Here is a 144179-nt window from a genome sequence, read left to right as displayed (position 1 = left end):
TTGTGTTGTGTAGTGGCTTTGCTGGCATTCATTCCACTTTTTGCCCCACCAAGATTCACATGCTTAATCGCCGCTGAGTAGTCATCCATTCAAACATGGAACTAACAGATAGATCATGGATCAATTCTGAATCAATACGCCATAAAAATAGAAAGGGACCCTCATGAAACAACCAGAGAACCCTTTTAACTCAAACTGATTCATCCCCTACATTTTCCTCCTTCTTTTTTCAATATCAAGCAATGGCAAAAAGTTGAATTATTTGGCTTCTTTGATCTACACACACAAGTGAGAGTTCATTTCCATTTTTTTTTCTCTCTCTCTCTCTTCCTCCTTTCTGTAAGACTGCCAACATCAAGATTTACCTTGGTATGCAAATGTCCTGGAATAAGTTAAAAGGAAAGCGCGCTGCCTCTCTCAAAGGCAGCACAAGTGCAGATGTTATGAAGTTAATTAAAAATGTAGCTATTCATTTCTCCCTGTCCCAATGTAGGTTGCATCAAATGGACAAAAACAGAAGGAAAAATAACTTATGGGAGAAGTCCATAATAATAACATAGTCTTTTGATATATACAGTAGGTCATTTCAAGAATGAGAAAAATATATCTGTAGTGTAAAGCTGGTATGAAACATAAACTCCCCCACACTTCTGTAGAGAAATATAATTCATTTTCACTCTGCCTTAGCTTTGTTTTTGTTAGATTTCAAAACATAATTTGATCAATGCAGAATTTACTTACAAATCTGTAGTATATTGATCCATTCTGATCCATTACATTATCATACATTTTTCTCCTTTTTATCAATATTACAATACTTTTTTTCTCTTAGCCAGGTGAGTCCCATTTGAGGTAGGAATCTATTTTACAAGGAAACAGATGTGCTGTTAAGTCTGTCACATTCTGTCAGAGATCCAGAAGAGATTAGTATGAAACTGATTGTGACAGTCCAGTTTGGGATCAGATGGTCTGTAGGGGGCGACAGATAGCCTAGTGGTGAGCTGACAAGGTAAAAATCTGTCGTTCTGCCCCTGAACAAGGTAGTTAACCCACTGTTCCTAGGCCATCATTGTAAATAAGAATTTGTTCTTAACTGACTTGCCTAGTTAAATAAATACAAAATTATTATGGCACACCTTTAACACATTTAGGTGACTCATTTCGAAAACAACAGAGATAAACACATTTAACTAAGATCCCCTCTCCTCTTCCTCCTCCCATCAAGTAACCCAACTTTATTTAATGCAGTAATATGTTTACTGAAATTGCATCAGTATGTTGATTGATGACACAAGCCTTGTGTTTCTCTTTACTGACTCTTCGATCTCCTCCCAAATCATTTTGCCATCCACAGAAAGGTTGTCCAGTCTCAAGATGGTGCCCACCCCTTTTCCTATGCTCCTCCTCCACAACCCCTCCTATCAAGCTGACGATTCCAGAGGGGGTTTATCATTTCTGCTGCACAGGTGTTGCAGTTGCGCTTGACATTTCAACACAATTCCCCTCTCTGCTGCCTATCGCTGCTCAGCCATAGCCTCTCTGTACTGCTGCTACCCTCAGCGGGGAACTCTGACGAGCGATATTGCAAGTGGCAGCCACGAGCCTCAGATCTGTATGCACCCGGGCTCTCGCACGGTCCTGGGTGAATAGCTCTTGACTTGTTACAATTTGTTTAGAAGCCTCGTAGAAGCAACATTTTTTGCATAAATCAGAACCTGTCTCCATTCTCACAACTGCTTAAAAATGCAACATCTGCTTTACAGGAGTCCATGCTTTACAGGAGTCGCTGCTTTACAGGAGTCCCTGCTTTACAGGAGTCCCTGCTTTACAGGAGTCCCTGCTTTACAGGAGTCCCTGCTTTACAGGAGTCCATGCTTTACAGGAGTCCCTGCTTTACAGGAGTCCCTGCTTTACAGGAGTCCCTGCTTTACAGGAGTCCCTGCTTTACAGGAGTCCATGCTTTACAGGAGTCCCTGCTTTACAGGAGTCCCTGCTTTACAGGAGTCCCTGCTTTACAGGAGTCCATGCTTTACAGGAGTCCATGCTTTACAGGAGTCCCTGCTTTACAGGAGTCCCTGCTTTACAGGAGTCCCTGCTTTACAGGAGTCCCTGCTTTACAGGAGTCCATGCTTTACAGGAGTCCCTGCTTTACAGGAGTCCCTGCTTTACAGGAGTCCCTGCTTTACAGGAGTCCCTGCTTTACAGGAGTCCCTGCTTTACAGGAGTCCCTGCTTTACAGGAGTCCATGCTTTACAGGAGTCCCTGCTTTACAGGAGTCCCTGCTTTACAGGAGTCCCTGCTTTACAGGAGTCCCTGCTTTACAGGAGTCCATGCTTTACAGGAGTCCATGCTTTACAGTTAGTTTGGCAACATCCATAGACTGACTCCCTATCATTTCTCTTGTGTTTTAACGGCAGCACATGTGTATGGGGGTAATAATATTTTTGTCAAATAAAATGTCCTACAATATTGTCGATCTTCACCTATCAAGATGATAAACTTTCCAAAGTTCTTCCTCAACTGTTTAGGCTAGAGCCCTCAAATCAAATAATATTTTATTCGTCACATTCTTCATAAACAACAGGTGTAGACTAACAGTGAAATGTTTACTTAGGGGCCCTTCCCAACAACAACACAGGGTACCAGTACCGAGTCGATGTGCAGGGGTACGAGGTAATTGAGATAGATAATACACTACATAGCCAAAAGTATGTGCTCGTCGAACATCTCATTCCAAAATCATGGGCATTAATATGGAGTTGGTCTCCCCTTTGCTGCTAGAAAAGCCTCCACTCTTCTCTTTCCACTAGATGTTGGAACATTTCTGCAGGGACTTGCATCCATTCAGCCACAAGAGCGCAAGTGATGTCGGGCACTGATATTGGGCGATTAGGCCTGGATCGCAGTCGGCGTTCTAATTCATACAAAAGGTGTAAAATGGAGTTGAGGTCAGGGCTCTGTGCAGGCCAGTCAAGTTCTTCCACACTTATCTCGACAACCATTTCTGTATGGACCTTGCTTTGTGCACAGGGGCATTGTCATGCTGAAAAAGGAAAGGGTCTTCCTAAAACTGTTGCCACAAGGTTGGAAGCACAGAATCATCTAGAATGTCATTGTATACTGTAGCATTAAGATTTCCCTTCCCTGGAACTAAGGGGCCTAGCCCGGACCATGAAAAACAGCCCTAAACCATTATTCCTCCTCCACCAAACTTTACAGTTGGCACTTGCATTGGAACAGGTAGCATTCTCCTGCCATCCACCAAAATCAGATTAGTCCTTCGGACTGCCAGATGGTGAAGCGCGATTCATCACTCCAGAGAACGCATTTCCACTGCTCCAGAGTCCAATTGCAGCAAGCTTTACACCACTCCAGCTGACGCTTGGCATTGTGCATGGTGATGTTAGACTTGTGTGCGGCAGCTCGGCCATGGAAACAAATTTTATGAAGCTCCCGACGAACGGTTCTTGTGCTGACGTTGCTTCCAGAGGTAGTTGCAACAGAGAACGGTTGCAACACACGCGGTTCAGAACTCGTCCCGTTCTGTGAGCTTGTGTGGCCTACCACTTTGCGGCTGAGCTGTTGTTGCTCCTAGACGTTTCAACTTCACAATAACAGCACTTACAGTTGACCGGGGCAGCTCTAGCAAGGCAGCAATTTGATGAACTGACTTGTTGGAAAGGTGACATCCTATGACGATGCCACGTTGAATGTCTCTGAGCTATTCAGTACGGGCCTTTCTACTGCCAATGTTTGGCGATTTGCATGGCTGTGTGCTCGATTTTATAACTGAATCCACTAATTTGAAGGGTTGTCCACATACTTTTGGCTATTTTTATACATACAGGTCGGGGTTAAGAAAGGATAGACATTAAACATTTTCAACCTCTCCCTGACCCTGAATGTAATACCTACAGTACATGTTTAAAGCAGACCACTATAGTCCCTGTGCCCAAGAATGCCAAGGTAACCTGTCTAAATGACTATCGACCCATGGAACTCACATCTATAGCCATGAAATGCATTGAAAGTCTGATCATGGCTCACATCAACACCATCATCCCAGACACCCTGGACCCACTCCAATTTGGTCTTAGTGCCAGCATCGGTTTGGGGTGATAAATAGACAGCTATGAAAAATTCAGATGAAAACACACTTGGTAATTTAATCTCTCCTCAGACTAATATTATGGTCTGCAGCTTGAGGTATTCTAACTCAGGCGAGCAAAAACTCGAGACCTTGTTAACAGCAGCTGGTGCGCAATCTCTAATGTTAACAAAGAGACATACCCCTCCCCCTTGAGCTTACCCGAGACTGCCGTCCGGTCTAGACGAAGAATGGAGAAACCCGCAAGATATATATTATCCATGTTCTTGTTCAGCCAAGACTCAGAGAAACATTGAATATTACAATTCTTCAGGTCTGAGATCAGAGAGGAGTTATAAATTGGTTTACCCATGGTAACCTACTTAGGAAGGAGGAAGTGACATGGTTATGAGGCATGTTTGTTACCAGGCCATGTTGTTTATTCTTTCATCAGATCTGTTCATCTTTTTCTTTTGTTGGTTTGTTTTGCAAAGCACCAGCCTTCTGTTCATCTCATTTCAGCTGTGGGAATTAGAGAACCAGGGAATGGAAGTTAGTTAATCGGATACACAGAGCAGCGTAATATTGACAGTGAGGAGAGAGACTGTCACTACCACTATCTGTGAGTGACACTGAGGCTCAGGTTAGACCTCAGGGGGATGGAGTACATGATGCAACACAGGATAGGTGGGTATCTTACTGTTATTCCTTCTCCTGTACTACTGGAGCTATAAGAAATTCTTATTAAGAATTACTATGGGGAAGTAATATGAACAATTGAATAACTTGCTATGTGTAGGTTTTATACCTCATTGTGTAAATCATTTTCATAACATAATAGTTTAAAATTGAAAAAGTTGTTTACACTCATTATTGTGACAGGACAATTAAATCAATTTTGGGATTTATTGAGGATTTATTAATCAGTTATAATCAGTTTTATCATAATAGACTTTGTCTACTACCACTCACATTGTCTACTATCACTCACATTGTCAAATACCACTCACATGATCTAATATCACTGTCACGACTTCTGCCGAAGTCGATTCCTCTCCTTGTTCGGACGGTGTTCGGCGGTCGACGTCGCCGGTCTTCTAGCCATCGCCAATCCATTTTTCATTTTCCATTTGTTTTGTCTCGTTTTCCCACAAACCTGGTTCTCATTTCCCTCATTATGTGTTGTGTATTTAACCCTCTGTTCCCCCCATGTCTTTGTGTGGTATTGTTTATTGTAAGTGCTTGTGCACATTTTGTTTGACTGGTGCGCGTCGGGTTATTGTGCCCATACTTTGTATTTCTTATGCCGTTGGTTTTACTATTTAACTCATTAAGATTACTCTGTTTTTTGTACGATGTACCCAATGACTAATGAAAACTTGCTATGTCCTCATTGTGGTTTTATAGACGTGTTTAATAGGTCTTATTTATAAATTTTTGTAATATTTATGAAATGCATATTGTTATATTTGGTAGCCCTTAATTGTTTTTCCTTTTCCTCAACCCCGTTCGATGCGTGGAACGGATATGGGTGGGGCTAGGTCTACATAAGGGTGCACATTTTAAAAAATCACAAAAGCTCTGACGAAGGCCGTGAGGTCGATACGTAAGCTTATTAAAGATCAGTGATACTATCAAGAGCAGTGTGCGGTTTCCTTTTTCCTTCATCTTGTTCAATTGTTGCCATGCACCTGCAAATAAGATTGCTCAGATGTGCGAGTGCCTTTTGAATTTTGTTGGTTTTACTATTAAACTGCTCCGGCTATTACTAAGTTCTGCTCTCCTGCGTCTGACTTCCCTGCCACCAGTTACGCACCCCTCACAATCACTCACATTGTCTACCACCACTCACATTGTCTACTACCACTCACATTGTCTACTACCACTCACATTGTCTACTACCACTCACATTGTCTACTACCACTCACATTGTCTACTACCACTCACATTGTCTACTACCACTCACATTGTCTAATATCACTAACATTGTCTAATATCACTAACATTGTCTAATACCACTAACATTGTCTAATACCACTAACATTGTTTACTATCACTCACATTGTCTACTATCACTCACATTGTCTACTATCACTCACATTGTCTAATATCACTCACATTGTCTAATATCACTCACATTGTCTAATATCACTCACATTTGGGTCATTTTCTGTTCTTGTCCTATTACTTTTAAGATCAAAACCCTCCCAAACTGATCCATCCTTATACTCAAAACAAAACAAAAATGAAACATGGATCGGTGGCGACTAGAAAGTCGGTGAAGACTCCACCATAGTCTTCAAACCCTCATCAGTAGCATTAATAATTCCTTTTACGGAAAGAGAAGAAAAAAAATATCCCCCCAAATATTTTTATTTTCAAAGGTGTGCATTTGATCAGTAGTCATCAATTAAACTTACTGAGGTGCAAATTACGGCGCACAGATTAGATGAAAGAGTCTCTCTGTCATTTCTCAACCTGCCTCCTCAAAGCTGTGCTAGGTTCGCCGTACACAAACACACAGCGGGTTGATCCCTGGCATGGCGGTGACAGGGGTGACACTTCTCTCTACATTACAGGGGCTGAGCTGTAGACTGTGTCTGAGGGGGCTAACAGATAGTGGCATCAGAGGAGGAGTGTGTGTAGGGCGTACGTTTACAAATACATCTACTGCTCTTCAAGGGAGATACTCTGCTGCAGGTGTAGGAGTTGGAGACTCTGTCTTTGTGTTTAGGCTACGATTCTTCTCTGTGCAACTGATTTAGATTGGACACATGCCACTGGCACCAATTCTCTACTCTTCAGTCCCCTGGCTGAACAATTTAACAAGATCCCAACAGACAACCCAGTCATAGGCAGTCCTGTGTAGATTATTTCTCCATTCTCCCATTTCATCTTACTGTTGTGGCACCATCTTCATTCATGTGGCCTCGTTGTAGACATGAGTATGCAGCAAGGATACTATCTGTATCCCAGATACAGTTTGGGGACAGCCTAATATGAGAGAACAGTCAATCCCATAAGAGTACATTAGCTAAGATCAGACGCCATTGTCAATGCCACACATGCTCACATCTTCTGCTGTCACTCTGACAACACTGTAAGATAAACTGCCAGGGGTCCAAGCTTCAGCACAATACAATGCCCACATTAGCTTGATGCCTGTGAAATCACATTGTCAAGTGTTTGAACTAATCATTTACGTGTGTGTGTGTGTGTGTGTGTGTACGTGTGCGTGTGCGTGTGTGTGTGTGTGTGTGTGTGTGTGTGTGTGTGTGTGTGTGTGTGTGTGTGTGTGTGTGTGTGTGTGTGTGTGTGTGTGTGTGTGTGTGTGTGATTGTGTGATTGTGTGAAGAGCTGCTTCTTGATTGATCAGTCCCATTGTTCCCTAGATGTTTCTATTATTCATATTATTCTGTGGTATAATGTGACAATAGACAGCTATTGCATTGTGGGGAATTAGTCATTTTAGGGAGTTTACACCGCAAATCCTATGAATAAACAGTTTAGTTATTTCACAGTAAAATTAGTTATCATACATTTTAAATGTTGTTATGTTGAGATGACTTAAGATAAAAGTATGCCTACGGTTCACAGTAAGCCAATACTCCTAGGCCTTGTACAATAGCAGTAGGAATAATCAACATGTTCTTTGTAGCAATTTGAGTTGTCACAATTTTTTTTCTTCCATACAAAGTTATCATATCTTCTCCCTGAATGAGCCTATGTATAATGAAATGATAGTGGCATGAAAGTGACATTTAGGCAGCTTGGACCTTAATCATATTTTCGATAGTTCCATGTTGTTAATGTAAAGAGAAAATGTGGTCAAAAATCAATAAATATCAGCTATAAAGCAAATCATTTGACTTTGTGCAAAATGACGTTGAAAGGAAAAGACATGTTAACGATTCCTTCAATCCATCTCTCTTATAGTTTCTCCATGCAGCCCCCCTTCCACCTTCCCTAGATCTCTCTCTCTCTCTTTACTCCTTCTTTTTCCTATTTTGCTTCTGTGAGTACGGGTGCATGTCAAGCGATTGTTGAATTGAAATATTGATGTGGAGTATCAAAGCCGTGCGTAGCACTCGTGTGTTTTCAGAACTAACCGCGAGGCGCTTTGATCACACACTCCTGTGTTCTGACTTCTGAAGTTGTTAAGAGTGTCAGAAAAACAAAATGCAGACAAACTTCAAGTGGTCCTGGTATTGATAAAAATGTTATTTGACAAGTGGAGATGTGTGCTGTCTGTCTGTGTCTGCCCAGGTGACTGGAGAAGCTGTAGCCTGTCTACAAGCTAATAGACAGGTGTAGGGCCAAGCTGTACATGTGTGGGAATTCAACATTTCCCAAATATATTATTTCCTCTTTTCTACATCTGGATTCTGGATTTTTTTCCAATCCCCCCCAAATATATATACAGTGAGGGAAAAAAGTATTTGATCCCCTGCTGATTTTGTACGTTTGCCCACTGACAAAGAAATGATCAGTCTATAATTTTAATGGTAGGTTTATTTGAACAGTGAGAGACAATATCAACAAAAAAATCCAGAAAAAAGCATGTCAAAAATGTTATGAATTGATTTGCATTTTAATGAGGGAAATAAGTATTTGACCCCTCTGCAAAACATGACTTAGTACTTGGTGGCAAAACCCTTGTTGGCAATCACAGAGGTCAGACGTTTCTTGTAGTTGGCCACCAGGTTTGCACACATCTCAGGAGGGATTTTGTCCCACTCCTCTTTGCAGATCTTCTTCAAGTCATTAAGGTTTTGAGGCTGACGTTTGGCAACTCGAACCTTCAGCTCCCTCCACAGATTTTCTATGGGATTAAGGTCTGGATACTGGCTAGGCCACTCCAGGACCTTAATGTGCTTCTTCTTGAGCCACTCCTTTGTTGCCTTGGCCGTGTGTTTTGGGTCATTGTCATGCTGGAATACCCATCCACGACCCATTTTCAATACCCTGGCTGAGGGAAGGAGGTTTTCACCCAAGATTTGACGGTACATGGCCCCGTCCATCGTCCCTTTGATGCGGTGAAGTTGTCCTGTCCCTTTAGCAGAAAAACACCCCCAAAGCATAATGTTTCCACCTCCATGTTTGACGGTGGGGATGGTTTCTTGGGGTCATAGGCAGCATTCCTCCTCCTCCAAACACGGCAAGTTGGGTTGATGCCAAAGAACTCCATTTTGGTCTCATCTGACCACAACACGTTCACCCAGTTGTCCTCTGAATCATTCAGATGTTCATTGGCAAACTTCAGACGGGCATGTATATGTGCTTTCTTGAGCAGGGGGACCTTGCGGGCGCTGCAGGATTTCAGTCCTTCACGGTGTAGTGTGTTACCAATTTTTTTCTTGATGACTATGGTCCCAGCTGCCTTGAGATCATTGACAAGATCCTCCTGTGTAGTTCTGGGCTGATTCCTCACCGTTCTCATGATCATTGCAACTTCACGAGGTGAGATCTTGCATGGAGCCCCAGGCTGAGGGAGATTGACAGGTCTTTTGTGTTTCTTCCATTTGCGAATAATCACAGAAACTGTTGTCACCTTCTCACCAAGCTGCTTGGCGATGGTCTTGTAGCCCATTCCAGCCTTGTGTAGGTCTACAATCTTGTCCCTGACATCCTTGGAGAGCTCTTTGGTCTTGGCCATGGTGGAGAGTTTGGAATTTGATTGATTGATTGCTTCTGTGGACAGGTATCTTTTATACAGGTAAGAAACTGAGATTAGGAGCACTCCCTTTAAGAGTGTGCTCCTAATCTCCATTCGTTACCTGTATGAAAGACACCTGGGAGCCAGAAATCTTTTTGATTGAGAAGGGGTCAAATACTTATTTCCCTCATTAAAATGCAAATCAATTTATAACATTTTTGACATGCATTTTTCTGGATATTTTTGTTGTTATTCTGTCTCTCACTGTTCAAATAAACCTACCATTAAAATTATAGACTGATAATATCTTTGTCAGTGGGCAAACGTACAAAATCAGCAGGGGATCAAATACTTTTTCCCTCACTGTATATATATTTCCAGCTATCTCTACCATCTATCTCTGAAAACCATCCAGTTTTGATTTCTAATTGCCATATATTTTTCAACTGTGCTGGGATGTTGCACAAAAGTTCTGGACCTTTCTTTTCTCATAGTTTCTACAGATAGTAAATTAAAGACAATCATTTTTGCTAGGACTATTATATTATTGATCGATTGACAGTGACTTTTCAATACCTCTGTTTGTTCCATCAGTATTTGAAGACTTATATTTCACAGTATCTACCTGTACTATACTTATGAAGATCAGGATAACAATCATAACTTATTAAGCACTCGTTTGGACAGTGGTAGTTTAATTTTAATTTGGTAGTTTAAGTTTAATTTTCCTGCTAAATGTACTGAAATCCCCCCTACTCTCCTCCTCACCACTCTGTAGAAGTCAGGAAAGGATGGAGTTCTGATTGAACTTTAAAATACCCGTACTATAGCCTACTGTAAAGTCCAGATGTTGAGGTTAATCCTAATTTCAATAATACGATACTGTCACAGTAATTACACACCATATTCTCTTCTTCTTCTCCTTCTGAATGCTTCTAAAGTAAAGCAGTGCAGCCAAGCTGCTTTCTATCCCCTGTCTTGTCCATCAGCTCACTGTTTATCACATGACTGGCATTTAGTCATTATTAATCAGCTTGGTGCTGTAAAACCGAAGCTGTCTGACATGGGCTTACGTCCCAAATGGCACCCCTATTCCCTATATAGTGCACTACTTTTGACAAGGGCCCATAGGGCTCTGATCAAAAGTAGTGCACTGTGTAGGGAATAGGGTGCCATTTGTGATGTAACCCTGGGCCACCAGTACAAAGGCTGTTCCTCTCTCCTCTGCCCTGTGTCTGTGTGGCTGCATGGCCTTTTAGGGTACAGATGGTCATGACAGCTGGGACAATTTAGTGATCTGAGGGCTTTTAAACTGCCCCCCCCCCCCCCCCCCCCCCCCCCCCCCCCAGGCATGATGATAAAATAGAAAAAACAGCTTGACTAGCTACTAGCATATTCTGCAAGCATTGTTTTGGTTGTCTTTAAAGAAGGAGTTAAGGGGATTGATTGGTGACAAAAACCTGATGTTTTCTTTAGCTGTAATGGGTGAAAAGTATGACAGTTTGATATACATTAATTCACACATTACAATATTACACTGCAGACATTTACCCTGAGATAGTTTGTGTTCTGACCTATTTCATACATGTTATTTCAATTACCAATCTATTCTCCCTTCAGTTTAAATTCTTTAAATGGCCTCAAAGATATATTATGATAACCCTGAAGTCCTCGTTTTTTATATTCCGGAGGCCGGCTATCTGTCCTCAGCAACCATGAGTGTTTACAGTTGTAAGGCTATCACAACAGCTGAACACTGGGACGGCTCTCTCCCTAGAAATGAGGGAATGTTTTATAAGGAAGCCTGCTCGCAGTTTGTTCCAGGTCTATTTAAATGAGCTAACACGGGGAAGGGAAGGAAGCCTGCTCGCAGTTTGTTCCAGGTCTATTTAAATGAGCTAACACGGGGAAGGGAAGGAAGCCTGCTCGCAGTTTGTTCCAGGTCTATTTAAATGAGCTAACACGGGGAAGGGAAGGAAGCCTGCTCGCAGTTTGTTCCAGGTCTATTTAAATGAGCTAACACGGGGAAGGGAAGGAAGCCTGCTCGCAGTTTGTTCCAGGTCTATTTAAATTAGCTAACACGGGGAAGGGAAGGAAGCCTGCTCGCAGTTTGTTCCAGGTCTATTTAAATGAGCTAACACGGGGAAGGGAAGGAAAGCTGTAAGCAGAGCACCACCACATCAGCATTGTTTTCACAGTTCAAAGTGAGGAGAGAGTACTTTGCACTTCAAAGCACCTCATCTGGGAAGGAGGGGAGGGAGGCAGTCCTACAGTGGGGGAGGGGTAGGAGGGGAGATGGGGGGGGAGGAGGGGAAGTGTGTGGACAGGAAATAGGAATCAGGGTAATTAACAACTAGTGCTGTGTAATAAAGCCTAACGAGACACACAGCAGCAGCCTGTGTACCTCTGCCTCTCCACGAGCCTTGAAGACGGGACTCATATCTGATGTCTTCCTCCTTGGAAGAGCTCTTGCATCTTTAATTTGTTTGCATCCTGTTCTTTTTTATTTAAATCATTCCTTATACTATTCCATTTTTTTAAAGCTGCACTGGGAATCTGAATCCAAAGATAATAGATCAAAGTGCATTCTGTGAATAGTTTTTTTTCTTAGAGAACATGGAGACATAACCGTTTTAAAAGGAATGCATTTCAAAGTGAAAATACTGTTTCAACATACTTATTACAGATGCATTTTAACAGGCATATTTTGGGGGGAAGAATTAGGGAGGATTTCCTCATCAAAAAGCCATGTTATCTTTTGTTTTTTGATGGCAAGCTAAGGTTACAGACGATAGAATGGATATCTTGTACTGTTCACAAAGGGTGGGTGTAACAACACATTTGTAGAAGGAGCTGAATTCTACTGCATAGTAGACAAGGTCCTTCAGAGCTGAGAGCCAACCACATACTTTTCTTTGTAGTATTAAGTTAAATGCATAACTTGGGTCATATTTATTGAGATGCCATAATGTATGTTCATGCACCAAGTAATAGATACTCTGTCTTGAGCCAATATAAAATGGCCATGAAAGGCCTTCAACTCAAAGTGATTAACATCCTTCATTGCATTAGCATTACATCAAAGCATGAGCTATAAACCTATAATTTATCAAACATTTTAAATATAAAGTAATTATACATTTCCTGTCCCCTGCTGTCACTTTCTTCAGGATGTTTGCTTTTATTTAAACCATTACCATATTCTATTACACCAATTGTAACGCACACACACACACACACACACACACACACACACACACACACACACACACACACACACACACACACACACACACACACACACACACACACACACACACACACACACACACACACACACACACACACACACACACACACACACACATATATATATATTAGGGGCAACGCTGCCCCACACTTCTAGCTACAAGCCTTTTTCTTTACAAATGGCAGAGGAAATCATCTCCGCCTCAGATGGTCATAGGGCAAACTCAATCATGTTATGGTGTTATAATAACTTATAGCAGCTGTTCAATAATCACAAGTCCTGTGGTCAGATTAGATTGACAGTGACAACATGGTGTTAATGTTTAATGCTTGCCCATTCTTGTCCGCATTCAACTAAACTTTTACAAATAAGGTTGCTGGAAAGTAAAATATACTGGTTGCTTACAGTATATGACTGATATACAGTTTGTCTTTAATAAGACTGGTGTTGTGTAAGAACAGACAAATTCTGTGAATTATCTGCAAAGTTTTCTGCATTCTCTTGGCATGAAAACCCGACCTATGAGGATAATGTGGTTCATTGGGAAGAGAAGAGGCTCAGGCTTTGTTCCACCATTTACATGAGAAATGAAGTAAGCTTCAGACTTAGATTTAAGCTCAACATTGTAATGGTGAACAGACCTACAGAATGAGATTAACTCTCCCAATCTCTATTCAATGTGCTAGATCTGAAACGACCTTTCCATGACCCTGAAGTGTGAAGGAGTCAAGCACGGCAGGACTTATTTGATGTGTCACCTAGCAGTGAGAATTAGGGAGGCTTTGATTCGGTTTTATCAATTATCTTTGTGAGGGAAAACATTTCATGTTTCGGTAGTGAGGGCGTTGTGTCAGACACTCTACAGTCTGATCCCAAGTGAAATGCCTGAGAAGGTGTAACCATGAGAAAGAAAGAAAAAAAAGAGAGAAATTCAGGGAAGATGATTAAAAGCTTTTTAGTTATTTCTGTGATTAAACTTATTTGATTGTGACTTCTAAACGGATTTGATGATGTATTGCCCACCCTGGTATGATACAGTGTATCGCCAATGTACCTGACTCTAAATACTCTGTGATGGCTAATTCATCTCATCTAAAAAAATAAATTACATTATGATGCATTGAACACAATTTAAGACATGCATTTATGAGCTTAACTGCTCATGAACTGTTTATCATTGATATTTTATTGTATAAATTGAGCCTATATTTAATGAATTATCATGCCTATTTTTATTATGATTTGGCATATTATTATTCATAATAATACCGGTTGCAGGTATACTAAAGCAGTTACGCAGTTTATATGCATATAAAATCAAGAGCACATCCCTCCTTCAAATAGTAGGATATTAGAGAAGACCTTTATCACGCATCAAAGTTATTCAGAACAATTGAGGAAGGAGTCGTTTCGCGAGGTCAGGATTTGGTTGAAATTGAGTGAAATTATGAGCAACCCACCCCCTCACCTAATTTACTATCAATGTAACCCCCCCCCCCCCCCCCCCCCCTCACATCCCACACATCCCTCTCTCTCTCTTCGTTCACTGGTTTTCGTGGAGACCCCGTTGAGAGGACCCTTTCGCTCTATAAAGACGTGATCCAGCTGCCTTTGACATTATACACAGCATTCATATTGCAATAGTTCATTCCTCACTCGCACTTCAAAAGACACGCTCTGCTCTGTGGTTGAATGTGACTGCTTGTGACCGAAAAGGATTCAAATAAAGTGGAATGAGTTTGGGTTTTTCATTCATTGAGACCATTTCATGAGTTGTAACCAGACGGACTGAGGGCAGTACAATTGTCTTGAATGACATTGGATTACTTTGTTTCGGAATAGGACTGTTTTTATTTTCAGGGTCGCTACTGGCCTGAACGCTTGCTTTTGCGCTTCTCTACACCGCCATCGCTGCTGGTCCGCGCAGCTCGTGTTGCAGGAGCGAGACAGAGCCGGTGAATAGATGGCAGCTTTGACGATACAACGGACTGACAACTTTCTGCACACCTTTTTACAGGTTTGTTAGTAATCATTTTGATACAGATGAGTATAGGCAGTTCTACATATACCGTTAATGGAGTCCTCATAAATGTGTGGCAAGAGGAACTTGCGCAACAACTCATTAATAATTTCAGAGTTCTAAAGCTTGATTTCCCCTGGATTTTTCAGTAGGCTATTCACTGTCTGATGCGTTTATAACTAAGAAAACGTAAATTATTGTAAAATCTTAAAGAATGAAAGAATGTTAGGAAGTTTTATTTTGAACAAATAACATGCTATCATGATCATTTAATTATTGTGATTGATTAGTGATTGATAACGATTTGCGAATATTGTAGTTTACATTAGTTTGCAAACGTCTATCTGATATTCAACAGCAAAAAAAAGTATGACGTGAGAAATAACATAATTATTTACATTATTAATTAATAGAATTACTGAAATGTAATCATACTTATTGTGAAAGCACTTTGTACAACTTCTGATGTAAAAAGTGAGTTCTGAATGCATTTGATTGATTGACTCTGAAGTTTTAATGAGCTTGGCTCATTAGTGTGAGGTAGTGAATCATGTTCTTTATCCATCTTCTACCAGGACCGGACCCCCAGCTCGTCCCCAGAGGGAGCCCCCAACGCCCTGTCCTTCTTGGCCACCACCTGTAGCCAGGCCTGGCAGGTGGGGGGGGCGGTTGTGGGCGGCACTGTGGGCTCCACGGTGGGCTCCGATGGTTCCCAGTTTCCCTATGAGGGGTCCGTGAGGGTGGGCGCAGCCTCCGGGATGTTCCAACTGTGGAGCAACGAGGTGGCGGTGGCCCCTAGTTCTAGTCTCAGTGCCTCCAGCCTCACTGCAGCCGCCCACCAGGCCATGACGTTAACGGTGCCCAAGGTCAAGTTCCCTGTTGGATGTGGACACAGTCTGCAGTCTGGCCTGGGTCCTCACCCCCACGCGCTCCACCATCACCACCACCATCACCACCACCACCACGAGTTGCCCCTGACTCCGCCGGCCGAGCCTCCGTCCGCCTACTCCTTCGAGCTCTCTCCAGTCAAGGTCCTCTCGTCCCAGAGCCAGGGCCCCAACGGGCCGCCCTACTACCCTCAACACAACGCAGTCTCTGTGGGACAGAACTTCCCCAGCTTCCTCCAGAACTCTGTCTCTTCCGCCAGGCACCATCTATCCGGAGGACACCATCACGTGGGGGAGGAGGGCCAGCAGGGGTGGTGGAGCCTCCCCCAGACCACTGGCTACAGCAGCTCCTCCAACCACCCCCACGCCTTCTCCCTGGGCCGGCAGCTGGTCATGGGTCAACAGCCCCAAATCACAGCCCTCCTCCAGGGCACCTCCAAGGGCCTGTTATCCTCCACACGCCGCTGCCGTCGCTGCAAGTGCCCCAACTGCCAGGCCAACGGCGGGGGACTCGAGTTTGGCAAGAAACGACTGCACATCTGTCATATCCCAGAGTGCGGCAAGGTTTACAAGAAGACGTCTCACCTGAAGGCCCACCTGCGCTGGCATGCCGGGGAGAGGCCGTTCATCTGCAACTGGCTGTTCTGCGGGAAGAGCTTCACGCGCTCCGACGAGCTACAGCGCCACCTCAGAACACACACCGGGGAGAAGAGGTTCGGATGCCAGCAGTGTGGGAAGAGGTTCATGAGGAGCGACCACCTCTCCAAACACGTCAAGACCCACCAGAGTAGGAAGAGCCGGTCCGGTGGGAACACGTCAGGCTCTCTATTGGCCAATATCAAGAGAGAGTAAAGCAGACTATGAGGGCCACATTATAGAGCCAAGAGATTGCAATGTGTGACTGTACTGTAACTAACGGCCACAGACCCTCTGAGAGAGAGTGGAGCGAACCACGAGGACAGACTATACACTCTAGCATATTCTGTTGTCGTGACCATTTCCAGACTGTCAACAAAACGTTTTTGAGAGGTATTTCATAACAAGGGAAGCCAAGTGAGTGGCGAGGTTTAGGATTTGTATATGGATACAGAGCATTCACTGTGATGGGCATTTCTAGTTATCACACAAAATTATCTCCCATAGCAATATCAAAGGCACTCTTTCCCCTTAATGATGACATGGTTCCAACAGTGATCATATATCAAAATCCAAGGTATTCATTTGATTTAGATTTCATTTGTAATATTAAAATGTAAATAATTCAGCAAATGTGTGTAACATGCAAATAATCAACTTTCTGCATGTTTCACCTTTTAGAATCTGGAGATGTTTTTGTTAATAAACTGTTAAATACCTGAGGAGGAACATGTATCTGAAATAAGTATACCACACATTGGTTGATTTTAGAAATGTCCTATTTGGCCAAATGTGTACATTGATCTGGCGGTTGATTGGTGGGATCAGTGTTATAATGTTTTATTAATGGATATAAAACATGTTTAGCTCAGTTTTCATCTCTTGTTGAAATTGATTCATGTTATTTCATTATAATGTGAATTGCCATTACTATACTGTAGATACAAACAAACATTTGTAAGACTTTGTAAATAATGTATATATTTATTTCACGCACAACCTTATTCAAGTTAAGACCGCATGTACATTTTAATAAATGTAAATTCCTTGCTAAAGCAAATCCATGTTCTCTGATGTTATTTTCTCATATTTTGTCAGAGTGATAATGTGAGACTCAAATGCTTGCTATGCCTACTTCAACCTAATACTAGTATTGTGTGAATTTCAGTATTGTATCATTGAAGTGTGAAGGAATGTTTGGGGGCAGTTTGGGGGGGGGGGGGGGGGGCGTGCGATGGCTGTTTGGGGGCAGTTTGGTGGAGGGGATGGGGGCTGTTTGAGGGCAGTTTAGTGAGTGGGTGGGGGGGGGCTGTTCAGGGAGTAGTTTGGTGGGGGGACGGGGGCTGTTTTTGGGCAGTTTGGGTGGGGCTTTTCAGGGGTAGTTGTTTCGCCTTCTGCAATCAAGTTCACAATCATGTGGCTTTAATGGCTGTTTACTTTCTCTGAATGGAGGAGATTGAGTCAACAGATGCACTGGCCCTCCACTCGACAGGACTCCCCCGTGAATGGGACCCCCGTTGCTCAGACCACCCCAGTGGTGACAGGAAAGCCCTTTGATTTTTCCCCCTTGTGAAAGTTAATAACCTCTTCATCCCCCCTCTCTAGCTCCCAGCCTCACCCTCTCCCCAAGCCTCACCCCCTCTCTCACCTCTTTCTATCTCCCAGACTCCTCCTCTCCCCCAGCCTCACCCTCTCCCCAAGCCTCACCCCATCTCTCACCTCTTTCTATCTCCCAGACTCCCCCTCTCCCCCAGCCTTACCCTCTCAATTTTAAGGGGCTTTCTCTCCCATTAGCCTCCTCCCAATTGCCCCCAGCCCCTATATTCTACATCACAGCCGTGTTACGATCAACACTTTACCAGAACTACCCTTCATTCAGAAGGAAGCTAACTAGTATCCAGATGCCTAGTCAGTTTCAAATCCAATCAAATTGTATTTGTCACATGCGCCGTGAAATGTGTTCTTCAAAAGCCCTTAACCAACAATGCAGTTAAAAAAATAGTTAAGAAAATATTTACTAAATAAACTAAAGTAAAAAAAGAATAAAAAAGAGGACTGGTACATTAGAGTGTCTAGTTTGAGAAACAGACGCCTCACAAGTCCTCAACTGGCAGCTTCATTAAATAGTATCAGCAAAACACCAGTCTCAACGTCAACAGTGAAGAGGCGACTCTGGGATCAGGCCTAATACTGTTGTGTCATCGGCAAATGTAATGATGGAGTTGGAGTCGTGCTAGGCCACGCAGTCGTGGGTGAACCGGGAGTACAGGAGGAGACTAAGCACGCACCCCTGAGGGACCTCAGTGTTGAGGATCAGCATGGCAGATGTGTTGTTGCCTACCCTTACCCTGCCTTCATGTCCATATCTATGTCAAGTACCTTGTACCTCTGCACATTGATCTGATACTGGTACTCCCTGTATATAGCTCCACATTGATCTGGTAATCCCTGTATATAGCTCCACATTGATCTGGTACTGGTACTCCCTGTATATAGCTCCACATTGATCTGGTAATCCCTGTATATAGCTCCACATTGATCTGGTACTGGTACTCCCTGTATATAGCTCCACATTGATCTGGTACTGGTACTCCCTGTATATGTGCTCCCAAGGTGGCTTAGCAGTTCAGACGTCTTTTTCTGTTCCGTATTGTCGTGTCCTGTATATATATATATTTACACCTCTCTTCGCATATCTTTTATTTATTTTATTATCCAAGAACTCAACTACAAAAGCTTTCCTGCAAAAGCTTTCCTGCAACCCGCTCCACCAATTACAAAAAAGTATTATTTACCTCAATCTGAAAATCCATCGTGGAAGCTAGCCAGGGGCTAATTCAGAAGCTAGCCTGAAAGCTAACCAGAAGCTACTCCGATAGCTAGCCAGAAGCTAATCTGTAGCTGCCCCGAAATTAGCCGGTTTGCTGGCTAGCGTTGGTGTTTCAGCTGCCCACGTTTTGTGGTCATCAGCTATTCCTTTAGCTCGATAATCTACCGGCACTTTTGTGCAACGCGACTCGGACCGGAGCATTCCGGGACTTTTTTTTCTCTCAGTTTCCCCGGATTCCAGCCGCAGGCTCTGGACACTTGCACCTTGATCTCGCAGCTAGCTAGCTGCAAACCGTGTGACTATTGGCTTACGTCGACCCCGGAGCAAACTCAAATCATTCTGGAGCTAGCCAGCTGAGGAGTTCCATCAGCCATTCCTGGGTACAGTCACCTATCCGGACCCGTTTCTTTTGTTGTTGCTGCAGATACGGAGCCCCTCCGGGCCTTCACGACTGACTGCCGCGACTGACTGCCGACGTTATCTGCCCGAGGGATTTATCCAACTGGCACCTCCGTCCCGACGTTACCTGAACGCTCATCTGGGGCCCGCTAATCGTTAGCTGTCTTATCGGCTGCTATCTGAATAAGTATATCGGACAACTATTATTATTATTATTATTTATTTATTTTATTTTTTTCCTTGGGTCACTATATCTATTTTGCCAATTTGGATTGATCCCCTCTACCACACGGAACCCCACTAACCTACCGACGGAAACGCACGAGGTATCTACAAACAGACCTCCATCCTATGCTGCTACCGATAGCCATATACCCGGCCAGCTGTCTGGATCGCCACGACCCCAACCAACCTCTACTCACTGGACCCTTATTGATCACTCGATTAAGCATGCCTCTCCTTAATGTAAATATGCCTTGTCCATTGCTGTTCTGGTTAGTGTTTATTGGCTTATTTCACTGTAGAGATTCTAGCCCTGCTCACTATACCATATCCAACCTCTCAGTTCCACCACCCACATATGCGATGACATCACCTGGTTTCAATGATGTTTCTAGAGACAATATCTCTCTCATCATCACTCAATACCTAGGTTTACCTCCACTGTATTCACATCCTACCATACCTTTGTCTGTACATTATTCCTTTAAACTATTTTATCGCCCCCAGAAACTTCCTTTTACTCTCTGCTCTAGTAGCTCTAGGCGACCAATTCTCATAGATTTTAGCCGTACCCTTATCCTACTCCTCCTCTGTTCCTCTGGTGATGTAGAGGTGAATCCAGGCCCTGCAGTACCTAGCTCCACTCCTATTCCCCAGGCGCTCTCTTTTGATGACTTCTGTAACCGTAATAGCCTTGGCTTCATGCATGTTAACATTAGAAGCCTCCTCCCTAAGTTTGTTTTGTTCACTGCTTTAGCACACTCTGCCAACCCGGATGTTTTAGCCGTGTCTGAATCCTGGCTTAGAAAGACCACCAAAAATTCAGACATTTTCATCCCCAATTACAAGATTTTCAGACAAGATAGAACGGCCAAAGGGGGCGGTGTTGCAATCTACTGCAAAGATTGCCTGCAGAGTTCTGTTTTACTATCCAGGTCTGTTCCCAAACAATTTGAACTTCTACTTTTAAAAATCCACCTCTCTAAAAACAAGTCTCTCACCGTTGCCGCCTGCTATAGACCACCCTCTGCCCCCAGCTGTGCTCTGGACACTATATGTGAACTGATTGCCCCCCATCTATCTTCAGAGCTCGTGCTGCTAGGCGACCTAAATTTGAACATGCTCAACACCCCAGCCACCCTACAATCTAAGCTTGATGCCCTCAATCTCACACAAATTATCAATGAACCTACCAGGTACCACCCCAATTCCGTAAACACGGGTACCCTCATAGATATCATCCTAACAAACTTGCCCTCCAAATACACCTCTGCTGTTTTCAACCAAGATCTCAGCGATCACTGCCTCATTGCCTGCATCCGTAATGGGTCAGCGGTCAAACGACCTCCACTCATCACTGTCAAACGCTCCCTGAAACACTTCAGCGAGCAGGCCTTTCTAATCGACCTGGCCGGGGTATCCTGGAAGGATATTGATCTCATCCCGTCAGTAGAGGATGCCTGGTCATTTTTTAAAAATGCCTTCCTCACCATCTTGAATAAGCATGCCCCATTCAAGAAATTTAGAACCAGGAACAGATATAGCCCTTGGTTCTCTCCTGACCTGACTGCCCTTAACCAACAGAAAAACATCCTATGGCGTTCTGCATTAGCATCGAACAGCCCCCGTGATATGCAACTTTTCAGGGAAGCCAGAAACCATTATACACAGGCAGTTAGAACAGCCAAGGCTAGCTTTTTCAAGCAGAAATTTGCTTCCTGCAACACAAATTCAAAAAAGTTCTGGGACACCGTAAAGTCCATGGAGAATAAGAACACCTCCTCCCAGCTTCCAACCGCTCTGAAGATAGGAAACACTGTCACCACCGACAAATCCACTATAATTGAGAATTTCAATAAGCATTTTTCTACGGCTGGCCATGCTTTCCACCTGGCTACCCCTACCCCGGACAACAGCACTGCCCTCCCCTCTGCTACTCGCCCAAGCCTTCCCCATTTCTCTTTCTCCCAAATACAGTCAGCTGATGTTCTAAATGAGCTGCAAAATCTGGACCCTTACAAATCAGCCGGGCTAGATAATCTGGACCCTTTCTTTCTAAAACTATCTGCTGAAATTGTTGCCACCCCTATTACTAGCCTCTTCAACCTCTCTTTCGTGTCGTCTGAGATCCCCAAAGATTGGAAAGCAGCTGCGGTTATCCCCCTCTTCAAAGGGGGGGACACTCTTGACCCTAACAGCTACAGACCTATATCTATCCTACCCTGCCTTTCTAAGGTCTTCGAAAGCCAAGTCAACAAACAGATTACCGACCATTTCGAATCCCACCACACCTTCTCCGCTATGCAATCTGGTTTCAGAGCTGGTCATGGGTGCACCTCAGCCACGCTCAAGGTCATAAACGATATCGTAACCGCCATCGATAGGAAACAATACTGTGCAGCCGTATTCATTGACCTGGCCAAGGCTTTTGACTCTGTCAATCACCACATCCTCATCGGCAGACTCGACAGCCTTGGTTTCTCTAATGATTGCCTCGCCTGGTTCACCAACTACTTCTCTGATCGAGTTCAGTGTGTCAAATCGGAGGGTCTGTTGTCCGGGCCTCTGGCAGTCTCTATGGGGGTGCCACAGGGTTCAATTCTTGGACCGACTCTCTTCTCTGTATACATCAATGATGTCGCTCTTGCTGCTGGTGATTCTCTGATCCACCTCTACGCAGACGACACTATTCTGTATACTTCTGGCCCTTCTTTTGACACTGTGTTAACAACCCTCCAGGCGAGCTTCAATGCCATACAACTCTCCTTCCGTGGCCTCCAACTGCTCTTAAATACAAGTAAAACTAAATGCATGCTCTTCAACCGATCGCTGCCTGCTCCTGCCCGCCTGTCCAACATCACTACTTTGGACGGCTCTGACTTAGAATATGTGGACAACTACAAATACCTAGGTGTCTGGTTAGACTGTAAACTCTCCTTCCAGACTCACATCAAACATCTCCAATCCAAAGTCAAATCTAGAATTGGCTTCCTATTCCGCAACAAAGCATCCTTTACTCATGCTGCCAAACATACCCTTGTAAAACTGACCATCCTACCAATCCTCGACTTCGGTGATGTCATTTACAAAATAGCCTCCAAAACCCTACTCAATAAATTGGATGCAGTCTATCACAGTGCCATCCGTTTTGTCACCAAAGCCCCATATACTACCCACCACTGCGACCTGTACACTCTCGTTGGCTGGCCCTCGCTTCATACTCGTCGCCAAACCCACTGGTTCCAGGTCATCTACAAGACCCTGCTAGGTAAAGTCCCCCCTTATCTCAGCTCGCTGGTCACCATAGCAGCACCTACCTGTAGCACGCGCTCCAGCAGGTATATCTCTCTAGTCACCCCCAAAACCAATTCTTCCTTTGGACGCCTCTCCTTCCAGTTCTCTGCTGCCAATGACTGGAACGAACTACAAAAATCTCTGAAACTGGAAACACTTATCTCCCTCACTAGCTTTAAGCACCAGCTGTCAGAGCAGCTCATAGATTACTGCACCTGTACATAACCCATCTACAATTTAGCCCAAACAACTACCTCTTTACCTACTGTATTTATTTATTAATTTATTTTGCTCCTTTGCACCCCATCATCTCTGTCTCTACTTTGCACTTTCTTCCACTGCAAACCAAACATTCCAGTGTTTTTTTATTTTTTATTTTACTTGCTGTGTTGTATTCACTTCGCCTCCATGGCCTTTTTATATTTTTATTTATTTATACATATATTTGTTTGCCTTCACCTCCCTTATCTCACCTCACTTGCTCTCATTGTATATAGACTTATTTTTTCACTGTATTATTGACTATATGTTTGTCTTACTCCATGTGTAACTATGTGTTGTTGTATGTGTCGAACTGCTTTGCTTTATCTTGGCCAGGTCGCAATTGTAAATGAGAACGTGTTCTCAACTAGCCTACCTGGTTAAATAAAGGTTAAATAAAGGTTAAATAAAGGTGAAATAAATAAATAAAATAAAATATAGCTCCACATTGATCTGGTACTGGTACTCACTGTATATAGCTCCACATTGATCTGGTACTGGTACTCCCTGTATATAGCTCCACATTGATCTGGTACTGGTACTCACTGTATATAGCTCCACATTGATCTGGTACTGGTACTGACTGTATATAGCTCCACATTGATCTGGTACTGGTACTCACTGTATATAGCTCCACATTGATCTGGTACTGGTACTCCCTGTATATAGCTCCACATTGATCTGGTACTGGTACTCCCTGTATATAGCTCCACATTGATCTGGTACTGGTACTGACTGTATATAGCTCCACATTGATCTGGTACTGGTACTCACTGTATACAGCTCCACATTGATCTGGTACTGGTACTGACTGTATATAGCTCCACATTGATCTGGTACTGGTACTCCCTGTATATAGCTCCACATTGATCTGGTACTGGTACTCCCTGTATATAGCTCCACATTGATCTGGTACTGGTACTGACTGTATATAGCTCCACATTGATCTGGTACTGGTACTCACTGTATATAGCTCCACATTGATCTGGTACTGGTACTCACTGTATATAGCTCCACATTGATCTGGTACTGGTACTCACTGTATATAGCTCCACATTGATCTGGTACTGGTACTCACTGTATATAGCTCCACATTGATCTGGTACTGGTACTCACTGTATATAGCTCCACATTGATCTGGTACTGGTACTCACTGTATATAGCTCCACATTGATCTGGTACTGGTACTCACTGTATATAGCTCCACATTGATCTGGTACTGGTACTCACTGTATATAGCTCCACATTGATCTGGTACTGGTACTCACTGTATATAGCTCCACATTGATCTGGTACTGGTACTCACTGTATTTAGCTCCACATTGATCTGGTACTGGTACTCCCTGTATATAGCTCCACATTGATCTGGTACTGGTACTCACTGTATATAGCTCCACATTGATCTGGTACTGGTACTCCCTGTATATAGCTCCACATTGATCTGGTACTGGTACTGACTGTATATAGCTCCACATTGATCTGGTACTGGTACTGACTGTATATAGCTCCACATTGATCTGGTACTGGTACTGACTGTATATAGCTCCACATTGATCTGGTACTGGTACTGACTGTATATAGCTCCACATTGATCTGGTACTGGTACTCACTGTATATAGCTCCACATTGATCTGGTACTGGTACTGACTGTATATAGCTCCACATTGATCTGGTACTGGTACTGACTGTATATAGCTCCACATTGATCTGGTACTGGTACTCACTGTATATAGCTCCACATTGATCTGGTACTGGTACTGACTGTATATAGCTCCACATTGATCTGGTACTGGTACTCACTGTATATAGCTCCACATTGATCTGGTACTGGTACTCCCTGTATATAGCTCAACATTGATCTGGTACTGGTACTCACTGTATATAGCTCCACATTGATCTGGTACTGGTACTCCCTGTATATAGCTCCACATTGATCTGGTACTGGTACTCCCTGTATATAGCTCCACATTGATCTGGTACTGGTACTGACTGTATATAGCTCCACATTGATCTGGTACTGGTACTCCCTGTATATAGCTCCACATTGATCTGGTACTGGTACTGACTGTATATAGCTCCACATTGATCTGGTACTGGTACTGACTGTATATAGCTCCACATTGATCTGGTACTGGTACTCACTGTATATAGCTCCACATTGATCTGGTACTGGTACTCCCTGTATATAGCTCCACATTGATCTGGTACTGGTACTGACTGTATATAGCTCCACATTGATCTGGTACTGGTACTGACTGTATATAGCTCCACATTGATCTGGTACTGGTACTCACTGTATATAGCTCCACATTGATCTGGTACTGGTACTGACTGTATATAGCTCCACATTGATCTGGTACTGGTACTCACTGTATATAGCTCCACATTGATCTGGTACTGGTACTCCCTGTATATAGCTCCACATTGATCTGGTACTGGTACTCCCTGTATATAGCTCCACATTGATCTGGTACTGGTACTGACTGTATATAGCTCCACATTGATCTGGTACTGGTACTCACTGTATACAGCTCCACATTGATCTGGTACTGGTACTGACTGTATATAGCTCCACATTGATCTGGTACTGGTACTCCCTGTATATAGCTCCACATTGATCTGGTACTGGTACTCCCTGTATATAGCTCCACATTGATCTGGTACTGGTACTGACTGTATATAGCTCCACATTGATCTGGTACTGGTACTCACTGTATATAGCTCCACATTGATCTGGTACTGGTACTCACTGTATATAGCTCCACATTGATCTGGTACTGGTACTCACTGTATATAGCTCCACATTGATCTGGTACTGGTACTCCCTGTATATAGCTCCACATTGATCTGGTACTGGTACTCCCTGTATATAGCTCCACATTGATCTGGTACTGGTACTGACTGTATATAGCTCCACATTGATCTGGTACTGGTACTCACTGTATATAGCTCCACATTGATCTGGTACTGGTACTCACTGTATATAGCTCCACATTGATCTGGTACTGGTACTCACTGTATATAGCTCCACATTGATCTGGTACTGGTACTCACTGTATATAGCTCCACATTGATCTGGTACTGGTACTCACTGTATATAGCTCCACATTGATCTGGTACTGGTACTCACTGTATATAGCTCCACATTGATCTGGTACTGGTACTCACTGTATATAGCTCCACATTGATCTGGTACTGGTACTCACTGTATATAGCTCCACATTGATCTGGTACTGGTACTCACTGTATATAGCTCCACATTGATCTGGTACTGGTACTCACTGTATTTAGCTCCACATTGATCTGGTACTGGTACTCCCTGTATATAGCTCCACATTGATCTGGTACTGGTACTCACTGTATATAGCTCCACATTGATCTGGTACTGGTACTCCCTGTATATAGCTCCACATTGATCTGGTACTGGTACTGACTGTATATAGCTCCACATTGATCTGGTACTGGTACTGACTGTATATAGCTCCACATTGATCTGGTACTGGTACTGACTGTATATAGCTCCACATTGATCTGGTACTGGTACTGACTGTATATAGCTCCACATTGATCTGGTACTGGTACTCACTGTATATAGCTCCACATTGATCTGGTACTGGTACTGACTGTATATAGCTCCACATTGATCTGGTACTGGTACTGACTGTATATAGCTCCACATTGATCTGGTACTGGTACTCACTGTATATAGCTCCACATTGATCTGGTACTGGTACTGACTGTATATAGCTCCACATTGATCTGGTACTGGTACTCACTGTATATAGCTCCACATTGATCTGGTACTGGTACTCCCTGTATATAGCTCAACATTGATCTGGTACTGGTACTCACTGTATATAGCTCCACATTGATCTGGTACTGGTACTCCCTGTATATAGCTCCACATTGATCTGGTACTGGTACTCCCTGTATATAGCTCCACATTGATCTGGTACTGGTACTGACTGTATATAGCTCCACATTGATCTGGTACTGGTACTCCCTGTATATAGCTCCACATTGATCTGGTACTGGTACTGACTGTATATAGCTCCACATTGATCTGGTACTGGTACTCCCTGTATATAGCTCCACATTGATCTGGTACTGGTACTCCCTGTATATAGCTCCACATTGATCTGGTACTGGTACTGACTGTATATAGCTCCACATTGATCTGGTACTGGTACTCCCTGTATATAGCTCCACATTGATCTGGTACTGGTACTGACTGTATATAGCTCCACATTGATCTGGTACTGGTACTCACTGTATATAGCTCCACATTGATCTGGTACTGGTACTGACTGTATATAGCTCCACATTGATCTGGTACTGGTACTCCCTGTATATAGCTCCACATTGATCTGGTACTGGTACTGACTGTATATAGCTCCACATTGATCTGGTACTGGTACTCCCTGTATATAGCTCCACATTGATCTGGTACTGGTACTCACTGTATATAGCTCTACATTGATCTGGTACTGGTACTCACTGTATATAGCTCCACATTGATCTGGTACTGGTACTCACTGTATATAGCTCCACATTGATCTGGTACTGGTACTCACTGTATATAGCTCCACATTGATCTGGTACTGGTACTCACTGTATATAGCTCCACATTGATCTGGTACTGGTACTGACTGTATATAGCTCCACATTGATCTGGTACTGGTACTCACTGTATATAGCTCCACATTGATCTGGTACTGGTACTCCCTGTATATAGCTCCGCATTGATCTGGTACTGGTACTGACTGTATATAGCTCCACATTGATCTGGTACTGGTACTCACTGTATATAGCTCCACATTGATCTGGTACTGGTACTGACTGTATATAGCTCCACATTGATCTGGTACTGGTACTCCCTGTATATAGCTCCACATTGATCTGGTACTGGTACTGACTGTATATAGCTCCACATTGATCTGGTACTGGTACTCCCTGTATATAGCTCCACATTGATCTGGTACTGGTACTCCCTGTATATAGCTCCACATTGATCTGGTACTGGTACTGACTGTATATAGCTCCACATTGATCTGGTACTGGTACTCCCTGTATATAGCTCCACATTGATCTGGTACTGGTACTCACTGTATATAGCTCCACATTGATCTGGTACTGGTACTCACTGTATATAGCTCCACATTGATCTGGTACTGGTACTCCCTGTATATAGCTCCACATTGATCTGGTACTGGTACTCACTGTATATAGCTCCACATTGATCTGGTACTGGTACTCCCTGTATATAGCTCCACATTGATCTGGTACTGGTACTCCCTGTATATAGCTCCACATTGATCTGGTACTGGTACTGACTGTATATAGCTCCACATTGATCTGGTACTGGTACTCCCTGTATATAGCTCCACATTGATCTGGTACTGGTACTCACTGTATATAGCTCCACATTGATCTGGTACTGGTACTCACTGTATATAGCTCCACATTGATCTGGTACTGGTACTCCCTGTATATAGCTCCACATTGATCTGGTACTGGTACTCACTGTATATAGCTCCACATTGATCTGGTACTGGTACTCACTGTATATAGCTCCACATTGATCTGGTACTGGTACTCCCTGTATATAGCTCCACATTGATCTGGTACTGGTACTCCCTGTATATAGCTCCACATTGATCTGGTACTGGTACTCACTGTATATAGCTCCACATTGATCTGGTACTGGTACTCACTGTATATAGCTCCACATTGATCTGGTACTGGTACTCACTGTATATAGCTCCACATTGATCTGGTACCGGTACTCACTGTATATAGCTCCACATTGATCTGGTACTGGTACTCCCTGTATATAGCTCCACATTGATCTGGTACTGGTACTGACTGTATACAGCTCCACATTGATCTGGTACTGGTACTCCCTGTATATAGCTCCACATTGATCTGGTACTGGTACTCACTGTATATAGCTCCACATTGATCTGGTACTGGTACTCACTGTATATAGCTCCACAATGATCTGGTACTGGTACTCACTGTATATAGCTCCACATTGATCTGGTACTGGTACTCACTGTATATAGCTCCACATTGATCTGGTACTGGTACTCACTGTATATAGCTCCACATTGATCTGGTACTGGTACTCACTGTATATAGCTCCACATTGATCTGGTACTGGTACTCACTGTATATAGCTCCACATTGATCTGGTACTGGTACTCCCTGTATATAGCTCCACATTGATCTGGTACTGGTACTCCCTGTATATAGCTCCACATTGATCTGGTACTGGTACTCACTGTATATAGCTCCACATTGATCTGGTACTGGTACTCCCTGTATATAGCTCCACATTGATCTGGTACTGGTACTGACTGTATACAGCTCCACATTGATCTGGTACTGGTACTCCCTGTATTTAGCTCCACATTGATCTGGTACTGGTACTCCCTGCATATAGCTCTATTCTTGTCACACCCTGGCCATAGAGAGGCTTTTATTGACTAGGATGGGCATTCTAGTTTCTTTATTTCTATGTTTTCTATTTCTTTGTGTTTGGCCGGGTGTGGTTCTCAATCAGAGGCAGCTGTCTATTGTTGTCTCTGATTGAGAACCATACTTAGGTAGCCCTTTTTTCCACCTGTCTTTGTGGGAAGTTATCTTTGTTAGCGCCATTATTGCCGAGTTAAGCTTCACGGTCGTTTCTGTATGTTTATTTGTTATGTTAGCGACATCATTAAAGTAAAAGTATGTACGCTCACCACGCTGCACCTTGGTCCTCTTCTTTTAACGGCCGTGACAATTCTTGTGTATTTTATTTTATTCCTCTTGTGTTAGTTGCTATTTTATTTGTTATTCTTTTTTAACTCTGCATCTAGGGAAAGGTTTGTATTCAAGCATTTCACTGTAAAGTCCACAACAGTTGTATTCGGTGCATATGACAAAATTTGATTTGATTTAACCAACAAACTATCCCCTTTTTGTGCTGACAGGAACTCTCTTTGATTTGAGCCCCCCAGTCCCTATATCACAGATGCCTTATGATGAATATCAACCCCTGTTTACTATCCCACTGACTACCCTTTATTCTGAGGGAACTAACTGACCAACTAACCCCCTAGGTGATGGGAACTTGCTCTGATTTTGGCCTAATACCCTTTAGTACCCCACCCTCTTCCCCAGCCTCACCCCCTTTACTTCCTCCCTCTCTCCCTCACAGACCCCATATGTCACAGGCTTGTTACGATCAGGACAAGCCCTGCTTTACTTTACAGCCCAGGATGACCCTTCCTTTATTCTGAATACCAGATATCTGGTGGCCCTTATCCAGGGGTTCTCTGTCTTCAGAGGCTGTATAAAGTCAACTTTTTATTAGTTTAGGCCGGGTATGTGGCACTAGAATTAAAAACGTGTGAAATTCCTCCTTGTTATTTCTGTATGAGCAGGGCTAAGTCATCGTTCCTTTTAGATTAGAATAAAGAGACAAACTGAGACTGACATTAATTGTTAAATTCAGATATACACTGAACAAAAATGTATACACAACATGCAACAATTTCTAAGATTTTACTGAGTTAAAGTCAAGTTAAAATCAAACAATTTAAATAAATTCATTAGGCCCTAATCTATGGATTTCACATGGCTGGGAATACAGATATGCATCTTTTGGTCACAGATACCTTTAAATAAAAAGGTAGGGACGTGGACCAGAAAAGCAGTCAGTATCTGGTGTGACCACCAGTTGCCTGACGCAGCGCGGCACATCTCCTTCTCATAGAGTTGATCAGGCTGTTGAATGTGGAATGTTCTCCCACTCCTCTTCAATATTTTCAACGGATTCGGTTGTAATCCCCATGTATTAATACTCCTGATATATTTCCATATATACTCAGATTATCTCAATGTTAGAGGAATATACCTTCAGAAATTACATAAAAAATAGGCCATTCTTAATTTAAAAGTTCACTTTATTTAATATAATACAACAGATTCTATTCCGTCAAATATGTCATCTTAAAAACCCATATTTCCGCTCTTTAGTCTATATTCATTTCAGGAGTGGTATTCCTTCATATTTAAGTCACATGCACAAAATGCTAGATCAATAATTGCCACTGAAATATGACACTCTTCACTGTTTAACTTTACAAACGGCACCCCGTAGTCATTGAGTACTCTGGGTTTGTATGAGATGGTGTTGTGAATTGAAACAGTCATGGTAGGGCTCTCCTCGGTGCTGATATTTGAAATAGATATAGCTAGAGGTGCCATTGGAACTCGAAGCCATTGGTCTTTGGTGCAGAGGTCTTATTAGACTGCTATCTGGATCCGGAAGCCTTATATTGACCTGTACTGGCCATAGAGAGGAATTCACCTATAGCGGACATGCTAGATGTCAGACTCTTCTCTTATCGTCTCTGTTTACAGTCATTTGCTTTGATTAATAAGAGGAAAGGTTGGGTGTTGAAATACACAACATCACAACTACATGTACTTGATGTGTTAAACACAACAGTTGGTAATAATATTGTAGTGGCAATACGATCTGAAGTATTTGACGTCTCAAAAACGTCCGTTTTGCCACACATCTCATTTTGATGTGGACAGAGGATGCAGAACTTTTTATGCATAATGTCAACTGACACAATAACCCAAGTAGTTAGCGGTCTCTAAACTGTCTTCCTTTATCTAGAAGCAGAAATGTAAGCCCGAGCCAACAGTATGGTGTGTAGTAGTGTGCAGTAGCAAAAGCCAGCCGAGATGAATAAATACAGCAGAAAGCTGTGGCACATCAACATTGGACTTAACTGACAGACGACTGTGTGACATCTTATTTCATATTTCAACACAACCCATTAATGTCTCCTAGGACGTACCTAGAGGACATCAAGAAAATATAAATTTGAAAAATCAGTTGGTCTCTATCCCCAAGCATTGGCATGGCCATTTCTCTGGCCACATCTTCATAGTCCTGGCTCGATTCCTTCCTCTCCTCCCATCCTCTCCCCATCTCTTATAATCCTCTCCTTTCTCTCTGACGTTTAGCGAAAGGATGGGAGCAAAGAACACAAGGGGAAGACCTCAATTACATACTCCTTGCGTCCTCTCTCTTCTTTTCCTTTTCAAAACTAATTGGATGAGAAAGCCAGAGGTCCCTTCCCTCTGACCATTTCCTCCAATGGGTTTTGAGAAGGAGATGAGGAGAGAGGATGTGAGGAGTATGTAATTGAGAACTTACCAAGGAATCCATCTGTATCTGAATCTGAGGAAAGACTGAGTCTGAGTGATGCCACGCCTGCAGAGTGCCTCCAGGGGGCTCCCTCGCCCCTTTATATTATTGAATATTCAGATCAAACAAGAGCCAGCTTTGGTCAAACAGAGAAAGAGAACATGGGAGTTCTCTCATTCTCGTCTTTTTGAAATACTGCGGCAGGAGCAGAAAAGCTATTTTCTATAACAGATGAATCCAAACTTCTACATATGTAGAGATCAAATGTATTAATCTAGCTGGCATCCCCTCTCTCCTCATTGTCTACTACAGCAACATAGTGTACTGTAGGCCCTGTTTAGTGGAGGAATGAAGACATGTTTCGACAATGGCCTGATACAATACAAATAGTTGTCTTTTAAAAGGAGGGATAGAAGAATCCAGCAGTGTGAGAGAGCTGAGAGAAAGAGCCGTTCAGATCTACAGTCCTGTTCTCTTCAGGGTGGAGTCCTTTTATCTGCATGTTGGCACAAGAAGAGCAACTGCCTATCCTGTACACACACACAAACGCATTTTACAGACATGCAGTATGTACACAGTTCTCCAGTAACCCATCCCCCCCATGGCATTTTATTTTCCTGTGAAGAAATCCCCCGGGCTGTAGATAGACAGTACAATAGATACTGTATAGAGATTCTCCTAACAATAAAACAAGCAAAGTCATCAGTCACCATAATACCTGATGTCCATAGAGTTTTCTCCATACAGTCAGCCATCGCATCATCTGGCTGGGTGCTGCACATGTCTTCAACCTTGCATCACATCGCAAAAAAAATGATCTAATGACTAATGACATTAGAATACTGGGATATTTTTCTCATGATGTCAGTGAACCCTCCTGTAACAGTCTGAAAAAGCAGCCTCCATCCAGTCCTTGCTCCATAAAGAGAGTCATCCATCCATCTTTAAAAGGTCCCTAAAGTTAAAATAGCATCAACAGACGTTAGGCCTAGATGAGGTCCTCCTGCTTCTCTCTGCGCTAGCTGTGGAGGTCCATGACCTTCCAGTTTTCCTCCCATCGGTCACGGTTCATAGGTCATCTTCATTGAGCTGGGCCAGGTTGCTGGAGCGCCGGCCAGCCGAGGGACCAGGGATGGATACAGGAGGAGGTCCAGCCTCACCAGGCAGCACTCTGCTACGGCAGCCCTCTCCTGCTCTCTGCTGGGGGAGAGGAGGACACTCAGATTAAAATACGTTTTTACTTGAAATGTTGATAGATTGAATGAAATGTAACCTAAATAACTAGTACTAGGTTAATGTTGTTGTTTTTCTCTTGACCAGATGCATATGCCTTACTATAGCCATTGTGAATAACTCATCATATCAGCAACAGCCATTTGTGGTTTGTTTTTTCTGTTAACAATATCAGTCACAACAACACAATGCGGAAATTCCACCATGAGAGAGAACAATTAGGCCATTGATAGGCATCTCTGACTTTCGGACTTGCTTCTCTGGGTCAGCCTCTTTCCTGTTTGTTATGTACCCATAGGCCCCATGCAGCCCAGAGTACATACATAGAACAGCAAACCAGCTAGTAGGAACCGATGTTAGTCTGTCGGCACCACTCACTAAGTACAAGCAGCAGAGATGGTCTGTATTAGTGAAGACAGAGGGTTGTGGTCTGAGACAGGGTTCAACAACAGGATACCTAGCTAGCTATTGTTCCCCAGTCTGAAAGGAGAGAAGGAGGATGATGATGATGATGATGAGTTGTGGCTAAATAGAGCAATTAGTGTACAGCAACACACCTCCAATCTGTGGTTCTTCATATTGTTTCAGACAAAACACCTCTACAATATTCCCAATGCTCTTTCATTCTGAAGAATAATTCTGTTTTCTGTTTCTGGCCAACAGGGGGAGTAGTAGCCTACCTCTCATTTTGATGCAGATTCCTTCTACTTAAATTCCTCCTCTATTCCTGTACAAATCATTCGCGTTTACCGAAGCCTTTCAAATTTTAATGAACGTAAATGAGCGTATAATAATTATAATTATATGAACCATTATTAATTATTTATCTAAATGTTCTTGACATGGGTGATAGATCATACCTATAAGACATACAATAAAACTAGAAAGCAGATTGAAATGTAGTGATGTGTAAATTATATAATTACATTTCAGCATGCATGCTTTCCATAATAAAGCAGGGGAATAGGTTCTAGGAAAAGTAACCGGCCTGCGTGTGTGGTGCGTGCTGCGTGTGGTGCGCGCTGTGTGTGTGCTGGGTGCTATGTGTGTGGTGCGTGCTGCGTGTGGTGCGCGCTGTGTGTGTGCTGGGTGCTATGTGTGTGGTGCGTGCTATGTGTGTGGTGCGTGCTGCGTGTGTGGTGCGTGCTATGTGTGTGGTGCGTGCTGTGTGTGTGGTGCGTGCTATGTGTGTGGTGCGTGCTGTGTGTGTGGTGCGTGCTATGTGTGTGGTGCGTGCTGCGTGTGTGCTGTGTGCTATGTGTGTGGTGCGTGCTGCGTGTGTGGTGCGTGCTGTGTGTGTGGTGCGTGCTGCGTGTGTGGTGCGTGCTGTGTGTGTGGTGCGTGCTATGTGTGTGGTGCGTGCTGTGTGTGTGGTGCGTGCTATGTGTGTGGTGCGTGCTATGTGTGTGGTGCGTGCTGCGTGTGTGGTGCGTGCTGTGTGTGTGGTGCGTGCTATGTGTGTGGTGCGTGCTATGTGTGTGGTGCGTGCTATGTGTGTGGTGCGTGCTATGTGTGTGGTGCGTGCTATGTGTGTGGTGCGTGCTATGTGTGTGGTGCGTGCTATGTGTGTGGTGCGTGCTATGTGTGTGGTGCGTGCTGCGTGTGTGGTGCGTGCTGCGTGTGTGGTGCGTGTGTGTTTGCACCCTGCTAGGGTTGAATAGTTTCCCGGTATTTTACAGAAGTTCCATACCGAGAATAAATAACTTTTCTCCCAGGTAACCTGGCATATGTATTCACACCCTTTGCTATGAAGCCCCTAAATAAGATCTAGTGCAACCAATTACCTTCAGAAGTCACATAATTAGTTAGATTGCACACAGGTGGACATCATTTAAGTGTCGCATGATCTGTCACCTGATCTCAGTATATACAGTGGGGAGAACAAGTATTTGATACACTGCCGATTTTGCAGGTTTTCCTACTTACAAAGCATGTAGAGGTCTGTCATTTTTATCATAGGTACACTTCAACTGTGAGAGACGGAATCTAAAACAAAAGTCCAGAAAATCACATTGTATGATTTTTAAGTAATTAATTTGCATTTTATTGCATGACATAAGTATTTGATCACCTACCAACCAGTAAGAATTCCGGCTCTCACAGACCTGTTAGTTTTTCTTTAAGAAGCCCTCCTGTTCTCCACTCATTACCTGTATTAACTGCACCTGTTTGAACTCGTTACCTGTATAAAAGACACCTGTCCACACACTCAATCAAACAGACTCCAACCTCTCCACAATGGCCAAGACCAGAGAGCTGTGTAAGGACATCAGGGATAAATTGTAGACCTGTACAAGGCTGGGATGGGCTACAGGACAATAGGCAAGCAGCTTGATGAGAAGGCAACAACTGTTGGCACAATTATTAGAAAATGGAAGAAGTTCAAGATGACGGTCAATCACCCTCGGTCTGGGGCTCCATGCAAGATCTCACCTCGTGGGGCATCAATGATCATGAGGAATGTGAGGGATCAGCCCAGAACTACACGGCAGGACCTGGTCAATGACCTGAAGAGAGCTGGGACCACAGTCTCAAAGAAAACCATTAGTAACACACTACGCCGTCATGGATTAAAATCCTGCAGCGCACGCAAGGTCCCCCTGCTCAAGCCAGCGCATGTCCAGGCCCGTCTGAAGTTTGCCAATGACCATCTGGATGATCCAGAGGAGGAATGGGAGAAGGTCATGTGGTCTGATGAGACAAAAATAGAGCTTTTTGCTCTAAACTCCACTCGCCGTGTTTGGAGGAATAGAAGGATGAGTACAACCCCAAGAACACCATCCCAACCGTGAAGCATGGAGGTGGAAACATCATTCTTTGGGGATGCTTTTCTGCAAAGGGGACAGGACGACTGCACCGTATTGAGGGGAGGATGGATGGGGCCATGTATCGCGAGATCTACACCAACAACCTCCTTCCCTCAGTAAGAGCATTGAAGATGGGTCGTGGCTGGGTCTTCCAGCATGACAACGACCCGAAACACACAGCCAGGGCAACTAAGGAGTGGCTCCGTAAGAAGCATCTCAAGGTCCTGGAGTGGCCTAGCCAGTCTCCAGACCTGAACCCAATAGAAAATCTTTGGAGGGAGCCGAAAGTCCGTATTGCCCAGCGACAGCCCCGAAACCTGAAGGATCTGGAGAAGGTCTGTATGGAGGAGTGGGCCAAAATCCCTGCTGCAGTGTGTGCAAACCTGGTCAAGAACTACAGGAAACGTATGATCTCTGTAATTGCAAACTAAGGTTTCTGTACCAAATATTAAGTAATGCTTTTCTGATGTATCAAATACTTATGTCATGCAATAAAATGCAAATTAATTACTTAAAAATCATACAATGTGATTTTCTGGATTTTTGTTTTAGATTCCGTCTCTCACAGTTGAAGTGTACCTATGATAAAAATTACAGACCTCTACATGCTTTGTAAGTAGGAAAACCTGCAAAATCATCAGTGTATCAAATACTTGTTCTCCCCACTGTATACACATCTGTTCTGAAAGGCCTCAGAGACTGCAACACCACTAAGCAAGGGGCACCACAAAGCAAGTGGCACCATGAAGACCAAGGAGCTCTCCAAACAAGTCAGGGACAAAGTTGTGGAGAAGTACAGATCAGGGTTGGGTTATAAAAAATATCTGAAACTTTGAGCATCCCACAGAGCACTATTAAATTGATTATAAAAAAAATGTAAAGTATATGGCACCACAACAAACCTGCCAAGAGAGGGCCGCCCACCAAAACTCACAGACCAGGCAAGGAGGGTATTAATCAGAGAGGCAACAAAGAAACCAAAGATAACCCTGAAGGAGCTGCAAAGCTCCACAGCGGAGATTGGAGTATTTGTCCATAGAGCCACTTTAAGCCGTACACTCCACAAAGCTGAGCATTACGGAAGAGTGGCCACAAAAAAGCTATTGCTTAAAGGAAAAAATAAGCAAATACGTTTGGTTTGCCAAAAGGATTGTTGGAGACTCCCCAAACATATGGAAGAAGGTACTCTGGTCAGATGAGACTAAAATTGAGCTTTTTGGCCATCAAGGAAAACGCTATGTTTGGTGTAAACCCAACACCTCTCATCACCCTGAGAACACCTTCCCACAGTGAAGCATGGTGGTGGCAGCATCATGCTGTGGGGATGTTTTTCATTGGCAGGGACTGGGAAACTGGTCAGAATTGAAGGAATGATGGATGGCGCTAAATACAGGGAAATTCTTGAGGGAAACATGTTTCAGTCTTCCAGAGATTTGAGACTGGGACGGAGGTTCACCTTCCAGCAGGACAATGACCCTAAGTATACTGCTAAAGCAACACTCGAGTGGTTTAAGGGGAAACATTTAAATGTCTTGGAATGGCCTGGTCAACGCCCAGACCTCAATCCAATTGAGAAGCTGTGGTATGACTTAAATATTGCTGTACACCAGTGGAACCCATCCAACTTGAAGGAGCTGGAGCAGTTTTGCCTTGAAGAATGGGCAAAGATCCCAGTGGCTAGATGTGCCATGCTTATAGAGACATACTCCAAGAGACTTGCAGCTGTAACTGCTGCAAAAGGTGGCTCTCCAAAGTATTGACTTATTTTTTGGGGGGTGAATAGTTATGCTTTTAGTTTTTTTGTCTTATTTCTTGTTTGTTTCACAAAGAAAAATATTTTGCATCTTCAAAGTGGTAGGCATGTTGGGTAAATCTAGTGATACAACCCCCCCAAAAAAATCTATTTTAATTCGAATTTGAATTCCAGGAAAAATGCCAAGGGGGGTGAATACTTGCGCAAGCCACTGTAATTTGCTAGTTCCGTTTCACGCCATGCTGTTCATACAAATATTGTTTTATAATTTACTGGTTTCTCGCAGTTATTTATCCTGAGAAAAGGGAGTGATTTTGTCCGGTAAATCCCGGTGACCGGGTTATACAAACCCTAGTCCATGCATGTGCACATATGTGTGTGTGTGCGCGTGCATCTGTGGGCTTGCATGTGTTTGTGTGTGTGTGTACGTGCGTAGACCTGTGTGCTATACAGCCCGTTGGACACAGCTTGGCACTGCAGGGGGGTTTGGGTCCTGGAGTACTGAGACAGGCCAGACTGGTCGGTGAAGGCTAGCTGGATGTGAGACTGAGAGGCTGTTGTCTGGGAGTTCCTACTGACCAGAGGAGACTGCAAACACACACACAAGACCACACACAACACAACTAAACATCAGATACTGAGAGCTGAGAGCAAACAAATTATTGTTCATCTTTATTGTTACATGAAAAAAGTTTGTCATGAGATCTCAGATTATTTCAGATGAGGATATTAATTAAAGGCTTCCCGATCTAGACATGTAGTGTGGATGTTGTGGTCTACGTAATGTAGTCTATAGTGTGGATGTTGTGGTCTATGTAATGTAGTCTATAATGTGGATGTTGTGGTCTATGTAATGTAGTCTATAATGTGGATGTTGTGGTCTACGTAATGTAGTCTGTAGTGTGGATGTGGCCAGAGCCCATTCCAGTACAGCGAGCTAAACGGGGACGGCAGCGTCTCCTTGTTTTTGGTCAAACAAAAGCAATGTGTCTGACAGCTGTAGGTCACTGATGTGTGTGTGTGTGTGTGTGTGTGTGTGTGTGTGTGTGTGTGTGTGTGTGTGTGTGTGTGTGTGTGTGTGTGTGTGTGTGTGTGTGTGTGTGTGTGTGTGTGTGTGTGTGTGTGTGTGTGTGTGTGTGTGTGTGTGTGTGTGTGTGTGTGTGTGTGTGTGTGTGTGTGTGTGTGACTGGACCCCTTACCGCTGGCAATGTGTGTGACCCTAACTCCCGGGGTGTGTGTCTGTGTGTACAGTTTGAATGTGTGACCTTACCTCCTGGGGAGTGTTTGTTTCGCCAGGTCCCTGGGGGCAGGTTCCCCCCTGGCTGGGCAGGTAGAGGATGGGGAGGGAGGTGTTGTAGGACAGGAGGCAGGGCAGGCGCTGGCGGTCGATGGAGGCTGAAGAGTGGGGGCGCAGGGGGCCGCTGGCCGCAGACAGGGGGGCTCTCATGCTCCGGCCCAGGCTGTTGGACTTGCTGTTACTCTCCCTCCGCTGGTACTCAATGGGAGACTGGAGGGCTGGATGAATGAATGGTAGAAGACGGAGAGAGAGGACTTAAACTAGGCACCTTTTTTATTTTTAGTGTTTTTTTATGGTCAAATTATTAGTATTGGTAATTGTAGTTTCATGGCTTGTGTAAGTCGACTTGATACTGAACTGCTTTTGGCTAACATTACTGCTCAGCAGTGGTGTGGACTCAAGTCACATGACTTGGGCTCTAGTCAGACTCGTGTCACAAATATGGTGACTTGCAACTCGACTTTGACTTTAACACCAATGACTCGTGACTTAACTTGGACTTGAGCCTTTTGACTCGAACTGACTTGACCCTCCCCAAGGCCAAATATAAAAAATGACGCTATTAAAAAAAGTGTGCAGCGCATCAACCCTTCATTTAACGGATTACAGTTTGAATCGGACAGCAGCCAATCAAATTGTGCCAGCTGAGAAAAAGTTGCGCGTGGCAGTGCAGAGGAACGCCGGTGGGTGAATTCAGACGGAGCCCTTGGAAAGATGATACCCTAAATTATTATTTTCGGATATAAAGACTATGTTGCAGTCAACTCCAAAACCAAAGTCCATAATAAAATAAATGTGGGTACAAGAACCCGTTGCACACCAATCCATAAAACAATCTCTGACAATGACATGAGAGGAAACAGAGGGTAAAATACACAACATATAATGAATGGGATTGGAACCAGGTGTGTAAGAAGACCAGACAAAACCAATGGAAAATGAAACATAGATCAATGATGGCTAGAAGAATGGTGACGTCGATCGCCGAGCACCGCCCGAACAAGGAGAGGCATCGACTTCGGTAGAAGTCGTGACATGAGGGCTAAGACTTGAGACTTACTTGTGACTTGTAAAACAATGACTTGGTCCCACTGCTCAGTGCTCACATTGCATAAGTGGCAAGAAAGCTGAAAGGTCTAAACATCAGATGTGTGACTGGTAAAGGTTTGTTTTGCCATCAGTTTGTCTCCAATCGGACCATTTGAGGAAGTTGAGCTTAAGCCAAAGGGCCAGACATGAGTAACTTGTAAGTGGTTGTTTACTGTTTGGTGTTGTCTATCTGGGTCTGCAGCCCTACCATTGAGCACTTTGGCAGCATGGAGTCTAGATATGAATCCTGAAAGTAAAGCTGTTGTGTTTTTCCATCCTACCATTGAGGAAGTTCTTCTGGGTCTCCAGGATCTGTCCCACATCATCGACCCAGGCCCTGCAGACCTCTGGGGAGGTGGTCTGCAGCACATAGCGTACCACGCTCCCATCAGTTCCCCGTGACGTCAGCACCAGGCAGTCCGCCTCCACTGGAACCTCCACCCCCAGACAGCTCACCTGGAACACACAGCAGGTGTATGCAGTAGAGTGGCACCATTCTGGTTACTTAACCACAACTCCCAGCTTTTCCAGAAATCCTGGTTGGAAGATTTTCTGGAATAAGGAAGGAATCCGTGAATCCTCCAACCAGAATTCCTGGAAAACCTGTGAACGTTACTGATGGGATTAATAGAGTTGACACGATTACCTATTCCAATCATATTTGTTCTACGTGATGCATATCTATCTGAACATTCCTGTAATGTTCCATCCACCTGGAACAGACCACATCTGACCTCCATCTGGTGGAGGAGAGCAAGTCATTAAATACCTCACCAACACTGAACAAAGACCAGACACAGATGCTTCAGAGACTTCCAAGAACACTCACAACCCTGTCCATGTGTCTCGGACTGCTGGTGGTTATGTAATTGGTACACAGCGTTAGATTTGGACAACCATTTTGTTTGTTTACACTGACTGGTTATGCCAGTGTAGCTAATAACAGTCACATTTTATTGTTTTGTTTCTAACTTTATTTGAAGTTTCTGCATTCAATCTAATCTGAAATTAAATAAGAGAATAGAAGAAGAATTAGAAGAAGAGAAGAGACCCACCTTGATGCTGCTCTTAAAGGTGTAACCAGGAAGTGAGAACCCTTTCTTCCTGTCGATTGGCTCGCTGAAGATGACCAGCTGTTCGAACAGGAAGACCCGCCTCTCCTTGGCTCGGGACAGAAAGCTGCTGTCCTGTTCCATCACTGTGAAGGTGTCCTGCTGGAGCAGCTTCCCCTGCGCTGTGATCTTACCCTGGGGACGAAAGGACGGATGGAGGGAGAGATGGAGAGAAGAGACACAGGATGAATAGAGGACAGAGGTTTACTATATGGCTTGCAGCGGACCTCTGCTTGAGCCCCCGGCCAGTGACTTGATGTTTTCCAGAATTAGCAGACCTGATTCAAATGATCACCTAATCACTAAACCCCTCATTAGTTGAATGAACAGTTCTAGTTCTGGAATACATCAAATAAATTGACTGGCTGGGCCTGGAGTTACTTCAGAAGAGGTTTGGGAAACACTGGCTTACAGTGCAGTACATCAATTGTGAGAACTATTTTAATAAAGAGAGACCTAGGTCTTGATTCAATTTGTGCCACGGTTGTTCATCACTATAGAAATGTGAAGATCATTTCCAATTGAGCTGACATACGCAGCGTTTAACGTGTCTGCAGTCTTGGCCAACGCGGGAACATCGCCTTTACATATCAATGGAGCTGAAGTTCCACGATACAGATTAAACTGAGCCCTAAATTCCAACGTCTTACCTCAAAGCCCTGCAGGCGTCCCACGTTCATCATGTCATTGCAGCGTTTGGGCACAAAGCACATCACCTCTACCGCTTTCTGTGTATGTGTATGTGTGTGGTTGTGTGTGTGTGTGAGAGAGAGAGAGAGAGAGAGAGATCCTTAAAACTAGCAAATCTTGAATACAGGTTGTTTGACTAGAGAGAACAAAATAACACAGAGCCTCACATGCTCTAGTAGTTGTCTGTTCCTAGGGAACTAGTAGCTGTAGATGCATGGTAGAAACTGGTAATAACAGCATGATCTGTATCAGAGCAACACCCACCTCCAGCTCTTCTGTGTCCATCCCAGCTTTGGTGTAATACTTGAGGAAGTCCTGTTCACATAAACGCAGCATGGACAGTTCCAGTCAATGTAAGGTGAGGACATCTGGAAGATGCTTTCTTAGATCAATTTGAATACCAGAGAGAGTACAAGCTTGGCACTAGGTGATAGTTGTATGACCATGTTCATTTCCCCAGTATCCGTGCTTTAGAGATGTGGACGATGACTATGACGTGTCTCCTCTCTAACGCCCAGGAAGTTACATTTCAAACTCCCATGACACAGCTCTGCAAGTGTTATAATGTCAAAATACTTTTGTTACGCACCAAATATGGGGTTTCGCTGAGCAACTATCTTCATATACTCCTGTTACGGGCCAGTATTTACTTACAGAAGAGGTCAAAATAAAAATGTAGAAGCAAAAATGACTCGTTGTAATTCTGTGTTTGTGTGTGTTTGTGTGTCTGTGTCTGTGTGTCTGTGGCTGTGTCATTGTGTGTGTGTCTGTGTCTGTGTGTCTGTGTGTATGTGTCTGTGCGTGCCTGCACTTCTGTGCGTGTCTGCGCGTGCATGCATGTACTGTATATCTGTCCGTGTGTGTATGTCTACATGTTTGTGTGTGTGTCTACATGCGTGCCTGCACGTGCGCATGCATGTACGTGCTTGTGTGTCTACAAGCGTGTCTATGTGTGTGTGTCTGCGTGCGTGTGTGCGCATGCCTGCGTGTGTGCGTATACTGTACGTGTGTGTCACCTTGAGCAGCAGCTGGTACTTCATGATCCTCTGGACTGGTTTGATCAGCAGGTCGTTGAGTTGTAGTCTGTGACCCAGATGTTGTCTCAGCTCCTGATAGGGCCAACACACAAAGGGTGGATGGGGGTGTCGGGGGGGTGGTGCAACTCAATATTAGGACGCTGTTCTTAATGTTTTGTTAATTCAGTGTATATCAATATGATATACCTCAAAATGTCATTAATACGACCAACCATAACATTGAATTCCTACAACATCCAATATGGCATAATTACATAGTGTATAATATGCCATGGATTGGGACACACACACAGACATGACCTCGAGCATGTATTATTAATATGACCTGTCTTCATGTGACATACAGACTCATTACCACAACCACACATCAATGTGACATGTTATTACCTTCACATGACCACATCAACAAACCACAGCATTATTCCCACGTGACATATTACGTTACTAAAACCAAACCTGTCATTACCACAACCACCCATCAATGTGACATGTTATTAACTTCACATGACCACATCAACAAAGCACAGCATTATTCCCACGTGACGTATTACGTTACTAAAACCAAACCTGTCATTACCACAACCACCCATCAATGTGACATGTTATTAACTTCACATGACCACATCAACAAAGCACAGCATTATTCCCACGTGACGTATTACGTTACTAAAACCAAACCTGTCATTACCACAACCACCCATCAATGTGACATGTTATTAACTTCACATGACCACATCAACAAAGCATAGCATTATTCCCACGTGACGTATCACGTTACTAAAACCAAACCTGTCATTACCACAACCACCCATCAATGTGACATGTTATTACCTTCACATGACCACATCAACAAAGCACAGCATTATTACCACGTGACATATTACGTTACTAAAACCAAACCTGTCATTACCACAACCACACATCAATGTGACATGTTATTACCTTCACATGACCACATTAACAAAGCATAGCATTATTCCCACGTGACGTATTACGTTACTAAAACCAAACCTGTCATTACCACAACCACCCATCAATGTGACATGTTATTACCTTCACATGACCACATCAACAAAGCACAGCATTATTACCACGTGACATATTACGTTACTAAAACCAAACCTGTCATTACCACAACCACACATCAATGTGACATGTTATTACCTTCACATGACCACATTAACAAAGCACAGCATTATTCCCACGTGACATATTACGTTACTAAAACCAAACCTGTCATTACCACAATAGGAAATAACATTCCAGAAAAAGGAGTCTAATGAAACTGAATTGTATTTTCCGAACGAGAGTTTCAGTAAGATAACAGTGATGTATGGTGGACTTAGCTGTACGTTTGCTAAGAGATACTAACCTGGAAGTAGGTCTCGATGTACTCAGAGACAATGTGTTCCGACTTGGGTTTATTCTGACAATAAACCACGTACATGTGGAGACGCCTCTCCTGTAATACAAACATACGCACAGACAGTCAACCTTATAGCAATTTAACATATCAGAAAATAAACAGTACAGTACAGTACACAGTATAACTGCTTTGAACATATTGAACTAGATTCAAAATATTATCAAAACAGAAGTTTATTGTGTTGCAAAACTTTGATTTTGACCTGAGGGGTTCAAGCCCTGATTTCTGATTGGCTGAAAGCCATGGTATATCACGGGTATGACAAAGCATGTATTTTTACTGCTCTAATTATGTTGGTAACCAGTTTATAATAGCAATAAGGCTCCTCCAGAGTTTGTGATTAATGGCTGCGTTGTTTCGTGCCTAAGAACAGCCCTTAGCCGTTGTATATTGGCCATATACCACACCCCCTCTTGCCTTATTGCTTCAGTATACAACGCAGTTAACAATAGCTTTAGATTCTAAATAGGCCCACAAAGTAGTGTGAAACACTGCTGTAAGAGCTTAAGGATTCATCCCACGAGGAGGTTACAAAACCAAGGGTTTGCAAAATGAGGAGGTTACAAAACCAAGGGTTTGCAAAATGAGGAGGTTACAAAACCAAGGGTTTGCAAAATGAGGAGGTTACAAAACCAAGGGTTTGCAAAATGAGGGGGTTACAAAACCAAGGGTTTGCAAAATGAGGGGGTTACAAAACCAAGGGTTTGCAAAATGAGGGGGTTACAAAACCAAGGGTTTGCAAAATGAGGGGGTTACAAAACCAAGGGTTTGCAAAATGAGGGGGTTACAAAACCAAGGGTTTGCAAAATGAGGAGGTTACAAAACCAAGGGTTTGCAAAATGAGGGGGTTACAAAACCAAGGGTTTGCAAAATGAGGGGGTTACAAAACCAAGGGTTTGCAAAATGAGGGGGTTACAAAACCAAGGGTTTGCAAAATGAGGGGGTTACAAAACCAAGGGTTTGCAAAATGAGGAGGTTACAAAACCAAGGGTTTGCAAAATGAGGGGGTTACAAAACCAAGGGTTTGCAAAATGAGGGGGTTACAAAACCAAGGGCTTGCAAAATGAGGGGGTTACAAAACCAAGGGTTTGCAAAATGAGGGGGTTACAAACCAAGGTTTTTGCAAAATGAGGGGGTTACAAAACCAAGGGTTTGCAAAATGAGGAGGTTACAAAACCAAGGGTTTGCAAAACGAGGGGGTTACAAAATGGAAGGTAACAAAACTTCAGGAATCGACCTTATTAGACAAAACGTATCTCTCTTTTTTAGCACAAATTAATATGTCTGTTTGACTGGCGAAAATTTATCTGGAATCTACAAAGATCAATGTGTGATGATGTCTTTCTCTGAGCCATTGCCCATTAAAAGGAAGGAACAGAACAAAGAAACAATTATTTGTCTTTAAGCGAAACTGAAGTTGCCCCTCTCTCTTTCTCACATACTCTCTCTCCCTTCTCTCTCTTTCTCTCTCCCTCTATTTCTCTCACATACTCTCTCTCCCTTCTCTCTCTTTCTCTCTCCCTCTATTTCTCTCACATACTCTCTCTCCCTTCTCTCTCTTTCTCTCTCCCTCTATTTCTCTCACATACTCTCTCTTTCTCTCTCCCTTCTCTCTCCTCCTCTGGTCCAGTCTAGTGTGACTAATTGTCAGATGAAAGAAGAGCAGCTGTGGTAAACCTGGGAGTGGTAATGTGTGTGTGTGTGTGTGTGTGTGTGTGTGTGTGTGTGTGTGTGTGTGTGTGTGTGTGTGTGTGTGTGTGTGTGTGTGTGTGTGTGTGTGTGTGTGTGTGTGTGTGTGTGTGTGTGTGTGTGTGTGTGTGTGTGTGTGTGTGTGTGTGTGTAGTAATGGAGTTACCTGTGAATGAACATATGTATAATGTACTCACAATGCTGTCCTGCTATCCTCCACGTAACCAGAGCCTTTGACAGCAGAGCAACCTAACTCTAACTTCGACCTAGCACTTCTTCTGAAGCTCTGCATCCTGGAGACTAGACCAGGTAGGGGAATTACAGGATGTCTATGGGCCAGGGGGCTAGGAGGCTGTGAGGATGAAACACTGCAGTCAATGTGTTGTTGTGAACAGATCAGTACTGTATGGCGAGGGCAAGCTCTGGTAGTGCCAGCGATAGAAATCAGCTGTTTTCTTTGAGTGTGAGTGTGAGTGTGGGCGGCAGGTAGCCTAGCTGTTAAGAGCGTTGAATCAGTCACCTAAAGGTTGCTGGTTTGAATCCCCGAGCAGAATAGGTGAAAAATCTGTCAATGTGCCCTTGAGCAAGGCACTTAACCCTAATTGCTCCTGTAAGTCACTCTGGATAAGAGTGTCTGCTTAATGACTCAAATGTAAATTTAAAACAATGTGTCGGGGGGTCAAAATGCTCTAAATATGTGGTTGCTTCAAGATGTGTATTTACGGTCTTGTTGGTATAGTGAACAAAATTATAAACGCAATGATTTTACTGAGCTACAGTTTAGACAGACAAATCAGTCAATTGAAATAAATTCATTAGGCCCTAATCTATGGATTTCACATGACTGGGAATACAGATATGCATCTGTTACTGTAGTCACAGATACATAAAAAGAGGGGCGTGGATCAGAAAACCAGTCAGTGTCTGGTGTGATCACCATTTGCCTCTTGCAGCGCGACACATCTCCTTCACATAGAGTTGATCAGGCTGTTGATGGTGGCCTGTGGAATTTTGTCCCACTCCTCTTCAAATGGCTTTGCAAAGTTGCTGGATATTGGCGCCAACTGGAACACGCTGTCGTACACTTCGATTCAGAGCATCCCAAACATGCTCAATGGGTGACATGTCTGGTGAGTATGCAGGTGTAACGATTGTTGTTGGAAGGATGGTCGGACCAAGATGCAGCGTGGGGTAGGTTAATCATTTTTTATTTAAGATAACCGGCACAAAACAAGAAAGAGTAACAAACGAAACGTACAGCCTTGTAGGGCTAAAAAGCAACAATACAAAATCAAGATCCCACAAAACAACAGGTGGAAAAAAGGCTGTCTAAATATGATCCCCAATCAGAGACAACGATAGACAGCTGCCTCTGATTGGGAACCATACCAGGCAACCATAGAAATACACAAACTAGAGTACCCACCCTAGTCACACCCTGACCTAACCAAAATAGAGAATAAAAAGGCTCTTAGGTCAGGGCGTGACAGCAGGTCATGAAAGAAATGGGACATTTTCAGCTTCGAGGAATTGTGTACAGATCCTTGCTAAATGGGGCTGTGCATGATCATGTTGAAACATGAGGTGATGGCAGCGGATGAATGGCCTAACAATGGGCCTCAGGATCTCGTCACGGTATCTCTGTGCATTCAAATCGTCAACAGTTCAAATGCAATTGTGTTTGTTGTCCGTAGCTTATGCCTGCTCTGCTCATACCATAACTCCACTGCCACCATGGGGCACTCGATTCACAACATTGACATCAGCAAACCGCTCGCCCACACAACCCATACACGTGGTGTGTGGTTGTGATGCCGGTCGGACGTACTGCAGAATTCTCTAAAACGACGTTGGAGGCGGTTTATGGTAGATAAATTAACATTCAATTCTCTGGCAACAGCTCTGGTGGACATTCCAGTCAGCATACCAATTGCACAAACTTGAGACGTCTCTGGCATTGTGTTGTGAGACAAAACTGCACATTTTAGAGTGGCCTTTTAATGTCCCCAGCACAAGGTGCACCTGTGTAATGATAATGCTGTTTAATCATCTTCTTGATATGCCACACCTGTCAGGTGGATGGATTATCTTGGCAAAGGAGAAATGCTCACTAACAAGGATGTAAACAAATTTGTACACAAGACTTCAGAGAAATAAGCTTTTTGTGTGTATGGAACATTTCTGGGATCTTTAATTTCAGCTCATGAAACATGGGACCAATACTTTACCTGTTGCGTTTATATTTTTGATCAGTATATTTGGGACCGCTCAATAAAAAAATCTCTGTTGATCAGCAGCTTATCGACCAGATACAGTACATGGGCAGATATAGTCATCTTTAGGGCCGGAGGAAAATAGCCACCATATCAAAGAGTCTAGTCAAGTGTTTATTATTCATGTGGCTTTTTTCTGCTTGCTTCTTCAAACTGCAGCTGTTTTTCTCCACATGCTTCCTGACCGCTCGGTCCAGCTACAAACACACTTCCTGACTGACCGGTTCTGTCTGGGCTGGTCAAGATGCAAGCCAGCCTGTCTGTGGCTAGGAAAACACAGGCAGGTCTGAAATCCTTGGTATCAACAACAAGGAAGTGGAGGGGGAAACGTGTGTGTGTGTGTGTGTGTGTTTGTGTGAGGGTGCGAGTGAGGGGGCGAATGTTAGCAGCTGAAATACAGAGATGTGTTGGTGGATAAATAGGAGCTTTGCATGTGTTTTCCTTACAGCGTTATACCTCAACAGACACCAAATGGACACAGGATACACCTGTATCTGTGTGTGTCCATGTGCATAGACTCACATGCTTTATGAAAAGTTGGGCCAGTCTCTCTGGTTCTGCTATACATTTCTCCAGCTCGCCCATGAAGTAGCTAGAGAGAGAGAGACAGGTTACAAACATCAAGCGCACACACACAAAGACACACACCACGTGCACACACACAAACACACACAAACACACAAACACACACAAACACACACACACACACAAACACACACACACACACAAACACACACACACACACTGTACAGTATCTCCGATACTCACTCTTTATGCCAGTCGAAAATTTGATGAATATTTCCGAACACGATCTTGTCTTTTCCCTTCATGTCGTCTGGTATACCTTTAGTAGTCATAGTGACCATGTAGCCCTGTACAGGAAACATACAGCCAACCTCAGATCTCATATCCTGTACTTACTGACTGGGATTCAAGCCCAGGTCTCCTGCACACAACAAGACTATGTTAACCTGTTGATCTAAAGTCTATGTATTAACGCCACATATACTGTACATACCTACTTACCTGGAAAACAACTATTTCTGACTTGGAAAAGCTTTCCAAACATAGGCATGTCGCTATTATGTTGCTATAACATCACTGGGCCAAAAATAACTTTCGGAAGTCTTCAATTTCTTCACCTAGAATATATCAAACTCTGTCAGACTATACTAATATATATATTAATAAAATCAAACCCAATAAAATAAATGTCTGTTTTTGGAGCCAGACCAAGCTGTGTTGAAAGAAACTGAAGGTGTTGCGTTGACAATGATTTCCAGGCGAAATCACTGAATAAATGGGTGCCGCTTCTTCTTCTGCCTTGGTTGATACAAAAGTTGTCCGATTTCAAACTCCAGCAGTGAAACGGTGGTTTCTTCTGCCGCTGTTGATATCACTGTCCCTGGAAATGGTTCTAATACTGTATTCTCACCTCTACTATGCGCCCCAGGTCCTCCACATACAGTTTCTCTGTCTCTAGGAGTTCCTTCAGTACGTACCTGGACAGAGAGACGGTACTGACTGTTGGTCATCCCCATCAATACAAAGTCTTTCCAAACAGTCTTGTCTGTTTAAAGGGGCAATCTGCAGTTGTTACATCCATTTTTGGACTTTTAAAATAACTATATGTACAGTTGAAGAAGTTTACATACACTTGGAGTCATTAAAACTCGCTATTCAACCACTCCACAAATTTCTTGTTAACAAACTATTGTACAACTTTGGAAGTATGCTTGGGGTCATTGTCCATTTGGAAGACCCATTTCCAACCAAGCTTTAACTTCCTGACTGATGTCTTGAGATGTTGCTTCAATATATCCACATAATTTTCATTCCTCATGATAGCCATCTATTTTGTGAAGTGCACCAGTCCCTCCTGCAGCAAAACACCCCCACAGCATGACGCTGCCACCCCCGTGCTTCACGGTTGGGATGGTGTTCTTCGGCTTGCAAGCATCCCACTTTTTCCTCCAAACATAACGATGGTCATTATGGCCAAACAGTTCTATTTTTGTTTCATCAGACCAACCAGAGAACATTTCATCAAGTACAATAATCTTTGTCCCCATGTGCAGTTGCAAACCGTAGTCTGGATTTTTTATGGCGGTTTTGGAGCAGTGGCTTCTTCCTTGCTGAGCGGTCTTTCAGGTTATGTCTATATTGGACTCGTTTAACTGTGGATGTAGATACTTTTGTACCTGTTTCCTCCAGCATCTTCACAATGTCCTTTGACGTTGTTCTGGGATTGATTCACACTTTTCGCACCAAAGTACGTTCATATCTAGGAGACAGAACAAGTCTCCTTCCTGAGAGGTATGACGGCTGCGTGGTCCCATGGTGTTTATGCTTGCGTACTATTGTTTTGACAGATGAACGTGGTACTTTCTGGGTTTGGAAATTGCTGCCAAGGATGAACCAGACTTGTGGAGGTCTTCAAAACAAAATTCTGAGGTCTTGGCTGATTTCTTTAGATTTTCCCATGATGTCAAGCAAAGAGGCACTGAGTTTGAAGGTAGGCCTTGAAATACATCCACAGGTACACCTCCAATTGACTCTAATGATGTCAATTAGCCTATCAGAAGCTTCTGAAGCCATGACATCATTTTCTGGAATTTTCCAAGCTGTTTAAAGGCACAGTCAACTTAACGTATGTAAACTTCTGACCCACTGGAATTGTGATACAGTGAATTATACGTGAAATAATCTGTCTGTAAACAATTGTTGGAAAAATGACTTGTGTCATGCACAAAGTAGATGTTCTAACTGACTTGCCAAAACTATAGTTTGTTAACAAGAAATTTGAGGAGCGGCTGAAAAACGAGTTTTAATGACTCCAACCTAAGTGTATGTAAACTTCCAACTTCAACTGTATATGTCAACAGTCTAAGCCAACCGATCTGTTTTGCTACATAGTTGCGCATTCATGAGTTTTGTTGCTAAACAACCAACCCGTCCATAATATAACTTGTAAATATCTCATGAGCTTAGTTCCAGTATCCAGTTCCATTATCTTTCCCCATCACAACCCCAAGCTTGTTTTACTCCAACTCTGTAATTATAAACAAACTGTATCGGCTCAAAACATGGTTAAAACTATCATGGTCAGTCCTTCACCAAAACAGTGGTGGGGTGAACCCATTTGTAATTGTTTGAACTGCAGATTGCCCCTTTAAGATAATTGTTTGCAGCCATACATGATTCTCATGGAAATGCTGTGTTGTACATCAAACTTTGATCAGTTTTAGAGTAAGGGGTAGTAAGGGCAGTGTTGTGTAATTACAGTTGAACCACTTACATGCTCTTCTCTAAGGCACTCCTCCTCTCCTCCTCACTGTCAGCCGCCGCTGATGATTGGCTGGGGGTGTTTTCCATCAATACTGAGACGTTGTCATCTGGACAGACATTGGTGGACTGAATATCCTGGTCAAACAGACGGGACAGGGAATAGGGTTATGATATAATCTGTGGTCCGTTGACATTCTGAAGATAGTGAGAGTGAGAGTGAGAGAGTAAGAGAGCGAGAGAGAGTGAGAGAGAGAGAGAGAGAGAGAGAGAGAGGCAAAGTGAGAGAGAGGCAAAGTGAGAGAGAGAGAATGGGATGATAATGATGCAGGTTGCCAAGGTGACCAGGGAGGGAGGGGGAGCAGCCAGACACTATGGACCATGACAGAATGAAGGGGATCTCACTGTCACCAATAATGGTGTAAGGCAGGGTTTCCCAAACTCGGTCTTGATAACGAGTTGGTTATTTTTATAAGCCAGGACAAAGTCTAGGAACTCTGGTGTAGGATGTGGTGAAGTCACCATGAAAAAGGAGTGAGGGAGAGAAAGAAAGAAGGGGAAAGGGGGAGGTAGAGAGAGCTACAGACCAGCTCAACAAAAACGACCCGGTACAAAACATTTAAATATTGGACGAGTGTGGTGTACAGAATGTCTTGGGCATAGAGACAGTACAAATAGACAGCACTGAACATGGTGTCATCATGGACTTCCACGTCCAATTCATTCAGGAAGTGTCTGACAAAGATCTGCATACGGATCACAGCGACCTAATCAGTTGGGTTGATGAGGTATGCACGAGGCTACTTTCCTGGAATTTACATAAATTCCCAAGGAGATTTTTGAATGAACATTGAAGCATTGTCTACACATTCTACACTACAGTAATGCTTGTGTGAGCAGTAACATACACTCTTATGCTTGTCTGAACATACAATATCTTGTTCTTGTTCAGTGTCATGTTCATTGGCCACAGTCTTCCGATCGGCATGTACATCATTTTAGAATAGTGGTTGTCAACCTATTTACGCCTGGCCAAGCATACACACCAGAGGAGGCTGAGAAGTTTGGTGGGAGGAGCTATAGTAGGATGGGCTCATTGTAATGGCTGGCTTTCCATTTATTTCATTCCAGCCATTACAATGAGCCCATCCTCTTATAGCTCCTACCAGGAGAATGCTTCCTGCCCCAACTCATAGTGCCAACTGTAAAGTTTGGTGGAGGGTGAATAATAGTCTGGGGCTGTTTCTCATGGTTTGGGCTAGGCCCCTTAGTTCCAGTGAAGGGAAATCTTAATGCTACATCCAACAATGACATTCTGGACGATTCTGTGCTTCCAACTTTGTGGCAACAATTTGAGAAAGGCCCTTTCCTGTTTCAGTATGACAATGCCAGCAGGTAACCTAGTGGTTAGAGCGTTGGACTAGTAACCGAAAGGTTGCAAGATTGAATCCCCGAGCTGACAAGGTAAAAATCTGTCATTCTGCCCCTGAACAAGGCAGTTAACCCACTGTTCCTAGGCCGCCATTGAAAATAAGAATTTGTTCTTAACTGACTTGCCTGGTTAAATAAAGGTTAAAAGAAATCCCCCCAGAGCAAAGTGATGTCCTTACAGATATGGTTTGTCGAGATCGTTGTGGAAGAACTTGACTGCACAGAGCCCTGACCTCAACCCCATTGAAAACCTTTGGGATAAATTGGAACGCTGACTACGAGCCAGACCTAATCCCTCAACATCAGTGCCCGACCTCACTAATGCTCTTGTGGCTGAATGAAAGCAAGTCCCCGCAGCAATGTTCTGACATCTAGTTGAAAGCCTTCCCAGAAGAGTGGAGGCTGTTATAGCAGCAAGGGGGAGACCAACTCCATATTAATGCCCATGATTTTGGAATGAGATGTTCAACGAGCTGTCGTCCACATACATTTGGTCATGTAGTGTAAATGGGCTATAATTTCCCATCAACTTCTGCAAATGTGACCTTTTACTAAAGCTGCAGAGTACACTGTGTGTGTGGTTGTGTTGTTGTGTATACTTCTCTGTGTGTGTGTGGTTGTGTTGTTGTGTATACTTCTCTGTGTGTGTGTGGTTGTGTTGTTGTGTATACTTCTCTGTGTGTGTGTGGTTGTGTTGTTGTGTATACTTCTCTGTGTGTGTGTGGTTGTGTTGTTGTGTATACTTCTCTGTCTGTGTGTGTGTGTGTGTGTCTGTGTGTGTGTGCCTGTGTGCCTGTGTGTCTGTGTGTGTGTGCCTGTGTGTGTGTGTGTGTGTGTGTGTGTGTGTGTGTGTGTGTGTGTGTGTGTGTGTGTGTGTGTGTGTGTGTGTGTGTGTGTGTGTGTGTGTGTGTGTGTGTGTGTGTGTGTGTGTGTGTGTGTGTGTGTGTGTGTGTGTGTGTGTGTGTGAGACAGAGAAGTAGAGGAGGTGTTCTAAGAAGTCTTAACTTTTTCTCTTCCTTTCCTGAAAGAGAAACAGTAAATCTGTCTAAGGAGGGGAGGAAGGAGAGAGAAAAAGAGAGAGATGGAGAATGACAGTGATAGAGGGAGAAGAATAGGAGAGAGGGAGAGAGAGACCCTGAGATGACTGACCTACATACTTTATTACCTCTTTCTCTCTCTCCCTCTCTCCCTCTCTTTCCTCTCTTTCCTCTTCTGGCAGTACAGACTGAACCAGTGATCTCCTTCCCTTCTCTCCCATCTGTCTCTGACTGTGTGTAATCCTGCCATCAGAGCCTCATGACTGGCTGCTATAATGAACTGCAGGGGAATGACCCCCTCCCTGGGTCATGTTCAGTAGGGCACACTGTAACAAAACATTTGGAAATCTGTGTTGTTATTGGAAAAGTTCAGATATAGCTCCCTTGTTCCACTCGGTTTCAAACCCTTTTATCAATAGTGACCCTGGTAAGAGTCCAGTAGGAATGAGCGCTGGCTCTCTGATGTGTTTCGTCATAGTGTTCACTATCCAGGCCCCCTTACAACCCTCTTCTCTGTTCCAAATGCCATCTATACCATTGGCTGTTGCCGTTCACACAATTCCAATTGTTTGATGTGTAAATGAAAGAGCAAAGCCATTGTTTGGACTCATTTCCTGGAATGAGTAGTAGACATCTTCCATTACATTTCTCCTCTCAGTGCTATTTTCTTTTTTATCTGTAGTGATTTTCTTTGTAGTATGTTAATGCATCCATCACACAGAACCCTGACTAGGATGTGTCCCAAATGGTACCCTATTCCCTATAGTAGTGCACTATGTAGGAGATAGGGTGCCATTTGGGAAGCTAACTTAACAAACCTTCCCCACTGGACTGCCTCCTATTGATGAACTCTGACAGGACCTTGAGTTCATCTAGGTGTGTGTGTCTGCGTGTGTATCTGAGACCAAGAAACTATGTTTGATCAGCCAAGCCCAGCAGCGGTGGTGGTGATATGGGATCCTTCGGACGTCCATACTCTAAACCCTAACCTTAACCCCTACCCTTACCTTAACCATAACAACCCTTACCTAAAGGTGAACCACTTTTAGCCTACCTTTACTATTTAAAAAGTCAACTTCAATGGGTGGTAGGGACGTCCCAAGGATTCCGGATAGAACGGACCCTTGTATGGCTGTATCTACCTAGTTTAGCCTCTTAGCCATTTGCTCAGGGGCCTAACACCAGTTGTCAGGTTTCAGGCAAGGTTTGTCAACACGCAAACATGGTTTACTGAACCACCTCTGTTACACAGGGCTGTGTGTTGGGACAGACTCGTGTGTGTGTGTATTTGTTTGTTCGTTTGAGTGTGTGTGTGTGTGTGTGAGAGGGCTGTATGTGTGTCTGTGGTTTGACTCACCTGTGTGTTGGCAAGTGCAGTACAGCCCTGTAGTGAGTCAGCCAGGTAGCTGGAAGAGTTTAGGGTTGCTGAGGAAAGCTCCTCAGGACTGGCCAACCTATACCTGCACTCCTACAACACACACACACACACACACACACACACACACACACACACACACACACAGACACAAACACAAACACACACACACACACACACACACACACACACACACACACACACACACACACACACACACACACACACACACACACACACACACACACACACACACACACACACACACACACACACACACACACACACACACACACACACACACACACACACACACACACACACACACACACACACACAGAGGGAGAACATCATTACTCAACATAACACAACAACATAAACCTCAACAACACATTAAATCCTTGCAACACTGTGACTTTCAGAAACATCCCCAGGAGTGAGATAGCAGAATCACCATCTCCAGGGCTGTTATTTTATAACTAACTAGCATTATGACTGTAATCACACTGTGACTATCCACCATGTGTACATCATGTGGGTAAACTATGGGTAAACCATGCAGCAGTCAACTGTGTTGGTATTCATTGGTTAGGTACTGTACTGTCAATGGGCTGCGGTTGGGCAAGCTGTTGGTAGATATTTACACAGAAAAGGTAGTTGATCTCGATCTTATATGTAGATATTTGCTCAGGAATAGTAATCTCTTTAACTAAGACCGTCGCCAAAACTAAGACAGTTCTGCCGAGTTGTTCTGCCAAGAAACAGAGGAAGGCTCCACACCACTCAATTCAATTCAATTCAATTCAAGGGGCTTTATTGGCATGGGAAACATGTGTTAACATTGCCAAAGCAAGTGAGGTAGATATTATACAAAAGTGAAATAAACAATACAAATTAACAGTAAACATTACACATACAGAAGTTTCAAAACAATAAAGACATTACAAATGTTATATTATATATATACAGTGTTGTAACAATGTACAAATGGTTAAAGCACACAAGTTAAAATAAATAAGCATAAATATGGGTTGTATTTACAATGGTGTTTGTTCTTCACTGGTTGCCCTTTTCTTGTGGCAACAGGTCACAAATCTTGCTGCTGTGATGGCACACTGTGGAATTTCTCCCAGTAGATATGGGAGTTTATCAAACTTGAATATATTGCTTAGTTAATTTCAGATTATTTTATTTTGCTCTGTTGTAGCTTTGTCAACTATGTGTGTGTTTTCTATACCTGTTTTCTCCTCTCCCTGTAGGCGTTACAGACGCTCCCGACCCCTTGGTTGCAATCCTTCTAATTTAGTGAACCCTGCACGCAAAACCTATGTGGAATTCCTGCCGATCTGCGGTCCAGAACGCCTAGTTCATCTGAGCAGTATGCTGCGCATCCCTTGACGTCACAGTGGTGGCACGTCTAGTCATGTCTCCTAACTGGAGATGTTCTCACCAGTCCATCTTCTCATGTGAATTCCATGCTGTCACTTGTCACTTGTCCACTTAAGCTTAAAATCGTTGTCATCTATCACCCACCAAGTGCCCTTGGAGATTTCCTCAATGAGCTTGACACCTTAATAAGATCATTTCCTGACGATGGCTCACCGCTCTTCATACTTGGTGACTTCCACCTCCTGACATCTGCCTTCGATTAATTTCTTTCCAACTCTCTCTTTCCCCTCCCTAACTCTTTTAACATAACCCTTTCCCAGTCCCCTCCAACTCACAAGGCAGACAATACGGTTGACCTCATCTTTACTAGAGGCTGTTCACCTACTACCCCCCCCAGGTCTCTGATCACTACTTTTTTTTGTTGTTTCCTTCTCTGTCTCCTTTCCTCCAACCCTAACCACTCAGCCCCTACCCAGATGGTCATGTTGTTTCCTTCTCTGTCTCCTTTCCTCCAACCCTAACCACTCAGCCCCTACCCAGATGGTCATGTTGTTTCCTTTTCTGTCTCCTTTCCTCCAACCCTAACCACTCAGCCCCTACCCAGATGGTCATGTTGTTTCCTTCTCTGTCTCCTTTCCTCCAACCCTAACCACTCAGCCCCTACCCAGATGGTCATGTTGTTTCCTTCTCTGTCTCCTTTCCTCCAACCCTAACCACTCAGCCCCTACCCAGATGGTCATGTTGTTTCCCTCTCTGTCTCCTTTCCTCCAACCCTAACCACTCAGCCCCTACCCAGATGGTCATGCTGTTTCCTTTTCTGTCTCCTTTCCTCCAACCCTAACCACTCAGCCCCTACCCAGATGGTCATGTTGTTTCCTTCTCTGTCTCCTTTCCTCCAACCCTAACCACTCAGCCCCTACCCAGATGGTCATGCTGTTTCCTTTTCTTTCTCCCTTTCCTCCAACCCTAACCACTCAGCCCCTACCCAGATGGTCATGCTGTTTCCTTTTCTGTCTCCTTTCCTCCAACCCTAACCACTCAGCCCCTACCCAGATGGTCATGCTGTTTCCTTCTCCGTCTCCTTTCCTCCAACCATTACCACTCAGCCCCTACCCAGATGGTCATGTGCCATCACAAACTTCACTCTCGCTCTCCCACTACTCTCTCCTCTTCTATCCTATCATCTCTGCCTTCTGCTAAATCCTTCTCCCTCCTGTCTCCGGATTCTGCCTCTTCGACCCTACTCTCCTCCCTTTCCGCATCCTATGACTCGTACTGTCCCCTTTCCTCCCGGCCTGCTCGGCCCTCCCCTCCTGCTCCGTGGCTGAGTCTCATTACAAACTTACAGAACAGGGCTGCAGGCAGCTGAGCGGAAATGGAGGAAAACAAATCTTCCAGAGGACCTATCATCCTTTCACCCCCTCCTCTCTACCTCCTCTTCCTCTGTATCTGCTGCTAAAGCCACTTTCTATCACTACATTTCAAGTTTCTGCCTCTAACTCTAGGAAACTATTTTCCACCTTATCCTCCCTCCTTAATCCTCCACCTCTCCCTCTCTGCGGATGACTTTGTCAACCACTTTGAAAAGAAGGTTGACGACATCCGCTCCTCATTCAATCAGCCTATTGTTAATAGGCCTATCTTGTGATAAAGATATTAAGGGATTTCCACACATTATACTGATGAGTTGACTTATGAGGTCCATTTCAAATCTGTCAGTACCCATAGTCCCAATAGTCCCAATGTAGAGTAGCTAGTCCCCATTGTATGTACCCTGTATGTACAGTACCCGTCACAAGTTTGGACACACCTACTCATTCAAGAGTTTTTCTATATTTTTACTATTTTCTACATTGTAGAATAATAGTGAAGACATCAAAACTATGAAATAACACATATGGAATCATGTAGTAACCAAAAAAGTGTTACACTTTTAAAGTGTTTGAGATTTTTCAAAGTAGCCACCCTTTGCCTTGATGACAGCTTTGCACACTCTTGGCATTCTCTTAACCAGCTTCACCTGGAATGCTTTTCTAACAGTCTTGAAGGAGTTCCCACATTAGGTGAGCACTTGTTGGCTGCTTTTCCTTCACTCTGCGTTTTTTTTGGTTACTCCATATGTGTTATTTGATAGTTTGATAGTTTTGTCTTCACTATTATTCTAAAGAAAAACCCTTTAATGAGTAGGTGTGTCCAAACTTTTGACTGGTACTGTATGTACTTGTATGTAATGTAGGTGTTTGTATCCCTAGTGTTCTCTACCTTTACAAAGGTTAAACTGGTGCTTAGCAATGCCTCTCCACTCACCATCTTGTTGTGTGTGATGGGTAGTATGGTGGTGAGGTGGTCCTCTGATCCTAGGGGTCTGCCAAGCCCCAGCCCTCCCAGGCCCAGGTCATGACTGTGCCTAGAGGGGGGAATAGGAGGAGGGGATTTGCTTCCCCCATCCAACTTCCTGACCTGCCGCTCCCCCTTGGAGCTGGCTGAGATGTTGACGGCCCCAGCGCTGAGCTTGCGGACTGGATTGGTCAGCCACTTCTTCAAGGTGCTTACGGAACGTCGCGAGCCTGGGGAGCTGGGGGCGGAGCTACAGGACACCGTCAGGGTCGGAGGCAGGGACGCCACGGAGGTGGAGATGCTACCGTCGCTGCCTGCCGCTGAGTATGAGTCTGGAGGGAGGGAGAGGAGGGAGAGAGAACAAGAGAGATGGAGGGAGGGGGCAAAGGTCACATAAGAGCTCAAGAGAAGAGGAATGATAACTCTCTAAGTCAACGACTGGGATTTCTCAGTTAAACTAAGGCAAAGGGCAGCAGTGGACACACAGCAGCAGACACATATTTTTGGTGCAGAACTAGAGCAGGAAAAATACGCTAGCTTAACAATGGATGACCACAGAGCTGGGTGACCACAGAGCTGGATGACCATAGAGCTGGATGACCATAGAGCTGGATGACCATAGAGCTGGATGACCATAGAGCTGGATGACCATAGAGCTGGATGACCATAGAGCTGGATGACCATAGAGCTGGATGACCATAGAGCTGGATGACCATAGAGCTGGATGACCATAGACCTGGACTAGAGGGATGGAAAGGAGACCCCTCTCTCCCCTCTCCCTCAAAAGTAACTCTCCCCTCTCTCCCCCTCCCTCAACAGTAACCCCCCCCCCTCTCCCCCACCCCTCCCTCAACAGTAACACTCCCCTCTACAGTAACACTCCCCTCTCTTCTCCCCCTCCCTCAACAGTAACTCTCCCCTCTCTCCCCCTCCCTCATCAGTAACTCTCCCTTCTCTCCCCCTCCCTCTACAGTAACACTCCCCTCTCTCCCCCTCCCTCAACAGTAACTCTCCCCTTTCTCCCCCTTCCTCAACAGTAACTCTCCCTCTCCCCCCTCAACAGTAACTCTCCCTCTCTCCCCCTCCCTCAACAGTAACTCTCCTTCTCTCCCCCTCCCTCAACAGTAACTCTCCCTCTCTCCCCCTCCCTCAACAGTAACTATCCCCTTTCTCCCCCGCCCTCAACAGTAACTCTCCCTCTCTCCCCCTCCCTCATCAGCAACTCTCCTCTCTCCCCCTCCCTCAACAATAACTCTCTCCTCTCTCCCCCTCCCTCAACAGTAACTCTCCCCCTCCCTCAACAGTAACTCTCCCTCTCTCCCCCTCCCTCAAAAGTTACTCTCCCCTCTCTCCCCCTTCCTCAACACTAACTCTCCTCCCTCAACAGTAACTCTCCCCTCTCTCCCCCTCCCTCAACAGTAACTCTCCCCTCTCTCCCCCTTCCTCAACAGGAATTCTCCCCTCGCTCCCCCTCCCTCAACAGTAACTCTCCCCTCTCTCCCCCTTACTCAACAGTAACTCTCCCCTCTCCCCTCCCTCAACAGTAACTCTCTCCTCTCTCCCCCTCCCCTCAACAGTAACTCTCCCCTCTCTCGCCCTCCCTCATCAGTAACTCTCCCCCTTCCTCAACAGTAACTCTCCTCCCTCAACAGTAACTCTCCCCTCTCTCCCCCTTCCTCAACAGTAACTCTCCCCTCCCTCATCACTAACTCTCCTCCTCCCTCAACAGTAACTCTCCCCTCTCTCGCCCTCCCTCACCAGTAACTCTCCCCCTTCCTCAACAGTAACCCTCCTCCCTCAACAGTAACTCTCCCCTCTCTCGCCCTACCTCATCGGTAACTCTCCCCCTCCCTCAACAGTAACTCTCCCCCTCCCTCAACAGTAACTCTCCACTCTCCCGCCCTCACTAAACAGTAACTCTCCCCCTCCCTCAACAGTAACTCTCCCCCTCCCTCAACAGTAACTCTCCACTCTCTCCCCCTACCTCAACAGAAACTCTCCACTCTCTCAACAGTAACTCTCCACTCTCTCAACAGTAACTCTCCCCTCCCTCAACAGTAACTCTCCCCCTCCCTCAACAGTAACTCTCCCCTCCCTCAACAGTAACTCTCCCCCTCCCTCAACAGTAACTCTCCCCCTCCCTCAACAGTAACTCTCCAATCTCTCCCCCTACCTCAACAGAAACTCTCCACTCTCTCAACAGTAACTCTCCCCTTTCTCAACAGTAACTCTCCCCCTCCCTCAACAGTAACTCTCCCCCTCCCTCAACAGTAACTCTCCCCCTCCCTTAACAGTAACTCTCCCCTTTCTCAACAGTAACTCTCCCCCTCCCTCAACAGTAACTCTCCCCCTCCCTCAACAGTAACTCTCCCCCTCCCTCAACAGTAACTCTCCCCCTCCCTCAACAGTAACTCTCCCCTCCCTCAACAGTAACTCTCCCCTCCCTCAACAGTAACTCTCCCCTCCCTCAACAGTAACTCTCCCCCTCCCTCAACAGTAACTCTCCCCCTCCCTCAACAGTAACTCTCCCCCTCCCTCAACAGTAACTCTCCCCTCCCTCAACAGTAACTCTCCCCTCCCTCAACAGTGACTCTCCCCTCTCTCCCCCTCCCTCAACAGTAACTCTCCCCTCTCTCCCCCTTCCATCAACAGAAACTCTCCACTCTCTCCCCCTTCCACCAACAGCAACTCTCCTCTCTCCCCCTTCCACCAACAACAACTCTCCTCTCTCCCCCTCCCTCAACAGTAACTCTCCCCTCTCTCCCCCTCCCTCAACAGTAACTCTCCCCTCTCTCCCCCTACCTCAACAGTAACCATATCAGAGGAAGAGAAGTGGATGGATGTCAAAATCAAGACAGAAGAGAAGTATAAATGGGCTTTATTTTTAGACACAGCTGTTCAGCTGTTACAAGTACAGCCATAGAGGAGACATTGTTTTGGGCATTTTGCAGATTGAAGGGGTTATGTTGGTTTACTTTGCTGGAACCATGTGACCCCCCAAAAAGGTTGCTGTTGTTCCTACGATATGTTGAACCAACATGAGTGAAATCTCTTGGTCAGGGTTACTACAATACAAAAGAAAACGCTCTGAAACTACCTTAACTGGTCTGATAAGACACACTTGTTTTGCTTTCTGTTGCACAACGATTTGAAAGTAGTTTCAATGAATGACGAGAGAGAGAGAGAGAGAGAGAGAGAGAGAGAGAGAGAGAGAGAGAGAGAGAGAGAGCATGCATTAGTTCTTCATAAAGCTTCTGCTGACACAAGTCAGTGACCCAATTTGTAAGTGTTTCCAAAATGTAAGTGTTTCAAAGCTAGTTGGCTCTAAATTCACAATCCTTCTAAGTGTGTGTGTGAAGTGATAATGTTTTTTCAATCTTCATTTAGGCTCAATAAAATATCTCTGTCAAAACACAAACAACTGTGTCAGTCTCAGTAGAACAAGCCATGTGAAATTCATTCCATCATCATAAAAATGTTCTCTCTTCTCTGTCTTAAGTGTTCATCCGTTTCTATAGAGATCAAAATGAATGGAAAGAACATCGTTTATAAATCACAATCTCGAGATTCAATTTCTGTATTAGAAAACCATGGAAAAATCATGTACCTTATGCAACTATCCCCTCCGCTTCCCCCTCCTCCCCCCTCCTCCTCTTCCCCCTCCTCCTCCCCTTCTCCTCTTCCCCCTCCTCCTCCTCCTCTTCCTCCTCTTCCTCCCTACAGAGCTACTGCCTTGCTGACAGTTACCATATCCATTGAAAACTAAATATATACTGAATCCAGTAGACAAGACATACTTCAACACATTCAATGCTCCCCTGCTGTGTGGCTGTATGTCTACAGTCTTCTGTCTCTTCTATCTAACAATCTCTCTTGTCTTCCTCACAGTTTGACTGAGGAGAACAGATTTGGTCCTCTGTCTCTCTTTAACATGTCTGGACAAAGAATAGCCTGTTTTATAGATGGACAAAGAATAGCCTGTTTTATAGATGGCATGTGTCTGAGCTTAGGGTGGGTTGTTTCACGACACGCACGCACGCACGCACGCACACACACACACACACACACACACACACACACACACACACACACACACACACACACACACACACACACACACACACACACACACACACACACACACACACACACACACACACACACACACACACATGAAAGAGTGTAAAGTGTAAGGGGATCTGATGCTGGCAGGTACAGGGGGATAAATGGAGGCCTGAGGCTGGCAGGGATGGGGGGATACATGGAGGCCTGAGGCTGGCAGGGATGGGGGATCTCCTCTGCTCTCATCCTTCTAGACCTATCGGCTGCCTTTGATACTGTGAACCATCAGATCCTCCTCTCCACCCTCTCCGAGCTGGGCATCTCCGGCGCGGCCCACGCTTGGATTGCGTCCTACCTGACAGGTCGCTCCTACCAGGTGGCGTGGCGAGAATCTGTCTCCGCACCACGTGCTCTCACCACTGGTGTCCCCCAGGGCTCTGTTCTAGGCCCTCTCCTATTCTCGCTATACACCAAGTCACTTGGCTCTGTCATATCCTCACATGGTCTCTCCTATCATTGCTATGCAGACGACACACAATTAATCTTCTCCTTTCCCCCCTCTGATAACCAGGTGGCGAATCGCATCTCTGCATGTCTGGCAGACATATCAGTGTGGATGACGGATCACCACCTCAAGCTGAACCTCGGCAAGACGGAGCTGCTCTTCCTCCCGGGGAAGGACTGCCCGTTCCATGATCTCGCCATCACGGTTGACAACTCCATTGTGTCCTCCTCCCAGAGTGCTAAGAACCTTGGCGTGATCCTGGACAACACCCTGTCGTTCTCAACTAACATCAAGGCGGTGACCCGTTCCTGTAGGTTCATGCTCTACAACATTCGCAGAGTACGACCCTACCTCACACAGGAAGCGGCGCAGGTCCTAATCCAGGCACTTGTCATCTCCCGTCTGGATTACTGCAACTCGCTGTTGGCTGGGCTCCCTGCCTGTGCCATTAAACCCCTACAACTCATCCAGAACGCCGCAGCCCGTCTGGTGTTCAACCTTCCCAAGTTCTCTCACGTCACCCCGCTCCTCCGCTCTCTCCACTGGCTTCCAGTTGAAGCTCGCATCCGCTACAAGACCATGGTGCTTGCCTACGGAGCTGTGAGGGGAACGGCACCTCCGTACCTTCAGGCTCTGATCAGGCCCTACACCCAAACAAGGGCACTGCGTTCATCCACCTCTGGCCTGCTCGCCTCCCTACCTCTGAGGAAGTACAGTTCCCGCTCAGCCCAGTCAAAACTGTTCGCTGCTCTGGCACCCCAATGGTGGAACAAACTCCCTCACGACGCCAGGTCAGCGGAGTCAATCACCACCTTCCGGAGACACCTGAAACCCCACCTCTTTAAGGAATACCTAGGATAGGATAAAGTAATCCTTCTAACCCCCCCCCCCCCCCCCCCCACACACTATTGTAAAGTGGTTGTGGTTGTTCCACTGGATATCATAAGGTGAATGCACCAATTTGTAAGTCGCTCTGGATAAGAGCGTCTGCTAAATGACTTAAATGTAAATGTAAATAAATGGACGCCTGAGGCTGGCAGGGATGGGGGGATACATGGAGGCCTGAGGCTGGCAGGGATGGGGGATAAATGGAGGCCTGAGGCTGGCAGGGATGGGGGATAAATGGAGGCCTGAGGCTGGCAGGGATGGGGAATAAATGGAGGCCTGAGGCTGGCAGGGATGGGGGGATAAATGGAGGCCTGAGGCTGGCAGGGATGGGGGATACATGGAGGCCTGAGGCTGGCAGGGATGGGGGGATAAGTGGTGGAGAGAGGAAGAGAGGAACAGAGGGGGTACAATCTCCAATGGACAATGACAATGATTGAGTCTGATAAGTCTGCTCTCAGCTGTGTGATGCTCTAATGACTCGAGCTTTGGTAGTAGGAGGGCCTGTAGTGTGTGTATGTGTAATTTGGGATGGTGTAATTACCAGAGGGTATAGTACTACGGGGTCTGCAGCGTCATCATCATCTGCCGCATATGTCGCTATGACAACCAGCTGCTCTCTCTCTCCCTCTCTCTCTCTCTCTCTCTCTCTGTCCATCGTTCATTACACACATACCCGTGGTGCTGGATAGTAAAGGGAGCTGATAGCATTGTGTTACACTTTGGAAATGGAAAAACATGTCCTCTGCTGCAACTCCTCACACTGCATCCATCTACCTCAGTGCAGTCCGCTGCTTCTGATCGTAGTGGAACTCCTGAAGTTTTATTTATTTAACCTTTTAACCCCAGCCAAACCCGAACGACGCTGGGCCAAATGTGCGCCTGTCTGACTGATGGAGCCGACTGTCTGTCTGACTGATGGAGCTGACTGTCTGTCTGACTGATGGAGCCGACTGTCTGTCTGACTGATGGAGCTGACTGTCTGTGATGGAGCTGACTGTCTGTGATGGAGCTGACTGTCTGTCTGACTCATGGAGCTGACTGTCTGTCTGACTGATGGAGCCGACTGTCTGTCTGACTGATGGAGCTGACTGTCTGTGATGGAGCTGACTGTCTGTCTGACTCATGGAGCTGACTGTTTGTCTGACTGATGGAGCTGACTGTCTGTCTGACTGATGGAGCTGACTGTCTGTCTGACTGATGGAGCTGACTGTCTGTCTGACTGATGGAGCTGACTGTCTGTCTGACTGATGGAGCTGACTGTCTGTCTGACTGATGGAGCTGACTGTCTGTCTGACTGATGGAGCCGACTGTCTGTCTGACTGATGGAGCTGACTGTCTGTGATGGAGCTGACTGTCTGTCTGACTGATGGAGCTGACTGTCTGTCTGACTGATGGAGCTGACTGTCTGTCTGACTGATGGAGCTGACTGTCTGTCTGACTGATGGAGCTGACTGTCTGTCTGACTGATGGAGCTGACTGTCTGTCTGACTGATGGAGCTGACTGTCTGTCTGACTGATGGAGCTGACTGTCTGTCTGACTGATGGAGCTGACTGTCTGTCTGACTGATGGAGCTGACTGTCTGTCTGACTGATGGAGCTGACTGTCTGTCTGACTGATGGAGCTGACTGTCTATCTCTGTCTATCGATCTCTCTGTTCTTCCTTTCTAATGGGTCTGTGTGTCTGTTGGAAGGAGATTCTACCCCAAACACTGCATGGTGTACAGAACAAATGGGTTATACTTCTGAAAGACAGCCATTATAGACTATATCTAACCTCTGATCATGCATGTATTGTAGCCAACTGTGCAGTTTTGGAAAGTTCAGTATCTTTATATAAGAAGTTGGTTACTGAAGGTCGTGTCACGGTGCCAATTAGAATCCGAATCAATGGGCCGCTTCCCAAAACCATGATTATGTCACTTTAGCCCATTCTGAAACAGTTGCTCAGAGTCCATTATACTGGGTACTGTGACTGGCATACAGCAAATGGCTATCCTTGGACCGGGCATACACACACACACACACACACACACGCGCACACACACACACACACACACACACACACACACACACACACACACACACACACACACACACACACACACACACACACACACACACACACACACACACACACACACACACACACACACACACACACACACACACACACACACACACACACACACACACACACACACACACACACACACACACACACACACACACACAGCTCTACAGTAAGTGAGTCCTCTCCTGAAGAGAATTGATCAGCTGGTAGGTGAGCCATAGAAACTGATCAGGCTAAGAGCCTTGGCTGCTGACTGTAATGGGACACACTTGTTCACAGGACCACTGACTTCCAGAACTCTCTGCAGTCTCACAGGACCACTGGCTCTTTAGGCTTCACTGGTACCAACACACACACACAGGCGTGTGCATACGTTGTCATGGGCATGCACGCACACTCACACATTTTCAATCACACACACTCTGTCACACACACACATTTTCAATCACACACACTCTGTCACAAACACATACATTTTATTTTCAGGGTAGCAGACCAGGCCGTCAGTGGAAGACTGCTACTCTGTGATCGCACATGACTGTCTGTTAGGGCCTGTTACCATGCCACCCAGATGAGCCACTTAGAGAAGCTCTCAGGCTTGTCAGTCAGTCACTGTCATCACCTACAGAGATCACAACATTACAGTGATCACAACAGTACAGTGATCACCTAGAGAGATCACAACATTACAGAGATCACAACAGTACAGTAATCACCTACATAGATCACAACATTACAGAGATCACCTATAGAGATCACAACAGTACAGTAATCACCTACAGAGATCACAACAGTACAGAATTCACCTACAGAGATCACAACATTACAGAGATCACCTATAGAGATCACAACAGCACAGTAATCACCTAGAGAGATCACAACAGTACAGTGATCACCTAGAGAGATCACAACATTACAGAGATCACAACAGTACAGTAATCACCTACATAGATCACAACATTACAGAGATCACATATAGAGATCACAACAGCACAGTAATCACCTAGAGAGATCACAACAGTACAGTAATCACCTAGAGAGATCACAACAGTACAGTGATCACAACAGTACAGTGATCACCTACAGAGATCACAACAGTACAGTAATCACCTACAGAGATCACAACAGTACAGTAATCACCTACAGAGATCACAACAGTACAGTAATCACCTACAGAGATCACAACAGTACAGTAATCACCTACAGAGATCACAACAGTACAGTAATCACCTACAGTGATCACAACAGTACAGTAATCACCTACAGAGATCACAACAGTACAGTAATCACCTACAGAGATCACAACAGTACAGTAATCACCTACAGAGATCACAACAGTACAGTAATCACAGAACTCAAAGATCAGTGACCTGAGAGAAAACATTAAATAATCACTTTGGAAGAAGGGAAACAGTGAGTGAACATTCTCTTTTTCCTATGCTTTGGATCTTGCTTTAGTCCAACTCCTTTTAATATTGTTGATGTATGTAAAATCCCCTCCATTCACTGAGGTGAACCATCACCTCAGAGCTCAAAGTAGACAATAAGGCCTGAGATTGGTAATCAACTCTTTTCTCTGTATATATTTTTATGATGTCGCTCTTGCTGCGGGTGATTCTTTGATCCACCTCTACGCAGACGACACCATTCTGTTACATCTGGCCCTTCCTTGGACACTGTGTTAACTAACCTCCAGACGAGCTTCAATGCCATACAACACTCATTCCGTGGCCTCCAACTGCTCTTAAATGCTAGTAAAACCAAATGCATGCTCTTCAACCGATCGCTGCCCACACCCGCCCGCCCGACTAGCATCACTAATATGTGGACAACTATAAATACCTAGGTGTCTTGCTAGACTGTAAACTCTCCTTCCAGACTCATATTAAGCATCTCCAATCCAAAATTAAATCTAGAATCGGCTTCCTATTCCGCAACAAAGCATCCTTCACTCATGCTGCCAAACATACCCTCGTAAAACTGACTATCCTACCGATCCTTGACTTCGGCGATGTCATTTGCAAAATAGCCTCCAACACTCTACTCAGCAAATTGGAAAGCAGTCTATCACAGTGCCATCCGTTTTGTCACCAAAGCCCCATATACTATTTGATTTGATTTGATTTGATTTAATAAAATTTGATTTGATTTGATTTACTACCCACCACTGCAACCTGTACGCTCTCGTTGGCTGGCCCTCACTACATATCAAACCCACTGGCCCCAGGTCATCTATAAGTCTTTGCTATGTAAAACTCCGCCTTATCTCAGCTCACTGGTCACCATAGCAACACCCACCGGTAGCACGCGCTCCAGCAGGTATATGTCAGCAAGTATACTTCACTCCAGCAGGTCATTTTCTACCCCCAAAGCCAACACCTCCTTTGGCTGCCTTTCCTTCCAGTTCTCTGCTGCCAGTGACTGGAACGAATTGCAAGAAATCACTGAATTTGGAGACTTATATCTCCCTCTCTAACTTTAAGCATCAACTGTCAGAGCAGCTTACCGATCGCTGCAGCTGTACACAGCCCATCTGTAAATCGCCCATCCAACCAACTACCTACCTCATCCCCATATTTGTTTTTGTTTTTCTGCTCTTTTGCCCACCAGTATTTCTACTTGCACATCCTCATCTGCACATCTGTCACTCCAGTGTTAATTGCTAAATTGTAATGGCCTGTTTATTGCCTTACCTCCTTACTTCATTTGCACACACTGTATACAGATTTTTCAATTGTGTTATTGACTGTACGTTTGTTTATCCCATGTGTAGCTCTGTGTTGTTGTTTTTGTCGCACTGCTTTGCTTTATCTTGGCCAGGTTGCAGTTGTAAATGAGAACTTGTTCTCAACTAGCCTACCTGGTTAAATAAAGGTGAAATAAAATAAAAAATAAAAAATTATCAGGGCTGCGTCTGCCTGCGTCATCACAACCAGTCATCTCTCTCTCTCTCTCTCTCTCTCTCTCTCTCTCCCTCTCTCTCTCTCTCTCTGTCTCTCTCTCTACCTCTCTCTCCCTCTCTCTGCCTCTCTCTCTCTCTCTCTCTCTCTCTCTCTCTCTCTCTCTCTCTCTCTCTCTCTCTCTCTCTCTCTCTCTCTCTCTCTCTCTCTCTCTCTCTCTCTCTCTCTCTCTCTCTCTCTCCCTCCCTCCCTCCCTCTCTCTCTCTCTCTCTCTCTCAATTCAATTCAATTCAATTCAATTCAAGGGGCTTTATTGGCATGGGAAACATGTGTTAACATTGCCAAAGCAAGTGAGGTAGGTAATATACAAAAGTCAAATAAACAATAAAAATGAACAGTAAACATTACACATACAGAAGTTTCAAAACAATAAAGACATTACAAATGTCATATTATATATATGCAGTGTTGTAACAATGTACAAATGGTTAAAGCACGAAAGTTAAAATAAATAAACATAAATATGGGTTGTATTTACAGTGGTGTTTGTTCTTCACTGGTTGCCCTTTTCTTGTGGCAACAGGTCACAAATCTTGCTGCTGTGATGGCACACTGTGGAATTTCACCCAGTAGATATGGGAGTTTATCAAAATTGGATTTGTTTTCGAATTCTTTGTGGATCTGTGTAATCTGAGGGAAATATGTCTCTCTCTCTCTCTCTCTCTCTCTCTCTCTCTCTCTCTCTCTCTCTCTCTCTCTCTCTCTCTCTCTCTCTCTCTCTCTCTCCTCTCTCTCTGCCTCTATCTCCGCCTCTCTCTCCGCCTCTCTCTCTGCCTCTCTCTGCCTCTCTCTCTCTCTCTCTCTCTCTCTCTCTCTCTCTCTCTCTCTCTCTCTCTCTCTCTCTCTCTCTCTCTCTCTCTCTCTCTCTCTCTCTCTCTGCCTCTCTCTCTGCCTCTCTCTCTGCCTCTCTCTCTGCCTCTCTCTGCCTCTCTCTCTCTCTCTCTCTCTCTCTCTCTCTCTCTCTCTCTCTCTCTCTCTCTCTCTCTCTCTCTCTCTTCTCTCTCTTTCTGCTATCTCTCTGCTCTCTCTCTCTGCCTCTCCCTCTCTCTCTCTCTCTCTCTCTCTCTATGCTCTCTCTCTGCTCTCTCTCTCTGCCTCTCCCGCTCTCTCTCTCTCTCTCTGCTCTCTGCTCTCTCTCTCTGCCTCTCCCTCTCTCTCTCTCTCTCTCTCTGCTCTCTCTCTGCTCTCTCTCTCTGCCTCTGCCTCTCTCTCCTCTCTCTGCCTCTCTCTCTCTGCCTCTCTCTCTCTCTGCCTCTCTCTCTCTCTCTCTCTCTGCTCTCTCTGCTCGCTCTCTCTGTGCTCTCTCTCTCTGCTCGCTCTCTCTGCTCTCTCTCTGCCTGCTCTCTCTGCTCTCTCTCTCTGCTCTCTCTCTCTCTGCTCTCTCTCTCTGATATCTCTCTCTCTCTCTGTCTGCTCTCTCTCTCTGTTTTCTCTCTCTCTCTCTCTCTCTCTGCCTCTGTTTTCTCTCACCTCTCTACTTCTCTCTATCTACTTCTCTTTCTCTTCCTCTCTCTCTCTCAGCCTCTCCTCTACCTCTCCAGCTCTGGCCCCTAGATTACAGATGACATTTTGTACACTCGGCGGAAATGGACACTCTTCCATTCCTTTTCAGCCAGTGGGTCTGGGCAGGGGCCACTCTCAGATAGATGGACGGACAGACAGACATAGGGAGATATCCTGAAAGCACTGGCACAAAGTCGAAACCTCTGACTGGAGACTCCTTATCAGGCAGGCTGAACTGTAATATATGCTACTGTACTCTTAACGAATGGTACTATACATTGTATCACTAAATACACCGTGCTTTAGTTGGATGTATCTTTTGTGTAAAAGCTCATTGGTAAGCTTCCTGTCCTCAGAGAGCCTAAGACCTCTGGAACACACGGAGCTAGCCCTCTTAGTCCCCAGGTTTATGACCGTGCGCACACACACGCACACACGCACACACTCACACACTCACACACACACACACACACACACACACACACACACACACACACACACACACACACACACACACACACACACACACACACACACACACACACACACACACACACACACACACACACACACACACACACACACACACACACACACACACACACACACACACACACACACACACACACACAGGGCCTGATTGCAGCCATTTGTTAATTGCTCAGGTTTATTTTGGTGGCTGCCCTCCTGCTAGTTATTTAGTATTTTGGTGCTCCTTTGCTTAATGAGGACTGGCACTTGGCTGTTCTCCCTCTCACTCTTCCCCCTCCTCCCTTCTTCACCCTGCTCCACTTCTGTCTTTCTCCCTCCTTTACCTCCTCCTCCACATCAATAACAGCACAGCTGCCCACAATCTCCCTTCTCTCCCTCTCTCCGCTCCTCCATCCACCCAGTTTCCCTCTACCTCCATCCTCTATCCTCTCCCCTCTCCCTTCATCCTCTCCTCTTTCCCCCTGGCTGCGTAACCTCTCTGCACTGCAGCATAGTCAAGCTGGCTGGACGTGCTCTGAGAGACTACTGAACCACCTCTGTAGCTTGGCCTTGCTCTGCCAGGACTAAAGGAGCTTGAAACCAGCATTATAACCTCAACCTCCCTTCTCACTACCTCCTTGAAGGGATGTGTGTGTGTGTGTGTGTGTGTGTGTGTGTGTGTGTGTGTGTGTGTGTGTGTGTGTGTGTGTGTGTGTGTGTGTGTGTGTGTGTGTGTGTGTGTGTGTGTGTGTGTGTGTGTGTGTGTGTGTGTGTGTGTGTGTGTGTGTGTGTGTGTGTGTGTGTGTGTGTGTGTGTGTGTGTGTGTGTGTGTGTGTGCAATGCGTGCATGCAATGGGTGCGTGTGTCGGCATGCATTCTGAGAGAGGTGTTGAGACGCTGCCTCAGCCGGCCAGCCAATTCATGGAGGTGAACCGTGATTTCCTGTCCCCATCCTAGACAGATATGCATCTTATTGAGTCGACTTCCTCTCCTTCTCTCGGGCTGTGCTCTCTTATCATCCCACTGTAATGTTTCTGCCACTGTCTGTATGATGATGGTACTGTAGGGGACATGAACCATAACTAGTCTCTCCACTATGAGAGTGATGACAAACTGTCTGTATGATGATGGTACTGTAGGGGACATGAACCATAACTAGTCTCTCCACTATGAGAGTGACGATAGACAGTCTGTTGATGATGGTACTGTAGGGGACATGAACCATAACCAGTCTCTCACGTGCACACACACCCATCACATCATGCCGAACTATGAGTCACACAGACCAAACCACTTGTCCTGATTAGGTAGTCTCCTTTTACTTGTATACTGGGACATGTTGTCTCCTTTTACTGGTATACTGGGACATGTTGTCTCCTTTTACTGGTATACTGGGACATGTTGTCTCCTTTTACTGGTATACTGGGACATGTTGTCTCCTTTTACTGGTATACTGGGACATGTTGTCTCCTTTTACTGGTATACTGGGACATGTTGTCTCCTTTTACTGGTATACTGGGACATGTTGTCTCCTTTTACCGTTATACTGGGACATGTTGTCTCCTTTTACGTGTATACTGGGACATGTTGTCTCCTTTTACTGGTGTACTGGGACATGTTGTCTCCTTTTACTGGTATACTGGGACATGTTGTCTCCTTTTACCGGTATACTGGGACATGTTGTCTCCTTTTACTGGTATACTGGGACATGTTGTCTCCTTTTACCGGTATACTGGGACATGTTGTCTCCTTTTACCGGTATACTGGGACATGTTGTCTCCTTTTACTGGTATACTGGGACATGTTGTCTCCTTTTACCGGTATACTGGGACATGTTGTCTCCTTTTACCGGTATACTGGGACATGTTGTCTCCTTTTACTGGTATACTGGGACATGTTGTCTCCTTTTACCGTTATACTGGGACATGTTGTCTCCTTTTACCGGTATACTGGGACATGTTGTCTCCTTTTACCGGTATACTGGGACATGTTGTCTCCTTTTACTGGTATACTGGGACATGTTGTCTCCTTTTACCGGTATACTGGGACATGTTGTCTCCTTTTACCGGTATACTGGGACATGTTGTCTCCTTTTACCGGTATACTGGGACATGTTGTCTCCTTTTACCGGTATACTGGGACATGTTGTCTCCTTTTACTGGTATACTGGGACATGTTGTCTCCTTTTACCGTTATACTGGGACATGTTGTCTCCTTTTACCGGTATACTGGGACATGTTGTCTCCTTTTACCGGTATACTGGGACATGTTGTCTCCTTTTACCGGTATACTGGGACATGTTGTCTCCTTTTACCGGTATACTGGGACATGTTGTCTCCTTTTACTGGTATACTGGGACATGTTGTCTCCTTTTACCGTTATACTGGGACATGTTGTCTCCTTTTACTGGTATACTGGGACATGTTGTCTCCTTTTACTGGTATACTGGGACATGTTGTCTCCTTTTACTGGTGTACTGGGACAGGTTGTCTCCTTTTACCGGTATACTGGGACATGTTGTCTCCTTTTACTGGTATACTGGGACAGGTTGTCTCCTTTTACCGGTATACTGGGACATGTTGTCTCCTTTTACTGGTATACTGGGACAGGTTGTCTCCTTTTACTGGTATACTGGGACAGGTTGTCTCCTTTTACTGGTATACTGGGACAGGTTGTCTCCTTTTACCGGTATACTGGGACATGTTGTCTCCTTTTACTGGTATACTGGGACATGTTGTCTCCTTTTACCGGTATACTGGGACATGTTGTCTCCTTTTACTGGTATACTGGGACATGTTGTCTCCTTTTACTGGTATACTGAGACAGGTTGTCTCCTTTTACTGGGACAGGTTGTCTCCTTTTACTGGTGTACTGGGACATGTTGTCTCCTTTTACCGGTATACTGGGACATGTTGTCTCCTTTTACCGGTATACTGGGACATGTTGTCTCCTTTTACTGGTATACTGGGACATGTTGTCTCCTTTTACTGGTATACTGGGACATGTTGTCTCCTTTTACTGGTATACTGGGACAAGTTGTCTCCTGCTACTGGTATACTGGGACAGGTTGTCTCCTTTTACCGGTGTACTGGGACATGTTGTCTCCTTTTACTGGTGTACTGGGACATGTTGTCTCCTTTTACCGGTATACTGGGACATGTTGTCTCCTTTTACTGGTATACTAGGACATGTTGTCTCCTTTTACTGGTATACTGGGACATGTTGTCTCCTTTTACCGGTATACTGGGACATGTTGTCTCCTTTTACTGGTATACTGGGACATGTTGTCTCCTTTTACTGGTATACTAGGACATGTTGTCTCCTTTTACTGGTATACTGGGACAAGTTGTCTCCTGTTACTGGTATACTGGGACAGGTTGTCTCCTTTTACCGGTGTACTGGGACATGTTGTCTCCTTTTACTGGTGTACTGGGACATGTTGTCTCCTTTTACTGGTATACTAGGACATGTTGTCTCCTTTTACTGGTATACTGGGACAGGTTGTCTCCTGTTACTGGTATACTGGGACAGGTTGTCTCCTTTTACTGGTATACTGGGACAAGTTGTCTCTGTTTACTGGTATACTGGGACAGGTTGTCTCCTGTTACTGGTATACTGGGACAAGTTGTCTCTGTTTACTGGTATACTGGGACAAGTTGTCTCCTTTTACTGGTATACTGGGACAAGTTGTCTCCTGTTACTGGTATACTGGGACAAGTTGTCTCCTGTTACTGGTATACTGGGACAAGTTGTCTCCTGTTACTGGTATACTGGGACAGGTTTTCTCCTGTTACTGGTATACTGGGACAAGTTGTCTCCTGTTACTGGTATACTGGGACAAGTTGTCTCCTGTTACTGGTATACTGGGACAAGTTGTCTCCTGTTACTGGTATACTGGGACAAGTTGTCTCCTGTTACTGGTATACTGGGACAGGTTTTCTCCTGTTACTGGTATACTGGGACAAGTTGTCTCCTTTTACCGGTGTACTGGGACATGTTGTCTCCTTTTACCGGTATACTGGGACATGTTGTCTCCTTTTACTGGTATACTGGGACATGTTGTCTCCTTTTACCGGTATACTGGGACATGTTGTCTCCTTTTACTGGTATACTGGGACATGTTGTCTCCTTTTACTTGTATACTGGGACATGTTGTCTCCTTTTACTGGTATACTGGGACAGGTTGTCTCCTTTTACTGGTGTACTGGGACAGGTTATCTCCTTTTACCGGTATACTGGGACATGTTGTCTCCTTTTACCGGTATACTGGGACATGTTGTCTCCTTTTACTGGTATACTGGGACAGGTTGTCTCCTTTTACTGGTGTACTGGGACATGTTGTCTCCTTTTACCGGTATACTGGGACAGGTTGTCTCCTTTTACCGGTGTACTGGGACATGTTGTCTCCTTTTACTGGTGTACTGGGACATGTTGTCTCCTTTTACCGGTATACTGGGACATGTTGTCTCCTTTTACCGGTATACTGGGACAGGTTGTCTCCTTTTACCGGTATACTGGGAAATGTTGTCTCCTTTTACCGGTATACTGGGACATGTTGTCTCCTTTTACTGGTATACTGGGACATGTTGTCTCCTTTTACTGGTATACTGAGACAGGTTGTCTCCTTTTACTGGGACAGGTTGTCTCCTTTTACTGGTGTACTGGGACATGTTGTCTCCTTTTACTGGTGTACTGGGACATGTTGTCTCCTTTTACCGGTATACTGGGACATGTTGTCTCCTTTTACTGGTATACTGGGACATGTTGTCTCCTTTTACTGGTATACTGGGACAAGTTGTCTCCTGCTACTGGTATACTGGGACAGGTTGTCTCCTTTTACCGGTGTACTGGGACATGTTGTCTCCTTTTACTGGTGTACTGGGACATGTTGTCTCCTTTTACCGGTATACTGGGACATGTTGTCTCCTTTTACTGGTATACTAGGACATGTTGTCTCCTTTTACTGGTATACTGGGACATGTTGTCTCCTTTTACCGGTATACTGGGACATGTTGTCTCCTTTTACTGGTATACTGGGACATGTTGTCTCCTTTTACTGGTATACTAGGACATGTTGTCTCCTTTTACTGGTATACTGGGACAAGTTGTCTCCTGTTACTGGTATACTGGGACAGGTTGTCTCCTTTTACCGGTGTACTGGGACATGTTGTCTCCTTTTACTGGTGTACTGGGACATGTTGTCTCCTTTTACTGGTATACTAGGACATGTTGTCTCCTTTTACTGGTATACTGGGACAGGTTGTCTCCTGTTACTGGTATACTGGGACAGGTTATCTCCTTTTACTGGTGTACTGGGACAGGTTATCTCCTTTTACCGGTATACTGGGACATGTTGTCTCCTTTTACCGGTATACTGGGACATGTTGTCTCCTTTTACTGGTATACTGGGACAGGTTGTCTCCTTTTACTGGTGTACTGGGACATGTTGTCTCCTTTTACCGGTATACTGGGACAGGTTGTCTCCTTTTACCGGTGTACTGGGACATGTTGTCTCCTTTTACTGGTGTACTGGGACATGTTGTCTCCTTTTACCGGTATACTGGGACATGTTGTCTCCTTTTACCGGTATACTGGGACAGGTTGTCTCCTTTTACCGGTATACTGGGAAATGTTGTCTCCTTTTACCGGTATACTGGGACATGTTGTCTCCTTTTACTGGTATACTGGGACATGTTGTCTCCTTTTACTGGTATACTGAAACAGGTTGTCTCCTTTTACTGGGACAGGTTGTCTCCTTTTACTGGTGTACTGGGACATGTTGTCTCCTTTTACCGGTATACTGGGACATGTTGTCTCCTTTTACCGGTATACTGGGACATGTTGTCTCCTTTTACTGGTATACTGGGACATGTTGTCTCCTTTTACTGGTATACTGGGACATGTTGTCTCCTTTTACTGGTATACTGGGACAAGTTGTCTCCTGCTACTGGTATACTGGGACAGGTTGTCTCCTTTTACCGGTGTACTGGGACATGTTGTCTCCTTTTACTGGTGTACTGGGACATGTTGTCTCCTTTTACCGGTATACTGGGACATGTTGTCTCCTTTTACTGGTATACTAGGACATGTTGTCTCCTTTTACTGGTATACTGGGACATGTTGTCTCCTTTTACCGGTATACTGGGACATGTTGTCTCCTTTTACTGGTATACTGGGACATGTTGTCTCCTTTTACTGGTATACTAGGACATGTTGTCTCCCTTTACTGGTATACTGGGACAAGTTGTCTCCTGTTACTGGTATACTGGGACAGGTTGTCTCCTTTTACCGGTGTACTGGGACATGTTGTCTCCTTTTACTGGTGTACTGGGACATGTTGTCTCCTTTTACTGGTATACTAGGACATGTTGTCTCCTTTTACTGGTATACTGGGACAGGTTGTCTCCTGTTACTGGTATACTGGGACAGGTTGTCTCCTTTTACTGGTATACTGGGACAAGTTGTCTCTGTTTACTGGTATACTGGGACAGGTTGTCTCCTGTTACTGGTATACTGGGACAAGTTGTCTCTGTTTACTGGTATACTGGGACAAGTTGTCTCCTGTTACTGGTATACTGGGACAAGTTGTCTCCTGTTACTGGTATACTGGGACAAGTTGTCTCCTGTTACTGGTATACTGGGACAGGTTTTCTCCTGTTACTGGTATACTGGGACAAGTTGTCTCCTGTTACTGGTATACTGGGACAAGTTGTCTCCTGTTACTGGTATACTGGGACAAGTTGTCTCCTGTTACTGGTATACTGGGACAAGTTGTCTCCTGTTACTGGTATACTGGGACAGGTTTTCTCCTGTTACTGGTATACTGGGACAAGTTGTCTCCTGTTACTGGTATACTGGGACAGGTTGTCTACTTTTACTTGTATACTGGGACATGTTGTCTGCTGTTACTGGGACAGGTTGTCTCCTGTTACTGGTATACTGGGACAAGTTGTCTCCTGTTACTGGTATACTGGGACAGATTGTTTCCTGTTACTGGTATACAGGGACAAGTTGTCTCCTTTATCTGGTATACTGGGTCAAGTTGTCTCCTTTATCTGGTATACTGGGACAAGTTGTCTCCTTTATCTGGTGTACTGGGACAAGTTGTCTCCTTTATCTGGTGAACTGGGACAGGTGTTCTCCTATTTACTGGTATACTGGGACAAGTTGTCTCCTGTTACTGGTATACAGGGACAAGTTGTCTCCTTTATCTGGTATAATGGGACAGGTTGTCTCCTTTATCTGGTGTACTGGGACAAGTTGTCTCCTTTATCTGGTGTACTGGGACAAGTTGTGTCCTTTATCTGGTGTACTGGGACAGGTTGTCTCCTTTATCTGGTATACTGGGACAAGTTGTCTCCTTTATCTGGTGTACTGGGACAAGTTGTCTCCTTTATCTGGTGTACATTTTTTACATTTTAGTCATTTAGCAGACGCTGTTATCCAGAGCGACTTACAGTAGAGTGCATACATTTTATTAAATTTTTACATACTGAGACAAGGATATCCCTACCGGCCAAACCCTCCCTACCGGCCAAACCCGGACGACGCTATGCCAATTGTGCGTCGCCCCACGGATCTCCCGGTTGCGGCCGGCTGCGACAGAGCCTGGGCGCGAACCCAGAGACTCTGGTGGCGCAGCTAGCACTGCGATGCAGTGCCCTAGACCACTGCGCCACCCGTGTACTGGGACAGGTTGTCTCCTTTATCTGCTGTTACTGGGACAGGTGGTCTCCTGTTTACTGGTATACTGGGACAAGTTGTCTCCTGTTACTGGTATACAGGGACAAGTTGTCTCCTTTATCTGGTATAATGGGACAGGTTGTCTCCTTTATCTGGTGTACTGGGACAAGTTGTCTCCTTTATCTGGTGTACTGGGACAAGTTGTGTCCTTTATCTGGTGTACTGGGACAGGTTGTCTCCTTTATCTGGTATACTGGGACAAGTTGTCTCCTTTATCTGGTGTACTGGGACAAGTTGTCTCCTTTATCTGGTGTACTGGGACAGGTTGTGTCCTTTATCTGGTGTACTGGGACAGGTTGTCTCCTTTATCTGGTGTACTGGGACAAGTTGTCTCCTTTATCTGGTATACTGGGACAAGTTGTCTCCTTTATCTGGTGTACTGGGACAAGTTGTCTCCTTTATCTAGTGTACTGGGACAGGTTGTCTCCTTTATCTGCTGTTACTGGGACAGGTTTGGTCCTTTATCTGGTGTACTGATTTTCACTTCAACTGCCATCCATCAAGATTTTCAAAAGCAGGTTTATCTAAATGGATGCAGCAAGTGTAGGGAGGCCTATGAGTCGAATAGATATACAGTATCTTGTCATGATTTCTCTTAGGTGCTACTGCTGTGGATGTCTGGCAATGTGATGATATACTGTTGCCACTGTACAGAACAGTAGCTAGACGTTGGTTTGTGTAGAAACCACAGCATTCCATTTTTAAGGAGAGCTGTAGAAAAGACTGGCTGCCCTCTCTTAGCTAGTTTCTCTGAGCTGCTTTGTTGGCTACTAAAGACTAGCTGCCCTCTCTTAGCTAGTTTCTCTGAGCTGCTGTGTTGGCTACTAAAGACTAGCTGTCCTCTCTTAGCTAGTTTCTCTGAGCTGCTGTGTTGGCTACTAAAGACTAGCTGTCCTCTCTTAGCTAGTTTCTCTGAGCTACTGTGTTGGCTACTAAAGACTAGCTGCCTTCTCTTAGCTAGTTTCTCTGAGCTGCTGTGTTGGCTACTAAAGACTAGCTGTCCTCTCTTAGCTAGTTTCTCTGAGCTGCTGTGTTGGCTACTAAAGACTAGCTGTCCTCTCTTAGCTAGTTTCTCTGAGCTACTGTGTTGGCTACTAAAGACTAGCTGCCTTCTCTTAGCTAGTTTCTCTGAGCTGCTGTGTTGGCTACTAAAGACTAGCTGTCCTCTCTTAGCTAGTTTCTCTGAGCTGCTGTGTTGGCTACTAAAAACTAGCTGTCCTCTCTTAGCTAGTTTCTCTGAGCTGCTGTGTTGGCTACTAAAGACTAGCTGCCCTCTCTTAGCTAGTTTCTCTGAGCTGCTGTGTTGGCTACTAAAGACTAGCTGTCCTCTCTTAGCTAGTTTCTCTGAGCTGCTGTGTTGGCTACTAAAGACTAGCTGTCCTCTCTTAGCTAGTTTCTCTGAGCTGCTGTGTTGGCTACTAAAGACTAGCTACCTCTCTTAGCTAGTTTCTCTGAGCTGCTGTGTTGGCTACTAAATACTAGCTGCCCTCTCTTAGCTAGTTTCTCTGAGCTGCTGTGTTGGCTACTAAAGACTAGCTGTCCTCTCTTAGCTAGTTTCTCTGAGCTGCTGTGTTGGCTACTAAAGACTAGCTGTCCTCTCTTAGCTAGTTTCTCTGAGCTGCTGTGTTGGCTACTAAAGACTAGCTGTCCTCTCTTAGCTAGTTTCTCTGAGCTGCTGTGTTGGCTACTAAAGACTAGCTGTCATCTCTTAGCTAGTTTCTCTGAGCTGCTGTGTTGGCTACTAAAGACTAGCTGTCCTATAGTCTCTAGACTAGCAGCTGGGCTGTGAGCTGCTGGGTTGGCACCATCAACCTTAATTTCCTCTGCCATGATGAGGAGAAACCCACCTAACCTTGCCACCACTCACGCTCACAGTCAGGCTGCAGATACTACCACACAGACGTTTCACACCGACTTACTGTGGTCACGTTTTTGTGTTAGAGTAGACAGGCTGTTTACAGGATGATGTTCATCATCATAGCCATGCTATCTCCATCCCCACCTTAATCTTAATGTGTGTGTAGTGGAGAGATGACTGGAGCCCAGATACTCAGATGGTAGTGGAGAAATGACTGGAGCCCAGATACCCAGATGGTAGTGGAGAAATGACTGGAGCCCAGATACTCAGATGGTAGTGGAGAAATGACTGGAGCCCAGATACCCAGATGGTAGTGGAGAAATGACTGGAGCCCAGATACTCAGATGGTAGTGGAGAAATGACCGGAGCCCAGATACTCAGATGGTAGTGGAGAAATGACTGGAGCCCAGATACCCAGATGGTAGTGGAGAAATGACTGGAGCCCAGATACTCAGATGGTAGTGGAGAAATGACCGGAGCCCAGATATTCAGATGGTAGCGGAGAAATGACTGGAGCCCAGATACTCAGATGGTAGTGGAGAAATGACTGGAGCCCAGATACTCAGATGGTAGTGGAGAAATGACTGGAGCCCAGAAATTCAGATGGTAGTGGAGAAATGACTGGAGCCCAGATATTCAGATGGTAGTGGAGAAATGACTGGAGCCCAGATACTCAGATGGTAGTGGAGAAATGACTGGAGCCCAGATACTCAGATGGTAGTGGAGAAATGACTGGAGCCCAGATACTCAGATGGTAGTGGAGAAATGACTGGAGCCCAGATACTCAGATGGTAGTGGAGAAATGACTGGAGCCCAGATACTCAGATGGTAGTGGAGAAATGACTGGAGCCCAGATACTCAGATGGTAGTGGAGAAATGACTGGAGCCCAGATACTCAGATGGTAGCGGAGAAATGACTGGAGCCCAGATACTCAGATGGTAGTGGAGAAATGACTGGAGCCCAGATACTCAGATGGTAGTGGAGAAATGACTGGAGCCCAGATACTCAGATGGTAGTGGAGAAATGACTGGAGCCCAGATACTCAGATGGTAGTGGAGAAATGACTGGAGCCCAGATACTCAGATGGTAGTGGAGAAATGACTGGAGCCCAGATACTCAGATGGTAGTGGAGAAATGACTGGATCTCCAGCTGGGAAGATAATACTGGAGTGCGCTGGCTCTGATCTACCTGCAGTTCTACCCTACACACAGCCCATGCATGGAGTGTGAGTGAGATGATTTGTGGCCCTCAAGTCTCTAGCAGCAGCTGCTGACCCCACTCTAGCACAGAGCAAAACCAGACAGCCGGCCTAGTATACACACACACAGACACACACACAGACACACACACACACACACACACACACACACACACACACACACACACACACACACACACACACACACACACACACACACACACACACACACACACACACACACACACACACACACACACACACACACACACACACACAGACACACACACAGACACACACACACACACACACACACACACACACACACAAGCTAATTAAAAGCATGGATTGTGATTCCATATGACAGCTGGCTATGGCCCCAGGACCAGGACCAGACCTGGTAGGAAGGAGACTGGACCCTGATGCCTGCTCAATGATGCCTGCTTAAGGCCTTGATCTCATTGTATTCTCCAGATCCTCTTAAACCCCTACCATACAAGATGAGATTATTTCTGAATAAAAATATATAGTCAAGCATTCAGACCCAATCATAGTTACAAGTGAGCAAAACAAAAACACAAATGATGATGAAAGCGGCAACAACAGTTTATTTGGTCTTAAGCATCTTTGTCCTTAGTATCTTTGTCCTTAGTATCTCTGTCCTAGTATCTCTGTCCTTAGTAACTCTGTCCTAGTATATCTGTCCTGGTATCTATGTCCTCAGTATCTCTGTCCTAGTATATCTGTCCTTGTATATCTGTCCTAGTATCTACGTCCTTAGTATCTCTGTCTAGTATATCTGTCCTTAGTATCTCCGTCCTTAGTATCTCCGTCCTTAGTATCTCCTTCCTAGTATATCTGTCCTGGTATCTATGTCCTCAGTATCTCTGTCCTAGTATATCTGTCTCAGTATATCTGTCCTAGTATCTCTGTCCTAGTATCTCTGTTCTCAGTGTCTCTGTTCTCAGTATCTATTTCCTAGTATTGCTGTTCTCAGAATCTCTGTCCTTAATATCTCTGTCTTAGTATCTCTGTTCTCAGTGTCTCTGTTCTCAGTATCTCTTTCCTAGTGTTGCTGTTCTCAGAATCTCTGTTCCCAGTATCTCAGTTCCCAGTATCTCTGTCCTAGTATATCTGTTCTTAGTATCTCTGTTCTCATTATCTCTCTCCTAGTATCTTTGTTCTCAGTATCTCTGTTCCCAGTATCTCTTTCCTAGTGCTGCTGTTCTCAGAATCTCTGTTCCCAGTATCTCAGTTCCCAGTATCTCTGTCCTAGTATCTCTGTTCTTAGTATCTCTGTTCTTAGTATCTCTGTTCTAATTATCTCTCTCATTGTATCTCTGTTCTTAGTATCTCTGTTCTAATTATCTATCTCCTGGTATCGCTGTTCTCAGTATCTCTGTTCCCAGTATCTCTGTTATCAGTATATCTGTCCTAGTATATCTGTTCTCATTATCTATGTTCTTAGTATCTCTGTCCTGAGTATCTCTGTTCTAGTATCTATGTCCTAGTATCTGTGTCCTAGTATCTGTGTCCTAGTATCTGTGTCCTAGTATCTGTGTCCTAGTATCTCTGTCCTAGTATCTGTGTCCTAGTATCTCTGTCCTAGTGTCTCTGTCCTAGTATCTGTGTCCTAGTATCTGTGTCCTAGTATCTCTGTTCTCAGTATCTCTGTTGTCAGTATCCCTGTCCTGAGTATCTCTGTCCTAGTATCTGTGTCCTAGTATCTCTGTTCTAGTGTCTCTGTCCTAGTATCTCTGTCCTAGTATCTCTGTCCTAGTGTCTCTGTCCTAGTGTTTCTGTCCTAGAATCTGCGTTCTCAGTATCTCTGTTCTCAGTATCTCTATTCCCAGTATCTCTGTTATCAGCATATCTGTCCTAGTATCTCTGTTCTCATTATCTCTGTCCTGAGTATCTCTGTTCTAGTATCTCTGTTCTAGTATGTCTGTCCTAGTATCTCTGTCCTAGTATCTCTGTCCTAGTATCTGTGTCCTAGTATCTCTGTCCTAGTATCTGTGTCCTAGTATCTCTGTACTAGTATCTCTGTCCTAGTATCTCTGTCCTAGTATCTCTGTCCTAGTATCTGTGTCCTAGTATCTGTGTCCTAGTATATGTGTCCTAGTATCTCTGTCCTAGTATCCGTGTCCTAGTCTCTGTGTCCTGGTATCTCTGTACTAGTATCTGTGTCCTAGTATCTCTGTCCTAGTATCTGTGTCCTAGTATCCGTGTCCTAGTATCTGTGTCCTAGTAGCTGTGTCCTAGTATCTGTGTCCTGGTATCTGTGTCCTAGTATCTCTGTCCTAGTATATGTGTCCTAGTATCTCTGTCCTAGTATCCGTGTCCTAGTATCTGTGTCCTGGTATCTCTGTACTAGTATCTGTGTCCTAGTATCTGTGTCCTAGTATCTCTGTCCTAGTATATGTGTCCTAGTATCTCTGTCCTAGTATCCGTGTCCTAGTATCTGTGTCCTGGTATCTCTGTACTAGTATCTGTGTCCTAGTATCTGTGTCCTAGTATCTCTGTCCTAGTATATGTGTCCTAGTATCTCTGTCCTAGTATCCGTGTCCTAGTATCTGTGTCCTGGTATCTCTGTACTAGTATCTGTGTCCTAGTATCTGTGTCCTAGTATCTCTGTCCTAGTATATGTGTCCTAGTATCTCTGTCCTAGTATCCGTGTCCTAGTATCTGTGTCCTGGTATCTCTGTACTAGTATCTGTGTCCTGGTATCTCTGTACTAGTATCTCTGTCCTAGTATATGTGTCCTAGTATCTCTGTCCTAGTATCTGTGTCCTAGTATCTCTGTCCTAGTATCTGTGTCCATAGAGGAGGAAGTGCTGTAGTATGCAAAGTTTGTTTATCAATCCTGTTCTGACCTTTTCCCTTATGTTTTGAAACAATACTGTACTGCAGAGTGAGGTCTCAGGTCGAGGTGAGTGACTGCCTTTCTCTTCCAGACACAACCAAGACAGGGTTCTTATGGTCAGACAGAGAGTGTTAGCTTGATCTCGGACACAAGACTGAATAGATATTGGTAAGTGGACTGTAGGCAGGGCATGAAAGGGATAACAAATCCAGTTGTTTGTGTCGTCCGTTTCAGGAAAGTACCTGGGTAATTGGGCACCCAACTCACTCAAGTGCTTCGCTATATCACATTTGACATTGTCCGTGATGGAAAGACCTGTGTGTTGTCCTTGTTAATGCAGACAGAAAAGAGCTCCAACTTCTTAATCATAGCCTCAATGTTGAACCGCACATTGAATATAGTTGCGGAGAGTCCCTGTAATCCTAGATTCAGATGAGAAAAAACATCCCCCAGATAAGCCAGTCGTGTGAGAAACTTGTCATCATGCAAGCGGACAGACAAGTGAAAATTATTGTCATTAAAGGAAACTTTAAGCTCATCTATCAATTCAAAAAACATACTTTTTTCAATACTTTAGTACTCAATACTTATTAATAATCCAGTCAATAATTTCCCCCTTGATAACCAGCGCACTTCTGTATGTTGTAAAAGCGTTACATGGTCGCTTCCCATATCATTGCATAGTGCAGAAAATACATGAGAGTTCAGGGGTTTTGCTTTAACAAAGTTAACCATTTTCACTGTAGTGTCCAAAACGTCTTTCAAGCTGTCAGGCATTCCCTTGGCAGCAAGAGCCTCTCGGTGGATGCTGCAGTGTACCCAAGTGGCGTCACGAGCAACTGCTTGCACGCGCGTTACCACTCCACTATGTCTCCCTGTCATGGCTTTTGCGCCATCAGTACAGATACCAACACATCTTGACCACCAAAGTCCGTTTGATGTCACAAAGCTGTCCAGGACTTTAAAAATATCCTCTCATGTTGTCCTGGTTTCCAGATTAACAGAAGAGGATGTCTTCCTTAATTGACCCCACATAAACGTAACGGACATATACCAGGAGCTGTGCCAGGCCCGCCACGCCTGTTGACTCATCTAGCTGTAACGCATATAATTCACTGGCTTGTATACGAAGCAGTAATTGTTTCAAAACATCCCCTGCCATGTCACTGATGCGTCGTGAAACAGTGTTGTTTGATGAAGACATTGTCTGTATAGTTTTGGCCTTTTCCCCCAGCATTGTCCCAGCCATATGCACGGCAGCAGGAAGAATGAAGTCCTCCACAATAGTATAGGGCTTGCCTGTCCTAGCCACTCGGTAGCTCACCATATAAGACGCTCCTAGCCACTTCTTATTAATGGTATCTGTTGCTTTTATACATGTCTTACTACTAGAAAGTCCTCCTTATTCTCGCTCCAAAAACTCCTGTGGCATATTTTTCTAATTGTCATGTCTCGTTTCTAAACAACTCACCCAAATGTATAGCCCCGCTGGAAAATATTTATTTTTATTTATTGAATCTTTATTTAACTAGGCAAGTCAGTTAAGAACAAATTCTTATTTACAATGACGGCCTACCAAAGGCCTCCTGCGGGGACGGGGTCTGGGTTTTAAAAAAAATATATAAATATAGGACAAAACAGACATCACAACAAGAGAGAAAACACGACATAAAGAGAGACCTAAGACAACAACATAGCAAGGCAGCAACACATGACAACACAGCATGGTAGCAAAACAACATCACAACAACATGGTAGCAACAACATGGTAGCAGCACAAAACATGGAACAAACGTTATTGGGCACAGACAGCCGCACAATGTGCAAGAAGGTAGAGACAACAATACATTACGCAAAGCAGCCACAACTGTCAGTAAGAGTGTCCATGATTGAGTCTTTGAATGAAGAGATTGAGATAAAACTGTCCAGTTTGAGTGTTTGTTGCAGCTCGTTCCAGTCGCTAGCTGCAGCGAACTGAAACGACGAGCGACCCAGGGATGTGTGTGCTTTCGGGGCCTTTAACAGAATGTGACTGGCAGAACGGGTGTTGTATGTGGAGGATGAGGGCTGCAGTAGATATCTCAGATAGGGGGGGAGTGAGGCCTAAGAGGGTTTTATAAATAAGCATTAATAAGTGGGTCTTGCGACAGGTATACAGAGATGACCAGTTTACAGAGGAGTATAGAGTGCAGTGATGTGTCCTATAAGGAGCATTGGTGGCAAATCTGATGGCCGAATGGTAAAGAATATCTAGCCGCTCGAGAGCACCCTTACCAGCCAATCTATAAATTACGTCTCCGTAATCTAGCATGAGTAGGATGGTCATCTGAATCAGGGTTAGTTTGTCAGCTGGGGTGAAAGAGGAGCGATTACGATAGAGGAAACCAAGTCTAGATTTAACTTAAGCCTGCAGCTTTGATATGTGCTGAGAGGACAGTGTGCCGTCTAGCCATACTCCCAAGTACTTGTATGAGGTGACTACCTCAAGCTCTAAACCCTCAGAGGTAGTAATCACACCTGTGGGGAGAGGGACATTCTTCTTACCAAACCACGTGACCTTTGTTTTGGAGGTGTTCAGAACAAGGTTAAGGATAGAGAAAGCTTGTTGGACACGAAGAAAGCTTTGTTGTAGAGCATTTAACACAACATCTGGGGAGGGGCCAACTGAGTATAAGACTGTATCATCTGCATATACAGGGCCTTGCAAAAGTATTCCCTTAGCGTTTTTCCTATTTTGTTGCATTACAACCGGAAATTTTAATGGATTTTTATTTGGATTTCATGTAATGTACATAAACAAAATAGTCCAAATTGGTGAAGTGAAATGAAAAAAATTACTTTTTTCAAAACATTCTAAAAAAATCAAAAAATGAAAAAGTGGTGATGCATATGTGTTCACCCCTTTGCTATGAAGCCCCTAAATAAGATCTGGTGCAACCAATTACCTTCAGAAGTCACATAATTAGTTAAATAAAGTCCACCTGTGTGCAATCTAAGTGTCACATGATCTGTCACATGATCTCAGTATATATACACACCTGTTCTGAAAGGCCCCAGAGTCTGTAACACCACTAAGCAAGGGGCACCACCAAGCAAGCGGCACCATGAAGACCAAGGAGCTCTCCAAACAGGTCAGGGACAAAGTTGTGGAGAAGTACAGATCAGGGTTGGGTTATAAAAAATATCAGAAACTTTGAACAACCTACGGAGCACCAATAAATCCATTATTAAAAAAATAGAAAGAATATGGTACCACAACAAACCTGTCAAGAGAGGGCCGCCCACCAAAACTCACGGAACAGGCAAGGAGGGCATTAATCAGAGAGGCAACAAAGAGACCAAAGATAACCCTGAAGGAGCTGCAAAGCTCCACAGAAGAGATTGGAGTATCTGTCCATAGGACCACTTTAAGCCGTACACTCCACAGAGCTGGGCTTTACAGAAGACTGTCCAGAAAAAAGACATTGTTAAAGAAAAAAATAAGCAAACACATTTGGTGTTTGCAAAAAGGCATGTGGGAGACTCCCCAAACATATGGAAGAAGGTAGTCTGGTCAGATGAGACTAAAATGTAGCTTTTTGGACATCAAGGAAAACGCTATGTTTGGCGCAAACCCAACACCTCTCATCACCCTGAGAACACCATCCCCACAGTGACGCATGGCGGTGGCAGCAGGTTCACCTTCCAGCAGGATAATGACCCTAAGCATACTGCTAAAGCAACACTTGAGTGGTTTAAGGGGAAACATTTAAATGTCTTGGAATGGCCTTGCCAAAGCCCAGACCTCAATCCAATTGAGAATCTGTGGTATGACTTAAATATTGCTGTACACCAGCGGAACCCATCCAACTTGAAGGAGCTGGAGCAGTTTTGCCTTGAAGAATGGGCAAAGATCCCAGTGGCTATGGCGAGAGAGTGCAAAGCTGTCATCAAGGCAAAGGGTGGCTACTCTAAAGAATCTCAAATATAAAATATATTTAGACTTTTTTGGTTACTACCTGATTCCATATGTGTTATTTCATAGGTTTGATGTCTTCACTATTAGTCTACAACGTAGAAAATAGTACAAATAAATAAAAACCCTGGAATGAGTAGGTGTGTCCAGACGTTTGACTGGTACTGTATATAATAATCACATTGGACAAATGAGACCATGAGCTTCAATATAGAACAAGTCATGATGATGATGATGATGTCATGATGATACACCATTTCTTTGCTCTTAGAGAGAACAACTTACCAGGATGCAGTTGTGAAGTAAACACATAGTGTGCCAGTCAGGTATGTACTGTTCGTGCTAATCTCATTATTGCTGGCAGCATGATGCTGAAGGAGGAAGACAGATGGAATTTCTAGAATACTTCTTCCTCAGATAATAACTCTATAAGTATCTCTGTTGGTCTCTCATACTTTCTCTGTCTCCCTACTCTCTAACTTTCCCTCTCCTGGAGGTTCTTTCTAAACAAGGTATGGAATGAACTCTTGTGTTCACTAATTAGTTCCCTCTATCTTCTGTTCAGGACGTTTCCAAACACAGCTGGGAGTAAGAGAGGGAGAGAAGGCATGATTGCAGAGGGGTTCTGTGTTCGGAGAAAGGAGCATCAGGTCTTGTAGAGCAAAAAATGACGTGGGAGTGAACTTTGAAAAAGGAGATGAGAAGGGGAAAGAAGTTATTAATTCTAAGCTTACTGACTGTGAGAGAGAGAGAGAGAGAGAGAGAGAGAGAGAGAGAGAGAGAGAGAGAGAGAGAGAGAGAGAGAGAGAGAGAGAGAGAGAGAAATTAGCATGTGTGTGTGTTGGAGAGAGAAACATATGAGGGAGAAGTGGAAGAGAGAGAGGGCCAGGGGAAGCGAGAGAGGGCCAGGGGCAGAGAGAGAGGGCCAGGGTAAGAGAGAGAGGGCCAGGGTAAGAGAGAGAGGGCCAGGCAGGGTAAGAGAGAGAGGGCCAGGCAGGGGCAGAGAGAGAGGGCCAGGGTAAGAGAGAGAGGGCCAGGCAGGGGCAGAGAGAGAGGGCCAGGGTAAGAGAGAGAGGGCCAGGGTAAGAGAGAGAGAGCCAGGCAGGGGCAGAGATGGAGGACAAGGGGCAGAGTGAGGCCAGGGGCAGAGGGGGGGGGGGGGGGGGCAGGGGCAGAGAGAGAGGACAAGGGGCAGAGATGGAGGACAAGGGGCAGAGAGAGAGGGCCAGGGGAAGAGAGAGAGGACCAGGGGAAGAGAGAGAGGACCAGGGGAAGAGAGAGAGCGCCAGGGGAAGAGAGAGAGGGCCAGGGGAAGAGAGTGAGGGCCAGGGGAAGAGAGTGAGGGCCAGGGGAAGAGAGAGAGGGCCAGGGGAAGACAGTGAGGGCCAGGGGAAGAGAGTGAGGGCCAGGGGAAGAGAGTGAGGGCCAGGGGAAGAGAGTGAGGGCCAGGGGCTGAGAGAGAGGGCCAGGGGCTGAGAGAGAGGGCCAGGGTAAGAGAGTGAGGGCCAGGGGCTGAGAGAGAGGGCCAGGGTAAGAGAGTGAGGGCCAGGGGCTGAGAGAGAGGGCCAGGGTAAGAGAGTGAGGGCCAGGTTAAGAGAGTGAGGGCCAGGCAGGGGCAGAGATGGAGGACAAGGGGCAGAGTGAGGCCAGGGGCAGAGAGGGGGGGGCAGGGGCAGAGAGAGGGGGGGGGGCAGGGGCTGAGAGAGAGGGAGGAAAGAGGGATGGAGTGCAGGAAAAAAAGAAAACCAATATTTCATGTCTGAATGAAGCAGCTCTCGCATACTTTCAATTTCTGCAATTTTGGACGTTTTTTTCCGTAATGTCCTGTGGAATGAGACCTTATAAGCTGATGACAAAGGAAGCAAGGCCTCCAGACTAAGACAACATCAGGGATATACTGAGTATTTTTCATCCTCATACAGTAGTAATATCTAGGAAGTTCCCAGACTAAGGCCAAGTCTGCTATGGCTGCTGGCTACCTGCTCTCCTCTCGTTAAACTGTGGCTATCACAGGAGGTTGGTGGCACCTTAATTGGGGAGGACGGGATCGTGGTAATGGCTGGAGTGGAATTGGTAGCAAATTTATGAAACACATGGTTTTCAATGTGTTTGATGACAATCCATCTGCTCTGTTCCACCCATTATTAGGAGCCGTCCTTCCCTCAGCAGTAGACTGCTGTCTACACAAACTTTGATCTACTGTACTGCACATCTGGTTTCTTGCTCAGTGTATTCCTAGAATGTCTGCAGTCTAGGTTAATGCACAGCTGCATGTCTCCCAGGTGGTTCTGTAGTGCAAGTAGAATGATGCTTAGTGTGTCAATGAATAAATGACCATTTAGCAGCCATATCTTTTATCGAAGCTACTTCTAGAATGGTTAACATTGACAGTGACACATGGTATATATCCCATGCAATCAAACCAACAACCCCAGTGTAACAGGAACCATCTTTAATCCTACTGAGCCATAGGAACCAATGCAAACAGTACTATCATAAAGCCGGTATATAGTAGTGTAGAGATCCGGTATATAGTAGTGTAGAGAGCCGGTATATAGTAGTGTAGAGAGCCGGTATCTAGTAGTGTAGAGAGCCGGTATGTAGTAGTGTAAAGAGCCAGTATATAGTAGTGTAGAGAGCCAGTATATAGTAGTGTAGAGAGCCAGTATATAGTAGTGTAGAGAGCCAGTATATAGTAGTGTAGAGAGCCGGTATATAGTAGTGTAGAGAGCCGGTATATAGTAGTGTAGAGAGCCGGTATATAGTAGTGTAGAGAGCCGGTATATAGTAGTGTAGAGAGCCGGTATATAGTAGTGTAGAGAGCCGGTATATAGTAGTGTAGAGAGCCGGTATATAGTAGTGTAGAGAGCCGGTATATAGTAGTGTAGAGAGCCAGTATGTAGTAGTGTAGAGAGCCGGTATGTAGTAGTGTAGAGAGCCGGTATATAGTAGTGTAGAGAGCCGGTATGTAGTAGTGTAGAGAGCCGGTATATAGTAGTGTAGAGAGCCGGTATATAGTAGTGTAGAGAGCCGGTATGTAGTAGTGTAGAGAGCCGGTATATAGTAGTGTAGAGAGCCGGTATCTAGTAGTGTAGAGAGCCGGTATATAGTAGTGTAGAGAGCCAGTATATAGTAGTGTAGAGAGCCGGTATCTAGTAGTGTAGAGAGCCGGTATATAGTAGTGTAGAGAGCCGGTATATAGTAGTGTAGAGAGCCGGTATGTAGTAGTGTAGAGAGCCGGTATATAGTAGTGTAGAGAGCCGGTATCTAGTAGTGTAGAGAGCCGGTATGTAGTAGTGTAGAGAGCCGGTATATAGTAGTGTAGAGAGCCGGTATATAGTAGTGTAGAGAGCCGGTATGTAGTAGTGTAGAGAGCCGGTATATAGTAGTGTAGAGAGCCAGTATGTAGTAGTGTAGAGAGCCGGTATGTAGTAGTGTAGAGAGCCGGTATATAGTAGTGTAGAGAGCCGGTATCTAGTAGTGTAGAGAGCCGGTATATAGTAGTGTAGAGAGCCAGTATGTAGTAGTGTAGAGAGCCGGTATGTAGTAGTGTAGAGAGCCGGTATATAGTAGTGTAGAGAGCCGGTATATAGTAGTGTAGAGAGCCGGTATCTAGTAGTGTAGAGAGCCGGTATGTAGTAGTGTAGAGAGCCGGTATATAGTAGTGTAGAGAGCCAGTATGTAGTAGTGTAGAGAGCCGGTATGTAGTAGTGTAGAGAGCCGGTATATAGTAGTGTAGAGAGCCGGTATCTAGTAGTGTAGAGAGCCGGTATGTAGTAGTGTAGAGAGCCGGTATATAGTAGTGTAGAGAGCCAGTATGTAGTAGTGTAGAGAGCCGGTATCTAGTAGTGTAGAGAGCCGGTATGTAGTAGTGTAGAGAGCCGGTATGTAGTAGTGTAGAGAGCCGGTATATAGTAGTGTAGAGAGCCGGTATATAGTAGTGTAGAGAGCCGGTATGTAGTAGTGTAGAGAGCCGGTATATAGTAGTGTAGAGAGCCGGTATATAGTAGTGTAGAGAGCCAGTATGTAGTAGTGTAGAGAGCCGGTATGTAGTAGTGTAGAGAGCCGGTATATAGTAGTGTAGAGAGCCAGTATGTAGTAGTGTAGAGAGCCGGTATGTAGTAGTGTAGAGAGCCGGTATATAGTAGTGTAGAGAGCCGGTATATAGTAGTGTAGAGAGCCGGTATATAGTAGTGTAGAGAGCCGGTATATAGTAGTGTAGAGAGCCGGTATATAGTAGTGTAGAGAGCCAGTATGTAGTAGTGTAGAGAGCCGGTATGTAGTAGTGTAGAGAGCCGGTATATAGTAGTGTAGAGAGCCGGTATATAGTAGTGTAGAGAGCCGGTATATAGTAGTGTAGAGAGCCGGTATATAGTAGTGTAGAGAGCCGGTATATAGTAGTGTAGAGAGCCGGTATATAGTAGTGTAGAGAGCCAGTATGTAGTAGTGTAGAGAGCCGGTATGTAGTAGTGTAGAGAGCCGGTATATAGTAGTGTAGAGAGCCGGTATATAGTAGTGTAGAGAGCCGGTATATAGTAGTGTAGAGAGCCGGTATATAGTAGTGTAGAGAGCCGGTATATAGTAGTGTAGAGAGCCGGTATGTAGTAGTGTAGAGAGCCGGTATATAGTAGTGTAGAGAGCCAGTATGTAGTAGTGTAGAGAGCCGGTATGTAGTAGTGTAGAGAGCCGGTATATAGTAGTGTAGAGAGCCGGTATCTAGTAGTGTAGAGAGCCGGTATATAGTAGTGTAGAGAGCCAGTATGTAGTAGTGTAGAGAGCCGGTATATAGTAGTGTAGAGAGCCGGTATATAGTAGTGTAGAGAGCCGGTATCTAGTAGTGTAGAGAGCCGGTATATAGTAGTGTAGAGAGCCGGTATATAGTAGTGTAGAGAGCCAGTATATAGTAGTGTAGAGAGCCAGTATATAGTAGTGTAGAGAGCCTGTATATAGTAGTGTAGAGAGCCGGTATATAGTAGTGTAGAGAGCCAGTATATAGTAGTGTAGAGAGCCGGTATATAGTAGTGTAGAGAGCCGGTATATAGTAGTGTAGAGAGCCGGTATCTAGTAGTGTAGAGAGCCGGTATATAGTAGTGTAGAGAGCCGGTATATAGTAGTGTAGAGAGCCAGTATATAGTAGTGTAGAGAGACAGTATATAGTAGTGTAGAGAGCCTGTATATAGTAGTGTAGAGAGCCGGTATATAGTAGTGTAGAGAGCCAGTATATAGTAGTGTAGAGAGCCAGTATATAGTAGTGTAGAGAGCCAGTATATAGTAGTGTAGAGAGCCAGTATATAGTAGTGTAGAGAGCCGGTATATAGTAGTGTAGAGAGCCGGTATATAGTAGTGTAGAGAGCCGGTATATAGTAGTGTAGAGAGCCAGTATATAGTAGTGTAGAGAGCCAGTATATAGTAGTGTAGAGAGCCGGTATATAGTAGTGTAGAGAGCCGGTATATAGTAGTGTAGAGAGCCGGTATATAGTAGTGTAGAGAGCCGGTATCTAGTAGTGTAGAGAGCCGGTATATAGTAGTGTAGAGAGCCGGTATATAGTAGTGTAGAGAGCCGGTATCTAGTAGTGTAGAGAGCCAGTATATAGTAGTGTAGAGAGCCGGTATCTAGTAGTGTAGAGAGCCGGTATATAGTAGTGTAGAGAGCCGGTATATAGTAGTGTAGAGAGCCAGTATATAGTAGTGTAGAGAGCCGGTATATAGTAGTGTAGAGAGCCGGTATCTAGTAGTGTAGAGAGCCGGTATATAGTAGTGTAGAGAGTCAGTATATAGTAGTGTAGAGAGCCAGTATATAGTAGTGTAGAGAGCCGGTATATAGTAGTGTAGAGAGCCAGTATATAGTAGTGTAGAGAGCCGGTATCTAGTAGTGTAGAGAGCCAGTATATAGTAGTGTAGAGAGCCGGTATATAGTAGTGTAGAGAGCCGGTATCTAGTAGTGTAGAGAGCCGGTATATAGTAGTGTAGAGAGCCGGTATCTAGTAGTGTAGAGAGCCGGTATATAGTAGTGTAGAGAGCCGGTATATAGTAGTGTAGAGAGCCAGTATATAGTAGTGTAGAGAGCCGGTATATAGTAGTGTAGAGAGCCGGTATCTAGTAGTGTAGAGAGCCGGTATATAGTAGTGTAGAGAGACGGTATATAGTAGTGTAGAGAGCCAGTATATAGTAGTGTAGAGAGCCAGTATATAGTAGTGTAGAGAGCCTGTATATAGTAGTGTAGAGAGCCGGTATATAGTAGTGTAGAGAGCCGGTATATAGTAGTGTAGAGAGCCGGTATATAGTAGTGTAGAGAGCCGGTATATAGTAGTGTATAGAGACAGTATATAGAAATTCAAGCTACACTATTATAAATATTTAACTTTCATAAATTTCAATTGTAATACAAATTAAAGCTTAACTTCTTGTTAATCCAGCCGCGGTGTCAGATTTCAAAAAGGCTTTAAGGCGAAAGCACACCATGCGATTATCTGAGGACAGCGCCCCGCATACAAAACCATAAAAAACATATTTCAACCAGGCAGGTGCGACACAAAAGTTAGAAATAGCGATATAATAAATGCCTTACCTTTGATGATCTTCTTCTGTTGGCACTCCAAAAGGTCCCAGTTACATCACAAATGGTCCTTTTGTTCAATAATGTCCTTCTTTATATCCATAAAAACTCAGTTTAGCTGGTGCGCTTCAGTCAATAATCCACCCAGTTTCCCTCCATCAAAATGCATACAAAATGAATAGTAGTGTAGAGAGCCGGTATATAGTAGGGTTTGGGGTAGGGTAGGAGGCTTTTAGAGGTTGGGGTAGGGAGGAGGCTTTTAGAGGTTGGGGTAGGGAGGAGGCTTTTAGAGGTTGGGGTAGGGTAGGAGGCTTTTAGGGGTTGGGGTAGGGAGGAGGCTTTTAGAGGTTGGGGTAGGGAGGAGGCTTTTAGAGGTTGGGGTAGGGTAGGAGGCTTTTAGAGGTTGGGGTAGAGAGGAGGCTTTTAGAGGTTGGGGTAGGGTAGGAGGCTTTTAGAGGTTGGGGTAGGGTAGGGGGCTTTTAGGGGTTGGGGTAGGGTAGGAGGCTTTTAGAGGTTGGGGTAGGGTAGGAGGCTTTTAGAGGTTGGGGTAGGGGAGGAGGCTTTTAGGGGTTGGGGTAGGGAGGAGGCTTTTAGAGGTTGGGGTAGGGAGGAGGCTTTTAGAGGTTGGGGTAGGGTAGGGTAGGAGGCTTTTAGGGGTTGGGGTAGGGAGGAGGCTTTTAGAGGTTGGGGTAGGGTAGGAGGCTTTTAGAGGTTGGGGTAGGGTAGGGTAGGAGGCTTTTAGGGGTTGGGGTAGGGAGGAGGCTTTTAGAGGTTGGGGTAGGGAGGAGGCTTTTAGAGGTTGGGGTAGGGTAGGAGGCTTTTAGAGGTTGGGGTAGGGTAGGAGGTTTTTAGGGGTTGGGGTAGGGAGGAGGCTTTTAGAGGTTGGGGTAGGGAGGAGGATTTTAGGGGTTGGGGTAGGGAGGAGGATTTTAGGGGTTGGGGTAGGGTAGGAGGCTTTTAGGGGTTGGGGTAGGGTAGGAGGCTTTTAGAGGTTGGGGTAGGGTAGGAGGCTTTTAGAGGTTGGGGTAGGGTAGGAGGCTTTTAGGGGTTGGGGTAGGGAGGAGGCTTTTAGAGGTTGGGGTAGGGAGGAGGTTTTTAGGGGTTGGGGTAGGGAGGAGGCTTTTAGGGGTTGGGGTAGGGTAGGAGGCTTTTAGGGGTTGGGGTAGGGAGGAGGCTTTTAGGGGTTGGGGTAGGGTAGGAGGCTTTTAGAGGTTGGGGTAGGGAGGAGGTTTTTAGGGGTTGGGGTAGGGTAGGAGGCTTTTAGGGGTTGGGGTAGGGTAGGAGGCTTTTAGGGGTTGGGGTAGGGAGGAGGCTTTTAGGGGTTGGGGTAGGGTAGGAGGCTTTTAGGGGTTGGGGTAGGGTAGGAGGCTTTTAGGGGTTGGGGTAGGGAGGAGGCTTTTAGGGGTTGGGGTAGGGAGGAGGCTTTTAGAGGTTGGGGTAGGGTAGGAGGCTTTTAGGGGTTGGGGTAGGGAGGAGGCTTTTAGGGGTTGGGTAGGGTAGGAGGCTTTTAGGGGTTGGGGTAGGGAGGAGGTTTTTAGGGGTTGGGGTAGGGAGGAGGCTTTTAGGGGTTGGGGTAGGGAGGAGGTTTTTAGGGGTTGGGGTAGGGAGGAGGCTTTTAGGGGTTGGGGTAGGGTAGGAGGCTTTTAGGGGTTGGGGTATGGAGGAGGCTTTTAGGGGTTGGGGTAGGGTAGGAGGCTTTTAGGGGTTGGGGTAGGGTAGGAGGCTTTTAGCGGTTGGGGTAGGGAGGAGGCTTTTAGGGGTTGGGGTAGGGAGGAGGCTTTTAGAGGTTAGGGTAGGGTAGGAGGCTTTTAGGGGTTGGGGTAGGGAGGAGGCTTTTAGGGGTTGGGGTAGGGTAGGAGGCTTTTAGGGGTTGGGGTAGGGAGGAGGTTTTTAGGGGTTGGGGTAGGGAGGAGGCTTTTAGGGGTTGGGGTAGGGAGGAGGTTTTTAGGGGTTGGGGTAGGGAGGAGGTTTTTAGGGGTTGGGGTAGGGAGGAGGCTTTTAGGGGTTGGGGTAGGGAGGAGGTTTTTAGGGGTTGGGGTAGGGTAGGATGCTTTTATGGGTTGGGGTAGGGAGGAGGCTTTTAGGGGTTGGGGTAGGGAGGAGGTTTTTAGGGGTTGGGGTAGGGAGGAGGTTTTTAGGGGTTGGGGTAGGGAGGAGGCTTTTAGAGGTTGGGGTAGGGAGGAGGCTTTTAGGGGTTGGGGTAGGGAGGAGGCTTTTAGAGGTTGGGGTAGGGTAGGAGGCTTTTAGGGGTTGGGGTAGGGTAGGAGGCTTTTAGGGGTTGGGGTAGGGTAGGAGGTTTTTAGGGGTTGGGGTAGGGAGGAGGCTTTTAGAGGTTGGGTTAGGGTAGGAGGCTTTTAGAGGTTGGGGTAGGGTAGGAGGCTTTTAGAGGTTGGGGTAGGGAGGAGGCTTTTAGGGGTTGGGGTAGGGTAGGAGGCTTTTAGGGGTTGGGGTAGGGAGGAGGCTTTTAGGGGTTGGGGTAGGGTAGGAGGCTTTTAGGGGTTGGGGTAGGGTAGGAGGCTTTTAGGGGTTGGGGTAGGATAGGAGGTTTTTAGGGGTTGGGGTAGGGAGGAGGCTTTTAGAGGTTGGGGTAGGGTAGGAGGCTTTTAGAGGTTGGGGTAGGGTAGGAGGCTTTTAGAGGTTGGGGTAGGGAGGAGGCTTTTAGGGGTTGGGGTAGGGAGGAGGCTTTTAGGGGTTGGGGTAGGGTAGGAGGTTTTTAGGGGTTGGGGTAGGGTAGGAGGCTTTTAGGGGTTGGGGTAGGGAGGAGGTTTTTAGAGGTTGGGGTAGGGAGGAGGTTTTTAGGGGTTGGGGTAGGGTAGGAGGCTTTTAGGGGTTGGGGTAGGGTAGGAGGTTTTTAGGGGTTGGGGTAGGGAGGAGGCTTTTAGGGGTTGGGGTAGGGTAGGAGGTTTTTAGGGGTTGGGGTAGGGAGGAGGCTTTTAGGGGTTGGGGTAGGGTAGGAGGCTTTTAGGGGTTGGGGTAGGGTAGGAGGTTTTTAGGGGTTGGGGTAGGGAGGAGGCTTTTAGGGGTTGGGGTAGGGAGGAGGCTTTTAGAGGTTGGGGTAGGGAGGAGGCTTTTAGAGGTTGGGGTAGGGTAGGAGGCTTTTAGGGGTTGGGGTAGGGTAGGAGGTTTTTAGGGGTTGGGGTAGGGAGGAGGCTTTTAGGGGTTGGGGTAGGGAGGAGGCTTTTAGAGGTTGGGGTAGGGAGGAGGCTTTTAGAGGTTGGGGTAGGGTAGGAGGCTTTTAGAGGTTGGGGTAGGGTAGGAGGCTTTTAGGGGTTGGGGTAGGGAGGAGGCTTTTAGGGGTTGGGGTAGGGAGGAGGCTTTTAGGGGTTGGGGTAGGGTAGGAGGCTTTTAGGGGTTGGGGTAGGGAGGAGGAGGCTATTGTTGGTTCAGGGAGAGGCTAGGAGAAGCAGAGAGCAGAGCTACAGCTGCTCGATGACTTACAACCCCTGTCTTCTCAGACGCCAAGGTGAGCTAGCCTGGCACCAAACAACAAAACACTTCAACAATGCTACAGACCTGCGCAGTTTTGACCAACTACTAAACACATCACCAGGTTGGATGCTTCCTATCAGATAATGAAATATGACTCAAACTAACAGCCAAACACTTTCATGATTTGTCAGGCCTTTAATAATTTCCATTTAAAAGGAACTCATTCCGCAGGGTTAAAGGGAACTCTTATTCTCCTGCAGCCCAGTAGCCAGCAGCCCAGTAGCCAGCAGCCCAGTAGCCAGCAGCCCAGTAGCCAGCAGCCCAGTTGCCAGCAGCCCAGTAGCCAACCAATGTTGCTGACCAGCTATGACAGATATCAACCAGAACAACACATATATCAACCAGAACAACACAGATATCAACCAGAACAACACAGATATCAACCAGAACAACACAGATATCAACCAGAACAACACAGATATCAACCAGAACAACACAGATATCAACCAGAACAACACATATATCAACCAGAACACAGATATCAACCAGAACAACCCATATATCAACCAGATCAACACAGATATCGACCAGAACAACACAGATATCAACCAGAACAACACAGATATCAACCAGAACAACACAGATATCAACCAGAACAACACAGATATCAACCAGAACAACACAGATATCAACCACAACAACACAGATATCAACCAGAACAACACAGATATCAACCAGAACAACACAGATATCAACCAGAACAACACAGATATCAACCAGAACAACACATATATCAACCAGAACAACACATATATCAACCAGAACAACACATATATCAACCAGAACAACACAGATATCAACCAGAACAACACAGATATCAACCAGAACAACACATATATCAACCAGAACAACACAGATATCGACCAGAACAACACAGATATCAACCAGAACAACACAGATATCAACCAGAACAACACAGATATCAACCAGAACAACACAGATATCAACCAGAACAACACAGATATCAACCAGAACAACACATATATCAACCAGAACAACACAGATATCAACCAGAACAACACAGATATCAACCAGAACAACACAGATATCAACCAGAAAAACACAGATATCAACCAGAACAACTCTGTCCATCTCTTTTACACCCACAGTGGGCTTCTCCTCTCTCTCTGTCCATCTCTTTTACCCCCACAGTGGGCTCCTCCTCTCTCTGTCCATCTCTTTTACCCCCACAGTGGGCTTCTCCTCCTCTCTCTGTCCATCTCTTTTACCCCCACAGTGGGCTTCTCCTCTCTCTCTGTCCATCTCTTTTACCCCCACAGTGGGCTCCTCCTCTCTCTCTGTCCATCTCTTTTACCCCCACAGTGGGCTTCTCCTCTCTCTCTCTGTCCATCTCTTTTACCCCCACAGTGGGCTCCTCCTCTCTCTCTGTCCATCTCTTTTACCCCCACAGTGGGCTCCTCCTCTCTCTCTGTCCATCTCTTTTACCCCCACAGTGGGCTCCTCCTCTCTCTCTGTCCATCTCTTTTACCCCCACAGTGGGCTCCTCCTCTCTCTGTCCATCTCTTTTACCCCCACAGTGGGCTCCTCCTCTCTCTGTCCATCTCTTTTACCCCCACAGTGGGCTTCTCCTCTCTCTCTGTCCATCTCTTTTACCCCCACAGTGGGCTTCTCCTCTCTCTCTGTCCATCTCTTTTACCCCCACAGTGGGATCCTCCTCTCTCTCTGTCCATCTCTTTTACCCCCACAGTGGGCTCCTCCTCTCTCTCTGTCCATCTCTTTTACCCCCACAGTGGGCTTCTCCTCTCTCTCTGTCCATCTCTTTTACCCCCACAGTGGGCTGCTCCTCTCTCTGTCCATCTCTTTTACCCCCACAGTGGGCTTCTCCTCTCTCTCTGTCCATCTCTTTTACCCCCACAGTGGGCTCCTCCTCTCTCTCTGTCCATCTCTTTTACCCCCACAGTGGGCTTCTCCTCTCTCTCTGTCCATCTCTTTTACCCCCACAGTGGGCTCCTCCTCTCTCTCTGTCCATCTCTTTTACCCCCACAGTGGGCTCCTCCTCTCTCTGTCCATCTCTTTTACCCCCACAGTGGGCTCCTCCTCTCTCTGTCCATCTCTTTTACCCCCACAGTGGGCTCCTCCTCTCTCTCTATCCATCTCTTTTACCCCCACAGTGGGCTCCTCCTCTCTCTCTCTCCATCTCTTTTACCCCCACAGTGGGCTTCTCCTCTCTCTCTGTCCATCTCTTTTACCCCCACAGTGGGCTCCTCCTCTCTCTCTGTCCATCTCTTTTACCCCCACAGTGGGCTTCTCCTCTCTCTCTGTCCATCTCTTTTACCCCCACAGTGGGCTCCTCCTCTCTCTCTGTCCATCTCTTTTACCCCCACAGTGGGCTCCTCCTCTCTCTCTGTCCATCTCTTTTACCCCCACAGTGGGCTTCTCCTCTCTCTCTGTCCATCTCTTTTACCCCCACAGTGGGCTCCTCCTCTCTCTCTGCCCATCTCTTTTACCCCCACAGTGGGCTTCTCCTCTCTCTCTGTCCATCTCTTTTACCCCCACAGTGGGCTTCTCCTCTCTCTCTGTCCATCTCTTTTACCCCCACAGTGGGCTCCTCCTCTCTCTGTCCATCTCTTTTACCCCCACAGTTGGCTGCTCCTCCTCTCTCTGTCCATCTCTTTTACCCCCACAGTGGGCTTCTCCTCTCTCTCTCTCCATCTATTTTACCCCCACAGTGGGCTCCTCCTCTCTCTGTCCATCTCTTTTACCCCCACAGTGGGCTTCTCCTCTCTCTCTGTCCATCTCTTTTACCCCCACAGTGGGCTTCTCCTCTCTCTCTCTCCATCTCTTTTACCCCCACAGTGGGCTCCTCCTCTCTCTCTGTCCATCTCTTTTACCCCCACAGTGGGCTCCTCCTCTCTCTCTGCCCATCTCTTTTACCCCCACAGTGGGCTTCTCCTCTCTCTCTGTCCATCTCTTTTACCCCCACAGTGGGCTTCTCCTCTCTCTCTGTCCATCTCTTTTACCCCCACAGTGGGCTCCTCCTCTCTCTCTGTCCATCTCTTTTACCCCCACAGTGGGCTCCTCCTCTCTCTCTGTCCATCTCTTTTACCCCCACAGTGGGCTCCTCCTCTCTCTCTGTCCATCTCTTTTACCCCCACAGTGGGCTCCTCCTCTCTCTCTGTCCATCTCTTTTACCCCCACAGTGGGCTCCTCCTCTCTCTGTCCATCTCTTTTACCCCCACAGTGGGCTCCTCCTCTCTCTCTGTCCATCTCTTTTACCCCCACAGTGGGCTCCTCCTCTCTCTCTGTCCATATCTTTTACCCCCACAGTGGGCTCCTCCTCTCTCTGTCCATCTCTTTTACCCCCACAGTGGGCTCCTCCTCTCTCTCTGTCCATCTCTTTTACCCCCACAGTGGGCTCCTCCTCTCTCTCTGTCCATCTCTTTTACCCCCACAGTGGGCTCCTCCTCTCTCTCTGTCCATCTCTTTTACCCCCACAGTGGGCTCCTCCTCTCTCTCTCTCCATCTCTTTTACCCCCACAGTGGGCTCCTCCTCTCTCTCTGTCCATCTCTTTTACCCCCACAGTGGGCTTCTCCTCTCTCTCTGTCCATCTCTTTTACCCCCACAGTGGGCTTCTCCTCTCTCTCTGTCCATCTCTTTTACCCCCACAGTGGGCTCCTCCTCTCTCTGTCCATCTCTTTTACCCCCACAGTGGGCTTCTCCTCTCTCTCTCTGTCCATCTCTTTTACCCCCACAGTGGGCTCCTCCTCTCTCTCTGTCCATCTCTTTTACCCCCACAGTGGGCTCCTCCTCTCTCTGTCCATCTCTTTTACCCCCACAGTGGGCTCCTCCTCTCTCTCTGTCCATCTCTTTTACCCCCACAGTGGGCTCCTCCTCTCTCTTTCCATCTCTTTTACCCCCACAGTGGGCTCCTCCTCTCTCTTTCCATCTCTTTTACCCCCACAGTGGGCTCCTCCTCTCTCTGTCCATCTCTTTTACCCCCACAGTGGGCTCCTCCTCTCTCTGTCCATCTCTTTTACCCCCACAGTGGGCTTCTCCTCTCTCTCTGTCCATCTCTTTTACCCCCACAGTGGGCTTCTCCTCTCTCTCTGTCCATCTCTTTTACCCCCACAGTGGGCTTCTCCTCTCTCTCTGTCCATCTCTTTTACCCCCACAGTGGGCTTCTCCTCTCTCTCGCTCCATCTCTTTTACCCCCACAGTGGGCTGCTCCTCTCTTTCTGTCCATCTCTTTTACCCCCACAGTGGGCTCCTCCTCTCTCTCTGTCCATCTCTTTTACCCCCATAGTGGGCTGCTCCTCTCTCTGTCCATCTCTTTTACCCCCACAGTGGGCTTCTCCTTTCTCTCTGTCCATCTCTTTTACCCCCACAGTGGGCTCCTCCTCTCTCTCTGTCCATCTCTTTTACCCCCACAGTGGGCTCCTCCTCTCTCTCTGTCCATCTCTTTTACCCCCACAGTGGGCTTCTCCTCTCTCTCTGTCCATCTCTTTTACCCCCACAGTGGGCTCCTCCTCTCTCTCTGTCCATCTCTTTTACCCCCACAGTGGGCTCCTCCTCTCTCTCTGTCCATCTCTTTTACTCCCACAGTGGGCTGCTCCTCTCTCTGTCCATCTCTTTTACCCCCACAGTGGGCTCCTCCTCTCTCTCTGTCCATCTCTTTTACCCCCACAGTGGGCTGCTCCTCTCTCTGTCCATCTCTTTTACCCCCACAGTGGGCTTCTCCTCTCTCTCTGTCCATCTCTTTTACCCCCACAGTGGGCTCCTCCTCTCTCTGTCCATCTCTTTTACCCCCACAGTGGGCTCCTCCTCTCTCTCTGTCCATCTCTTTTACCCCCACAGTGGGCTGCTCCTCTCTCTGTCCATCTCTTTTACCCCCACAGTGGGCTCCTCCTCTCTCTCTGTCCATCTCTTTTACCCCCACAGTGGGCTCCTCCTCTCTCTCTGTCCATCTCTTTTAACCCCACAGTGGGCTGCTCCTCTCTCTGTCCATCTCTTTTACCCCCACAGTGGGCTCCTCCTCTCTCTCTGTCCATCTCTTTTACCCCCACAGTGGGCTGCTCCTCTCTCTGTCCATCTCTTTTACCCCCACAGTGGGCTTCTCCTCTCTCTCTGTCCATCTCTTTTACCCCCACAGTGGGCTCCTCCTCTCTCTGTCCATCTCTTTTACCCCCACAGTGGGCTCCTCCTCTCTCTCTGTCCATCTCTTTTACCCCCACAGTGGGCTGCTCCTCTCTCTGTCCATCTCTTTTACCCCCACAGTGGGCTCCTCCTCTCTCTCTGTCCATCTCTTTTACCCCCACAGTGGGCTGCTCCTCTCTCTGTCCATCTCTTTTACCCCCACAGTGGGCTCCTCCTCTCTCTCTGTCCATCTCTTTTACCCCCACAGTGGGCTCCTCCTCTCTCTGTCCATCTCTTTTACCCCCACAGTGGGCTGCTCCTCTCTCTCTGTCCATCTCTTTTACCCCCACAGTGGGCTCCTCCTCTCTCTCTGTCCATCTCTTTTACCCCCACAGTGGGCTGCTCCTCTCTCTGTCCATCTCTTTTACCCCCACAGTGGGCTCCTCCTCTCTCTCTGTCCATCTCTTTTACCCCCACAGTGGCTCCTCCTCTCTCTCTGTCCATCTCTTTTACCCCCACAGTGGGCTCCTCCTCTCTCTCTGTCCATCTCTTTTACCCCCACAGTGGGCTCCTCCTCTCTCTCTGTCCATCTCTTTTACCCCCACAGTGGGCTCCTCCTCTCTCTGTCCATCTCTTTTACCCCCACAGTGGGCTCCTCCTCTCTCTCTGTCCATCTCTTTTACCCCCACAGTGGGCTTCTCCTCTCTCTCTGTCCATCTCTTTTACCCCCACAGTGGGCTTCTCCTCTCTCTCTGTCCATCTCTTTTACCCCCACAGTGGGCTCCTCCTCTCTCTCTGTCCATCTCTTTTACCCCCACAGTGGGCTTCTCCTCTCTCTCTGTCCATCTCTTTTACCCCCACAGTGGGCTCCTCCTCTCTCTCTGTCCATCTCTTTTACCCCCACAGTGGGCTTCTCCTCTCTCTCTCTCCATCTCTTTTACCCCCACAGTGGGCTTCTCCTCTCTCTCTCTCCATCTCTTTTACCCCCACAGTGGGCTTCTCCTCTCTCTCTGTCCATCTCTTTTACCCCCACAGTGGGCTTCTCCTCTCTCTCTGTCCATCTCTTTTACCCCCACAGTGGGCTTCTCCTCTCTCTCTCTCCATCTCTTTTACCCCCACAGTGGGCTCCTCCTCTCTCTCTGTCCATCTCTTTTACCCCCACAGTGGGCTTCTCCTCTCTCTCTGTCCATCTCTTTTACCCCCACAGTGGGCTCCTCCTCTCTCTGTCCATCTCTTTTACCCCCACAGTGGGCTTCTCCTCTCTCTCTGTCCATCTCTTTTACCCCCACAGTGGGCTCCTCCTCTCTCTCTGTAAATCTCTTTTACCCCCACAGTGGGCTGCTCCTCTCTCTGTCCATCTCTTTTACCCCCACAGTGGGCTCCTCCTCTCTCTCTGTAAATCTCTTTTACCCCCACAGTGGGCTGCTCCTCTCTCTGTCCATCTCTTTTACCCCCACAGTGGGCTCCTCCTCTCTCTGTCCATCTCTTTTACCCCCACAGTGGGCTTCTCCTCTCTCTCTGTCCATCTCTTTTACCCCCACAGTGGGCTCCTCCTCTCATGCTGAGTAGTATCCACCACCAGCTCCCGGTCACTGCCAAACGCTTAAAGTTAAATAGTAAAAGCTCATGTTTATGCATGTCATTAGCCTCCCGGGTGTGTCACACACACACACACCACACATTCACATATCATCAAGTTGTACTAAGGAACCCATTGATTTTGTTCATCCATCTCTAAGCATTGATTAGAAAGATTGGTGTTGGTTGTCTTGACTTGGTGGCTGCTTGGAGGTTGATTGAGGTCCAGATTGCTCCATTGATTTGACTGTTTGTATTTTGCAACGACCGCATTGCAGTCACCACCCTTGATGGAGGGGATGGAGCGGAGCAAGAGAGGGGGGAGGGAGGGGGGACAGGAAGCTTAGGTTCTATTGGCATACAGTACTGACGAATATCTCAGCCAGTCTCCTTAGCCAACTCCTCTAGGTCATGTGTGACATTAAGGTGACATTTAATCACAAATAGTAGCCTTTTCCCTGTAAAGTGCACTACTATTGACCAGAGCCCTATGGGAATAAGGTGCCATTTGGGACGCAGACCTGATGATGATGTGAGACGGATCTCTGTGACCATCTCCTCTACCATCCTCTCGTTTATCTGGCAAGTCTGCCAGGGTTACTCACCACTACAGAATGAGTGAGACCAGCATGGGATCCTAGACAAGATTCTAGAACAGCATGTGGATCTAAACAGGATTCAAGAATAGCATGGATTCTAGACAGGATTCTAGAATAGCAGGGAACTCTAGACAGGATTCAAGAATAGTAGGGGATTGTAGACAGGATTCAAGAATAGCAGGGGATTCGAGACAGGATTCTAGAAAAGTAGGGGATTTTAGACAGGATTCTAGAATAGTAGGGGATTCTAGACAGGATTCTAGAATAGCAGGGGGTTCTAGACAGGATTCTGGAATAGTAGGGGATTCTAGACAGGATTCTAGAATAGCAGGGGATTCTAGACAGGATTCAAGAATAGCAGGGGATTCGAGACAGGATTCTAGAATAGCAGGGGATTCGAGACAGGATTCTAGAATAGCAGGGGATTCTAGACAGGATTCTAGAATAGTAGGGGATTCTAGACAGGGTTCTAGAATAGCAGGGGATTCTAGACAGGATTCTAGAATAGCAGGGGATTCTAGACAGGATTCTAGAATAGTAGGGGGCTCTAAGCAAGCGAGTAATACTGCAATATGCAGAGACAACATTGTTGAGAACTGGGACCACATGGCACATCCAGAACCACATGGCACATCCAGAACCACATGGCACATCCAGAACCACATGGCACATCCAGAACCACATGGCACATCCAGAACCACATGTTCTACTGTTTCACCTACAAACATCACAACACAGACGGAAGCAACCCTGGCCATGTGTAGTCAGCTTTCAGTCAGTAGTCTGAAAGAGCTTACCCTAACAGAACAAGGAACCTTATCCAGTTTACACTGAGCTATCGAGTATGGAAGCAGCACACTTCTATAGTAGCCCAGTGCATCATCTACTCACGTGAAGCTAAGCCAGTGCTAACCGCATGGACTTCATCTGTAAAGTAAGTCTAGATCTGGACTCATATTGGTATTCCAAATGTAATGTTGTTAGTTTCCCGAAAGCACCAGTCGTTAAAGTACATCAAGGCCTTTCCTAGTTGTTACTGCCAAATATAAACCATCTGGTTATATTAGATTAACACACAGTAACGTCATGTTGGATCAAAACAAGTCTTATAGTAACGTCATGTTGGATCAAAACAAGTCTTATAGTAGCTTCATGTTGGATCAAAACAAGTCTTATAGTAGCTTCATGTTGGATCAAAACAAGTCTTATAGTAACTTCATGTTGGATCAAAACAAGTCTTATAGTAACTTCATGTTGGATCAAAACAAGTCTTATAGTAGCTTCATGTTGGATCAAAACAAGTCTTATAGTAGCTTCATGTTGGATCAAAACAAGTCTTATAGTAGCTTCATGTTGGATCAAAACAAGTCTTATAGTAGCTTCATGTTGGATCAAAACAAGTCTTATAGTAGCTTCATGTTGGATCAAAACAAGTCTTATAGTAGCTTCATGTTGGATCAAAACAAGTCTTATAGTAGCTTCATGTTGGATCAAAACAAGTCTTATAGTAGCTTCATGTTGGATCAAAACAAGTCTTATAGTAGCTTCATGTTGGATCAAAACAAGTCTTATAGTAGCTTCATGTTGGATCAAAACAAGTCTTATAGTAACGTCATGTTGGATCAAAACAAGTCTTATAGTAACTTCATGTTGGATCAAAACAAGTCTTATAGTAGCTTCATGTTGGATCAAAACAAGTCTTATAGTAGCTTCATGTTGGATCAAAACAAGTCTTATAGTAACTTCATGTTGGATCAAAACAAGTCTTATAGTAACTTCATGTTGGATCAAAACAAGTCTTATAGTAGCTTCATGTTGGATCAAAACAAGTCTTATAGTAGCTTCATGTTGGATCAAAACAAGTCTTATAGTAGCTTCATGTTGGATCAAAACAAGTCTTATAGTAGCTTCATGTTGGATCAAAACAAGTCTTATAGTAGCTTCATGTTGGATCAAAACAAGTCTTATAGTAGCTTCATGTTGGATCAAAACAAGTCTTATAGTAGCTTCATGTTGGATCAAAACAAGTCTTATAGTAGCTTCATGTTGGATCAAAACAAGTCTTATAGTAGCTTCATGTTGGATCAAAACAAGTCTTATAGTAGCTTCATGTTGGATCAAAACAAGTCTTATAGTAACGTCATGTTGGATCAAAACAAGTCTTATAGTAACTTCATGTTGGATCAAAACAAGTCTTATAGTAGCTTCATGTTGGATCAAAACAAGTCTTATAGTAACTTCATGTTGGATCAAAACAAGTCTTATAGTAACTTCATGTTGGATCAAAACAAGTCTTATAGTAACTTCATGTTGGATCAAAACAAGTCTTATAGTAGCTTCATGTTGGATCAAAACAAGTCTTATAGTAGCTTCATGTTGGATCAAAACAAGTCTTATAGTAGCTTCATGTTGGATCAAAACAAGTCTTATAGTAGCTTCATGTTGGATCAAAACAAGTCTTATAGTAGCTTCATGTTGGATCAAAACAAGTCTTATAGTAGCTTCATGTTGGATCAAAACAAGTCTTATAGTAGCTTCATGTTGGATCAAAACAAGTCTTATAGTAGCTTCATGTTGGATCAAAACAAGTCTTATAGTAGCTTCATGTTGGATCAAAACAAGTCTTATAGTAGCTTCATGTTGGATCAAAACAAGTCTTATAGTAGCTTCATGTTGGATCAAAACAAGTCTTATAGTAACGTCATGTTGGATCAAAACAAGTCTTATAGTAACTTCATGTTGGATCAAAACAAGTCTTATAGTAGCTTCATGTTGGATCAAAACAAGTCTTATAGTAACGTCATGTTGGATCAAAACAAGTCTTATAGTAACTTCATGTTGGATCAAAACAAGTCTTATAGTAGCTTCATGTTGGATCAAAACAAGTCTTATAGTAGCTTCATGTTGGATCAAAACAAGTGTTATAGTAGCTTCATGTTGGATCAAAACAAGTCTTATAGTAACTTCATGTTGGATCAAAACAAGTCTTATAGTAGCTTCACGTTGGATCAAAACAAGTCTTATAGTAGCTTCACGTTGGATCAAAACAAGTCTTATAGTAGCTTCACGTTGGATCAAAACAAGTCTTATAGTAGCTTCACGTTGGATCAAAACAAGTCTTATAGTAGCTTCATGTTGGATCAAAACAAGTCTTATAGTAACTTCATGTTGGATCAAAACAAGTCTTATAGTAGCTTCATGTTGGATCAAAACAAGTCTTATAGTAACTTCATGTTGGATCAAAACAAGTCTTATAGTAACTTCATGTTGGATCAAAACAAGTCTTATAGTAGCTTCATGTTGGATCAAAACAAGTCTTATAGTAGCTTCATGTTGGATCAAAACAAGTCTTATAGTAGCTTCATGTTGGATCAAAACAAGTCTTATAGTAGCTTCATGTTGGATCAAAACAAGTCTTATAGTAGCTTCATGTTGGATCAAAACAAGTCTTATAGTAGCTTCATGTTGGATCAAAACAAGTCTTATAGTAGCTTCATGTTGGATCAAAACAAGTCTTATAGTAGCTTCATGTTGGATCAAAACAAGTCTTATAGTAGCTTCATGTTGGATCAAAACAAGTCTTATAGTAGCTTCATGTTGGATCAAAACAAGTCTTATAGTAACGTCATGTTGGATCAAAACAAGTCTTATAGTAACTTCATGTTGGATCAAAACAAGTCTTATAGTAGCTTCATGTTGGATCAAAACAAGTCTTATAGTAACTTCATGTTGGATCAAAACAAGTCTTATAGTAACTTCATGTTGGATCAAAACAAGTCTTATAGTAACTTCATGTTGGATCAAAACAAGTCTTATAGTAGCTTCATGTTGGATCAAAACAAGTCTTATAGTAGCTTCATGTTGGATCAAAACAAGTCTTATAGTAGCTTCATGTTGGATCAAAACAAGTCTTATAGTAGCTTCATGTTGGATCAAAACAAGTCTTATAGTAGCTTCATGTTGGATCAAAACAAGTCTTATAGTAGCTTCATGTTGGATCAAAACAAGTCTTATAGTAGCTTCATGTTGGATCAAAACAAGTCTTATAGTAGCTTCATGTTGGATCAAAACAAGTCTTATAGTAGCTTCATGTTGGATCAAAACAAGTCTTATAGTAGCTTCATGTTGGATCAAAACAAGTCTTATAGTAGCTTCATGTTGGATCAAAACAAGTCTTATAGTAGCTTCATGTTGGATCAAAACAAGTCTTATAGTAGCTTCATGTTGGATCAAAACAAGTCTTATAGTAGCTTCATGTTGGATCAAAACAAGTCTTATAGTAACTTCATGTTGGATCAAAACAAGTCTTATAGTAGCTTCACGTTGGATCAAAACAAGTCTTATAGTAGCTTCACGTTGGATCAAAACAAGTCTTATAGTAGCTTCACGTTGGATCAAAACAAGTCTTATAGTAGCTTCACGTTGGATCAAAACAAGTCTTATAGTAGCTTCACGTTGGATCAAAACAAGTCTTATAGTAACTTCATGTTGGATCAAAACAAGTCTTATAGTAGCTTCATGTTGGATCAAAACAAGTCTTATAGTAACTTCATGTTGGATCAAAACAAGTCTTATAGTAACTTCATGTTGGATCAAAACAAGTCTTATAGTAGCTTCATGTTGGATCAAAACAAGTCTTATAGTAGCTTCATGTTGGATCAAAACAAGTCTTATAGTAGCTTCATGTTGGATCAAAACAAGTCTTATAGTAGCTTCATGTTGGATCAAAACAAGTCTTATAGTAGCTTCATGTTGGATCAAAACAAGTCTTATAGTAGCTTCATGTTGGATCAAAACAAGTCTTATAGTAGCTTCATGTTGGATCAAAACAAGTCTTATAGTAGCTTCATGTTGGATCAAAACAAGTCTTATAGTAGCTTCATGTTGGATCAAAACAAGTCTTATAGTAGCTTCATGTTGGATCAAAACAAGTCTTATAGTAACGTCATGTTGGATCAAAACAAGTCTTATAGTAACTTCATGTTGGATCAAAACAAGTCTTATAGTAGCTTCATGTTGGATCAAAACAAGTCTTATAGTAACTTCATGTTGGATCAAAACAAGTCTTATAGTAACTTCATGTTGGATCAAAACAAGTCTTATAGTAGCTTCATGTTGGATCAAAACAAGTCTTATAGTAACTTCATGTTGGATCAAAACAAGTCTTATAGTAGCTTCATGTTGGATCAAAACAAGTCTTATAGTAGCTTCATGTTGGATCAAAACAAGTCTTATAGTAGCTTCATGTTGGATCAAAACAAGTCTTATAGTAGCTTCATGTTGGATCAAAACAAGTCTTATAGTAACGTCATGTTGGATCAAAACAAGTCTTATAGTAACTTCATGTTGGATCAAAACAAGTCTTATAGTAGCTTCATGTTGGATCAAAACAAGTCTTATAGTAGCTTCATGTTGGATCAAAACAAGTGTTATAGTAGCTTCATGTTGGATCAAAACAAGTCTTATAGTAACTTCATGTTGGATCAAAACAAGTCTTATAGTAGCTTCACGTTGGATCAAAACAAGTCTTATAGTAGCTTCACGTTGGATCAAAACAAGTCTTATAGTAGCTTCACGTTGGATCAAAACAAGTCTTATAGTAGCTTCACGTTGGATCAAAACAAGTCTTATAGTAGCTTCACGTTGGATCAAAACAAGTCTTATAGTAACTTCATGTTGGATCAAAACAAGTCTTATAGTAACTTCACGTTGGATCAAAACAAGTCTTATAGTAACTTCATGTTGGATCAAAACAAGTCTTATAGTAACTTCACGTTGGATCAAAACAAGTCTTATAGTAGCTTCATGTTGGATCAAAACAAGTCTTATAGTAGCTTCACGTTGGATCAAAACAAGTCTTATAGTAGCTTCACGTTGGATCAAAACAAGTCTTATAGTAGCTTCATGTTGGATCAAAACAAGTCTTATAGTAACTTCATGTTGGATCAAAACAAGTCTTATAGTAGCTTCATGTTGGATCAAAACAAGTCTTATAGTAGCTTCATGTTGGATCAAAACAAGTCTTATAGTAGCTTCATGTTGGATCAAAACAAGTCTTATAGTAACTTCATGTTGGATCAAAACAAGTCTTATAGTAACTTCATATGGATCAAAACAGTAAAAAGGCTGCCCAGAAATGCTCTGCTCTCTGTTCTCAGAAAGCAAGCTTTTTCCACCAGCAATAGATTACGTTCATTCTCATTTATCGACTTAAAAACTCAAAACTTACAAGAGAGAGAGAGAGAATGAGAGCAAGAGACGGAAATAGGTAGGGAGAGAGAGAGGGAATAACTGTTTTGACTAAAATAGCTTGCTGTTTGAGGTGGTGGAATTTTTCAGAGTAGCCAAGTCTGAAGAATCAGCTCTGTCCCCTAGTGTTTTGATCCATCCACGTGCTGCACGTATTTAGTCAACACAGACACCCAGATGGGTGACACCTCTCTCAAGGACCTAAACACACACAAACTGACACGTAATATTTCCCTTCTCTCCATATTACCAGAAGATTCTGTGACTCCATGCCCTGTCCCTGCCTCCCTCTACAGTACACAAGCAAACACACACACACTAGTATAGTCCCTGTCCCTACCTCCCTCTACAGTACACAAGCAAACACACACACACTAGTATAGTCCCTGTCCCTGCCTCCCTCTACAGTACACAAGCAAACACACACACACTAGTATAGTCCCTGTCCCTGTCTCTCTCTACAGTACACAAGCAAACACACACACACACACACACTAGTATAGTCCCTGTCCCTGTCTCCTTCTACAGTACACAAGCAAACACACACACACTATTCTAGTCCCTGTCCCTGCCTCCCTCTACAGTACACAAGCAAACACACACACACACACACACTATTCTAGTCCCTGTCCCTGTCTCCTTCTACAGTACACAAGCAAACACACACACACTAGTATAGTCCCTGTCCCTGTCTCCCTCTACAGTACACAAGCAAACACACACACACTATTCTAGTCCCTGTCCCTGTCTCCCTCTACAGTACACAAGCAAACACAAACACACTAGTATAGTCCCTGTCCATGTCCCTCTCTACAGTACACAAGCAAACACACACACACACACACACACACACACACACACACACACACACACACACACACACACACACACACACACACACACACACACACACACACACACACACACACACACACACACACACGCACACACACACACTAGTATAGTCCCTGTCCCTGTCTCCCTCTACAGTACACAAGCACACATCTGTTGCTCCAGCTGGGGGCAGTGTGGAGGAGAGGAGCAATAGGCACACTTAAACTATTAGTACACACTACACAAAACACTCTCCCTGCAGAACGGAGAGCGAGATAAGGAGGCGGCGGCTGGATATCTGAGCAAATATGGCAGAGAGGGAAGATAATGAATGCTGAACTGACAGTGGTATTACAGGGAAGAAGATAATGACTGCTGAACTGACAGTGGTATTACAGGGAAGAAGATAATGAATGCTGAACTGACAGTGGTATTACAGGGAAGAAGATAATGAATGCTGAACTGACAGTGGTATTACAGGGAAGAAGATAATGAATGCTGAACTGACAGTGGTATTACAGGGAAGAAGATAATGACTGCTGAACTGACAGTGGTATTACAGGGAAGAAGATAATGAATGCTGAACTGACAGTGGTATTACAGGGAAGAAGATAATGAATGCTGAACTGACAGTGGTATTACAGGGAAGAAGATAATGACTGCTGAACTGACAGTGGTATTACAGGGAAGAAGATAATGAATGCTGAACTGACAGTGGTATTACAGGGAAGAAGATAATGACTGCTGAACTGACAGTGGTATTACAGGGAAGAAGATAATGAATGCTGAACTGACAGTGGTATTACAGGGAAGAAGATAATGAATGCTGAACTGACAGTGGTATTACAGGGAAGAAGATAATGAATGCTGAACTGACAGTGGTATTACAGGGAAGAAGATAATGACTGCTGAACTGACAGTGGTATTACAGGGAAGAAGATAATGACTGCTGAACTGACAGTGGTATTACAGGGAAGAAGATAATGAATGCTGAACTGACAGTGGTATTACAGGGAAGAAGATAATGAATGCTGAACTGACAGTGGTATTACAGGGAAGAAGATAATGAATGCTGAACTGACAGTGGTATTACAGGGAAGAAGATAATGAATGCTGAACTGACAGTGGTATTACAGGGAAGAAGATAATGAATGCTGAACTGACAGTGGTATTACAGGGAAGAAGATAGTGAATGCTGAACTGACAGTGGTATTACAGGGAAGAAGATAGTGAATGCTGAACTGACAGTGGTATTACAGGGAAGAAGATAATGAATGCTGAACTGACAGTGGTATTACAGGGAAGAAGATAATGAATGCTGAACTGACAGTGGTATTACAGGGAAGAAGATAATGACTGCTGAACTGACAGTGGTATTACAGGGAAGAAGATAATGACTGCTGAACTGACAGTGGTATTACAGGGAAGAAGATAATGAATGCTGAACTGACAGTGGTATTACAGGGAAGAAGATAATGAATGCTGAACTGACAGTGGTATTACAGGGAAGAAGATAATGAATGCTGAACTGACAGTGGTATTACAGGGAAGAAGATAATGAATGCTGAACTGACAGTGGTATTACAGGGAAGAAGATAGTGAATGCTGAACTGACAGTGGTATTACAGGGAAGAGGATAATGAATGCTGAACTGACAGTGGTATTACAGGGAAGAAGATAATGAATGCTGAACTGACAGTGGTATTACAGGGAAGAAGATAATGAATGGAGGAGAAGAGACAATGGGGAGGGTAGAGGTAGTAGTTGGGTTGTTGAGACACACACTCACACAGACACATGCATACACACACACACAATATAAACACACACTCACACAGACACATGCATACACACACACAATATAAACACACACACACACACACACACACACAGACACATGCATGCACACACACAATATAAACACACTCTCACACAGACACATGCATACACACACACACAATATAAACACACACACACACACACACAGACACATGCATACACACACACAATATAAACACACACACACACACAATATAAACACACACACACACACAGACACATGTACACACACACACACAATATAAACACACACACACACAGACACACACACACAGTAAAACAGACACAACAGCAGACGTGTGTGTATTGTACTACTGACCTCTGACCCGGGCATAGCAGCAGCCACACTTGATCAGGACTTTACGGAATAAGTGTTGGCAGGCACAGCCCCTGTGGTGGTGGCCCCCTTTTAATGATGTACCCCTGGCACTGGATGACCGGCTACCAGTGGCGGGCATGGCCCAGCAAACACACAAACACACTATATCCTCGCGGTGCGGTGCGAGTAAATCCCAAAGGAATGTCCGGAGAGTGTCCACAGATAACAACACAGAGGAAGCAGAAAGTCCAGTTAAAACTCCAAATCAGAGAAACCTCTCTTCGAGAAAAAAACTGGGGGTTTCATACTGAAAGACAGAAAGTCATGAGAATAATTTTCTCTTTCTCCTTCTCCTTCTCCTTCTCTTTTTCTTTCCAGTTGCTGAGCTCTCTCCTCTGTTAACTGCCTGGTCAAACGACAGAGTAGCAGACTGCCTCAGCGACAGAGGGAGAGAGCGAGATGGGGAAAGAGAAAGAGATGAAGCGAGAGGGGAGGGGTTGAGGGGGAGGAGTCTGCTACAGCTCTAGTTGTTGCCTGTCTATTCCAGGGTACTGTTCCCACTCCCCTTCTTTCCTCTCTCCTCTCTTCCTGTCAAGTTTGTCTTCTGTTTCTCTTGGCGACCCTCCTCTCTCTTTTTCTCTTTTTTCTGCTATCCCTCTGTCCCTCTCCTCTCCTGCTCCCTCCTCTCCTGCTCCCTCTCTCCTTCTCTCACCTCCTCCACCAGTCTCTCTCTCTCTCTCTGTCTGTCTGTCTGCATTATTTGCTATGTTCTTTCTACATGGTTGGATGCTGGATGTGACTTTGGCAGCCTGACTTAACACCTCTAACCTAACACCCTGAAGGACTCCTACTAGAAACACAACACTTCCCACAGGCTAGCTGAAATGCCTCTCTCTCTTCCTCATTCAGATTGCTTTATTGGCATGAAATACAATTAGTAGATTTTGCCAAAGCAGTGAAGTGGTACACAATGTTCCCTCTTTTTGTTTTCAGTACTGAGCAGATGTCAGGTCTGCTGAGTGCAAACTTGAACATTGTGAAACTTCTGTGCAACTTCCGGTGTGTGTTCACTATAAACACTAAGGCTGTACCTGCTTTAAGTTACAGTTTTAACAGTGGCCAAGTAGGCTACTGTGGCTATTTGATCATACTGTAGGCCTACCAGAGTGGCCTACCATCAACAATGGAGAAAATGCATCCCATCACATTTTAACATGGAAATAGCTGTTCTATCATTCAGCCTACAGCAGCAGCCAATGTGTGGTGTTCATTGTAGACCTACATTCTATGAGACTTAAAAAAAACAAAAAAAACATGCAGGACTTGACATTAACCTGTTAATCCACTTGTCCTTCAGACAAAGTGACTGAAAATGTTGTTTTGTTGTGTGATGCAAGAAACCACTTCACAAAATAAAAAGCATTATTATTCCCATACCATTATTACAGAGAATCAGACAAATTATGCTACCCTCTGCCTATTGGCTACTTATTCAAGCCTGTCTCAAAATACAACACTGCCCCTTGAAGACATTCAACAACACAAACATCTTTACCTGACTTGATGACATGTACATGTTTTGTGCTCTTGTAGGAAGCAACCACTCCCACATTGCTGACTACAAGTTAGTTATAACTGGGCAAATAACTCACTAACTAGCGAAGGATATGAACAAAATGTGCATATGTGCACACGTGGCTACATGCAGCTCTCGCTTTGATAATAATCGTGACCGCTCATGCTGTAAAACAGTCCAGTTCAAGGTGAATGGCACAAATCTATATATGTCTATTTGCATATAGGCCTACTGCAGCTCTGATTGGTTATGACGCACAGGTCTGTGTAGAGTATGGGCCTGAGTCGTGCCTGTCAATACAATAGAATCCTATTCCGATGCACTCTGCCTACGTCAAAACATTTTGGTTCGTTTTGTTTCGGTATGTTGCTTTGAATGTGGCTAATATTGGGCCTCCCGAGTGGCACAGCGGTCTAAGGCGCTGCATCGTAATGCTAGAGGCGTCACTACAGACCCGGGTTTGATCCCGGGCTGTATCACAACCGGCTGTGATCAGGAGTCCTATAGGGCGGCGTACAATTGGCCCAGCGTCGTCCGGGTTAGGGGAGGGTTTGGCCGGTGGGGCTTTACTTGGCTCATCGTGCTCTAGTGACTCCTTATGGTGGGCCGGGCGCCTGCAGGCTGACCTCGGTTGTCGATTGAAGGTGTTTCCTCCGACACATTGGTGTGGCTGGCTTCCAGTTTGAGCGGGTGGGTGTTAAGAGCGCGGTTTGGCAGATCACGCCTCTCGAGCCCGTTGGGGAGTTGCAGCGATGAGACAAGATCATAATTAAAAAATGTTAAATTAAAAAGTAGCTAATATTGCATTGATTCGATCTCAATTCCCACAGTTAAGGGAAACGTTGATAGTGTTAACTAACAGGGAAAACTCTAGGAAGTTCAATCTGGTGCTTCTCTGCGCTGGCGGATGTTTCGTCTGTGAGGCACCCGTGCAGCTTAGAGGAAACATTGCTGGTAAAGCATCAGTAAATACAGTACAATGCAATGAGGATAATGAAATACAATTTATTTCAGGAGTAATAATATTAGTACATATAATCATGTATACAGGTACAACACTACTGCTGTTATATTGTGGCCTCTTCGGTCGATACATTTAATTAAATACAAAATAAGATTGAAAAAAATTAAAAATAATGTCTCATAAATAAACAACAACATGATGATGATTCCACTATGTATTACTGTCACTTATATACAATGTAAATACTATGATGATGGTTCCACTATGTATTACTGTCACTTATATACAATGTAAATATTATGATGATGATTCCACTATGTATTACTGTCAGTTATATACAATGTAAATACTATGATGATGGTTCCACTAGGTATTGCTAGTGTTAGAAATTGATATCTTCAATAACACAAACTCCAAAGCAAATCAGAGGGAGAAAAATAGGTTTATTTGAGAAGGACAAATCAAGATGTTATGCTGGGAGGTAGATGTTCAGTCTCCACTGTCCTCAGCTTTTCTCCACCGAACAAAGGAACAGGATGCCATCCTAGCCTGGGGTTGACCAATCAGAAATCCTTGTAGTACCACTGGGCCAATGGCCAAATAACAAGTATCCTGCTCCAGACTCAATGTACAGACCGTAACACACATAGTACACGTAGCTCTGAGTTCAGGTATGACATTCCACAGATTCTAAACAGCTGTTGAACTGAAACCCAACTCCTATTCAATTCCCTATTAACCATTAGTATTCTAATTTTTAGTCCTCTCATCCTCTCATCCGCTTCAAAATATTCTTATATTAGTAAGTTATATACAATGGAAATACTTCAGGGAATTCCTGACCGGCCGTCCCCAGGTGGTGAAGGTAGGCAACAACACCTCCACTACGCTGAACCTCAACACAGGAGCCCCACAAGGATGCTTGCTCAGCCCCTTCCTGTACTCCCTGTTTACTCATGATTGCGCGGCCACGCATGCCTCCAACTCAATCATCAAGTTTGCAGATGCCACAACAGTGGTAGGCCTGATTACCAACAAGGACGAAACAGCCTACAGGGAGGAGGTGAGGACTCTGGGAGTGTGGTGCCAGGAAAATAACCTCTCACTCAACGTCAACAAAACGAAAGAGCTGATCATGGACCAAGAGACAGCAGAGGGAGCACGCCCCCATCCACATCGACGGGGCCGCAGAGGAGAAGGTGAAAAGCTTCAAGTTCCTTAGCGTACACATCACTGACAGTCTGAAATGTCCACCCACACAGACAGTGTGTTGAAGAATGCGCAACAGCGCCTCGTCAACCTCAGGAGGCTGAAGAAATTCGGCTTGGCCCCTAAAGACTCTCACAAACTTTTACAGACGCACCATTGAGATCATCCTGTCGTGCTGTATCACCGCCTGGTACAGCAACTGCACCGTCCACAACCGCAGGGCTCTCCAGAGGGTGGTGCGGTCAGCCCAACGCATCACCGGGGCCACCCTGCCTGCCCTCCAGGACATCTACAGCACCCGGTGTCACAGGAATGCCAAGCTCATCAAGGACATCAACCACCCGAGCAACAGCCTGATCACCCCGCAATCATCCAGATGGCGTGGTCAGTACAGATGCATCAAAGCTGGGACCGAGAGACTGAAAAACAACTTCTATCTCAAGGCCATCACTTTTAAATAGCCATCACTAGCTGGCCTCCGCCCAGTAGCCTGCTCTGAACTTAGTCAGTGTCACTAGCTGGCTGCCACCCGCCCAGTAGCCTGCCCTGAACTTAGTCAGTGTCACTAGCTGGCTGCCACCCGCCCAGTAGCCTGCCCTGAACTTAGTCAGTGTCACTAGCCGGCTGCCACCCGCCCAGTAGCCTGCCGTGAACTTAGTCAGTGTCACTAGCTGGCTGCCACCCGCCCAGTAGCCTGCCCTGAACTTAGTCAGTGTCACTAGCCGGCTGCCACCCGCCCAGTAGCCTGCCGTGAACTTAGTCAGTGTCACTAGCTGGCTGCCACCCGCCCAGTAGCCTGCCCTGAACTTAGTCAGTGTCACTAGCCGGCTGCCACCCGCCCAGTAGCCTGCCGTGAACTTAGTCAGTGTCACTAGCTGGCTGCCACCCGCCCAGTAGCCTGCCCTGAACTTAGTCAGTGTCACTAGCCGGCTGCCACCCGCCCAGTAGCCTGCCGTGAACTTAGTCAGTGTCACTAGCTGGCTGCCACCCGCCCAGTAGCCTGCCCTGAACTTAGTCAGTGTCACTAGCCGGCTGCCACCCTGTACCTTAGAGGCTGCTGCCCTATGTACATAGACATGGAATCACTGGTCACTTTAATAATGGAACCCTGGTCACTTTAATAATGTTTACATACTGTTTTACTCATTTCATATGTATATACTGTATTCTACTGTATTCTAGTCAATGCCACTCCAACATTGCTCATCCTAATATTTCTTAATTCCATTCTTTTACTTTGAGATTTGTGTGTATTGTTGTGTATTGTTAGATACTACTGCAATGTTGGAGCTAGAAACACAATCATTTTGCTACACCCAAAATAACATCTGCTAAATATGTGTATGTGATCAATACTCAGCTTTATGTCATTAGAAATGCACAGAAGTTGGGAATTTAATTGAATTAGATATCTTCTTTAAAAACATATTTTCTCATTTGTATTCTCAAATAGCCATTTAGTTTATTCTGTGTTTATGTTTCATTTTCCCAATTTGTCAAATAGGAGATGTTCATTTCTGTAACAATTCGATTGATTTCCCTGCGTGTTTGGATAATAGGGTTGTTTAATGTTTTTAACAGTCAACATAGGGGTCTCTATCTGTCTCTGTCTCTGTCTCTGTCTCTGTCTCTGTCTCTGTCTCTGTCTCTGTCTCTGTCTCTGTCTCTGTCTCTGTCTCTGTCTCTGTCTCTGTCTCTGTCTCTGTCTCTGTCTCTCTCTCTCTCTCTCTCTCTCTCCCTCCCTCCCTCCCTCCCTCCGTCTCCGTCTCTCTCTCCCTCCCTCCCTCCCTCCGTCTCCGACTCCGTCTCCGTCTCCGTCTCCGTCTCCGTCTCTGTCTCTCTGTCTCTCTGTCTCTGTCTCTGTCTCTCTGTCTCTGTCTCTGTCTCTCTGTCTCTCATAGAGTAAAATAAAAACATGTGGGTCATAAGTGTAATAATACATCAATGTAAGTATTTCTATGTTAAAGAGGTGATACATGATTCTATTTGAAGTAGGGTTATGTTAGGAGGAAATGGCTAGCCCCTCACCCTGTCCTGTAAGTCAGTTAATGCTGGTATTATGAGAGGCACACACACACACAGGGAGTATTTTGGTCTGTTTACTGTTAGTGATGTCTCCATGGATCATAGTGGTGGGACTTTCTTCCTGAAAGGTTAGCGCTGGATATTGACTTGTGTGTTCGTTTATGATAGAGGGGCCAACAGGGAAACAGAGCGCTCTCTCTTCCATGGAGCTCTAGGCTACAATTTCACATGTGTGTGTGTGTGTCTATGCATGCTGTGCGTGTGTGTGAAGGGAGGTAATCCTAGTCATTCACCCTAACATTTCAACATCAACAGTGGGAGACTCAAACTAAGGGGAGTTGCTAAGTGAAAAAGGGCTCTGAAAGTCTACTGAAAGCAGGGTTGGGGGCATGATGCTAACAGTATGTGTAAATATCTTACTTAGCCAACAGTACATGGAAACCTCTACAGGCCACTCACTCAGATAGATCTGGGACTTAGACAACACTCAAACCTAGTGGAGAACTTGGTGGACTGGATATTCTTTAGGTTAAGTTTCACTGGATATTCTTCAGGTTAGGTTTCACTGGATATTCTTTAGGTTAAGTTTCACTGGATATTCTTTAGGTTAAGTTTCACTGGATATTCTTTAGGTTAGGATTCACTGGATATTCTTTAGGTTAAGTTTCACTGGATATTCTTTAGGTTAAGTTTCACTGGATATTCTTTAGGTTAAGTTTCACTGGATATTCTTTAGGTTAGGATTCACTGGATATTCTTTAGGTTAGGATTCACTGGATATTCTTTAGGTTAGGATTCACTGGATATTCTTTAGGTTAAGTTTCACTGGATATTCTTTAGGTTAAGTTTCACTGGATATTCTTTAGGTTAAGTTTCACTGGATATTCTTTAGGTTAGGTTTCACTGGATATTCTTTAGTTTAAGTTTCACTTGACATTCTTTAGGTTAGGTTTCACTGGATATTCTTTAGGTTAAGTTTGTGTGTTCTCTCTCATGTGCTGGTAAGGGCACAGAGACAGAGGGTTACGGTTTAAAGATGCTGAAGATTACCAGCACGGGCACACATGGTAGAACATATGGCTTGGGATAACCAGGTGTGTGTGTGTGTGTGTGTGTGTGTGTGTGTGTGTGTGTGTGTGTGTGTGTGTGTGTGTGTGTGTGTGTGTGTGTGTGTGTGTGTGTGTGTGTGTGTGTGTGTGTGTGTGTGTGTGTGTGTGTGTGTGTGTGTGTGTGTCTCACTAATTAGAGATCAAAGGGGTGCTGCCGCACATGTACTGCAAAGCATAGCACCTCCATCTTCAGTACAGGGCTACAAAGCATAGCACCTCCATCTTCAGTTCAGGGCTACAAAGCATAGCACCTCCATCTTCAGTACAGGGCTACAAAGCATAGCACCTCCATCTTCAGTTCAGGGCAACAAAGCATAGCACCTCCATCTTCAGTACAGGGCTACAAATTATAGCACCTCCATCTTCAGTACAGGGCTACAAAGCATAGCACCTCCATCTTCAGTACAGGGCTACAAAGCATAGCACCTCCATCTTCAGTTCTACAAAGCATAGCACCTCCATCTTCAGTACAGGACAACAAAGCATAGCACCTCCATCTTCAGTTCAGTTCTACAAAGCATAGCACCTCCATCTTCAGTACAGGGCTACAAAGCATAGCACCTCCATCTTCAGTACAGGGTTACAAAGCATAGCACCTCCATCTTCAGTACAGGGTTACAAAGCATAGCACCTCCATCTTCAGTACAGGGTTACAAAGCATAGCACCGCCATCTTCAGTACAGGGCTACAAAGCATAGCACCTCCATCTTCAGTTCTACAAAGCATAGCACCTCCATCTTCAGTACAGGACAACAAAGCATAGCACCTCCATCTTCAGTACAGGGCTACAAAGCATAGCACCTCCATCTTCAGTACAGGACAACAAAGCATAGCACCTCCATCTTCAGTACAGGGCTACAAAGCATAGCACCTCCATCTTCAGTACAGGGCTACAAAGCATAGCACCGCCATCTTCAGTTCTACAAAGCATAGCACCTCCATCTTCAATACAGGGTTACAAAGCATAGCACCTCCATCTTCAGTTCTACAAAGCATAGCACCTCCATCTTCAGTACAGGACAACAAAGCATAGCACCTCCATCTTCAGTACAGGGCTACAAAGCATAGCACCTCCATCTTCAGTACAGGGCTACAAATTATAGCACCTCCATCTTCAGTACAGGGCTACAAAGCATAGCACCTCCATCTTCAGTTCAGGGCAACAAAGCATAGCACCTCCATCTTCAGTACAGGACTACAAATCATAGCACCTCCATCTTCAGTACAGGGCTACAAAGCATAGCACCTCCATCTTTAATTCAGGGCAACAAAGCATAGCACCTCCATCTTCAATTCAGGGCAACAAAGCATAGCACCTCCATCTTCATTTCAGGGCTACAAAGCATAGCACCTCCATCTTCAGTTCTGAATATCTGTGTGTATGGAGGGAGGGAGGAGTGTGCTGAATATCTGTGTGTATGGAGGGAGGGAGGAGTGTGCTGAATATCTGTGTGTATGGAGGGAGGGAGGAGTGTGTACGTGTCCTGTTCCATCCAATACCTCCCCCTCCCACTGTCCTGTTCCATCCAGTATCTCCCCCTGCCCCTCCCACTGTCCTGTTCCATCCAGTACCTCCCCCTGCCCCTCCCACTGTCCTGTTCCATCCAGTATCTCCCCCTGCCCCTCCCACTGTCCTGTTCCATCCAGTACCTGCCCCTCCCACTGTCCTGTTCCATCCAGTATCTCCCCCTGCCCCTCCCACTGTCCTGTTCCATCCAGTACCTGCCCCTCCCACTGTCCTGTTCCATCCAGTACCTCCCCCTGCCCCTCCCACTGTCCTGTTCCATCCAGTACCTGCCCCTCCCACTGTCCTGTTCCATCCAATACCTCCCCCTGCCCCTCCCACTGTCCTGTTCCATCCAGTACCTGCCCCTCCCACTGTCCTGTTCCATCCAATATCTCCCCCTGCCCCTCCCACTGTCCTGTTCCATCCAGTACCTGCCACTCCCACTGTCCTGTTCCATCCAGTACCTCCCCCTGCCCCTCCCACTGTCCTGTTCCATCCAATATCTCCCCCTGCCCCTCCCACTGTCCTGTTCCATCCAGTACCTCCCCCTGCCCCTCCCACTGTCCTGTTCCATCCAATATCTCCCCCTGCCCCTCCCACTGTCCTGTTCCATCCAGTACCTCCCCCTGCCCCTCCCACTGTCCTGTTCCATCCAGTACCTCCCCCTGCCCCTCCCACTGTCCTGTTCCATCCAATACCTCCCCCTGCCCCTCCCACTGTCCTGTTCCATCCAGTACCTCCCCCTGCCCCTCCCACTGTCCTGTTCCATCCAATACCTCCCCCTGCCCCTCCCACTGTCCTGTTCCATCCCGTACCTCCCCCTGCCCCTCCCACTGTCCTGTTCCATCCAGTATCTCCCCCTGCCCCTCCCACTGTCCTGTTCCATCCAGTACCTGCCCCTCCCTCCCACTGTCCTGTTCCATCCAGTATCTCCCCCTGCCCCTCCCACTGTCCTGTTCCATCCAGTACCTCCCCCTGCCACTCCCACTGTCCTGTTCCATCCAGTACCTGCCCCTCCCACTGTCCTGTTCCATCCAATACCTCCCCCTGCCCCTCCCACTGTCCTGTTCCATCCAGTACCTGCCCCTCCCACTGTCCTGTTCCATCCAATATCTCCCCCTGCCCCTCCCACTGTCCTGTTCCAGCCAGTACCTGCCACTCCCACTGTCCTGTTCCATCCAGTACCTCCCCCTGCCCCTCCCACTGTCCTGTTCCATCCAATATCTCCCCCTGCCCCTCCCACTGTCCTGTTCCATCCAGTACCTCCCCCTGCCCCTCCCACTGTCCTGTTCCATCCAATATCTCCCCCTGCCCCTCCCACTGTCCTGTTCCATCCAGTACCTCCCCCTGCCCCTCCCACTGTCCTGTTCCATCCAGTACCTCCCCCTGCCCCTCCCACTGTCCTGTTCCATCCAATACCTCCCCCTGCCCCTCCCACTGTCCTGTTCCATCCAGTACCTCCCCCTGCCCCTCCCACTGTCCTGTTCCATCCAGTACCTCCCCCTGCCCCTCCCACTGTCCTGTTCCATCCAATACCTCCCCCTGCCCCTCCCACTGTCCTGTTCCATCCAGTACCTCCCCCTGCCCCTCCCACTGTCCTGTTCCATCCAATACCTCCCCCTGCCCCTCCCACTGTCCTGTTCCATCCAGTATCTCCCCCTGCCCCTCCCACTGTCCTGTTCCATCCAGTATCTCCCCCTGCCCCTCCCACTGTCCTGTTCCATCCAGTACCTCCCCCTGCCCCTCCCACTGTCCTGTTCCATCCAGTACCTCCCCCTGCCCCTCCCACTGTCCTGTTCCATCCAGTACCTCCCCCTGCCCCTCCCACTGTCCTGTTCCATCCAGTACCTCCCCCTGCCACTGTCCTGTTCCATCCAGTATCTCCCCCTGCCCCTCCCACTGTCCTGTTCCATCCAGTACCTCCCCCTGCCACTGTCCTGTTCCATCCAGTACCTCCCCCTGCCCCTCCCACTGTCCTGTTCCATCCAGTACCTCCCCCTGCCCCTCCCACTGTCCTGTTCCATCCAGTACCTCCCCCTGCCCCTCCCACTGTCCTGTTCCATCCAGTATCTCCCCCTCCCCCTCCCACTGTCCTGTTCCATCCAGTACCTCCCCCTGCCCCTCCCACTGTCCTGTTCCATCCAGTACCTCCCCCTGCCACTGTCCTGTTCCATCCAATATCTCCCCCCCCCCTCCCACTGTCCTGTTCCATCCAGTACCTGCCCCTCCCACTGTCCTGTTCCATCCAGTACCTCCCCCTGCCCCTCCCACTGTCCTGTTCCATCCAGTACCTCCCACTGCACCTCACACTGTCCTGTTCCATCCAATATCTCCCCCTGCCCCTCCCACTGTCCTGTTCCATCCAGTACCTCCCCCTGCCACTGTCCTGTTCCATCCAATATCTCCCCCTCCCCCTCCCACTGTCCTGTTCCATCCAGTACCTCCCCCTGCCCCTCCCACTGTCCTGTTCCATCCAGTACCTCCCCCTGCCCCTCCCACTGTCCTGTTCCATCCAGTACCTCCCCCTGCCCCTCCCACTGTCCTGTTCCATCCAGTACCTCCCCCTGCCCCTCCCACTGTCCTGTTCCATCCAATACCTCCCCCTGCCCCTCCCACTGTCCTGTTCCATCCAGTACCTCCCCCTGCCCCTCCCACTGTCCTGTTCCATCCAGTACCTCCCCCTGCCCCTCCCACTGTCCTGTTCCATCCAGTACCTCCCCCTGCCCCTCCCACTGTCCTGTTCCATCCAGTACCTCCCACTGCCCCTCCCACTGTCCTGTTCCATCCAGTACCTCCCCCTGCCCCTCCCACTGTCCTGTTCCATCCAGTACCTCCCCCTGCCCCTCCCACTGTCCTGTTCCATCCAATATCTCCCCATGCCCCTCCCACTGTCCTGTTCCATCCAGTACCTCCCCCTGCCCCTCCCACTGTCCTGTTCCATCCAGTACCTGCCCCTCCCACTGTCCTGTTCCATCCAATATCTCCCCCTGCCCCTCCCACTGTCCTGTTCCATCCAGTACCTCCCCCTGCCCCTCCCACTGTCCTGTTCCATCCAGTACCTCCCCCTGCCCCTCCCACTGTCCTGTTCCATCCAATATCTCCCCCTGCCCCTCCCACTGTCCTGTTCCATCCAGTACCTCCCCCTGCCCCTCCCACTGTCCTGTTCCATCCAGTACCTCCCCCTGCCCCTCCCACTGTCCTGTTCCATCCAGTACCTCCCCCTGCCCCTCCCACTGTCCTGTTCCATCCAATACCTCCCCCTGCCCCTCCCACTGTCCTGTTCCATCCAGTACCTCCCCCTGCCACTCCCACTGTCCTGTTCCATCCAATACCTCCCCCTGCCCCTCCCACTGTCCTGTTCCATCCAGTACCTCCCCCTGCCCCTCCCACTGTCCTGTTCCATCCAGTATCTCCCCCTGCCCCTCCCACTGTCCTGTTCCATCCAGTACCTCCCCCTGCCCCTCCCACTGTCCTGTTCCATCCAGTACCTCCCCCTCCCCCTGCCACTGTCCTGTTCCATCCAGTATCTCCCCCTGCCCCTCCCACTGTCCTGTTCCATCCAGTACCTCCCCCTGCCACTGTCCTGTTCCATCCAGTACCTCCCCCTGCCCCTCCCACTGTCCTGTTCCATCCAGTACCTCCCCCTGCCCCTCCCACTGTCCTGTTCCATCCAGTACCTCCCCCTGCCCCTCCCACTGTCCTGTTCCATCCAGTACCTCCCCCTGTCCCTCCCACTGTCCTGTTCCATCCAGTATCTCCCCCTCCCCCTCCCACTGTCCTGTTCCATCCAGTACCTCCCCCTGCCCCTCCCACTGTCCTGTTCCATCCAGTACCTCCCCCTGCCACTGTCCTGTTCCATCCAATATCTCCCCCTCCCCCTCCCACTGTCCTGTTCCATCCAGTACCTCCCCCTGCCCCTCCCACTGTCCTGTTCCATCCAGTACCTGCCCCTCCCACTGTCCTGTTCCATCCAGTACCTCCCCCTGCCCCTCCCACTGTCCTGTTCCATCCAGTACCTCCCCCTGCCCCTCCCACTGTCCTGTTCCATCCAGTACCTGCCCCTCCCACTGTCCTGTTCCATCCAGTACCTCCCCCTGCCCCTCCCACTGTCCTGTTCCATCCAGTACCTGCCCCTCCCACTGTCCTGTTCCATCCAGTACCTCCCCCTGCCCCTCCCACTGTCCTGTTCCATCCAGTACCTCCCACTGCACCTCACACTGTCCTGTTCCATCCAATATCTCCCCCTGCCCCTCCCACTGTCCTGTTCCATCCAGTACCTCCCCCTGCCACTGTCCTGTTCCATCCAATATCTCCCCCTCCCCCTCCCACTGTCCTGTTCCATCCAGTACCTCCCCCTGCCCCTCCCACTGTCCTGTTCCATCCAGTACCTCCCCCTGCCCCTCCCACTGTCCTGTTCCATCCAGTACCTCCCCCTGCCCCTCCCACTGTCCTGTTCCATCCAGTACCTCCCCCTGCCCCTCCCACTGTCCTGTTCCATCCAATACCTCCCCCTGCCCCTCCCACTGTCCTGTTCCATCCAGTACCTCCCCCTGCCCCTCCCACTGTCCTGTTCCATCCAGTACCTCCCCCTGCCCCTCCCACTGTCCTGTTCCATCCAGTACCTCCCCCTGCCCCTCCCACTGTCCTGTTCCATCCAGTACCTCCCACTGCCCCTCCCACTGTCCTGTTCCATCCAGTACCTCCCCCTGCCCCTCCCACTGTCCTGTTCCATCCAGTACCTCCCCCTGCCCCTCCCACTGTCCTGTTCCATCCAATATCTCCCCATGCCCCTCCCACTGTCCTGTTCCATCCAGTACCTCCCCCTGCCCCTCCCACTGTCCTGTTCCATCCAGTACCTGCCCCTCCCACTGTCCTGTTCCATCCAATATCTCCCCCTGCCCCTCCCACTGTCCTGTTCCATCCAGTACCTCCCCCTGCCCCTCCCACTGTCCTGTTCCATCCAGTACCTCCCCCTGCCCCTCCCACTGTCCTGTTCCATCCAATATCTCCCCCTGCCCCTCCCACTGTCCTGTTCCATCCAGTACCTCCCCCTGCCCCTCCCACTGTCCTGTTCCATCCAGTACCTCCCCCTGCCCCTCCCACTGTCCTGTTCCATCCAGTACCTCCCCCTGCCCCTCCCACTGTCCTGTTCCATCCAATACCTCCCCCTGCCCCTCCCACTGTCCTGTTCCATCCAGTACCTCCCCCTGCCACTCCCACTGTCCTGTTCCATCCAATACCTCCCCCTGCCCCTCCCACTGTCCTGTTCCATCCAGTACCTCCCCCTGCCCCTCCCACTGTCCTGTTCCATCCAGTATCTCCCCCTGCCCCTCCCACTGTCCTGTTCCATCCAGTACCTCCCCCTGCCCCTCCCACTGTCCTGTTCCATCCAGTACCTCCCCCTCCCCCTGCCACTGTCCTGTTCCATCCAGTATCTCCCCCTGCCCCTCCCACTGTCCTGTTCCATCCAGTACCTCCCCCTGCCACTGTCCTGTTCCATCCAGTACCTCCCCCTGCCCCTCCCACTGTCCTGTTCCATCCAGTACCTCCCCCTGCCCCTCCCACTGTCCTGTTCCATCCAGTACCTCCCCCTGCCCCTCCCACTGTCCTGTTCCATCCAGTACCTCCCCCTGTCCCTCCCACTGTCCTGTTCCATCCAGTATCTCCCCCTCCCCCTCCCACTGTCCTGTTCCATCCAGTACCTCCCCCTGCCCCTCCCACTGTCCTGTTCCATCCAGTACCTCCCCCTGCCACTGTCCTGTTCCATCCAATATCTCCCCCTCCCCCTCCCACTGTCCTGTTCCATCCAGTACCTCCCCCTGCCCCTCCCACTGTCCTGTTCCATCCAGTACCTGCCCCTCCCACTGTCCTGTTCCATCCAGTACCTCCCCCTGCCCCTCCCACTGTCCTGTTCCATCCAGTACCTCCCACTGCACCTCACACTGTCCTGTTCCATCCAATATCTCCCCCTGCCCCTCCCACTGTCCTGTTCCATCCAGTACCTCCCCCTGCCACTGTCCTGTTCCATCCAATATCTCCCCCTCCCCCTCCCACTGTCCTGTTCCATCCAGTACCTCCCCCTGCCCCTCCCACTGTCCTGTTCCATCCAGTACCTCCCCCTGCCCCTCCCACTGTCCTGTTCCATCCAGTACCTCCCCCTGCCCCTCCCACTGTCCTGTTCCATCCAGTACCTCCCCCTGCCCCTCCCACTGTCCTGTTCCATCCAATACCTCCCCCTGCCCCTCCCACTGTCCTGTTCCATCCAGTACCTCCCCCTGCCCCTCCCACTGTCCTGTTCCATCCAGTACCTCCCCCTGCCCCTCCCACTGTCCTGTTCCATCCAGTACCTCCCCCTGCCCCTCCCACTGTCCTGTTCCATCCAGTACCTCCCACTGCCCCTCCCACTGTCCTGTTCCATCCAGTACCTCCCCCTGCCCCTCCCACTGTCCTGTTCCATCCAGTACCTCCCCCTGCCCCTCCCACTGTCCTGTTCCATCCAATATCTCCCCATGCCCCTCCCACTGTCCTGTTCCATCCAGTACCTCCCCCTGCCCCTCCCACTGTCCTGTTCCATCCAGTACCTCCCCCTGCCACTGTCCTGTTCCATCCAGTACCTCCCCCTCCCACTGTCCTGTTCCATCCAGTACCTCCCCCTGCCCCTCCCACTGTCCTGTTCCATCCAGTACCTCCCCCTGCCCCTCCCACTGTCCTGTTCCATCCAGTACCTCCCCCTGCCACTGTCCTGTTCCATCCAGTACCTCCCCCTCCCACTGTCCTGTTCCATCCAGTACCTCCCCCTGCCCCTCCCACTGTCCTGTTCCATCCAGTACCTCCCCCTGCCACTGTCCTGTTCCATCCAGTACCTCCCCCTCCCACTGTCCTGTTCCATCCAGTACCTCCCCTGCCCCTCCCACTGTCCTGTTCCATCCAGTGCCTCCCCCTCCCACTGTCCTGTTCCATCCAATATCTCCCCCTGCCCCTCCCACTGTCCTGTTCCATCCAGTACCTCCCCCTGCCCCTCCCACTGTCCTGTTCCATCCAGTACCTCCCCCTGCCCCTCCCACTGTCCTGTTCCATCCAGTACCTCCCCCTGCCCCTCCCACTGTCCTGTTCCATCCAGTATCTCCCCCTGCCCCTCTTACTGTCCTGTTCCATCCAGTACCTCCCCCTGCCCCTCCCACTGTCCTGTTCCATCCAATATCTCCCCCTGCCCCTCCCACTGTCCTGTTCCATCCAATATCTCCCCCTGCCCCTCCCACTGTCCTGTTCCATCCAGTACCTCCCCCTGCCCCTCCCACTGTCCTGTTCCATCCAGTACCTCCCCCTGCCCCTCCCACTGTTCCAGCCGTGCCTCCTTTTTACCCTCCAACTGTACAAGAGTATACCAGATCATACACACCACCCACATAAAAACCAGATCCCTCTCTATGCCCCATCTCTCTCTCCCTCCCTCTATACCCCCTCTCTCTATTCCCCCCTCTTTATCTCTCTCTTTCTCACTCGCTTTCTCTCACTGGCAGCACCATCCACGTCCCACCACTCAATCATGCTGTTGTAATTGAACCTGCTGTTGTAATTGAACCTGCTGTTGTAATTGAACCTGTTGTTGTAATTGAACCTGCTGTTGTAATTGAACCTGCTGTTGTAATTGAATCTGCTGTTGTAATTGAACCTGCTGTTGTAATTGAACCTGCTGTTGTAATTGGCCACATTCTCTCGCCGATGTTTCATTTGGACCTGGAAATGACCAACAGTCAGATTTCCCCCCTTTTCCTGCCTGGATCAAAGGCTTATACCCACACAGATCTCTCAATCTCTGCCTGTGTCTGGAACACACACACACACTGTCTTTAGAACACACACACACACACACTGTCTTTAGAACACACACACACTGTCTTTAGAACACACACACACTGTCTTTAAAACACACGCACTGTCTTTAGAACACACACACACACACTGTCTTTAAAACACACACACACTGTCTTTAGAACACACACACTGTCTTTAAAACACACACACACACACACTGTCTTTAGAACACACACACACACTGTCTTTAAAACACACACACACTGTCTTTAAACACACACACTGTCTTTAAAACACACACACACACACACTGTCTTTAAAACACACACACACACACTGTCTTTAGAACACACACACACACACACACACTGCCTTTAAAACACACACACTGTCTCGAACACACACACACTGTCTCTGGAACACACACACACTGCCTCTGGAACACACACACACACTGTCTCTGGAACACACACACACTGGCTCTGGAACACACACACACTGCCTCTGGAACACACACACACTGCCTCTGGAACACACACACACACTGCCTCTGGAACACACACACACTGCCTCTGGAACACACACACACTGCCTCTCTGACAGTCTTTGGAACATGGCTGTGTAGTGTACATACACCAGAGCTGTGTTTGAGTGATGAATGTGTCGAGGGTTTAAATCTGAACTAAAACATCTCCCTGAAGGATTGAACATTAGCTAAACACTGTTCAAATGTTCAGCCGCCTAACGTTGGCAACACATGAAGTGTAAAGACCTAGGCAGCCCTTGTCATTTACTTTAACCAGAACCCTTTCTACAAACTGTTATAAAAGGGAAATTAGTCAATAGGTGTTTTTCCTCCACTCTCTGCCATTAATAATGTATTTGTTCCAAATCTTGCTCTGGTAGATCAAGTTTATGTTGAGGGTAATTTTTTTAAATTATAATCATGAGTTGGAACCGGTTCAGGGAACAGAACAGAAAACCAGAAAAAAACAGAATTCTTCGAGGAACAGAACCAGAACCAGAACCGAGAACGAAAGTGAGCTATACTGTTCCGGAGCAGAACCGTTATTTTAAAAGTATGGGAACCGGTTAATAACATGCTTTTAGTTTCTAGGGGGGGAAAAGGCAACAAAGTGCCTAGGCAAAGCCCTCACTGTCACTCAGAAACGTATTCCAGTGTCTGCCTGCCAGCTGAAAATCTTTGCCATTTTATGTAGGCTACCTAACCCTCCCCCTCACCCCGAAGCATGCATAGTCCACTGTAGCTACTGACGTTACAGGAGTGATTTAGAAATTAGGGAGAGAGATTTTTTATTAGAGAACAATGGATACACTTTTTCAATGCTAGTTAGGGATACTGTATTTATCACGTTTCACTTTGGATTTATTAACTACAAAAAGGCAAGACGTTATTTTCTGGTGCTGCTCTGCACACACAAGCTTGTTAGCTTGTTAGCTAGCTCTGGTCTAGCTCTTAAAAACTCTAGGCGTTAGTTCAACGTTAGTTAAGCCAACTCTCTGAAGTTCAAAGACATTCAAAGTTACTTCATAGAAGCCACTCCTCCATAGGTATAATTCTGTGGGCCTAATTCAGATAATGCATGTCATAACAACAAGATGCCCAGTGCTTCATGCCCAGCCCTCTCCTCACCCACAAAATTTCCGTAAAATGTAAAATGTCGCACTCTACTATACACTTGTCTGTCCAATGCATATACAAAGCTTGCTCGCTCATTAGCAAGCTGCTCTTTTCATTGAATAGAGTAATGTAATGTTGAGCTATACTAAAAAATATATATATTTCAGAGGTTTAAAAAGAAACAGAAAGTAACAATATAAACCGTTACTTTTTTGAGGTTCGAATCGGTTCAGAACTTTATTTTGCTGGTCGGAACAGTGGAATGTAACAAATAATATTGGTTCTGTTCAGAATCAAAACAATTGAAAAATGATTTCAGTTCTAAACCCTGTTTACAATGCAATCAGCTGAAAAAGTGAAGCTTTTTTCTTTACTTCCTAGTAAAGAGAAGCAGATCTAAAGGCCAGCCGTATTCTGGAGCTCTGGAGCAGTGGTCTGTAAGGAAGTGTTTTCTCCAATCAGCTGAAAGAGTTAAGCTTTTTCAGCTGATAAATAATTCATCCACCTGACAGGTGATGATCATGATCATTACACAGGCACACCTTGTGCTGGTGACAATAAAAGGCCACTCAAAAAAGTTTTGAGGGAGTGTGCAATTGGAATGCTGTCTGCAGGAATATCCACTAGAGCGTTTACCAGAGAATTGAATGTTCATTTCGCTACTATAAGCCACCTATAAATTTGGCAGTACATCTGTGATGAAACAAATTATCATGTGAAGACACAGCCTTGAAAATGTTCATATTTTGTTAGTGTCATACATTATCCTTGGCTCCTGCCTGTGCTTGGGGGGGGGGGGGGGGAGCATGACCCCTTCCTTAGGACCATCTGGCAGAACGCCCAGAATATGTTCTATAAGTTAAGATAGGAGACGATGCCAAACACATACAGGAACCAACCGTATGTAACTTGTCTGTGTAAGCAGTACATAAGAGATCTAACGGGACTGAGTTCACTTCAGACCAGTACTTTATGCATCTAAGTTTGACTGTGACCTCTCCAGCTTGCTGTTAATAAACAATGATTAATTTAAGATTGACTTTGATTGTCCCAAGTGTAGAATTTACATGACAATTTGGCATCAACGAACAGGATGATTGATTCTGCCTGCGGTGCTTTCAAGTGACAGTATGTGAGGAAAACCAGTGGTGCATTTCATGAAGCGTAAGGGAAATTCCCATCTGACCAAAAGAGGAAGAGGACCCGCCCAGACCAGACCCTTACTGTGAGCTGCCCAAGAGGAGACACATCGTCCGCGAACAATTGAGGGACATGTCTTCCGAACTTCAGTAAGTTAATTTAAATAAATTTGTATAAAAATGTTTAAATAAAATGATAAAACCAATGAAATTAAAGCGAGTAACGCATAAAAAAGGTACCCATAGTCTTATAAGAGAAAGCTATTTACTAGTCTAATGAGAAGACTAGAGCAAGAGTGTAACGGTACTATGGAAAGCCTCGCTGACAGCTGCCTGTAGGCATTTATAAGAGAAGTGTCTACGTGGTCTGCAGCCACTACTAATAGCACGTGGTGTTATTATATATGTATGTGAAAGATACTTCCTATGCACCATATGTAATAACAGAGAGTCGTTGAAGATGCACAAGGGAGATTACGGAGTGTGGTTGAGAATAGTACTAAGTGAATGAAGATATGAAAGTTGTGAGTGTGGAAACGATTTGGATATTAAGCTGACTGAAATTTAGATAACAAGATAATTTCAATTTGGATAATAAGTTGATTGAAATTTGGATAATAAGAGATTTGAAATGTACCTATTTAGTACTGAGTGAATGAGAGCTGTCAGGGCACTAGCTCCGGTGTGAAAGAGGTCTGAATGAATACCCAAACTAGTTCTGTGTGAGCTGAGTTTTTCGATCTCTAACTGTTATGCTGGTGAATGAGGACCCAAAAGCGACGTAATAGTAACAGAGTCTTTATTCCAGTATTAAACAAATAATGATTCTCCTGGAATTATCAATGGTCAATCCAAAACAGGAAACTGAAATCCTCTCGTCAATAGAGAGGAACGACTGGAGACGCGACCACAGACTGCAGGTCGCTTCAGGAAGGCACTGGCCGTAGCTGACATAGACACCTGCTCACACGCAGCATCTGAAGAAGGCAAAGAACACGACAGGGCGGAACAAGGACACAGGAACAGCAAACATCAAACAAGAATCCGACCAGGCAGAAGCGGAAAACAGAGGGAGAAATAGGGACTCTAATCAGAGGGCAAAATAGGGGACAGGTGTGAAAGAGTAAATGAGGTCGTTAGGAGAATGAGAAACAGCTGGGAGCAGGAACGGAACGATAGAGAGAGAGAGCGGGAGAGGGAGAGAGGCAGGAGGAGAGAGAGAGAGAGAAAGAGGGAAAGAACCTAATAAGACCAGCAGAGGGAAGCACAGGGACAAGACATGATCAAAGACAAAACATGACAGTACCCCCCCACTCACCGAGCGCCTCCTGGCGCACTCGAGGAGGAACCCTGGCGGCAACGAAGGAAATCATCAATCAACGAACGGTCCAGCACGTCCCGAGATGGAACCCAACTCCTCTCCTCAGGACCGTAACCCTCCCAATCCACTAAGTACTGGTGACCACGTCCCCGAGAACGCATGTCCATGATCCTTCGTACCTTGTAAATAGGAGCGCCCTCGACAAGGACGGGGGGGGGGGGAGGGAAGACGAACGGGGGCGCGAAGAAAAGGCTTGACACAAGAGACATGGAAGACAGGGTGGACGCGACGAAGATGTCGCGGAAGAAGCAGTCGCACAGCGACAGGATTGACGACCTGAGAGACACGGAACGGACCAATGAACCGCGGAGTCAACTTGCGAGAAGCTGTCGTAAGGGGAAGGTTACGAGTGGAAAGCCACACTCTCTGACCGCGACAATACCTAGGACTCTTAATCCTACGTTTATTGGCGGCTCTCACAGTCTGCGCCCTGTAACGGCAAAGTGCAGACCTGACCCTCCTCCAGGTGCGCTCACAACGTTGGACAAAAGCCTGAGCGGAGGGAACGCTGGACTCGGCGAGCTGGGACGAGAACAGAGGAGGCTGGTAACCAAGACTACTCTGAAACGGAGATAGCCCGGTAGCAGACGAAGGAAGCGAGTTGTGAGCGTACTCAGCCCAGGGGAGCTGTTCTGCCCAAGACGCAGGGTTTCGAAACGAAAGGCTGCGTAATATGCGACCAATCGACTGATTGGCCCTTTCTGCTTGACCGTTAGACTGGGGATGAAACCCGGAAGAGAGACTGACGGAAGCACCAATCAAACGACAGAACTCCCTCCAAAACTGTGACGTGAATTGCGGACCTCTGTCTGAAACGGCGTCTAACGGGAGGCCATGAATTCTGAACACATTCTCAATGATGATTTGTGCCGTCTCCTTAGCGGAAGGAAGCTTAGCGAGGGGAATGAAATGTGCCGCCTTAGAGAACCTATCGATAACCGTAAGAATCACAGTCTTCCCCGCAGACGAAGGCAGACCGGTAATAAAGTCTAAGGCGATGTGAGACCATGGTCGAGAAGGAATGGGAAGCGGTCTGAGACGACCGGCAGGAGGAGAGTTACCTGACTTAGTCTGCGCGCAGTCCGAACAAGCAGCCACGAAACGGCGCGTGTCCCGCTCCTGAGTAGGCCACCAAAACCGCTGGCGAATAGAAGCAAGCGTACCCCGAACGCCGGGGTGGCCAGCTAACTTGGCAGAATGAGCCCACTGAAGAACAGCCAGACGAGTAGAGACAGGAACGAACAGAAGGTTACTAGGACAAGCGCGCGGCGACGCAGTGTGAGTGAGTGCTTGCTTTACCTGTCTCTCAATTCCCCAGACAGTCAACCCGACAACACGCCCTTCAGGGAGAATCCCTTTGGGGTCGGTAGAAGCCACAGGAGAACTAAAGAGACGGGATAAGGCATCAGGCTTGGTGTTCTTATTTCCCGGGCGATAGGAAATCACGAACTCGAAACGAGCGAAAAACAACGCCCAACGAGCTTGACGTGCATTAAGTCGTTTGGCAGAACGGATGTACTCAAGGTTCTTATGGTCAGTCCAAACGACAAAAGGGACGGTCGCCCCCTCCAACCACTGTCGCCATTCGCCTATGGCTAAGCGGATGGCGAGCAGTTCGCGGTTACCCACATCATAGTTGCGTTCCGATGGCGACAGGCGATGAGAAAAGTAAGCGCAAGGATGGACCTTATCGTCAGACTGGAAGCGCTGGGACAGAATGGCTCCCACGCCCACCTCTGAAGCGTCAACCTCGACAATGAATTGTTTAGTGACGTCAGGAGTAACAAGGATAGGGGCGGATGTAAAACGCTTCTTGAGGAGATCAAAAGCTCCCTGGGCGGAACCGGACCACTTAAAGCAAGTCTTGACAGAAGTCAGAGCTGTGAGAGGAGCAGCCACTTGACCGAAATTACGAATGAAACGCCGATAGAAATTAGCGAAACCGAGAAAGCGCTGTAACTCGACACGTGACTTAGGAACGGGCCAATCGCTGACAGCCTGGACCTTAGCGGGATCCATCTGAATGCCTTCAGCGGAAATAACAGAACCGAGAAATGTGACAGAGGAGACATGAAAGGCGCACTTCTCAGCCTTCACGTAGAGACAATTCTCCAAAAGGCGCTGGAGTACACGTCGAACGTGCTGAACATGAATCTCGAGTGACGGTGAAAAAAATCAGGATATCGTCAAGGTAAACGAAAACAAAGATGTTCAGCATGTCTCTCAGTACATCATTAACTAATGCCTGAAAGACAGCTGGAGCATTAGCGAGACCGAACGGCAGAACCCGGTATTCAAAATGCCCTAACGGAGTGTTAAACGCCGTTTTCCACTCGTCCCCCTCTCTGATGCGTACGAGATGGTAAGCGTTACGAAGGTCCAACTTAGTAAAGAACCTGGCTCCCTGCAGAATCTCGAAGGCTGACGACATAAGGGGAAGCGGATAACGATTCTTAACCGTTATGTCATTCAGCCCTCGATAATCCACGCAGGGGCGCAGAGTACCGTCCTTCTTCTTAACAAAGAAAAACCCCGCTCCGGCGGGAGAGGAAGAAGGCACCACGGTACCGGCGTCGAGAGAAACAGACAGATAATCCTCGAGAGCCTTACGTTCGGGAGCCGACAGAGAGTATAGTCTACCCCGAGGGGGAGTGGTCCCCGGAAGGAGATCAATACAACAATCATACGACCGGTGAGGAGGAAGAGAGTTGGCTCTGGACCGACTGAAGACCGTGCGTAGATCATGATATTCCTCCGGCACTCCTGTCAAATCACCAGGTTCCTCCTGAGTAGAGGGGACAGAAGAAACAGGAGGGATAGCAGACATTAAACACTTCACATGACAAGAAACGTTCCAGGATAGGATAGAATTACTAGACCAATTAATAGAAGGATTATGACATACTAGCCAGGGATGACCCAAAACAACAGGTGTAAAAGGTGAACGAAAAATCAAAAAGGAAATGGTCTCACTGTGGTTACCAGATACTGTGAGGGTTAAAGGTAGTGTCTCACATCTGATACTGGGGAGAGGACTACCATCTAAGGCGAACATGGGCGTGGGCTTCCCTAACTGTCTGAGAGGAATGTCATGTTTCCGAGCCCATGCTTCGTCCATAAAACAACCCTCAGCCCCAGAGTCTATCAAGGCACTGCAGGAAGCAGCCGAACCGGTCCAGCGTAGATGGACCGACAAGGTAGTACAGGATCTTGATGGAGAGACCTGAGTAGTAGCGCTCACCAGTAGCCCTCCGCTTACTGATGAGCTCTGGCCCTTTACTGGACATGACATGACAAAATGTCCAGCAGAACCGCAATAGAGGCAAAGGCGGTTGGTGATTCTCCGTTCCCTCTCCTTAGTCGAGATGCGAATACCTCCCAGCTGCATGGGCTCAGTCTCTGAGCCGATGGGAGGAGATGGTTGAGATGCGGAGAGGGGAAACACCGTTAACGCGAGCTCTCCTCCACGAGCTCGGTGACGAAGATCTACCCGTCGTTCTATGCGGATGGCGAGTGCAATCAAAGAGTCCACGCTGGAAGGAACCTCCCGGGAGAGAATCTCATCCTTAACCTCAGCGTGGAGTCCCTCCAGAAAACGAGCGAGCAACGCCGGCTCGTTCCAGTCACTGGATGCAGCAAGAGTGCGAAACTCTATAGAGTAATCCGTTATGGATCGATCACCTTGACATAGGGAAGCCAGGGCCCTGGAAGCCTCCTTCCCAAAAACTGAACGATCAAAAACCCGTATCATCTCCTCCTTAAAGTTCTGATAAACGTTAGAACTCTCAGCCCTTGCCTCCCAGATAGCTGTGCCCCACTCCCGAGCCCGACCAGTAAGGAGTGATATGACGTAAGCGATCCGAGCTCTCTCTCCTGAGTATGTGTTGGGCTGGAGAGAGAACACAATATCACACTGGGTGAGAAAGGAGCGACACTCAGTGGGCTGCCCAGAGTAACATGGTGGGTTATTAACCCTAGGCTCCGGAGACTCGGAAGACCAGGAAGTAGCTGGTGGCACGAGACGAAGACTCTGAAACTGTCCTGAGAGATCGGAGACATGAGCGGCCAGGGTCTCAACGGCATGACGAGCAGCAGACAATTCCTGCTCGTGTCTGCCGAGCATTGCTCCCTGGATCTCGACGGCAGTGTTGCGAGAATCCGTAGTCGCTGGGTCCATTCTTGGTCGGATTCTTCTGTTATGCTGGTGAATGAGGACCCAAAAGCGACGTAATAGTAACAGAGTCTTTATTCCAGTATTAAACAAATAATGATTCTCCTGGAATTATCAATGGTCAATCCAAAACAGGAAACTGAAATCCTCTCGTCAATAGAGAGGAACGACTGGAGACGCGACCACAGACTGCAGGTCGCTTCAGGAAGGCACTGGCCGTAGCTGACATAGACACCTGCTCACACGCAGCATCTGAAGAAGGCAAAGAACACGACAGGGCGGAACAAGGACACAGGAACAGCAAACATCAAACAAGAATCCGACCAGGCAGAAGCGGAAAACAGAGGGAGAAATAGGGACTCTAATCAGAGGGCAAAATAGGGGACAGGTGTGAAAGAGTAAATGAGGTCGTTAGGAGAATGAGAAACAGCTGGGAGCAGGAACGGAACGATAGAGAGAGAGAGCGGGAGAGGGAGAGAGGCAGGAGGAGAGAGAGAGAGAGAAAGAGGGAAAGAACCTAATAAGACCAGCAGAGGGAAGCACAGGGACAAGACATGATCAAAGACAAAACATGACACTAACATTATCTACGGTTTTGTTATCTAGAGGTTCCGTCCACCACGGCCTATTGTAGTCTGGGACTACTAGCACGAGGTGTTATTGAGCACGGGATGTTTTATATGTATAGGAAGTAGCGGCAAGAACCGTTGAAGATGCATATGGTGCATAGGATGTAACGATAGAAAAGTCTACGTGGTCTGAACCACTTATAATAGCACAAGGTGTTAAGTCCACCACCGCCCGTCGGATCTACAGGTAGAGGGTAACACGTCTCAAAGGATAACATGTCTCATTAGTAACGAGGATAACATGATAACATGTTTCATTAGAGGATAACATGTCTCATTAGTAACGAGGATAACATGATAACATGTTTCATTAGAGGATAACATGTCTTATTAGAGGATACCATGTCTTATTAGTAACAAGGATAACATGATAACATGTCTCATTAGAGGATAACATGTCTTATTAGAGGATACCATGTCTTATTAGTAACAAGGATAACATGATAACATGTCTTATTAGAGGATACCATGTCTTATTAGTAACGAGGATAACATGATAACATGTTTCATTAGAGGATAACATGTCTTATTAGAGGATACCATGTCTTATTAGTAACAAGGATAACATGATAACATGTTTCATTAGAGGATAACATGTCTTATTAGAGGATACCATGTCTTATTAGTAACAAGGATAACATGATAACATGTTTCATTAGAGGATAACATGTCTTATTAGAGGATACCATGTCTTATTAGTAACAAGGATAACATGATAACATGTCTCATTAGAGGATAACATGTCTTATTAGAGGATACCATGTCTTATTAGTAACAAGGATAACATGATAACATGTCTCATTAGAGGATAACATGTCTCATTGGTAATGAGGATAACATGATAACATGTCAAACATGATAACATGACGAACAGAGGGACTGAGCATTGGGACTGATATTAAATTAGAGTTTGGTATGGAATAATAGATTGCAGCAAGTACTCACTGAACTCAAACAGACACCATTTGATGTCGACATCCACTGGCTATGCTAACTGTGATGTCGACATCCACTGGCTATGCTAACTGTGATGTCGACATCCACTGGCTATGCTAACTGTGATGTCGACATCCACTGGCTATGCTAACTGTGATGTCGACATCCACTGGCTATGCTAACTGTGATGTCGACATCCACTGGCTATGCTAACTGTGATGTCGACATCCACTGGCTATGCTAACTGTGATGTTGACATCCACTGGCTATGCTAACTGTGATGTCGACATCCACTGGCTATGCTAACTGTGATGTCAACATCCACTGGCTATGCTAACTGTGATGTCGACATCCACTGGCTATGCTAACTGTCTTTCTTTGATTATGTTGCTTCTTCTGACTCACCATTATTATTATGTTGATATTCCACCCAGGGTTGTGTTGTAATGTGTTGCAGGGTAGCTGAGACTATTACCATAGTATTTAATCATTTATCATATTCAAACCAGAGAGGAATCCTAAAATGAAAGACAACAGAGGGCCCAGATGTTTGAAGTACTTTGTAAAGTATAGAAGTCTTATAAAGTTGCATGGATTTAAATCAGTGGAGGCTGGTGGGTGGAGCTATAGGAGAATGGGCTGTGTGTACTGGCTGGAATGGAATTCATGGAACGGAGTCAAACATGTGCTTTCCATTTGTTTGATGTGTTTGATACCGTTCCATTTATTTCATTCCAGCCATTACAATGAGCCTGTCCTCTTATAGCTCCTCCCACCAGCCTCCACTGATTTAGATAGAAGAATTCCCCAGACTACCATTGACCACACGTCTTGATACTACTCTGTAGCATACATATTCAATGGCTCTGTAGCCCATATTACAGTTTTTTCCAACTGCTTACACACAAAATCTTTTCATGCCACACGATTTTTGAAACCTCTCACACAAAGTGCAAAACTACACACCAAATATACAAAACCATAAGCTATTTCTCAGCCTTTGACTCAGTTGTCAATTGCATAAAACACTTTTTTCAAAACACTACACACAATTCTCTACCTAAAACACAAAAATCTAACAGGAAGTGACTTGCTTTCCTTTTCCAAACACAACCAATCAAAATGCTACACTTATTCACCAGGTCACACACACACTCCTCACATGTGCAAACACTAATAGCTTAGGGCTAATAGATTAGGGCAACACTTGTTGATCATGTGATCAACCACGGTTTGACCATGAGAGAGGCTGGACTGAGAGTCCAGCCCAACTTGAGTCGATTTACAGTGGCGTCCATAATTCGAACCTTCAGAAATGAGAACAGGTATGCAACTATCTAATGACTATTTTAGCATTACAGTAATGTACTGTAAAAAAACATATGACTGCATAGTATTGCATAAACATTTGTAACTCGAAGC

General features: G+C 45.8%; 2 protein-coding genes across 3 annotated transcripts; one reads left to right on the top strand and one right to left on the bottom strand.

Annotated features, from left to right (window-relative positions):
* Nucleotides 1-14566: 14566 nt before the first annotated feature.
* Nucleotides 14567-17596, top strand: LOC139557734 (transcription factor Sp5-like). The gene is made up of 2 exons (XM_071372873.1): nt 14567-15010; nt 15589-17596. The coding sequence occupies exons 1-2, from the start codon at nt 14957-14959 to the stop codon at nt 16750-16752; spliced, it is 1218 nt and encodes a 405-aa protein (XP_071228974.1). The 5' UTR covers nt 14567-14956; the 3' UTR covers nt 16753-17596.
* Nucleotides 17597-31476: 13880 nt separating this feature from the next.
* LOC139557733 (rho guanine nucleotide exchange factor 25-like) lies at nt 31477-117357 on the bottom strand. Of its 2 annotated transcripts, none has more exons than XM_071372871.1 (16): nt 116655-117357; nt 59987-60348; nt 56273-56383; nt 52461-52585; nt 50598-50664; nt 49931-50034; nt 49685-49754; nt 45147-45236; nt 43754-43846; nt 43002-43052; nt 42698-42775; nt 41991-42182; nt 41217-41391; nt 39820-40064; nt 38988-39137; nt 31477-33956 (listed from the first exon to the last, which is right to left on the bottom strand). In XM_071372871.1, the coding sequence occupies exons 1-16, from the start codon at nt 116791-116793 to the stop codon at nt 33825-33827; spliced, it is 2184 nt and encodes a 727-aa protein (XP_071228972.1). In that variant the 5' UTR covers nt 116794-117357; the 3' UTR covers nt 31477-33824. The 2 variants fall into 2 exon arrangements, with proteins under 2 accessions (XP_071228972.1, XP_071228973.1); XM_071372872.1 differs by having other exon boundaries at nt 31477-33953; nt 116655-117353.
* Nucleotides 117358-144179: the final 26822 nt, after the last annotated feature.

The sequence above is a fragment of the Salvelinus alpinus genome, chromosome 28, assembly GCF_045679555.1.
Source record: "Salvelinus alpinus chromosome 28, SLU_Salpinus.1, whole genome shotgun sequence".
NCBI classification, from domain to species: domain Eukaryota; kingdom Metazoa; phylum Chordata; class Actinopteri; order Salmoniformes; family Salmonidae; genus Salvelinus; species Salvelinus alpinus.
The sequence above is the reverse complement of the archived record's forward strand: the minus strand, read 5'-3'. Positions and strand labels throughout refer to the sequence as shown.

Coding starts and splice junctions, on each gene's coding strand:
- LOC139557733 (XM_071372871.1), bottom strand. CDS start 116,793: ATGCCCGCCACTGGTAGCCGGTCATCCAGTGCCAGGGGTACATCATTA. Junction 45,237..49,684: donor CCCAACTTTTCATAAAGCAT/GTGAGTCTATGC, acceptor TTTGTATTACAG/GAGAGGCGTCTCCACATGTA. Junction 33,957..38,987: donor ACGGGCTGTATAGCACACAG/GTCTACGCACGT, acceptor CCTCTCCCCCAG/CAGAGAGCAGGAGAGGGCTG.
- LOC139557734 (XM_071372873.1), top strand. CDS start 14,957: ATGGCAGCTTTGACGATACAACGGACTGACAACTTTCTGCACACCTTT. Junction 15,011..15,588: donor TTCTGCACACCTTTTTACAG/GTTTGTTAGTAA, acceptor ATCTTCTACCAG/GACCGGACCCCCAGCTCGTC.